Source organism: Lygodium microphyllum, chromosome 17 (genome assembly GCF_053477565.2).
Source record: "Lygodium microphyllum isolate KBCC chromosome 17, Lygodium_microphyllum_v1.1.10, whole genome shotgun sequence".
In the NCBI taxonomy this organism is placed as follows: domain Eukaryota; kingdom Viridiplantae; phylum Streptophyta; class Polypodiopsida; order Schizaeales; family Lygodiaceae; genus Lygodium; species Lygodium microphyllum.
This window is the reverse complement of record NC_141151.1, coordinates 76,383,927-76,528,105: the sequence shown is the minus strand read 5'-3', so window position 1 is coordinate 76,528,105 and position 144,179 is coordinate 76,383,927. Positions and strand designations below refer to the sequence as shown.

General features: G+C 40.6%; 1 protein-coding gene across 5 annotated transcripts; it reads right to left on the bottom strand.

The window, feature by feature from the left end:
* Positions 1-48,195: 48,195 nt before the first annotated feature.
* On the bottom strand, positions 48,196-131,794 carry SKL2 (shikimate kinase like 2). Of its 5 annotated transcripts, none has more exons than XM_087697659.1 (9): positions 131,371-131,790; positions 130,701-130,894; positions 94,923-95,018; positions 93,902-94,096; positions 92,020-92,081; positions 91,490-91,556; positions 91,242-91,360; positions 52,498-52,674; positions 48,196-48,645 (listed from the first exon to the last, which is right to left on the bottom strand). In XM_087697659.1, exons 1-9 carry the CDS (start codon positions 131,626-131,628, stop codon positions 48,530-48,532), a joined length of 1,284 nt encoding a protein of 427 aa, XP_087553785.1. In that variant the 5' UTR covers positions 131,629-131,790; the 3' UTR covers positions 48,196-48,529. The 5 variants fall into 5 exon arrangements, with proteins under 5 accessions (XP_087553785.1, XP_087553789.1, XP_087553788.1 ...); XM_087697661.1 differs by lacking the exon at positions 48,196-48,645 and adding an exon at positions 48,658-49,579 and having other exon boundaries at positions 131,371-131,794; XM_087697660.1 differs by lacking the exon at positions 48,196-48,645 and adding an exon at positions 48,658-49,568 and having other exon boundaries at positions 131,371-131,794.
* Positions 131,795-144,179: the final 12,385 nt, after the last annotated feature.

The following is a 144,179-nucleotide window of genomic DNA, read 5'->3' as shown; positions in this document are numbered from 1 at the left end:
GATCACATGTGTCTGTGATGGAGGAATTGAGGTACCACACTATCACTTGCTTTTTTGATGGAAGATTTGGGTATATAACTTGCTTTTTTAAGCTACTAGGGTAACAGGGCCAATCGAGTGAGATTTGATGATCCCTCATAATATCTATTTTAAGTAGGTGAGTTATATAAATTTTTTAAATAATTGAATGTATACATCATCTATACTATTAGTTAAGGAGAGGTGGGGGACGGGTGCCACGTGGCAACCCCCCACCTCCCCCACAAAAAGAAAAGGAGAACACGGGAGCGGGTGCCACGCGTCCAGCACCCACCCCCGCCCGCAAAAATCGCGCCCGCCCCGCAAGTCTAGGTGCAGAGCGCCTAGAATTACACTAAAATGAAAAAATTTGGGGTATTTCTATATTTTTATTGAGTAAACTTAGCTATAAATTGCAGGTTAGTAAAATGTGATAATGAGAGGCCAACAGAGTGACCTTGAATTGAAGGGTGCATCATTCACGTTTTACAAAATCCAAAAGACAAAAGTATTTACATGGAATTTGTGTCAGCTTCAAGTGGCTAAGAATGATACATCTTTTGTGCAAAATTGTCAAAATTAGGCTGGTTGCAGTTTGCTTTTGGGAGGCATAACTTTATTGGCCCCTTTACACTACACAAATACATACAAGTACTAGTGTACGCATATATGTATCAAAGCATATATGTATTTGATACAACCATGCATGCCTACATTCAATGCATATTATCCCTTTATCTAGCTAGCTCTTCAAGTGATCAAATTTGCAAGAAGCATTGACATCAGGGATTTTTTGGGTTTGACTTGGCAATAGAGGTGAATGTTGAGAGATTTGATTGCCCGAACAATTGCAACATTTTTGTATATCTATACTAAATAGCAGAGAATAAGTTGAACAAGTTTTTCAAAACAAAATGGATGATAGTTGAGTGAGAGTATAAGTATATTACTGACATACTCTTTCCTTAGAAGCTATATGTACTTATTGATGTGGAAATTGCTTAGGTTTTTCACCTTTATTGCTTTATAGAACCTTTTTGGTCCATTTGTTGTATGAAGGAAGCAAGATTGCACAATTGCTTTCTAAATGGCATGTCATGGTGACAATGACTACAATGTACAATTGTGGATGCATCCTTGCAATTATGCCCATTTAAGCATTAATGGCAATCAAGCAAGCTGGGGAGTAAGGGTTTGAAGATGCCACTAGCACAAATAATGTTAAATCACCATCACCAAGAAGGGAATATGCAAGATCTGGAGAGGGGTGCAAGTGTAAAGGGGCTGTGAAGTGTTGGAAGGGGGCGCAGGGGCAGGGGGTAGGTGTTTTGCAACTTTCCCCTCTCATTGTGAGTCTTGTCACACATGGGGCGTAAAAGACCAATCCTAGGATTTATTGTGAATGAACAATACATGCACCAAGTGCAATGAGGAGAACCTACTATGATGGTAACAAATGACACTTTCAAGTTTCAAACCCTCTTGAAAATGAAAATGCCATCTTCGGCTTTCAAGTTTCAACCTCTCTTGAAATATAAACACACCATCTTCAAACTTCTAGTTGTATTTGCTCTAGGGTAAAACGTGACAAGTGAACGTTTGCTCTAGGGCGGATATGACAAGTGAAATATATTAAGCTTAGTGTTGTTAAGTTGTAACTTTGGAAGTTTGTGTAGACATTAAAGAATTTGTTGAAGTGTCACCTTACGATGCCTCAAAAGTGAACCTTGTTGTTGTATTATACATTATTGATGCATAAGCTGACCATTCACTAGCAATCTTGACGTGCAACTATTTCCAACATGATTTTTTCAATGTGCTTTCAAATTCAGGAGGTACGATCGAGATCTCTCTTTGCTCTTCCTATTTCTACATGGGGCTACCACTAACCCATTCTCTTGGTGAATGTAGCATGGTGATAGCAAGGTTTAATTGTTCCTACTTCAAATGATAGGTAGCGAGGTTAACCCATTTCTACTTTAGCTACAATCTCTTGCCCAAGTAGTCTTGGGTATTGAGAGGTACTTGAGCAATCAACGTTATGGTTAACCCATTCCAATTTCCCACTACTACTTGTAATTACGAAGGTGTAATGTAAGAGGGGGGGGGGGGGGGGGGGGGGGGGGTTCAATAATCAATTCATGGTGATATTCTATCCTAATGTGAGACATGTGATCTTTGGGGAAATTGCCAAGCATCTCACACACACACACACACTCCTTGTGTCGGTGACTGTGATGGGCCTCGCGTGACGTGGTTTGCGCTGGCCTACGTGGTTGACATCGAGCGGCAGGCCCAGCAGGCCCCAGGAGCTGATCCAACGGCTAGCTGATGTGGCCCTCCCTGGCTGTTCACGTCGCCCGCCCCGGCGCCAGATGACTTCGCTACACGTGCCAAAGTGGGGTCCAGTCAGCGGTGTGACAAGCCTCTCACGGCCCTTCTTTCCCAATACAGGAAAAAGCTCAAAAGACAAAAAAGTTAGATCGACTAGTTAGTCTCTCCGGACCTCCCAGCGACTGCCGCGTGGACTTTGGGCACGCCACCTGTGGTCCCCCTTCACACGAGCCTTAAATCATTCTTCTTTCTACACAAAGAGGTATGGTATCTTGGCTCGGAAGCCACCACCTAACACCATCTATTTCCAAACAACCAGCTTGCCTAGGGTGGACGTGCCACAGTCCACTAGTATTAGGACTCCCCCCCCACAAGATGATCACTTGTAATGCACCAGATGAAGAGTGATCTTGCATACGTGATCTTTCAAGTTTTTGAGTTACAGATTCACATCTTGCTAGATGCATCACTTGCTTTGGACATGTACCACATGGTGTGTTCATGCAAGTCTAGGCTCTTGCCCATTTGAACATTCTGTTGATCCTCTTCCTTAATAAGGTCACATCGAAAGAAGGTCCTATAGCCAAGCTTTGCACTTCATTCGACTTGTGAGCTGTACTATTTGTGCATAGAATTAATGCCATTGTGGCTCTTGTTATCTTGGCTAAAATTTAGAGGGCCCTTGAAAGTATTCAAGTGTGTAGGTCTCATCTCAGAAGAAAGGTGTATCTAATATTTGATTAGACAATCCACACCTAGATTCTCTCGATGCTTTGCACCGATGTTCTCTGGATGCTTTGCACCTGGGTTCAAAGGACTAGTGTCAATAACAATTAGGGGACTTTGCATTCTTATGCACATTTCATGTGGCAAGAAGATTTTGGGTAGTCGAGCCACAAAGAAGCTAGCCATGTACATATGTGTGGTTTACATGCATCTATCCATTTGTCTAGTCTCCTAAGCTCGTCATTTTTCTCTCTCCTCACTTTTTTCCTCTCTCTTGTCTCTTTGTTCTTTTTTGCTCTCTTATCCCTTCTCTCTTCTTCTCCTTTTTCTTTTCTTCTTCTTCTTCTTCTTCTTCTTCTTCTTCTCTCTCTCTCTCTCTCTCCCCCCCCCCCCCACACACACACATATTTTTTTCCATCTGTTGGAGTTGCAAGGAGGATGGAGATTGCACATAGATGGAGAGAGAGAGAAGGAAAGAGAAGATGCTATGTTTGTGATGCCTCCAATAACTCTCTTATGAGCAAGGCCTTATTGTCTTATCACTCAAAGAACAAAAAATGTGTGTGTGTGTGTGTGTGTGTGTGTGTGTGTGTAGTTAGGATTAGTGCTATGAAATTATACTTATTATAGAATTTATGGAAATTATATGATTTTGATTACTGTGGATTTTGTCTATTTTCACATAATTTGTGACTTATTGTGTGAATATGTGTGTGCGATACTAGCGGCATTATGCCTCATAGATAGATGGAAGAATACTAATGTGTTTTGGATTTTGTAAGCAAATTATTAGATGGAGTTATGCAAATTTATTATCTTGGAGTGTGCACTTTAATGTGTGAAAAAATATTGTTGGAAACATTATATTCTGCATGTGCCTATAAGCATAAGGACTTTGTATGCACACATGTGTAATAGATTTTGAATGTATTGGAAGAGATAAAATATTATTTTTTAGTTATAAAGCTATTTAGAATAGAGTGTGTTTGATTTATTTGCTCAAAAGCATGTTGTGCAAGAAAAAGCGAAGCAATAACTTAAAAATGATGCTTCCAATGTATTTTGAGCACAAAATCTTACTTAAATATTATAAATACATGCATGGGGCAAGTGCTCACCCATGCATGGGGGTAGATTATACCCAATCTTATGTCTTGTAAGTTTTGTGGAATTTTCTTCTCTCATGCAATTTCTTTTCTATATATTTTCCTATCAATTATTGGGTATTGTATAATGAAGGCTAGAAACATTAGTATCATAGCATAGTGATTGGTGGATGTGTCAATATCAAGGAGGAAGCCATCGTCCACGCTTTGACATCTACATCATCTTTACCATTACACATTGCTTCTTTATCTGTTGGATAAAGGCTCTGTTTAAAGGTTTGGAAGACAAAATTGTCCTGTCACTGTTAAGTTTGTTGTACCCTTCAATTTCTTAGAGAAGGAGACTCTTCAAAGGTTCTTTTATATTTGATTAAATCTCAAAACCACATGGGTTGTGGAAAAACCACTCTTCTTAGTGGTTTTGTAGGCAGAGAAGGTTTTTGCTCAAAGAGAGGGATTTTCACATCAGCTTTCACTGATTGAAACTACAAAAGGAGACAATTTCCAAACTACCATCACTTGTCCAAATCAGCCATATTCCGACGATATCAAGCTGCTACCCCATGATGTGTTATATCAACAGACTATCAAGGGAGGGGGTGCCATTTCTTTCTACCACAAAAAACTTACTAAGATTTTCCTAATAAATCTTATATTAAGCTTTATAAATCAAGTTTACTTTTAAGGGTAGTTGATTTGTTTTCGGGGGAGGGGGGGAGACAGACACTTACCAACTCCCTTTCCCACAAAGTTCTCAAAGTCTTTTTACATTGCCTTATTTCCCCCATAAGTTTTTGTTGATAAATATGTATTCATATCACAAAATCTCAAATCACGCTTGTTGGGGTAAAAGGCCCTTGGGCCTGCCTGTGTATAGTGACCACCCATATTCTTTATTCATATATATATGAAAGTGTAATAAGGCTGTCATAACATTGTTGATAGCACCTACATTGTGTGTGTAAACGCCCCGAACAACGTAGTATGCTTAACAATTATGATATTCGCTTGTTTTCAAGATTTAATATAAAAGAGAATGAACACTTAAAGTTGAAAATGAAAATTACTCACAAAATTACAGCCATGAAAATGTAAAAGTAATGGAGACAAGATTGAGGGTTGAAGATGGGCAACCCCCCCCCCCCCCCCCCCCCCCCGAAGGAATGTATTTCTGCTCAACCCAAGTCCCTTAGGGAAGAGCTCAGTTACAATCAACCTGAGAGTGAGAAGAAGTAATTCTCACTCTCACAAGATCATGCAAAGATGTACAAACACACATGCATTATCTATTATGCAATGACAAGAACTGATTTCATTACAGTATGAGAGAAGAAAAAGGGAAAATCATCCTTTCTCCATCGTTGATCAGCAGTACATGGATAGAGCTTGCTTCTTGTTACTAAAATGGAAGATAGAGCTCGAGAAGGAGGTGCTGTAATGAATTTATAGGCTTGCTGTCTTGTAAAACAACAGTGATAGAAGAGGGAATATGGAGGAATTTGATAATGGAGAAGTGGGGGATGATGATGGGGATGGATGGGGCCAGTTTCTGGCTATCTGTGGGTGCTGTTCATGAGTTTACAACAAAGAAAAATGATGTTGAATGAAGAAAAACGAGCTCTTATTTATAGGAGAGGGGAGAGCTAGTACAAAAGGGGAAAGTGGAGTAGCACAAGACAAGTGTCCAGCCACATGTCATGAGATGTGACAAGTGGTGGGACACTTGGAAACTTGTGTGACAAGTGTCTTGACACTTGTCTCTTCTCTATGGCCTTCCTTTTTGGGTTGAATACTGTCAAGAATAGAAACAACCAAATTTAGTAAGCACAGTCAGAGTACAGAACTTACTATTTTTAGAATGACATCCCTATTTTTTAGGACTAGCATTTTTAGGCTAATTCGAGGCTCCTAAAATTTAGGGACCTCCTAAAATTTAGGGACCCCCCCAATATGGGTATCATATGAAAGCTTTTTCCATGTACATCGCAAAAATGGTATCCGAATCTTCATGTGACTTTCCTATGCAAAGAAATGTGCATTTCAAGCTTTCAGCCCACACATGCACATTATACAAGCATTTCATGATCATGCCATCTTGTTGATTGTAACTGTCTGTTCTGGTGGATCTAGCCCACACTTCAAGGCATCAATCCTTTCTGTGTGCGAGTCTAACCCTGATATGCGTGAGTTCTAGTCACAGGCGCCCAATCGGGTCATATAGGTGGAAGTGTGAACTATCTTTTCTCTAACCCACCGTGTGGGTCCACCATAACCTGTGACCACTCATCAGTGGCCAGCTCCAATGCACTTTTCTTTATATCTTATTAGTGCAAAGGAAATAAATTTAATAAATCATTATATAGACAAATTAATGAAAAAGGATACAAATTCTGTTTCTATAGAGTTGTGACAGCCCTCTGGCTTTTATTCAGCTGTCCTCAGCTGAAAAGCTTCTTGATATTGCTGTAGAATATTTGGGTAATCCTTCATGAATTTTTCATCTACCCACTGTGCATCTGTTGTGGGTAGATTCTTGAATTTTAGTAAGAATTTTCGTGTCACAAGGCCACTTCTCGTGGTTCGATCCTTGAGAAACAAAATCTTTTCAGGTTCCAAGAGTTGCTCTGTTTCTTCAACTTCTGGGGGATCTTCAGTAATGGGTTCCTTTGGTTCTGGTCCTATGTAAGGTTTTAGCAAACTTACATGAAAAGCATTGTGTATTTTCCAATGAGTAGGAACCTCAAGTCGATAAGAAACTTCATTTATTTTCTCAATCACTTTGAAGGGTCCAAAGTATCTACTGGAGAGCTTTGGAAAAGATGAATTTTGACCAGAACCTTGTTTGAGCCTGCTTTTATCAAACTTTAGCAAGACATATTGACCTTTTTCAAAAGCCAAATGTCTTCTTCGTTTATCTGCTTGCTTCTTTTGTCGCTCTTGCGCAACTTTGATAGTGGCTCGAACTTGATCCATTGTTGTTTTTAAATCTGAAGCAAACTCATCAGCAGCAAAAATCTTATCTTTAGTGCGAATAATTGGAGGAGGAATCACTTTACCCTGTACTATTTCATTTGGAGCTTTCCCTGTGGATGAGTGCACTGTATTGTAGTAAGCAAACTCCAATAATGGAAGATATTTCTCCCATTGTGACTTATGTTCACTAACATAAGCTTTCAACATATCCAAAAGAGTGAGATTCATCACCTCTGTTTGGCCGTCAGTTTGAGGATGAAAAGCTGAGGAGAACTTTAAAGTGGTTCCCAAATTCTCAAATAAAGCACGCCAAAAGTTACTTGTGAATTTGGAGTCTCTATCTGAAATGATCTCAGAAGGCATACCATGTAATCTGAAGATATGTTGAATGAAAAGTCTTGCAGCTTGTGCGGATTTCAATGTTTTATGACATGGAATAAAATGTGATTGTTTGCTGAATCTATCAATTATGACCCAAATCATATCATGACCTTGAGGTGTTCTTGGAATACCTGAGATGAAATCCATTGTGATAGATTCCCATGGATCTTTGGGCACTGGAAGAGGTTGCAACAATCCTGGAATCTTCTGCCTATCATATTTGGATTTTTGGCATACCAGACAAGCCTCAATGAAGTTATGTGTATCTTTTCGTAATGTTGGCCAATAAAAGTAGCGCTCAATTGCACTTAGAGTGGCTGCCCTCCCTCTATGCCCTGCATAAGGGGGTTCATGACTTTCTTTAAGCACCTTTTGTCGAACAGGAAGAGTGACACAAAGGCGATTGTTCATGAGAAGGTAATCGTCTTTGATGGAATAATCTGGATGAGAACCTCCTTGCTGTAAATTTGACCAAATTGCTGCAAAATCAGTATCTTCATCATAAGTATTCTTCATCGTTTGAAAATCTTCATGATGAGCCACTGTAATAGTTGCAATGCGAGGCACTCTAGAAAGTGCATCAGCAACTACATTTTGTTTCCCTGGAGTGTACATAATTTGAAAATGAAACATAGACAAGAAATTTTCCCATCTTGCATGTTTCTCCTGCAAATGCTTTTGAGTCTTGAAATACTTCAAGCTTTGATGATCGGTTTTAATAAGGAATTCATTGCCTAAAAGATAATGTTTCCATATCTTTAAAGCATGAACCACTGCTAAGAGCTCCTTTTCATAAATGTCATACCTTTTCTCCACATCATTTAGACGGCGGCTTTCAAAGGCTACGGCATGGCCTTCTTGATTTAGCACTGCACCAATACAATCACCGCAAGCATCTGCTTCCACCACAAATGGTTTTACCAGATCTGGAATGATAAGAATAGGTCCAGAAGTAAGAGCTGCTTTCAGCCTTGTGAAGGCTGCCTTCTCTTTTTCCTTCCATTGGAAAGAGATCTTCTTCTTTGTAAGGTCATGAAGTGGAGAAGCCATATGTGCAAAATGCTTGATGAAGCGGCGGTAATAAGAACATAAGCCAAGAAACGATCGCACCTCATGTACATCACGAAGATGAGGCCATTCTTGGATTATCCTGATCTTTTCAGGATCCATCTGAATCCCTTCAGAAGAGATGACATGCCCAAGGTAATTTATTTTATGCATGAAAAATTCACTCTTTTTACCATTTACCAAGAGTTGATTTTGTTGTAGTAATTGTAGAACAATTTCCAAGTGTTGATGATGCTCCTCTTCATTCTTGCTAAAGACAAGAATATCATCAAAGAAAGTACCGACATATTGTCGATGCTCTCTAAAGATGCGCTCCATCATTCGATTAAAGGTGGCTGGTGCATTGGTTAATCCGAAAGGAACCACCAAGAATTCATAAAGACCGTATGAAGTGCGGAAAGCAGTTTTGTGTACATCTTGTGGTATTACCCTAATTTGATGATAACCACTCTTTAGATCAATGCGGCTGAAAACCTTTGAGCCTCCTAGACGATCCAAAATGTCGTCAATTCTGGGAATAGGAAACCGATTCTTCACAGTGATTTTGTTGAGGGCTCGATAATCAATGCACATCCTGAATGTGCCATCTTTCTTTTGAACAAGAAGAACCGGTGAACAAAATGGTGAGCTACTTGGCCTAATTAGCCCACGGTGGAGTAGGTCTTCGACTTGCTTTCTGATTTCTTCTTGTTGAGGACGGCTCACACGGTATGGTGCTATATTAGGAGGAGAACTGCCCGGGATAATATCAATATGATGGTCTTCTGGCCTTTCTGGGGGAAGCTGATAAGAAAGATCTTCCAAAAAACAATCTTTATACTTTTCCAAGAGCTGAAGTTGCTCTTGGTTTTCAGCATTCATATTATCTTTTACATCAGTGACATAAAGCAGACAACATTGAACACAATCCTTAATTGCTCTAGAGACTTGCATATGGCTTACCATAGGTATGGTGTCTCCAGAAACTCCAGCTTGGATCTCGTACTTCTTGCCTTTGTTGGTGAGTTCTACCTTCTTTTTCTGAGAGAAGATGGTTGAATCTACTCTATGATTCCAGGGCATGCCAAGAATCACATCGCAACCATCAAGGTCTCCGATACAGAAGGTATCTTCGTCACTGTAGCCTTGAATTTGAAACTTGAGCTTGCCAATGTAGGGTATCACAGTCTTCACTGTGTCACCTTCATCAGCATTTAAAGCTTGGCGAACTTCTGCCGGAGTGTCCATCTCTTCATTCTTTAATCCAAGCTCTTTAGCTAATTGCAAGGAAATGATATTTTCATTCACCCCAATATCTATCAAGAATAGTGCTTGCTTACCTTGCAACTGTCCCCAAGCTTTTAATAATTTGCGCGTCTCTGGAGTGTGAGTTGTGTTTGCAACTACATCACTGATAGCATTGATTTTCACTGGCGACTTAGGCTTGTTGTCAGAAACCTTGCTTTGTCCCTTGTTTGGACATTGCTTTGCTATGTGGCCTGTTTGTCCACATTTAAAGCACTTCCCTTCTTTCATGAAGCGTTGCTTTTCTTCTTCGGAAAGTTGCTTTGCTTGTGGGTATAGATTGGAGCGAAATTGAGGAGCATTAGGAGGTGCATAGGGCTTCATCTTCTTTTGATTTGATGGCTGCTTTTGCCACTGTTTTTGTCCTTCATTTGGGGTTGAATACTCCTCATCATCAGCTACTCTCTTCTTATCATTCTTTTGGAATGATTTGTTGCCATTGTGCTCCATTTCCCATGTCTCAGCATGGTCAATGAGTTCCCAGAGACTAGAACAATGATAATGATTAAGAGCAGTACGAAGTTTAAAATGAAAACCTCCTTGAAACTTCCTAAGCTTTTCCGAACTACTGATCTTCTTGAAATGTTGGACCTTCAAAAGTAGCTCCCAAAATCTCTTGGTATAGTCACCAAGTGACTCATTTTTCCTTTGCCAAAGCCGATCCCATTCCATTTTTACATCTCTTTTGAAATGAACGGGAAGAAATTGGCTTTGTATCAGGCGAACAAAGGACCGCCATGATTTTGGGGCAGCATGATCATATTCCAACCCCGTCCACCAAGTATGGGCTAAGTCGGTTAAATGTAAAGCTGCAAACTTAATCTTTTCTTTTTCTTTATACTTGTCACGACCATACAAAATTTGAAATTGACGAATAAACTTCAGAAGAAGATCAGGATTTCGGGAACCATCATACATACTGAACTTGATCTTCTTTTCAAGTTGAGATAGTGACTTAGTCTTCTTCTTCTTCTTATGCCTTCGTCCATGCTCGGATCTTGAGGTTGAAGATGATGAAGTGCTTGATGGGGATGAAGATGGAGACGAGGGTGAAGAATGTCGACGCCTTTGACGATGATGAGGTCTTCCACGAGAAGCGTGTGACTCTTCATTACTAGAAGAGGATCCATCAGAATAGGCGCCAGATGACTTTGAAGAAGAGGATGAGCTTCGACGCGATCTCTTTCTTTGTCTTGAAGTAGAATGGGACTGCCTCTTAGAAGTAGTTGGACTTCTTGATCGGCTCCTTTCATTGGTATGGCTTTGTCTTCTTGAAGTAGATGGGCTTCTTTCCTTGAATTCTTTGGGATTCTCAACTTTTTCTAGTTTGAGAAGTTGCTCACGAATTTGCTGATTCTCCTCTCTAAGACTTTGAATGGCTTGAAGGATAGCACTCGATTGATCCATTGAGACTAAAGAAAAAAAATATGCTCAAGCACTCAATGCAAGGGCTGAAAACAAACAAACTTATAGTTGTAAGCACTACCAGTGTTGGGGGTGAGGACCGAGCCAAAGCTCTGATACCACTGTAAACGCCCCGAACAACGTAGTATGCTTAACAATTATGATATTCGCTTGTTTTCAAGATTTAATATAAAAGAGAATGAACACTTAAAGTTGAAAATGAAAATTACTCACAAAATTACAGCCATGAAAATGTAAAAGTAATGGAGACAAGATTGAGGGTTGAAGATGGGCAACCCCCCCCCCCCCCCCCCCGAAGGAATGTATTTCTGCTCAACCCAAGTCCCTTAGGGAAGAGCTCAGTTACAATCAACCTGAGAGTGAGAAGAAGTAATTCTCACTCTCACAAGATCATGCAAAGATGTACAAACACACATGCATTATCTATTATGCAATGACAAGAACTGATTTCATTACAGTATGAGAGAAGAAAAAGGGAAAATCATCCTTTCTCCATCGTTGATCAGCAGTACATGGATAGAGCTTGCTTCTTGTTACTAAAATGGAAGATAGAGCTCGAGAAGGAGGTGCTGTAATGAATTTATAGGCTTGCTGTCTTGTAAAACAACAGTGATAGAAGAGGGAATATGGAGGAATTTGATAATGGAGAAGTGGGGGATGATGATGGGGATGGATGGGGCCAGTTTCTGGCTATCTGTGGGTGCTGTTCATGAGTTTACAACAAAGAAAAATGATGTTGAATGAAGAAAAACGAGCTCTTATTTATAGGAGAGGGGAGAGCTAGTACAAAAGGGGAAAGTGGAGTAGCACAAGACAAGTGTCCAGCCACATGTCATGAGATGTGACAAGTGGTGGGACACTTGGAAACTTGTGTGACAAGTGTCTTGACACTTGTCTCTTCTCTATGGCCTTCCTTTTTGGGTTGAATACTGTCAAGAATAGAAACAGCCAAATTTAGTAAGCACAGTCAGAGTACAGAACTTACTATTTTTAGAATGACATCCCTATTTTTTAGGACTAGCATTTTTAGGCTAATTCGAGGCTCCTAAAATTTAGGGACCTCCTAAAATTTAGGGACCCCCCCAATATGGGTATCATATGAAAGCTTTTTCCGTGTACATCGCAAAAATGGTATCCGAATCTTCATGTGACTTTCCTATGCAAAGAAATGTGCATTTCAAGCTTTCAGCCCACACATGCACATTATACAAGCATTTCATGATCATGCCATCTTGTTGATTGTAACTGTCTGTTCTGGTGGATCTAGCCCACACTTCAAGGCATCAATCCTTTCTGTGTGCGAGTCTAACCCTGATATGCGTGAGTTCTAGTCACAGGCGCCCAATCGGGTCATATAGGTGGAAGTGTGAACTATCTTTTCTCTAACCCACCGTGTGGGTCCACCATAACCTGTGACCACTCATCAGTGGCCAGCTCCAATGCACTTTTCTTTATATCTTATTAGTGCAAAGGAAATAAATTTAATAAATCATTATATAGACAAATTAATGAAAAAGGATACAAATTCTGTTTCTATAGAGTTGTGACAGTGTGTGCTCTTCTCTCCCGCGTCTCCTATATCCCTTTCAACTGGTATCAGAGCTACTCCTTCACAAGCTCTTTCGGCATCTACACGAGGTATGAGATCTTGTTCTCTCTCATTCTTTAGTCCACACAGGTATAGCATGGTTTACAGGCTAGGGCAGCCATTAATGAGCTTCCCCCTTGAAGCTTGAAGCTTCCCGCCTTGCTTGGCTTGTTGAGGCTTTGTTTGGGCCTTCATTGGCACCTATTGAGTCCCCTTGTGGCTCCCTTGAGCCCCCCCTTCATCAAAAACGTGATCAGTCCCCTTCAGGACAGTTTGTGCCATTTTTTGGTAGGCCCTGGACAGCACGTGATCATTCTCCAACTTCCCCACCCACTTGGCTACTCATTGGCACTTGATCTTGGTCCATTGGACCCCCTGGTACTTGGCATTGATTTGTGGGCTGATTTGCTTCAGTTCAGGACTATTCACAAACAGTTTATAGGGCCACATTGGCATTGACATTGGTCACCCGGTTGGTCCCGAATGCTCCCTGAATGATGTGGGAATGTATGCCTATCATGTGAGATGGTTCTGGAGCTGATCTTGCTTAGCCATTGACTGTTTTACACAGTCCACAGGCAGCCCAAAACAGGGCAGCCCCCTGTCATTACATTTTATGCTCATGCTACATGGTCATTTGATGCCTGATTATGCCCGGTTGGTGCCTACATGTCAAGGAATGTATGCCTATGAGTTGGCACTTGATTTGAGCTTGGTTTGAGCATTATTTTGCTCAGTTTTGGACTGTTATTTACTATTGGAAATTTCAAGGTTGAAACTATTTATGCTATAGTTGGGTTATGCCTGTTGGTCACGAGGCGCTCCTTGCTACTCGATATGATGTCATGATGTATTTGGGCTATGCCATATGTCTTATTTATGCTCTGGAATGCTTTTGAGCTGAGATTAGAGCTCGATTTGGGTTTGACTATCACTTCTTTGCAACTGACATTTCATCTATGACATGGTTTATGCCTAGGCTACCCATTACGGGTTATGATGTCTTGGTGAATGCTTTATGCTTTGGCTGTGGATGGCAGTTGTTTGAGCTCGTTTCGACATTCATTTGAGTATTCCCTTGAGCAGTTGGACATTCACTTGGCTTTTTCCGTTACGACCTTGGATGCTATATGGGACTTGATGCTTTGATTATGGATATTGGCTATTACTTGGATGCACTTGCAGGTATTGACCAGTGAACTGCTCCCTTGTTTTGGCAGTTGCCTATTGAGCTATGATTGCTCGTTTGCATTTGATATGCGGGATACTTATTGATCAGTGGACTTGGATAGTGCTTGGGATTTACAGTTATGGCCGTCCTGCTTCTCTGTTGTATGGCATCTATGCTATTTGGGCTGCTATTGCCCATGTATGTCAGGGAGCAATTGATCTTTATGGCCACCTATGTATACACATGGTCTGTTGCTATGTATTTTACAGAGCCTCTTACCTGGATGCTTTTACACAAATATTTGGGCTTTTATTGGAGCTTGATTCTTGCAGGTTTATTTGCCACCTACTGTTCTTGGCTGGACATGTATGTCAGTACATGGTATGAGACACTGCAAAGTTATGTATACTCCTATGTTTCGGGGATGCTTATGTATTTATGGCTTCAAGGCATACTTATGCTTTTATGGCTGCGAGCTACAATGGTTGGATATGTCATGATTTTGTCTGTTAGGCTTGTCCGCGTGGGAGCTTTTGCATCCATGGTTGATGCCTTTGTGATCTCCCCTTCTAGTTTGGATGAGTCCCCTTTGTAGTATGCTATGACGACTTTCAATTCTTCTAGTCATGCAGACAGTTCTCTTGACGAGCCTCTTCTCTCTGATGAGAGTTCCCCTGATTCTTTGAGCTCCTTGGATGTATTGGACATCCCTACTCATGCTATTACAGAGCAATTGTCCTCTTCTATAGGTTTTACAGGTTTTGTTTGCTTTCATTGTGGAAAGACATGGCATGTGAAGTGTAAATGCTTCAAGTGGATTAGAGAGCATAAAAGATTGTGGCGCACTAGACATGAGAGTAGAGTCAGTGATACAGTAGGTGAGACCACTGTTGATAGTGGTATGGTGCATGTAGTTACCCATGATGATGCAGCTGAGCCTAGACTCTTGGCATCGTGTTACCCTGTAGATTACTTGCTCAGTGATACGGCCTATACCTTTGATTGACTTTTAAACAATATGGCATCTTGTCATGTTACTCCGCATAGAGCTTGGTTCTCTTCTTACAAGAAGGTTAATGGATGTATTTCTTTGGGCCTTGAGCAGGATTGTCATGTTATTGGTACAGGGGATATACACTTGGCTTTGCCAAATCGGTCTTCTCTTATGCTCCGTGATGTCTTGCATATACCTACGCTCAGTATGAGCCTGATCTCTATCAGCCAGTTGCATGGTGCACGATATTATGTCTCTCTTGGGGATACTTCATTGAAAATCTGTCGTGGTTGCTTGGTCTTGGCTAGAGATGCTAGATATGGCAGTGATTATGTAGTGCATGTCTCTCATGTGGGAGATTCTATGGTTGCAGTTACGCAGATACCACATGCATTGTTATGGCATTGTCGCCTAGGCCATGTACGACACACTGAGATGGATGCTTTATGTGATATGGGCTTATAGCCTGCTCTTCCCCATGCTACTTGCCCTCATTGTACTCATGGTCCGTGCAAAGCCTCTTTGGCTTATGGCGATCGTGTGAGGCATGCTCCTCTAGATCTAGTCCATGTTGTAGTATATGGACCTATGCCTTCCCAGTCACTTGGTGGAGTGTCGTATTTTGTGACCTTCATGGATCATGCTACCCACCATGTTTGGGCTTACCCTTTGGTATGGATTGAGGATGTTGTTACTATGCTTGACAGGTTTATGGATTCTGCTGGTAGCAGGCCTAGATGCTTGCAGATGGATTATGAGAGTCATGCTATCTCTCCCAGCTTATGGATCTCTTGTCAGCAATATGGCATTGATTTCTTATGCCCACTGTATTATGGGATTGCTCATGGCATGTGCCTGACTTTACAGGCAAAGGTTGCTTCTATGCTTACCACAGCTAGGTTATCTTATGGCTTTTGGGCTGAGGCCCTTATGATGGCAGTCTACTTGGTTAATCAGACGTCGTGTTTCCCTTTGGATGTTATTACTCCGCATGAGGCATGGAATGGCATGAGACCCTCCTATGATCACTTGAGGATGTTTCGCTGCCAGACATCTGTCAGTATGCCACATGAGCCTATGTCACGCAGATGCATACTCCTTGGTTATGGAGATGGTGACTTTACGGCTTATAGGTTTTGGGATTTAGATGCCCAGCAGGTTCTACGTAGCCGTCATGCTGTCTTTTATGAGATGCAGACACCTCTCAGGCCTCTTGATGCACGTTCAGTGCGCTTTATGGTTGATTCTACAATCGTATGTCAGTCTTCTGCTTTGTTGAGGCCACATACTGTCTTGAGATCCCGTTTGACTTGTGTTCAGGATGCTGGCCCTCTTTCGATGATTGATGTTGGAGAGTTTGTATGCTCTCCACTATCTTTTATGCGCTGCACTGATGCTATGCACCACTCTGATGCTTTACAATCATGCACTTATGAGTTGTGTTGCTTGCTTCATGGGAAGCAGTCATGGATTGCTCTATTGTCTAGAGCTATGGGATCGCTTATCTCCTGGATGTCATGGACTCTCAGGGATGCTTGACTCTTCTTGTGAGGAGGTTCCCGCCACTTATTGTACAGCTTGCTTTCCGATTGGGCGTTGGGTGAGATGTCATGATTCCTCACCCTGTCTCTTTTCTTTTGTTTTGTTTTTTCACTCCCTGGCCCATTGGCCTTTTAGTGGGAGGTTGATGGGGTAAAAGGCCCTTGGGCCTGGCCGTGTACAGTGACCAAACATACTCTTTATTCATATATATATGAAAGTGCAATAAGGTTGTCATAACATTATTGACAGCACCTACATTGTGTGTGCTCTTCTCTCCCGTGTCTCATGCATCCCTTTCAATTCTTTGAAGCCCATTAGTTTTCAAAATTTTTGTAGAAAAATGGCATATAGAGGGAGTATACATGTAGATATACTCTGCAGCAAAATGGAGTTGCTGAGTAGAAAAACAAGCATATTACAGAGGTGGCTCATGCATTAATGTAAAAAAGAAACATGCCTCATTACTATTGGGCTGAAGCAATAGTTACTAATATATACATTATGAATAGGACACCCACTAGTGTTGTACATGGTATGACTCTTGAACAGAAGTTTACATGTAGAAAGCCAAATTTGTCCAATATGAAAGTATTTGGATATATTGCTTGTGCATATTCCTGAATGAGTTACACAATAAATTGGATTCCAAAGCAGAAAATGTATGTTTGTCTGATATTCTCTTGAGTAGAAGGGATATAGATGTTATAACCTTTTTACACAAAGCTAAGAGTTAACAAAAATTTTATTTTTAATGAAATAAGTAGTTGGTACAGTAATGTGTAGAATGCAATTAGGGTTGATGAGCATGAGAGTGTAGCTATGTAGAAAACAAGTCAGTAGTCACAGACATTGAGTGGAACCATAAGAGTCTCCTAGTCATGGTTTTGTTGATAAACCTTGGAGTGGCAAATTGAGATCACACGTTACTCCACCAAGTACATCACAGACATCAAGAAAAGGTAAAGAGAAAGTTGGGGACTCACCTATTGTTATATATGTATCATCAAGTTTCTGTCATATTAATGCTCATTCAAATGACTCTAAGCAGAGCTTTGATGAGGAGTTTGGGATTCCATCTATTAAAACACATGGTGTGCAAAAGGCACAAGAGGATGCCAAAGCAATTTTGGTAGTGATCTAGCTCCACGAAGGTCAAGTAGAGTGAGAAAGCCAATGTAGTGATTGTAATACGATAGCTATGTAGCTAATGCATACATGGCTAAGGTTGTGCAGCATGTGGAACCTATATGTTTGAGGATACTATGGGTAATGAGTATTGGGATCATGCTATGGATGAAGAAATGGCTACACTTATGGATAATGACAAATGGGAGCTAATGCCCTTACCTAAAGGCAAGAAAGCTATTAGTTGCAAATGGGTTGACAATGTTAATAAGCACAAGTCAGACGGATCTATTGAGTGTTATAAGGCATGGATGGTTGTAAAAGGATATGTGGAGACTCATGGTATTGATAGTGAGGAGATCTTTGCTCTAATGGCTAAAATGGCCACTATAAGGGATGTCATAGCAGTGGTTGCATGGATCAAGTATCAAATGGATATTAAGAATGCCTTCTTGCAAGGGGAGTTGCAAGAGGAAGTTTATGTGGAGTGGCCACTTGGTTATGTGAACGAGAATCATCTAAATTATGTATGTAGGCTTTGTAAGGCCTTGTATGGGCTGAAGCAAGCACCTAGGGCATGGCACAATAGGATTGTAGAATACCTTGTCAGAATTGGATTTCATAGAGCATATGTTGATCACTCACTCTATATGTGTGAATGATACATGTATTATGGTCATTACTATATATGTTGATGATTTGATCATTATGGATGATATTGAGATAGAGATTGACAATGTGAAGGGTCTTCTCAAGGTTGAATTTGAGATGAAGGATTTATGAGAGTCACGTTACGTTGTCGGCATAGAGATAATCAGGACTCTAGAGAGTATATGATTGTCACAAAGATAGTATGCATTGGACATGCTGAAAAAGTATGGAATGGTTGATTGCAAGCTATTTCTATACCTTTGATGTTAATATTAAGCTTAGTGTACATGAGGGTGACTTAATTCAGGATATCACTATGTATTAGAAGATTGTGGATAGCCTTATCTATTTGACAAATACTAGGCTAGACCTAAACTACATAGTTAATTTAGAGAGCCAATTTATGTAGCTTCCAGAGAAGCCACATTTGGATGAAATGTGATGCATATTGCGCTATGTCAGTTCCACATTGGACTATGCCTTTTTCTACAGTGTAGATGTACCATTGGAGTTGCATGGTTATAGAGATGTAGATTGGGCTAGTAGTATTTCAGATAGGAGATCTACCATTGGTTTTATATTTTTTCTTTGAGAGTGTTGCTATTACTTAGAGCATCAAAAAACATCCAATAGTTGCCTTGTCTAGTACAAAGGTAGAGTACAAAGGTGCTACAATTATAGCGTGTGAGGTAGCTTGGTTATGCAAGCTACTTGGTAATTTGGGGTTGCATGTGGATAAGAAGGTTATCATATATTTGGCTAGAAAACCAGTGTATCATGCATGGACCAAACACATAGAGGTCCATTACCATTTCATTCAGGAGCGAGTTCTAGCAAGTGATATTGACTTAGTTTATGTTAGCATGGAGGATCAAGTTGTTGACATATTCACATATATATTGTGGATATTTGCGTTCCCTTCTTGACCAATAGTAGGTGGTTGAACTTCCAAGGGTAACAATGGTGCAACAGGTATTTGGGCACTTGTATGACTTGTAATTAGATCTATTTCTAGCTATTGTAGTTTGATGCAATTGTTGTAATTCTATTCTAACCCTTGCCATGTGCGTAGTTCATCTCTATAACATCAAGTTTTTTCTATGCATACTAAATCTCCCATTTTGATTATTTATGTTTTGATTGTAATGTCGAGTTGTTGTTGGCATCTGCACTTGAAAAGGTAGCAAGTCATGAATAGGAGAGCAAGATTAAGTAAGATTGGCTTGGCATAGTAGCACATTTGACATTTGAACATCTATATTGACTCCATTTGTATCATCTTGTTCGTGCATATCTCTTGCATGGCGATGAGTACATAATCTAGTCGTAACTCTTGTGATTTGCCTACATTTATCTCTAGTAATTTTGAGTGTTTGCTTACATTCACATAATACAAGATCTCTAGGCATAGAATATGTTGGGAGCACCATTGTTGAGGATAACCTAAGATGAGAAGAAGCATAAATGAGTATTGTGATAATATTTTTTGCAAATGTGAAGTTATTTAAAATGGTGTATATATATATATATAATTATACTTTTGAAAACATAAAATTTCAATATTTTAATTTCACAAAAGCAACAATGTAATCTCACATAGTCAACAATTGTTATTGAAAAAGCATATAACATCATTGTCATCATGAGAGATACATAAGTCCAAATCATTTGAAATTTCTCTAATCCAACAATAAAACGAACCTTTCTATAGGAGGATTTGTGAAAAAAGTCTTCAACAAACCAAATGTGTTGATAGAACTATGCATTCGATGATGAGCCTATGTAGTGATTCATCTGGTTTAACATCATAGAGAACCTATTCAGGCAAACTTTCAAAGATGTGACTTGAACATCAAGGACAATCCTATCATGTGCAAGTAGACTATCATTCTTTTGAGCTAGTAACTCAAACACTCTATCCTCTACACGATTGTTGCTCTTAGCGAGGCCTTGCAGCTTATCTTCATGATTTTCAAAAGCCCATATTTCCAATTATTTGTGAATAAACTCACAAAATTTCTCCTATGGAGCCCTTTATTTCATCTATCTCTTCCATTAAATTTAGCTTATTAGCTAGGCCTCCTTCATATCTTTCTACCAATATTTTTTCGATCCTTTGAAGACGATCATTGAAGTTGTGAGACTGAGGGAGATTGAAGCTCCTTGATGTTCGTACAATATTTTCAATTGTTTCTCAATTGCATCCAAGCAATGCATGAGCTAAAGTGATACGACACAATTATTGTGTCCTTTAACATGTTTAAGGGCATGCCAAATTGACCTCCTCCTTGCCATATCTTTGATTTTACTCACATTGATTTGTGCATTTGGAGTGCACAGAACAATATCTTATACACAAACATTGTTCCTTGCAATCTGAGGCCTTCACAGAGAGAGAGAGAGAGAGAGAGAGAGAGAGAGAGAGAGAGAGAGAGAGAGAGAGAGAGAGAGAGAGAGAGAGAGAGAGAGAGAGAGAGAGAGAGAGAGAGAGAGAGAGAGAGAGAGAGAGAGAGAGAGAGAGAGAATTTTCTTAAAGTATTGAATACATTTTATGACCTAGGCACACAAGCTTCTCCCAATATGGGAGTCTTTGGCAAAGGTATGTGCCAAGCTACAATTAACTTAAGAGAACAAACATATAAATCATAAAGTCAATCACAACATTCATTAGGCAAAAACTTAAACATATCTTTCAACAATAAACCTTACATATATACATGCATATATACATGATAATAACAAAGACTCACGTATGTAAATTTTTAAGCACACATAGACACCCTCAACTCTATCTTTATGAGACTAATGTACAAAAATACATAAAACTAATATTCGTGATATATATATACATATATATATGTATATATATACATATATATATGTATATATATATATATACATATATATATATATATATATACATATATATATATATATACATATATATATATATATATATGTATATTCATTCTATGTTGAAGCCTTAAAGTACACACATAGGTTAAAGCATTAATATACACACATTCACTAATCATGAGAGAGAATAACATATTTAAATTGCAATACACATAAACATATATAAAATGTATATATAGACACCTTTCATATATATCATCAGAACATATAAGCATGCATTATATGCACACATACATAAAAACAAGAGTATACATTAACATAAATGTATGTGTACACACCTTCAATATCCATCTTAAAAAATATTTAAGCATACATTAATATACATACAAACATAAACCAAGAGTACACATTAATGTACACACAACCCTAGACATATAATATATCTACACACACACACATGCATCAGCAAAACATTTATGAATGCATTAATATACACACATACATAAAACATATATAATGTATAAATATAGACCTTTAGTGTACAAAATCAAAACATTTAAGCATGAATTAATATACAAACGTACTTAAAACCATGAGAATATATTAACACACGCCTCTCTAAACATATAAAACATATATATACACATATTTAATATGCACCATCAAGACATTTAATCATGCATTAATGTATTAGTATATACACATTCATGAAACCCAAAATCATCATCATCATCACGCACACGCACACGCACATGCACATGCACATGCACACGCACACGCACACACACACACACACACACACATCCCTAAATATATAAAGCCTACGTACACACATCTTTAATATACATCATCAAGACATTTAACTATGTATTAATATATTAATAGAAATATATAATAAATATGCTCCATGCTAAAGCTTCAATATACATACATAGAACAAAGCATTAATATACACACATTTACTAGTTATGAGACTATGATGCATCATTAAATGTATAGGACATAAACATGTAAAAAATATGCATACACACATTTAATATAAATAATCAAAACATGGATACATCAATGTATATACAACCCTAAACCTATGAATCATATATATACACAACATTAATTTGCATCATCACAATATTTACATATACATTAATATACACATATACATAAGAACATACTAAAATGTATAGATACACACCTTTAATGTTCATAATCAAAACATGAAAATATTAATGTATTTAAGCATGTATCATATCACACATATATTGAGCCAAGAGTATGCATTAACACACACACATACATAAAATATATAAAATGCATACATACACATACATTTAAAACATTAGAGCATGCATTAATATATAAATGTATCTAAACTTAAGAGTATACATGAATATACACACAACTCTAAACATAAAAAACATATGTATACACATCCTTAATATGCATATGTATACACACCCTTAACATGCATAAAAAACATATGTATACACACCCTTAATATGCATAGTTAGAACATTTATGCTTGTATTAATATATAAAAATGCATAAAACCAAATGAACATACTAGTTTGTATGCATATGAAATGTATATATACACACGTTTTGTGTGCATCATCAAAATAGTTAAGCATGCATTAACATACATTCATAAAACCAAAACTCATCACAAGGGGAGAGAGAGAGAGAGAGAGAGAGAGAGAGAGAGAGAGAGAGAGAGAGAGAGAGAGAGAGAGAGAGAGAGAGAGAAGCAATAATAAATATATCATACATAAACAATATGCAGAAAAATTATATACACACACCCCTTATATATGTATGTGTGTGCTAAAGCATTAATATGCACATGTTAATGTGCACAAATAGATTAAAGCTTTGATATACATCGATATACTAATCATGAGAGAGAGAGGCATTAATAAATACATAACATATGCATTAACGTACACATGATCCTAAACATATAAATTGTATATATACACACCATTAATGTGCATCATCACAACATTTACATGTACATTAATATACACATATACATAATAATATATAAAATGTACGTATACACACCTTTAATGTTCATAATGAAAGCATGAAAATATTAATGTATTTAAGCATGCATCAATAAACACACATACATTGAACCAAGTGTATCCATTAATACACACATATACATAAATCATATACATACACATACATTTAAAGCATCTAACCACACATTAATATAAAAACCTATCTAAGATTAAGAGTACACATGAATATACACACAACTCTAAGCATAAAAAATGTATGTACACATACCCTTAATATGCACATTCAAAATATTTACACATGCATGTACACTTAGAATAAAGCTTGATATACATTGATGTACTAACCAAGAGAGAGAGAAGCAATAATAAATACTAAATACATCATATTAGAGGTATAAATAAGATTTATACACACAAACACACCTTTAATGCACACTAATCACAAAGAGAGAAGCATTAATAAATACATTACATGTAAAAATATCTATAAAAATTACACACGTGTGTGTGTGTGTGTGTGTGTGTGTGTGTGTGTGTGTGTGTGTGTGTGTGTGTGTGTGTGTGTGTGTGTGTGTGTGTGTGTGTGTGTGTGTGTGTGTGTGTGTGTGTGTGTGTGTGTGTGTGTGTGTGTGTGTGTGTGTGTGTGTGTGTGTGTGTGTGTGTGTGTGTGTGTGTGTGTGTGTGTGTGTGTGTGTGTGTGTTAGTGAAAGCATCAACATACACACATTAATATACACATATAGATTAAAGCTTTGATATACCACTATATACTAATCACGAGAGAGAGAAGCATTAATAAGTATATCATACATAAACATACACATTAATGTACACAATCCTAAACATACAAATGGTGTATATACACACCATTAATATGCATCATCACAACATTTACGTATACATCAATATATACACATACATAAGAACATATAAAATGTACACATACACACCTTTAATGTTCACAATCAAAACATGAAAATATTAATGTGCTTATACTTAAGCATATATCAATATACATATATGCATTGAACCAAGAGTATGCATTAACACATATATATACATAAAATGTATAAAAATACATATACACACACATACATTTAAAACATCCAAGCACACATTAATATACATGAATATACATACAACCCTAAACATAAAATGTATATATACATATCCCTAATATGCATCATCAAAACATTTATGCATACATTAATATACATATAAAATGTATACATGCACACCTTTAATGATCATTACATACATACATACATACATACATACATACATACATACATACATATGCATAAACATACATAAAACCAAGTGAATATGCTAATTTATACACATATCTAAAACATAAAACATATATATACACACATTTAATACGCATCATCGAAACATCTAAGTATGCATTAATACACATACATTCATAAAACCCAAAATCATCACACACACACACACACACACACACACACACACACACACACACACACACACACACACACACACACACACACACACACACACACACACACACACACACACACACACACACACACACACACACACACACACACACACACACACACACACACACACACACACACACACACACACACACACACACACACACACACACACACACACACACACACACACACACACACACACACACACACACACACATGATCAACGCATTAATATACACGCATTCACCAATCATGAGACATGCAAACACACATAGGCATACAATCAAAATATGAAAATATTAATGTATTGAAGCATGCATTAATTTACACACATATATTACATAAAATGTGTGTGCGTGTGTGTGTGTGTATGTATATGTATATATTGTAATGTGCACACTATCAGTCAGATTACCCAAACTCCCCCCTTCTGTCGGGCTTTGTATTCCTTATATAGAATTTATCATGTTTACATCAAGAAGAGATCTTCTCAAGAAATGGCTGCCAACTACCTAATAGCCATCCAACTTTTACATAGGCTCTTGCCATCCAGTAAGGTGACAAGCCATCTGGCTAGGTGATACTACAATATATAACATATAAATAAATAAATACACACCTTCCCCCCCCTTTTTTTTTTTAAGTTACTGAGATGGGCCTATTAAAGGTTGGCTTGGAAGGAACTTCGAAGGAGAGGTTGGACTCATTGTAAGTGATGTAACCATTTGCCAGCATCTTGCCAGGGAGGTTGCATCTTGTTGAGATCAATGTCGGGGGGTAGATGAGGGTCCCATCCATAGAGAGCTCAAAATGGGCTTACCTTGGTGGATGTTTGAATGGTAGTGTTGTAGGCGTGCATTGCATAGGGTAACGCCTGATCCCAAGTTTTGTGTAGTGGGTCAACATAGGCAGCAATGACTTGCTTAATTATTTGATTAAGTCGCTCCGTTAGGCCGTTTGTCTGAGGATGATACAGGGATGAGAACACTTGGGTGACTCCAAGACATGCGCTTAGCACCTGCATGATTTCGCCTTTGAACTGTGTACCTTGATCAGAAAGTAGGTGTTGGGGGCACCCATGAGAAAAAATGACTTTTTCTAAAAGGACCTTGGCCAATGTGGTTGTTGTGGCATTAGGGATGGCTTGCGCTTCACACCACCGTGTGAGATATTCCATCATGACAATGATGTACCTATTCCCATCCAAGGAGGCGGGAAATGGACCAAGCAAATCCCAGCCTAGCATCTGGAAAGGCTCCTAAACTTGCATGGGTTCTAAAAATCCTAGATTGGCTAGGGGATTTTTGGTTATCTAACATGTTGTGCAATTCTGAACAAAATGAGAGATGGTTTGCCACATGTGTGGCCAATAAAAACAAGTGTGCATGCGCTGCAGAATGCGATGAAAACCTAGGTGACATGCCAATGGGTGTGTGTGATAGTACTCCAGGTAGGGAGCCCATAATGCTTGCGGCAAATAGATCCTTGAAGGTTGATTATTGGCTTGGTAATAAAGGACCTGATCTATGATCAAGAATCTTTGTTGATTCAGGTGCAGATTTTGGGTAGGTCAAAGGTGTACTCTTGTAAGGATAGCGTCCATAGGAGGAGCCGTCCCAACGAATGGTGTTTGTGTAGAAGGCTGACTAAGGGTTGATGATCTGTCTCCATTGTGACTTGGGTTCCATGCAGATATGGATGGAACTTTGTAAATGCCCATACAATTGCTAAAAGTTTTTTCTCTGAAGTTGCATAATTTTTCTCTGCAATTGTTAAAGCTCTGCTTATAAAAGAAATTGGATGCCATTTGTTATTGGAATCTTGATGCAATAATGTAGCTCCTAAACCTTGGTTTGATGCGTCATTTTGCAATAGGAAAGGTTTATTGAATGCCATTTGTTATTGGAATCTTGATGCAATAATGTAGCTCCTAAACCTTGGTTTGCTGCATCATTTTGCAATAGGAAAGGTTTATTGAAGTCAGGATGGGATAGCATGGCTAACTTTTGAATCATCCACTTAAGTTCCTGAAAATTGTGTTGGCATTTATCTGACCATGTGTATTTTGTGCCTTTTTTAAGGAGTTGTTGTAAAGGGAAGGCAAGGCTTGCCAAATGAGGGATAAACCTCAATGAAAAATTCACCATCCCAAGGAAACTTTGCATATTTTTGACATTTGAAGGTGGTGGATAGTTCTGAATGGCTAGAATTGTTGCAGGGTCGATTTGAACAACATCTACTGAGATGATCAAGCCCAAAAATTCAAGTTTGGTAGCACCCCAGTGGCATTTTCTCACTTGTAGTTGTAGATTGAATCGGCGGATGCGAGTAAGAACCTCACTAAGCACCTGCATATGTTGTACCCAAGTGGATGTGTGGACCAAGATGTCATCCAAATACACCAATACCACTCCTTCTTGTATCCAATCCTAAAAAATATAATTAGCCGTTCTCTGAAATGATCTCCCCACATCTAATAAGACAAATGGTATTCGATTGAATTGGTAAAGACCTGTGGGTGTTCTGAAAGCCTTCTTGTGAGCATCCCTAGGGTTGAGTGGTAACTGCCAATACCCAGACGCCAGGTCAAGTGAAGTGAAGTAGTGGGATTTTCCCAATTGGCCCATCAGATCATTAACTCTAGGCAGAGGGTAGAAATCATGTAATGTAATTTTGTTAAGTGTTTTGAAGTCGACACAGAAGTGGTAGGAGGCATCGTCCTTTCGGAAAAGGTGGGGTTTCAGATCTCCAAGAGTTGTCAGAGGAGGGGCTGATGATGCCTTTGGCCAACATGTCTTATACTGCATCGTTGATGATGGCATTCTCCTTTGGGGACCTTCTGGGTGTGGCCATCTTAATGGGGCATTGCATTTTGTGCAACAAGGGTCCTACCCTTGCCATCCTTGCACACTTTTAGGAATTTATTGTTGCACCTTTGTAACTCATGCACATTACAACTTTTGAGAAGACATCAAATCGATCCTTCTTTTGTGTGTGCTTGCGAAATGACAAGGTGATCCCTACTCCCCCTAGGAGCAAAACCCTAGCCCCAAACCAACCCTATAGCATTAACCTTTGAGTCCACCCTAGCCACTAACTCAACCCTTGACTCTACATCTATCAAGGATCTCAATGACCAAGTGATGGATCTAGTCAATCAAGAAACATCGGAACACAAGCCTAACATAATGAACAAGGCAGTACTTTTAGTTTCTCTTACAAGAGATATTTGAGAATCCTTGGAAAGATACTGAAGGGTTGTGCACTGTGACCATACATGTCTCTCACATGAAGAGATGTAAACAAAGCTCTTGGCTCTCAAGCACCAAGGAACAAGTATCTATAGTAAAATCTTTGAATATGCAATTGGCATGCAAGAAGAGTTCCCATTGATTCCCTAACTAGCCTTATCCAATGCAAGCTCTTTTATCACATAGATTTGCTCGTTGCAAGAGCTCATATGGTCCAAATCTTTCTGATTAGGATGGAAAATATGCTCATCCACCATCAGGATTAAGCTAAAGTGCCCTTGGTGGCCAAACAACTTGACAAGTATCATGCTAGAGATGATATATATAGCTTCATAGAGCAATTCAAAGAAAGTGATTAGCATTAAGGTGACTTAATTTATAAAAAATCTACACGAGGCACTCCTTTTGTTCCAAACATGCAACCAATAGTTTTTGTTTATATGTCATTATCTAACTAGGTGTAGGTAAATGTTCAATTCAATTGTATAGTCTCAACGAATGACCGTTTGTTTCAAACACTACATGTCTAAAGTGTGAAAACAAATAGGTTCTTCAATGTTCTAATATTCTAGTGTGCTTATTAAAAAAATCCATAATGCAAGGTGGACTTTACATACCTCAATATGTGTCTAACTACATCCAAATGAGGCATCCTAGGTACCTAGATAAACACACTCACAAGTCCAACAACATAGCTTAGGTCTAGCCTTGTGATTTCATCTAGATCAAACTCCCTACTATCTTCTTGAACATAGTAGGGTCTTCTACCTCATCGCAACATCAACACTTAACTTTACATTGCACCCCAATGGCAATATTTTCCTATGAAAACCATAAAGTTTATGATAGTTTTATCCTTATCCCCAAGTCTAGAATACCAATTTTCCATAGGAGTCTAACAACTAGTTCCATCATTGTTCCCTAGAAACACACCAAACTAATACTTGCTTCATCAAGAGATTCACAAAATTAGACTCTGGGGAATAACCTCATTTTCCAACTAATAAAAATCGAGCATTAGAAGGAAGAAAGCATGTGAGATTATGTGTCCAACTTGCAAGGTTTATATAAGAGAATTCTATTGTAGCAAAAAAACTTGTCATGAAAGCCATCATGAAATCTTTCATTAAGGGAATCCACAACGAAAAGATCCTTAAAGCATTGGTTAGAAACTGTCCTTGACTACATCAATCTAAATGGAGACTTAGATAAAGTAATTAGAATAAAGGATCTAGACAAGGAGAGAAGTCAAGACAAGAAAGGAGAAGGCCTATAGTATGAATCCAATAGAGGCAAGCTGAAGATAGGAAACATTCAAACTCAAAGCCTAATGGAAAATGTTGTGAAACAACAATAAGAGCTATTAAAAATAATTGAATCATTCAAGTAGAACTGATTGTAGTAACAATGTGTGCAATGCATACATTACAACAATGATAAATTACCATCCAAATGCTCTCAATAGAGCAAAATCTACACAATTTGTGGGTTGTTTAAGCATGACATATCCAGCTATAGAGCCCTAGATGGCTTTAAATGTACTTTGTGGGCAGACTCACATGTCCAAAACCATAAAAGAAGGTTATTCTCCCCCTAAATCAAAGATCAACAACAACTCTTAGAGCTAACATCAACCCACTTGACATCCCATGGCCTCTAGGCTTGGTCCCTCTAGTGATAAACCCTTTCACTACATTGAAGAGCGTACCAAAGAAGAGGATCACACAAATCTATATGCATCTTAGGACAAGAAATGAAATGCAATGCTCATGGTTTATTGTACCAATACTAGTCATGATGCTAGGAAGAGGTAAAGGGTGAGGCATGATGTAGACTAGAGAGACCTGCTTGTTGTGGTCCTATAGCCAAATGGGCACATTTCCACATGGTGTCCTAAGAAACAAGATCAATCAAAGGAAAATGAAACTAATCAAAGGTTTCTTGAAAGTGGAATCAAAAAGATAAAGATGGGATTCCTATTTAGTGCCATCACAAGAGCACAAGCTAAGCAAGGTGGACTTAGGATCCCTAGAGCATCTCTCATAGCCGGCTCTATCATCGGAAAGAGGAATGCAAAGAAGAAAGCTAAGAATGCTATTCTCAAGATGAAGAGTGAAGGAGTAACCTCTTTTCCCATAGTTGCTTCTAGCACCAAACCTGATACCTCTACTCTGCACATCGACATGGGTGCCTTAGCTAGAGTAGGTGAGTAACTAGAACCAAAACATCAAATGAGGCTAATAAGCAAAGTCAAGAACTAGATGGAAGAGGCACATACTGAAATTCAAGTTGAAGAAGCCAATGAAAAATTGAAGACACATGGTGGAGCTAGCACAAGTCCCTCATCTTCATCAATTGTTCTTCACACTTTTGGAAGACTTGCCATAGAACCTGAGGCTCACCCACCACGATTGAACATCTAGGAGAATCTACGAAAGTTTTACTACCAGGAAGTAGACTCAATACTTTTAGCTACATTGGCCTCTACAAGGGGGGAGGTAGAGCAATTGCATACAAGTTGCCAACTTAATATAACCCTTTCTTTCAATATCTAAGAGATTATATATTGAAAAATCCATAGGCATCACCAATTGTTATGCATTGTATCACTGTCAACCTATTCTTGGCCTCAATTATTCATACCAAAGAATGCATAATATCATCTTTTATTAACATTTCAACATACAATTCTTGTGTTAGAAATACTCTAGTCTTTTAAGCTTAGTCAATATAAGCAATTTAATAGAATAAAAAATATTATATCTAAGAAAAAGGGTATGCAATAAATGTCTTTGATACATCATATAAGGGTAAAAAGGGGGGCCATATGACTCTTGCACGAGTCATATATAGGGGATTTTCGAAGATTCTTCATTCGCGGGTGACATGTCTCCTTTACAAAGAGTGAACTCCCCAAGCATCTCAATACCATTATGCATGCTATTCAAAGGAAATCCCACCATTTGGAAAACATTCAAGACTTGGATTGATGGAAGTGGAAAGACGTAGACTATCAAGGAGAACTCACAAAATCCTTTGCATAGCTCCCCACCTACCTTATCAGTTGGAGCTCTAGGAGTGGCTACATTATGGGAAGCTTCTAAACAATGCACATGGAAGCCCTTGGTGACTATGAGAAGAGGCATTACAAATATAAGAGCCAGTGTTAGTATCATGAACCGAGATGTGCTTAGTACTTGTTGATTGAGGTGATGTTAGTATCATGCACCAAGGCATGCTTAAGTTGTGGGAAAACTTGTAGATTCTATCACACCAATGGCTTTAAGGTACATTCCCCTAGAAGTGCTAATGGAGTGGTTAGTGAATATTACTAGTGTTGGTTTCTTTGTCACATTTGTGGTCATGAAGGGAATTGACTATGACGTATTTCTTGATCATCCATGGATGTGCAATGGAAGACTCATTAAAGGAAGATTGGGGCAATGGTCTAGTATTTTTGGGAAACCATAGTGAGGTTGTGTGCATTGAAATGAAATAGATAAAAGACTAGTATAGTTGACCTGCCAAGAGACACCACTTGTCCCCCAACATAAAAGCTATTGAACAAATATGTCCCATGCCTCAAGGATGAGCATGATTGGATGCATATCCTTGCCACCCTAGAGCTATCATTCATAGAAGAAGGAAAGTATAAAGAAGCTAATGAATACTTGAGTAAAGAAAGCATGAAGGAAGCTCCAATCAATATGCTTGTATCCTAGAAGAACTTCCTTCTATGCCATTATTGATTATGAACCCTTGCCCTTCAAGAAAATTTAAGTCAAAATATTTCTCGCACCCATGATAGACTATAACTTTCTAAACACTTTTCACTATGGAGACCATCTTTCAAGAACTTAGATGATGCCAACCCAAAATGGCAATGGATAGTATTACATCAACTTATGTTTGAATATCATAATGATATATTTGTCTCCATTATGCCACCTGAAGAGTTTGATATAGAGAGGGGAGAGATATATTTACATACAAAAGAAGTAGAATTTCACATAAACAAAGTGTGCATAATGCATAAACCAAATGATGATAAATCCAATGGTTTTATTTGCTATTTTTTCCTCTAGATTTACATTAATGCGAGCAAGATTTAGGATTGATGTATCAAGTTAAGGCCATGGTAGCATAAGAATCAACTCAATGTTGTGTATCTTTATTATCATAGAACAAAGCAAACATTGGTAAAAAACAATGCATATAGGAGAAAGTATTAAATAATAATTAAATATACTCACATGACTTTCTAAATATATTATTGAGTACTTTCCATATCCCTTGGACAATATATCAATCATACAGTCAAGAGTAGCATTAGTGCATATAGCAATTACATTCATATGATTAACTTGGTGAGGATTATCTTGCTATAGGATAGATCAAGGGTTCAAGTGTGTGATTAGTGGACTTCATTGTATGTGTATGAAGTCCATGGATGTGGACCCATCCCACCATGTTACAAGAGCTATGGTGTTTATGTTGTAACAAGTGATTTCCTAGGCAGTTACAGGAGATCCATGCTTAGAGTTTTAGGCAACTAGAGTTGGACTAATAAATATAATACTTTAGTTGTGAAGGGTGCTCATGGTAGGTTGTAGGGCAATGTGTGTAGTCTTTGCTTGAGCCCTATAAAGCTATTTTCAATCTTATTTAAGCTCTTAAGTAGGTGGTGCACTTGCTAGGAGCCTATATTCCTAGTTAGAAAGGGGCAGTGTCACATTCACATGCCACCTCAAGACCATGGGCATGCTCCTATTGTTTCATGAGTTCAACCTATGAAGCATGGGCACACTCTTATTGTAAAATGATTTCAACCTATGAAGCATGGGCAACCCATTCACACTTGCACATGAATACACGTGATCTAACCTAGGATGTAAGTAGTGAGTGTGCTTACCTTCACTTAGCATATTGTAGTCACAAATGCTTGGCATGCATTGCTCCACGATCCACACACGTTACATCTCACTCACTACCTTCCATCCATCGTTGCTTAAGATGATGAATGGTTGTAGGCAAGTAGATAAGAAGAAGGAAGAAAAGAGCTTCACACATGCATCCCTCACACTCTCAACCTCACACTCTCTTGTGCCCGCATGCACTCAACACAATGAATGAGAATAAGAAGATAAGGCAAGAAGTGTGTAAGCTTTCACTCAACCACCAAGACCCAAGGACCGTTAATTGCTTCAAGCGTTCCAAGCCAAGCACTAATGGCTACCTCTCACATAGCGTGCCATCCATATCTACGAGTGTAGTGAGCTTACCTCCATGCCGATCGAGTTACCTCCTCTCCCACGCACTCCGGTAGCTCCATGATCCAAGTGCAAGCTTCAAGCAAGCTTCATCCTCAAGCTCCATGCTCCAAGCTCCATTGCTACGAGCAAGAGAAAAGAAGAGAAGAGAAGAGAAGAATAGAGGAGAAGATGGAGAGCTTCTCTTCCCCGGTCCCTCACCCTCACACACTCACTCCCTTACACTCTCACACTCCCTCTCTCAAGCACAAGCTCAAGCAAGCAAGCAAGCAAGCAAGAAGAAGAAGAAGAAGAAGAAGAAGAAGTAGAGGAGAGCCGCTTTTGGCCACACACAAGAATGAGCTTCTCAATCACTTTTCAACTTTATATACAAACTAAATCCCTTTTGGGCGATCATCCCCTTATCCCCTTTTTTACATGGCCATTTTTCCCATTGTCCTCCTATCTTCCTAGCTTCCTTCATACCGCCCATCTACCTTTACAAATTGCACGGGTGAGAGCCCCACGCTCTTTAAATTAAATCATGATGCACTTGCGATTTTTTACAAAAGTATTGACTTGCACTTTTTCTTGTGCATCTTTTTCCTTTATTCAGGACTTTTTTGCACTTCTTGTGTTTCCATATTTCTCTTGGCGCGCCTTCATCTTCCGTTTCACTTTTGCCTTGGCCTTTGTCTTCTGCTTTAGATTTTTCGAATTTTTCACCTTGTTCATCTGAGGGTTAACAAGAAGGGAGAAAGCTTCTCTCCTTGTCCCTCAATATCTCACACTTCCTCACGCTCTTCCTCTCCTTCACACTCTCACAAGAACCACAAAATAAGATAATAGCAAAGTTTCCACACACATGAATAGCTTTTTCACTAGTTCTCCTCCTTTTTATACACCCATTTTAGGGTTTCTACCTTATTTGGGCACCTAGCCCACTTTAGTGGTTCGTAACCACCCAAAATTTCATGCACTTTAGTGTTCACATGGACCCACTTGCTTTTCTAAAAAATGATGTATATAATTTGCATGGAAGTGAGCCAACTCTCATTTCCAGTTATCAACATTTTTTATCAAAAAAAGTAATCACATCATACACACAATGCCAAAAAATTTGTTGCGTAATTTTAACAAATGCTTCCACTCATTACATGCTTGTGAGGGTTAATAGACAAGGGATAGCAGGTTGAATTTATATCATGACAATTGTGTCAAACAAATAAAAAAATCCTAAGCATAGCCTATCGATCCTATATGGATTGGTGAGTGCTAGTCTTGGCTATATGGCCATGTTACTATGTTATTTCTACACCAATGACATCATGATCAAATTTAAGTCATTGTGGATTGGATTCCCTCTTAAATTTCATGCAAAGCTGATCATTAAAGAGCCTAATAAGAAGAATGCTCTTTTATAAGGGCCAAAGAGTCATAGAGAAGATTGAATCAGATACAAAGGATGATCATAAGCCATCTATGCATGATGTAGGGGTGCCTAACTTCGTCCTACATTGTAGGATAATTTTAAGGATGCTAGGACCTAGATTCCTTGGATGTGTAAGGGAAACCCTTCTATGAAGGAGATGCATTAACCTTTATACTTAAATATCCTACAAGTGATAGAGAGCCAACCCCTTCCCTAATGATACATTACATGAACTATTTATCAATGGGATGGACCTTGATTCATGTATATATGTTATACTAGGTAAACCTGAAGCCCTTGATGAGGCCAATGTTATCCAATATAAGTACCATGTTCAAACATATTGGGAATAAACTTTTGGAGTGTCCCCAAATCAATTCAAGCTCATAAAATAGGGATTTTCAACATCTTTTGTTTTAGAGGGGATTCCATGAGTAAGCATAAAAGCTATGAGAAAAGTCTAGGTTATGAAATGTTTAAGCAAAGAGATATTATCCCCATGCAATCACATAGAGATTTTAAGGCTTTGAATAAGGAAGTTAAACCCCTTCCCTAACAATGCTTTACATGAACTATTTATCAATGCAATGGACCTTGATTCACATATATATGTTATACTAAATAAGCATAAAATCCTTGATGAGGCTAATGCCATCCAATATAAGTATCATGTTCAAGAGTATTGGGAAACAATTTTGGAGTGTCCCCAAATCAATTTAAGCTCATATTGGATTTTCAACGTCTATTATTAAAAGGGAATTCCGTGTGAGTAAGCATAAAAGTTTTGAGAAAAGTCTAGGTTATGAAATGTTTAAGCAAAGAGATATGATCCCATGAAATCATATAGAGATTTCCAAGGCATGGGGCATTGTGGTCAATCCTCAAATCTATGTGTACAAGTGGGTAGGTGTCTTGAAGACCTATTTTCTATTAGGTAGAAAGGATGGAGCCGTAAGTCCATGACCTAATTGTGCAACAAATCCTATAAAGACTCATGAGTAGCCTCTTGAGACTTCTTCTCATGGTTGGCTAGATGCATTTACGTATTGGGTCAATACCTTGGATCCAACAAGGAAGGTTAGGGGATCTATATGTCAAAAGGGCTATTATCCCACCAAAAGAGAATGCATATTGTACCCCACCCTAAGGCAAAACCCTTTAAGAGACCTTCTAGGTTTGTATTAAACATTCTCACAATCAATGTATTCAAAGTACTCTCTAAAAGACCTTCTTGGTCTATATTAAATGTTCTCTCAATCAATTTATTAAAAGTACTCTCTAAGAGAACTTGTAGGTCTATATTAAAAGTCCTCTCAATCAATATATGGGAAAGTTTTCAATGAGTGGTTACAGAAAGCTAAAATAAGAGTTTAGATGCATCAAGTGTTGGTACAAAGAAGGCAAGCCCAAAATGGGTCTAAAGCTCGAAGACCTTGACTCCTACATGTGTGTACTAAAAGATGGGCTAGAAGAAATGCCAAAATGATTCAAAGCCAAGTGGGGTAACTTCTAGGCCATTCTAAAGATCAAGTGGAGCCTTATAAAGTGGAAAGATACAAAAATGATCAAAATGCCATTGTGAATGGCAAGGCCTAGTAAGTGGTGTGGTGGCATGTGAAAGTAGCAAGGAAGGGCATCCAAGGTGAAGTAAATGTGGTAAAGTTAGCTAGAATAGACGAAGGTTAGTAAAACCAAATGGGAGTGGAGCCTAGATTGGAGCAAGGTTTAAGAAAGGGGGGGAGGGGGGTTTTAGGCTAGCCAAAACCTTGAGTCTATCTAATAGGCGTGCTCCAAATTTGAAGTAGTAGCTTCTCCTCTTGAAGTATGTCCTCAAGAAGTCCAAAAAAGTACATGCCCGAATCCATATGTGTTCAAGACCATGAAAATGTGGGTGGTAGTTACAGACAACACCCAAGTTAGGATATAGGTCCCATAGTACTCACCCAATCAACATAACATGGTTAATAGTTTTTGTTTATCAAGTCTAGATAGAGATAATCACTAGCAATCACAAAAGCTATGAATTGCCAAAGATGAGATCTGGTGAATCCATTCTTTGTAAAATCCTTAACTAGCCTATGTAAGCTATCATACATAGTGTCTGCATGGTTGTTAGAGTAAAGAATAGGTTCAATAAGGGAGATACTAACCTTATGAGACCAACCATTGGGATGATTTCTTGCACAATGTATATTTGATGCAAAGAAAGGGGAAATTTTTCATTTTATGAAATGACCTTATGAGAGTAAGACCATTTTCACAAGGGAGTTCCATGTTTAAGAAGGTAGTAGAGAGTGAGATAAAGTGGCATACATAGGACAAGAAATGAGTTTTTTAAGTCATCAACTATAAGGAGACTCCTTTATAGATAATGAAGATAGAATCAAGGTTATTACCAAGAAAAATGGTAGGATTAGGAATGTTGATCAATAGAGGATCATCATATAATCAAAAGGTGTGGGAAAAGTACTTGAGGATGTCATATCTATTGCACAAGTTAAGGGTTTTACAAAAGTTGTATTCAAATAGGGAAAGACAAAGGTTACACCAAAGTGGTGAACAACAAAAGCCCATCATAGGAATGCCTCTTTTTTTTTGCCTTCAAGGGTAATGAAGGAAGAAGAAGGCAATCATGAAGAGAGAGATATATATATGGTTGGAAGATCTTTTATTTGTCCAAGCATTATCATTTTTTAATAGGGAAATAATACTTTTCTTCATATGAGGGAAGGCCCACTTGATTATAGTGTTTATAACATTGATAACCCTGAACTCCCCACATCACGAGGGATGTTTTCATAACATTTCTTTATATGAACTAAAAAGGCACTAAAAATAGTGTTAGGTAAATTGATGAAAACATGTGGACTACTGAAGTCCGTAATCCAAAAGGAGTGGATGTTCATTCCAGCAAAGTAGGGTTGTTTGTGCATTAAATTCAGCACAAAGTTCCATAAGTACTTCTTGGCAAGAAGAAAGAACCTTAGCAAGAATAGTGGTGTATCATGAATAGATATAGATGCATTATCTAGCCATCTAAAATCATCCTTATCACAGGGGATTCACTAATAATAAGGATACGTCACCTGTGTGCAAGAAATATATGAAAATACCCCTTATCTACCCCCTATTTATGGGACCTTACCTTATAAAATGTACCTTTCTTCCCTTAAATAACCCCCCTCCCTTACACTCACGTGGTACCATATGGTAAACCCTAGTGGACCCCTCGGGATCCTTATACCCATTAAAAGGGTAATTTGTCAAATGATATATCTATTTCTAAATTAAGGAAGTGGAGAGAATCATGTAGCAATCCACCAATGGAAGTTATATCCAAGTCACATTGGTGAAAGTTAGCCCCATCGAATCTCTCTTTAGCAAGAGAGGCAACTAGCTTTTTAAAAAAGGAACAAGTGTTCAAGGATTTATCAATTCTAGAAATATAAAGATCATTTGTCAACTTAGAGAAAACATCATGCTTGATTTCTTCGTATTTGATAATACCAACATCTTGTAATATTGTATTAAGTTTATGGTTAATGTAGGAAGAAAATATTCCAAGATAGGGATTTCCATCAAGTTGAAGAATGTGCAAGAAATCATCCAAGCCAGATAACAATGAGTCTTGAGCTTCAATGACATTAAAGCTTCTATAGTATATATGATTTAACCCTTAGATAAGAAGCCTAAGATTATCGTCTTCAACAATATTAACATCAAAGGTACCCACACGACATGTATTTTTAAACTAGAATCTATTATCATAACGGTGACAATTACCAAAAGGGATTCATTGCCCACAAAAAGTATCCAATAGCTTGTAGAGGGACTCCATTAAATATAGTAGGAACTTCCATCCAAGGATAATCTCAAGGCTATTTGTTGAAGTAATAACCATTTCCTAGAAATAAGAGAATACAAGAGCTCCCTTAATAGCATCATGAATCTCTAAGGGTCTTTGCTTGAAAAGTAGTGTCAATGTTATGCATGACGAACCAAACAGCATGGTCGACGAACCATAAAATGTTAGTTTTACAATATGCCTTATGGCCAACAAAGCCACAACAACATTGAATAAAAGGTCTTAAATAATTGAAAACACCCATTAAAATTTGGAATCATGTCTACCTTCATTGGTTTTGATAGATTTAGTAGATACACAAATTCCATATGGTGAGTAGCATCTTCGAGCTTCAAAAGTGTCATGGTTAGAGGCCCATTCAAAATTATAGTCCTCGAGAGGGAAGAAGTGTCTTCACGCACCAAGCTCGAATAATACTTTTCAACATTAGTAATATATGCTTCACCTAGTAGTAAGAACCACATATTGGTGGAAATGGGTGTCGTGAGTGTGAACATCCCATAAGCCCACGGTTGCTATCTACAGGAATGTAGATAGATTTCCAGCTGAGGAGGGATCACGGGGGGTTCACTCATAGTAAAGAAGACATGTCACATGCGTGCAAGGACTTCTAAAAAAAACCCTATTTATAAAGCTTGTAAGACTAATATATCCCCCTATTTAAGCTTATAAGATATATACATGTATTACTTTTTATGTATCCCCTTTCTTAAATGTAAGTCTTCATAAAACATATACTAACTTTCTTTTTAAAAGTTGGAATTATCCTAAGCAATTAAAAGTATCAAAATGGTCATATCACGAAGTGCTTTATGTAGTGGCACTTGGATACCATCGAAGTATATGTCGCAATGTTTTTGAGTGCCTGTGCCTCCTTACCACATGAGGAGAGAGAGTAGGGGAATCGAACCCCTTTATACTTAAAGTGACTACACCAAGCTCTCTTTGGAAGAAGGGGAGTTGAATATCTCTACCAAAACCATGGGAGAGTGCCAAATCCCCCCCTCCCACACTATGATTAATTCAATAACCCTACTATGTGAGGGTTTAGGGTTTTAACCTTACTTGTCAAGGTCTATTGTATGCCATGGAGAAACCAATCTATGGAGAGAGGTGATCAAATGCATCCCCCCCTTCTTTTTTCCCTCTAACCCCTCCTTAAATTTAAGTTTAATATAGGAAAGAAGCATGGACTCTTCTGGGCCAACCAGAGCTCACACCGACTAATGCAACTATTAGTCCATATGGGGGACACCCCCAAGCACTCATAGAAAAGTGCACAATCCTTGTAACTATTGAAATTGAAAGCTTGCCTGTCCTATTCCATGTTTCTCCAAATAGTGCTAGTTGTGGAAAGGAAACCCTCCTTGAACGACCCTTCAAAAGGGCAACCAAGTGTGAGGCTGATTAGGTAGCACAGAGGATACACTTGACACTACTGGGTGTGAGGATAGTCACAACCTTTAGCAAGGGTGACCTCATCGAACCTTGAGGGAAAGGCAAGGAAGGTGCTGACATAACAGGTAAGCCTAGTAATGAGAGCAAGGACATGTTGAAAGAGTTCATACAAGCACAGGTTGAACAACGAGAACTAGTGAGTGAGGCTATGCTTGAAACAAGAAGGTCAGTAGAAAATGCCAAGGACGGGCTTTGGACTTACAAATATCGTAGAAGACCCCAAAAGAAGCCCAAGTCTTATGGACAAAGGCATCGATGGAGAGCTAGCACAACGCCAAGATGGATATCCAAAGCGTTGCTACATGCTCAAGGGTATTACGCAGGTAACCGATGGATTTGGATACCAAAACCCCCTGCTAAACCTCCTCTATCAGCTGAAGGCTAGAGCGTATCAAGAGAAAAGAAGCATAGAAGGAAAACTAAACGAAAAACCAAGTCTCGAGTCAAAAACATTGGAGTGACGAAGCCCCTCACGATCGAAATCAAGAAACCAAACGGGACTATTCGAAGAGTAGATCCTCAGCCTAGCGTGCTTGACCAGCAGATATTAGATATAATCGTTCAGGGTAAGAAAACGCCGCTGGTGCTGGAGGAGCCTTTGATTTCCCAAGAGGATAACAGGCATCATAGGCACAACATTGCTCATGGCAAGGTTAAATTCTCAACAAAGCAAATGGCAAAATCATCTAACAGCCACGAGCAAATCTTCCAACCAGTGTCAAAGCCACTTAGGAGTCCCAAGTCTCCTACATCCTCTTTCCCTACACGGACACAGGAAGCACAATAGCACTCGTCAAGTGCAACTGCTCAATCCCAATCCCTATCTCCAGCTAAGCTTTCAAAGGCCCAAGAGGTGGAGCATGGCACCTCCCATGGCTCTCGACCCAAGGATATGCCTGTGCAATCCACCGTGGCTAGCTCAACTGATGTTTCGATCTACACAAGTGAATGCTCAAAGGGCAATGAAAGACACGACCACTTCCAATCGGCCTAAGGACTTGACACTGCAATCCACCAATAGTAGCTAGTCCACTGAACTAGCTGCTACTACTTCCAATCAAGGATCACAGCAGTCACAACCGTTGGCCGTGATGATGCCCCTTGTGAAATGTGTCCTTATCCATTCACCGGTGGAAGAGATGTCACATCCAACATCCTTGATACCTCCAACACTGTTGAAGCATCTAAAGCCTAGGCTTAAGGAGAAACCTCTCAAAGATGTGTCCAAGGAGATGGCGCATCCGACCAAACAACCTAGCAAGGCTATTCAGCAAGTCACGGCTAAGTCCCATGAGAGCACACCAAAGAAAGAGAGTGCTAAGACCCAACCAAGAACAACAACGATTGACCTAGTTCAGGGTCTTGAGTCCTTAAAGAAGACACCACAATTGCCCAAGAAAAAGAGGACAAAACAACGGAAACAACGACAGTTGCAAGTGGTGGTAGATGCCAATAAGATCGAGACTAAGAGCACTGAAGAGCTGAGGAATAAAACATCAAACCCATCCACCAATGAACCCATTGCCATCTCTCCTAACAACTGTGAAACCTCAGACGCATCCATGTGTTCTGATAAGTCAGAGCAACCATTACCATCAACGGTTGCTTGCAATACTCAGTCCACCGATAAAACAGAACTTGCATTGACCAATTAAGAGTGGATACAACACTGTCACAACAAGGCGAAAAATCTCTACCAGCCGCATCCAAGGAGAACCATGACGCAATAACAACAAAGCCTCAGGAGACACATGGAAACCCCGAGGACATAAGCAATCCTAGAGTTGACCAATCTTGCTCATCTAGGCCTGATCCCCCAGCTATGCTAAAGCCTAGGGAAACTCCTAGAACCTTGCATGAGATAGCAATCGAGCAAGCCCTCATTAAACATAGAAATGTCACAGAATGCTTAACTGAGTTGGATGCTAAGCTCAAAGTATTCGCATGTGTCTATGTCCTTGCAGACATGGGCGCATTCCCTAGGGAGCAGCTTGAAGAATACTTGCCATTTTCCCTATCCTGGGAAGAGCAAGAACATCTTGACGAGCACTATGACAAGCTTCTGCATGAATGCATGCGACTCACCTCTGATGAGGAAGCCGACAAACTACGCTTAATTGTAACATTAAATGATGTGCTCTACCAACCAAATCTCTTAGAGATAGAGCAACTAAAGTGACAATCAGAAGGGCAAAGTCAATTTGAAAAACGTTGATTTGAAAACTACGTTGCAATGACTGAACTAGGAGTCCAAATTATGATAGTCTCAGAGGAGCGATTGGCTAAATGGTGTTCTCAAAGAGAACCAACCTATGTGGCGCCAACTTCCTTTCGATTACTAACTGCCATTTGGGGTACGAACTTAGCTAGAAATAGCCGAGAGAACTCTCTGGCTGATAAGGTTCTCACTGCGAAGGAGTTACATGTTGCCAGTAGACTCGGACAAGGTATCATGCTACTCGATGTTGCAAAATATCTATCGTTATTGAGTAAGTTGCAACAAGTACTGGATGCATATACCACACTCCAGTACAATCCTGAGTTTTACAATTGGTTTTTATCCTCATGAAGTGACATGGATTCGTAAATATATACATAAATAAACAATGAGTTTTGTGACCCTATATAGATAATATCAACACACACAAGCAATGATAGTCAAGCGCAGGGAGAAGAGTTGGGTTTGACAGGCTAAGCTCCTCAGGTCCTCCTCTCACCACACATCTAGAAGTCGTGTGACCATTCCCGCCTCCAGGTGGAGGGCATGCAACCCTCATTACCACCATAGGAAGCCCTGACCAACATCTTTGATGTGGCAAAGATGGGGTGCCGTCCCCTTCTATACACCTTTCCCCTTTCCGGTCTATCCTTCCGGGGACGAGCCCTGCTCCACTCCATGACAACCAGTCCACACAACTTAGCATAAGCCAAGATCTACTATAGCTGGAATATGCTCCGCAGCAGTTAAAGTAGGACGAATATCTTCACGGTGGCCATCCCTCTACAATAAACACTGTATGCCTCACCTCACCGCACTCCTCATATGCGCTTGATAATCCACTATTTAATCTCTTTCATGCAAATAATTCTATACTGCCTCAAAGCCTAACCTTGCTTCACATTTTACGGATTTCCCCACAATAGCCATCATGGAGCACACAATGTAGCTGGCATGCAAGGAAGCTCTCCTCCGTAGAAGGGAGCATAAGCGCCCCCACCAGAACGCTACGTATCTACCCTAAAGAGGTACGTGCCGAAAAGAGGCCCCAAGAGGCATTACCCAGGACGCACGCCGAAAACTCCCCAAGCCAAGAGGACAAAGGCTCAAGGGAGCACTCGGGGTGTGGCAACATCGACTGTGCAGGCCCCCACCAAACGCTCGAGCACCAAGTGCTCGAAAAAGGAGAAGACAGCTAGAGACAAGAGGGAACTCGATAAATTATTTAAAAGCATTCTTGAAACAGTTGCAGCCAGGGACTACACCATTCGGGTCCCAATCGATATCTTCCCTGCCCAACCTAACAGGAGCCCACCACTCGCACAGCCCCAGTCGTCTGATCACCCAAATTCACCACGCCTCATATAAATAGAATAGGCCCTATATGTATAAGGTGCTTGCCGAATGCCTTTTTTTCATGACTTTTTATCCTTAAGTGGTTAAAGGGAGAGGCTCCCCAATTGTATAAACTTCCTTACCTACTACTAATATATGCCACGTCTTTAACAAGCGTCGAGGATATGCATCGCAATCAACATCATAGGATTTTGATAAAGTAATATCTTTTTGTGTTGCATTTGTTCATTATAATTGACGTATGTGACTTGCATATTCTCTCACGAAGTATCAAGTGGATGTAGGACGACACATGTCTTTGTACGAAAGTGTTCAATGCCCAAGTCACCACAAGACCACCAACCTCACAAAGAGCCATGACGGAAGCCTCACCGCTGAAAGTGAAAATCACCCTTATCGATTGTCCACATCGTATAGCCCAAAGTATAATCAGTAGCCACTCTCTCTCTTTCTGGATACTTGGCACTCATGGCAGCTGTTACCTCAATTGTACCAACGTTACACGGTACAAAGAGGTTTTGCAAAATCTCCAGTGTATCTCCCCATCTCAACAACTGTTTCTCTAGCAACGAGGCTAGGGCGCAATCATTGTTGTAATATCCATTTCCAGAGCCTTCGAATCTCGACATTTTTCAATCCATTGAAAGGCTCATAGCCTCAATGTATTGCAATGGTTGTACTCATATTATTCTCTTTTATATATACAAAAAAATGAAAGAAAAAAAAAGAAAGAAAAGAAAAGAAAAGGAAAGAAAATGAAAGAAAAAAAAAGCACTCACAATCATAGCACAACACCTAGGGGTCCGCAAATTCGGTAAGCCCAGTGACCTTGGTCGGCTGGCTCCATCCCTAGCTCCCTAGCCCTCTACACATTTCCCACAATTGTTCAGGGCACATCAAGGGCAAGACATACCTAGGGAGCTTGTCTCGTCGTGCTAACACAACGCAAGGGATGTTTCATACACATTCATGTGTACTTCTCCTCAACATGAACAACTTTGCTTCATCCACATGTTGTTACAAGGAAACAGTCCACGGTCTTCTAACTACGTAATATCTAAGTATGCACGAGCACTCACATAATAACTGCACCAAAATATATTCACAGTTTGGGTCCTCAAGTGCATGACAATACTCTCAGTCTACTCAGAGTTCGACCTATCTCCCAAACTAATTGAACTACGTCTTGTGCACGATAAAGAAGACTAGCACTACCTCGAGGGAGAGACCACCTATGAGAGATTTTCAATTGCAAGTATTGAAGACTCCCACTAAAGTGTCATTCGCCCCTCATCAACACAACTCTGAATTATTATCCTTTATCATCATGCAAGCCCACCAAGAATTGTCGGCCACAGAATCCCCAACACATCAACACCTGTACCAACCTATGAGTGCAACTCCCAACCCTATTACCAACAATGTGCCCCCAACGACCTTCATCCGCACCACCACCAAAACTCCTCTACGGCAAACCACAAATGTCACTTCCACACCTACGTCTTCGGTGCATGCCAAAGCCTACTACCTACGACGGTGAGTGCCATGGGACTAGCACTTGTCTAGGAAGGGGCAATGTTAACCCTCAAACAAACAAGGTGGAAAAGTTGAAAAATCTAAAGTAGAAAACAAAGCCAAGGTAAAAGTGAAACAGAAGACGAAGGCGCACCAAGAAGAATCTGGAAACACAAGAAGTGCAGAAAAGCCCTAAATCAAGGAAAAAGGCGCAAGGCGCACCATGATTTATTTTCAGAGTACCGGGCTCTCACCTATGCAATTTGTAAATATAGACGGGCGGCGGAAAGGAAGCTAGGAAGATAGGAGGACAAGGGAGAAAAGAGCCTAGGCCACGGCCGGCCATATAAAAAAGGAGATAAGAGGATGACTGCCCAAAAGGAATTTAGGATTTTGTATATAAAGTTAAAAAGTGAATGAGAAGCTCATTCTTATGTGTGGCCAAAAGTGGCTCTCTTATTCTTATTCTTATTCTTATTCTTCTTCTTCTTGCTTGCTTGATTAAGCTTGTGCTTAAGAGAGGGAGTGTGAGAGTGTAAGGGAGTATGTGTGTGAGGGTGAGAGACCGTGGAGGAGAAGCTCTCCATCTTCTCCTCTCTTCTTCTTTTCTCTTCTCTTCTCTTGTCTTGCTCGCGCGGCAATGGAGCTTGGAACGTGGAGCTTGAGGATGGAGCTTGCTTGAAGCTTGCATTTGGAGCTTGCTTGAGCTACCAGAGTGTGCGGAAGAGGAGGTAACTCGATCGATATGGAGATAAGCTCACTACACCCGTAGATATGGATGGCATGTCGACTATATGAGAGGTAGCCATTAGTGCTCGACTTAGAACGCTTGAAGCAATAAGCGATCCATGGGTCTTGGCGATTGAGCAAAAGCTCACACATATAAGTATAAACAACCTCACGTAGTTTTACTCCATCTCCACCCTTATACAATAATATCTTATTAGAATCCATAATGTTGAATTGGTTTCCACTGAATGGATGACTATTGCAAATAATGCGGACAGACTAGAAACAGGCTGAGAGCAAAAATTTAAGAGTGTATAATACCGAAGGGTGGTGCAATTATATATATAGCATTAAGACTTCTCTTAAAAGTGTATAGAATAGAGGCAATCACCATACAAGTGATTTATACAATGTATATGGATGACAATTAAGGTACATCTTTGAAAAAAAATAGAACAAATGTAGCAACCTATTAATCCTTAAAAACGAAGCCAAAGATATCATGAGAAAGTGAAGTTCTTAATTATAACAATCATCAAGTGATGATGTAGGATCATGGAATGGCAACGACTTAGGAGGCAACCAAATTGTTTCAAAAAACCATAGCTACTAACTTAGAGTAGCACCTTAGAAAGATACAATATCGTGGACCATAGGTGTCGAGAAGGGGCAGTGAAGGAGAGTTCAAGTAAAATATTTTTGGTTATGTATCTTTAAAATTGCTTTTGGAGCCTACGGAAGTGAACCATAAAAGACAAAAGAGTTAAAATAGAGGTATACGTGTACACATGTACATGTGTACGTGTATGCGCATGCGCGCGCTTGTATGTGTGTGTGTGATGAAAGCAAGCACATGTTTCTCTATGAGAAAGTAAGTCAATATGCATACTTGAATTTAGAAGAGAAGCACATGTATAGTGTCTATGTTTATATCTATATCTATGTCTGTTGTGCACGTGCATGTGTGTGTGGGGGCTGTGGGGGGGGGGGGAGGGAGAGAGAGAGAGATGGGTGCTTGCACAAAGCATTAAGACTTCACATTTCTAACGGGTATTCGCACAAAGCATAAAGACTTCACATTTTACCAACCGTTGTAATGTGTTGCAAGCTTTATGGTGCATGGCATACATCAGAAATGTAAGGGGCGACCATCTTTCAATAAAAAGCTCGTGTTGTTCCTCTAGGAATCTAGACAAGCAATCTCCTATGAGAATGGCATTAAAAAGAACAAAGGCCAACTTCAACATTCATAGTAGCATTCACTAGCAAGGCATTAAACCAAGGAGTGCCATTCATCTTGGCAATTCAGGAAGACACATTTAGTCTTTATAAAAAATTTGAAGAGAACCATGTCATTTCCCCACCATACATTACATTGGCACTCCCATAAAGAGGGGGACACTTTTATTTTGCAATGCAATTTTGTTTGCACTAGTGACTTCTAATCCATCTATGCATGCATGAAGTACAAGGACCAAAAGATTAGGGCATGGAAGGGGAGAATCAAGAAGTTGTGGAAGGGGACTACATCCCCAAGGTTAAATCTCTTCCTATGGAGAGTGCTGAAATATCCTGTGAGGCAGAAGTTTATATCTATTCTGGGTTTGTTTGGAGGTGAAAGTAGTCTAGTCAGACTTAAGGAAGTTGTTGAGTAAAGCTAGCCCAGCCCATCTATTTGGTCCCAAACAATTTTATTAGGTATGAAGGCAAGTTTAATGAGGAAGAGTTACAGCGTCTTACACAATGTTTTCTGTCTCCTTCCAATTGCCAGCAACTAGGATGCCATGAAGTCGTCAATGCAAACAGGCACATCGAGTTGGCTCATAAAACACTAAGAAATAACAGCATGCTCCTTCTCTCTCTAGTTGCTTATACTTTTGGTGTTGAGCCTTTAGGGATGTAGGCAGCACATGGCTCTCCCCTTCTGCAATATGAGCAAGGAAATGGGAAGAATTGAAACAAGACCAATGTTACAGGGGAATATAGAGCACCTCCAAATCCCCATCCTCCTAGCTCTCATACAACTACACCTAACAAAACTAGACCTCAAACATGCTCTACCATGGGGTAGAAGGGCATTCCTTGAAGACTTAAAATATAGCTATGATAATGTCATAACTATCAATTCAAAACTTGCTTCATCAGTTTTGTCTGTTGCACCATTCTTCGAACAACTTGCAATGAACATACAACATATATGTGTCCAAGGTTATTGCACAACAACTTTCAAGCACAAGTTGAATTTGAAATTGCGTAGGTACCAGTTAATAGCATTGACACAAATTATGTAAGCAACAGCCAACCTTACAGAACTGAGCTAAGTAACATAAAAACAAACACCACATGTAATGGGGTTTCATAACTGCCTGGATTAGACCCAATACCCTTGCTGCAAAAAAATCAGCTCTATTTAATTTAAATGTTAGTAACTGTCAACCATTGGTGATGACTTACAATTGACCTGAACCCTAATGAATTTATAAGCCAGCTATGAGCAAATGCCTTTTACCATACCCCTCTTTAGTAGAAATGTTGAATTTTGTACACATTTACACCAGCAGATGGCACCATCAGTTACGACTTGTCGATCTGTACCCCTCTCTCAGAAGGTTATTTCTGGTCTAGTAAGGGGTTATGAGAGTCATGAGTAAGCAACCCACCTTCCATTGAGTTGTTTTGTTTCATGAAGATTGAATACTTCAAAAATGGAGAGGAGAACTAAGGTCACAATGCCATGACTTTGCCTGTTTTGCCTTCCCCACCAGCTGGATCCCAGCCGGGTGGCATGATGTTTGGCCAATCACCACGGCAACCGAGCCTGACATAGAGGCTTTTCTTGCCTACAAAGTAACAGGAAAAAGAAACAAAATTACCCATCATAACAGTCTTAATTGAAGTCGCAGTTTTGGCAAAACCCATTTCCTGAAGTACGTTGATGCTAATAGTCCTTTTAATACGATATTTTTATTACTAATTAGAAACTAGTTTTCTACCATCCAATAGAATTTCCCTGCATCATACAAGGACCCATTGCTGTATCCAGCCCAAAAAACTAAAACTGTACGTTTTTACAATTCAGTATGAAATATTAGCAATTATTTACAGACCTAAAATTTCCACTTCAACTTCCTGTGATCAAGTTGAATTTGGAATAATTTCTTGAGATATACATAGATTTGGGCATGAAAAAATATACTGCATTACTTGAGAAGAATCAACCTGTCCTATGAAATTTACATTCCTAAGACTTTGTCACACATGTTTCCAAGACTCAGAATCAAAGATATGGAAACCACTTGAGTTTTCCAGAAACAGTAAATTTCTGTCATGAATGTACTCTCACAATCAAAAATATGGAAACCACTTGAGTTTCCAGGAAATAGTTAATTTCTGTCAAGAATATAGTCAATTCAGAGAATATGAATGACCTGCAAATAGCGGTAAACACAGGAAAGCACAGGAAGTCCCTAATCATAACCAGCAACTCATAACCAGCAGCAAAGAGCCATATATTAGCTGCAGGGCCCAGGCACACTCGCCACCTGACCACAGCAGTTGTGAGAAGAACATGAAGGCTCAACTAACTCCCACTCTGCTACAAACTACAGCATCATGATTCATCAGCTCCAGATCTGTACACAATTAGGTTACACATGCCTCATGTAGCAACAGATCTCCTCTATGCTCCCCTGCATAAGCTCCTGGCATTCCTGGTAGAAAAAGAGCTCAAACGATGTCTCTCCCTTGGCACCCCTCTTCCTACCTGAAAAGCATCTGTTAAGAGTTATTGTTACATAAAACTGGACGAAACCCTAGCTTGGATAAGTTTGCTTTTTGTTGGTCATGCTAATGTCATCTTTCTTTTCTGTTGTTTTACTTTAGTGTTTACTTAATCCCGGCATTCTAGTCAGATCATAGTGGTTGGATGGAAAACTCCCTGCACCCAAGGCATGTTTCTCTTCTGCTGGTTATGATTAGGATTTGCTGTGCTTTCATGTGTTTGCACAGATGTACTGTAACATGTTGCACACTGTGAAAACTCAAAACTTCAGAAGAACTATAAGAGGCCTACACATGACAGGTTGTTGGAGGGTTTGTAACTCAAGAGGGGATGAAAGAAACTGAAATTTTGTACCATTATCCAGTGATAAATCCAAATCTGTTACCTGAGAACCAGAGATCCCCAGCTGCAGTATAGCCTCTCAAAGGAGATCAACCCTTGCCTCTACAAGACTTCATCCCACCAAGGGTTGAATTATTATAAATGCAATGCATGCCAAAGCCCTGTTGTGAACTCATGAACTAAGTTCTGGACTTGCTTATTTTAGCCATTGGGACTCAATTATGCATCAATACTGCCTATCATCCTCAAACTGATGGCCAAACTGAAAGAGTGAATCAAGCCATTGAGGATATCTATTGTAGGGCAGAAGCTAGAACGTGAATTGAATCCCTATCTTTGGTGGAATTTGCCTACAATGCTGCCTATGGACAGATGACCAAGACAACCCCATTCCAAGCTCTATACAGTCAAGAGTGCCGAATACCACTAATTTTTTAGACCCAAAGCCATTTGTTATAAATTAAAGCCACCCAATACCAACAAAAATTTTCAAATTCCCAAAGGATGGTGAGAACCATTCGATGAAGAAGAGGTGGTTTTCCTAGGGTGAAACACGAGAAAAGTTTGCTATCCTTGGGAAAGTATAAGCTTGGTCCAAGATACTATAGACCCTATAAAATCATTAAAGCAATGGAAAAGCAAGCCTACACACTCAAATATCCACAACATCTCAAGCAATCCACACATAATGATTATTCTGATGCAGGATGATATGGATTGGGCTCCTTCACGTAGTAGACACCAAGCAAAGCATAGCATCACAGACCCCTGCATATGTACTTGAAACACCTATGGGATAGTTGGCAGCCGAGGAGGATCTCAGACTTTCTATGACTAAGGGCCAATGGGGTTCTAGGAGTGGCAGCCTGTTGGCTCAAATGCAGCAGAACAAGGTTTGCCATGCTACCCACAAAGGCACGTCAACATCCCAAAGCTCTTTCTTTGATCTTGCGAGGCTGCACAGCTGATTTACAAAGAAGCCTGCATCCTTCGAGTAGAGCCCAACATCGACTCTGCCTGCATGCCACCTACTCTAGAAGGCAGAGATGCATGACACAATCTTCATCCTTGAGGCTAGTCCATGTGCAGTTGCAGGCCTGAAGGCTCTACCTAGCTGACAGGTAGTAGAGCCTACTACGTTGTGATCAAATGTGTGGGAAATTATGGGCATTGGTTAGCCTCACAGGTTGACACATTTGGAAGGCCTGCTGCCAGTTGATCTTCAATGATGAGAGCCTTTCAGTATATACTACTACGGTAGATCTCTGGTTATCCATCATTCAGTTCTTCAAAGGAATTTAGGAGAAGCTTCAAGGGGACTTTCGGCGTCAACTGGAGCTTCAGCAGTAGTCTTCACACTTGGGAGCCTGTTTTTCACCCTGTGGAACAGCAAATCCCGCTGGTGTTACACTACACCATGGTGTCTTTCTCCCATCCCTCAAACCTCCCTAAAAGGCCTTGTATGTATGTGATTTGATTTGCATTTATCTCCAGCTAGACTGTTGAGTACCTGTACTTCGTTGCATTTTCTTATGACTATTATGATTAGCCACACCTTTTTGCACCAAAAAGTACAAAACTAGCTTATAATAAGTTAAAGATCCAGGGTTAGTGGATCAAGCTGAATGAGTGCAAAGCAGCCCAGGGAAAATTCATGTCTGATATTCTCTTGAGTTTCTAAGCATGGTTAGAACACCACCCATACAACAAGTGGCAAAAGCACAACTGAAGGTCACACCTATTTCAGTGATCAGAGTAATGAGTGGACAGCAGGCCAGTTTGCACACACCACAGGCAATTGTGCAGGCAGAATGAACAGGCAAGAGGCTAGTGGCAAACAGCTGTGTAGTATTTGATAAGTTGGCTCTAATTTAGAGGCTGTTGACAAGTTCCACTACTTTTAGAGGTTGTTTCCCCCCACATCAACCTTGCTCACCTTTTGGGAAGTTACGTGAGACATTTTTGAGAGCGGTGAAAGGTACGAAGTTAGGGCAATGATAGACTGGAGACAATCCACATAACCATGAAGGTAATTCATGGGATTTTTTATGTATTGAGTCAATTTGGAGCAAGAAATACAATGTACATGCTCTCCATCTGCGGTCAGCAACATCTGGATTGTGCAGGGAAGTGGCTATGGAAGTTCCAGGCTCTAAGTCTTCTGTCCACAAAGAAACACAATCATGAGTCGAAGACCAAGGCTGGATACTGTGCATTTTAGTCAAAGATCAAGACTATGCATGCTCTCCATCTGCAATCAGCAACATCTGGAGTGATGCAGGGAAGTGGCTACGGAAGTTCCAGGCTCTAAATCTTCTGTCCAAAAAGAAGCACAATTATGAGTCAAAGGCCAAGGCTGGCTGTCAAAGACGAAAGAATCGCACTCCTCCAACTGGTGGTATTATGTAGAGCCTGCTTTACTTCTGATTTTTCATGCCTCCATTTTGGGCAGTCCTTGGCATACCGCAGTCAAACTATTTCTGAGGATAGTGGGCCAGAGGACAGCCCTTCTAGCAAACCGACAGAGATTGTCCAATCTTAACCAAATTACAGTGAATTGCCTGGATACCTGGAAGATCTTTTTCTGACTCAAGTAAGTATTTTAAGGCCCTCAAGCACCCCTCAGCTGCTGGCTGAGCAGAATCATCCTCCCAACCCGAAAGGGAAACAACTGTTTCTGCATTAGCATAAGCCATTGTACCCTGCTGTTTAGCGTTCACTGCCTCTTGTTCAGCAGAAGCCTCATCTGCAACCACAAAAGGTAAAGGGGACTTATTATCAGGGAATTCACAAGTTAACATAAACCAAAGAGGGCAAAAAATCAGAAAACGTTCCAAAAAGGATATAGATCTAGGAAAGGAAGACAAATCCAGACCAATAAGAGTGTAACTGACAAAATATATAGGGAATCCAAGAAGAGTGTAACAAGGAAATGTATTGTTGCTTTCAAAGGCATTTGTGTTAATTTATGTACATTCAATGAATGTCGAAGTGTGAAGTCTCTTTATGCACCTACACTAAGATAAGGCTTTTTGACATTTTATACAAAAAAGTTTGAGCATGGTACTTTCCTGAGAAAGATGGTTTCTCAAATCAACTGCCTCCTCTCCTCCATTTAAAAAGCATCTTATAGTGATTAGAACCATCATACAGTTTGCATGAAGCATACAGTTGGCATTAATCTGACAAGTCATCATCTACAGGTAAATATGGAAGGAACAACAATTAACTAGCTTTGCCAGAAAACCAAGTCTAACATCCCGCTTCTGAGCCATCAGCATTGCCAAATGTTTAACAGAAATTTGGAGTGGAGATTGTATTGTTGAAACCATTTCAAAGCGAAACCTTTACTGACACAACCCGGCAAGTTACTTCCATATGCCATTTCCTACACCCTTCAATAGGTCTAGTGTGCTGTTTTAGGCAGTTCAAACCATTTTTGTGACACAAGTGGTTATTTCATCAAACTGAAAATGAGTTCTGAGTCCTGACACATCCACTTTGCCCACATGTGTGGCATTTATGCATTTGTGTCTCTATGTTTGATGCCTTCACACAACAGTTACACACTATAGTCACAAGACTCAATCTTGAGACAGCTTTTCCCCTTTAGGCATCTGTGATACAATTTCTTTGGTCAGTGCGCTTCAAAAGATCGTGAATTAGTTCTATGGCTATAATATTGAAAAGTCACACACAAAAAAGTGACTCAACCAACAATGAATCTAATGACTACTTGCATGGGATTCTACCCAGGAAGTGAGTGTCGTAGTGCTTTATGGAAACTGATTGTAACTGATTATATCAGCTCAAAGAGAGAGATGATGGAATATGGTACATGCACAGATGCTTATGGGACTCTGGAGTCCCATGAATAAGGTGGTTGCATGACTTTGATATCTGCAAACAGATGTTTAATATTTTACTGAAATGGGGCCTACCAATACTCTCAATGTCATAAGGGCGTGTAGTTTCTACTGCTTTGCTTAGCATTCGGCTAAGGCATTAATTAAATGTGCACATGTTAGGTGCCAGTCAAGTCACCATGACTGAAACATCCCCCAATGATCCAACTTACACACAAGACACAACACAAGCCACATCTACAAATAAAAAGGACTAGACATCAAACTCACCACCCAGCCATAGAAACAAATGGGCTCACCCCTAAGCCTAGGAGCTAGCAACACTCCGGGTCACAACCATATCTGGAGGGTTGGCATCCCATACCACCAACCCACACCATCCCAGTGTACAGATGCATCAACCAACAGGCCAAGAGTCCAAGAGTGGTGATCACACAAGGAATGTGCACAATAGGATCTTGAGTCCTATAAAGACTCGGCTGCCCCAACCCTGAAGTGCCCTTAGTGCATTGCTTGTGTAATAGGTCAAGTCTTTGTCTATATCATCATGAGCTCAATCTTCATCTTCCATCCACCATAGCTCCTACCATGCTCTAGATCCCGCGTCTTTTGACATGGTATCAAAGCTCAACTGAGCATGGCACTGCCTCTCCGGTCTCTTATCACCTCTGATCATCTCTGCCCACAGCTTAGGACTTCATTCTCATCTTCATCTTGACCTTGTCTACCATAGCCAAAGAGAACCTACTGTACTTGGAGCTTCTTGATCTCCTTCTACAAGCCACATCTTAAGTTGATTTCTTCTGGGAAGTTGTTCTACAAATTAGGGCGCTTCAGTCCATCACGATAGATCCCAGCATTAGGCGCATCAGAAGGCAGCATTGTGGAAATTCGAACTTGCTGACGAATCTACACCTATCTTCATTCGTACGTCCTGCGCAGTCCGTACGTGCCGTGATCTTGTCCAAGATCATAGGGCTTTGGAAGCATGTCACAAGCTTTCTTTCCTTAAAACAAGTTTTGAAAATGATCAACTATCCAGCTCACACAGAGCAAAAAACCAGGGCTGCCCAAAAACCCTAACTGTAGACTCCATAGCCAGTGGAACTCAAGCTTAAATTTCTTCATTTTCTCTCTCCTGCCACTCAAATCATATCCATACCACTTTGATCTGAGCAAACACTTGCCCATCAAGTCATCAAGAAGGGGAAATTCGTGAAGACCTTAGTGGATTTGAAGACCTCAAGCATCATCAATCTCACCCTTCCCACTCTTTCCACTCCATTGGAGATTTTGCCTCTCTCTCTCTGAATTGAGTATCCAACAAATATTCAACTAATTTACCAGCAAGATTTGTCCATCACATCAGCAAGGAGGGGACTCAAGTTGAAGGGTTACATCAAATCATCAAGCAAGAAGGATCAACATCAATACCAAGCTCATCAAGATAGTATCTCTTGATACTAAGTTAGTGCTTCTTGGCACTTGTGCTCTTTAGCACATTCAAGATCAACTCTTTGCTTGTCATTTGGAACTGATATCCTATCATGGGAATGTCAAATAAGAAAAAATTTATATGGCTACTTCCAACGAAAAGTAATATTACTCTTGTTGCTCATTTCAAACACAGAAGATGTGCTTGTCTTACTTGTAGGGAATGATGGAGTTGTGAGCATTCAAGTGCTATCACTATTTGAAGAAATACCTCCTACCTTGGAGAAAAAGCAAGAGTTTGAAGTCATTTCCACTACCTCAAAGATGATACCTTTGCTTGAGGGGAACATGGATATGAAGACTAATGCAATTAATGCAAGCAAAGTCAATGAAGAAGAAGACCGGGAGAACCTAGAAGAAGAGGACCAAAAGATCAAAGCGGTGGACACTGAAGCTGCAAGCAAAGTGAAGAACAAGTACAAGATCAAAAAGAGCAAGCTAGACTACACTGACAAGAAGACCTACAATAAATTAAAGATCTATGCGAAAAGAAATATTGAAAACTGCAAGGGCCTGACGGTCCTTGACCCAATTTTTTACTAGACTTTTTTCAGCCTTGTAATGTCTAAAGCCCAAATGCCTTTATCATAAGCTTGTAAACTTCTCATGTAGCCTTGTACTACAGCCTCTATACACTTTGTGAGGCCCCTCTTACAGCCTCTAGATGTCCACCATGTTTGTGGTACCCACACTTAGTCTTTTCTACGATAGCCTCTGGTGTTTTGCCATGTCTATGGTGTGCCCACACTTTGCAGGTGTTGCTTTCACTAAAGTCTTTACAAACTTTGTACTTCTGGTTGTGATTGAGGAGGAGTGTTGAGTTATTTACAATCACACTTACTGTAGCCTCTTTGTATGAGACAGTTTAGGCTAAGGATATGCAAGCTACTTTATCCCATAGGCACAAAGAGGGAAACTGCTACCCATCCAGCAACTATAAAGCATTGTACTTGACTATCACTTTGTCATATATAATGAATGCAATATCATGATGCTTTTCCATTTCAGTTAGTGTCTTAGTCATTGTCAGTCTTATACACAAGATTGCGTTTATGAGTTCAAGTCTCAATCTTGGAACCTAATTCACTTGTGTAATAGGTCAAGTCTTTGTCTATGTCATCATGAGCTTAATCTTCATCTTCCATCCACCATAGCTCCTGCCATGCTCTAGATCCCACGTCTTTTGACAATCCTCAAGCTACGAAACCTCCTCACTTAAAACAATCATTTCACCTTGTCCCAATCATCTTTCAAACGACTAACATGGAACACAAGGTGGACTCGGTTCTCCGAAGGTAAATCCAACTCGTTAAGTTACATCACTTATCTTCTTAGTAATCTGGAAAGGACCACAATATCTCAAAGATAACTTATAACATCTACCACTAGTCATAGAATGTCCTTTGTGACTTTAAGGTAAACCCACATGCCCTCCTCGAGCTCTTAATGATACAAAGTTGGTTAGTATAAAACATGGCACAATCCTAGCTCATTTTAATGCTTTCCCTAGCAATCATCAACAACTCCTACATATCGTGCAAAAAGTCAACTATGGTCTACATTTTCGTTCCCTTAAGCTCAACGGCACAATTAGTGGTTTAGGATCAAAATCGTACATAAGCATAAACGGGCTATAGCCAACAACCAAATGCTTAGCACTGTATAAGCAAACTCAATTTGAGAAAGATAATACTCCCAATTAAATTGCCTACGAGAAACTATGCACGCAGTACATCCTAAATGGTTTGATTTCTCCTTTTGGTCTATCCATCGATTTCAAGATGCTCCAAGGACAACATGGACTATCGAGTTTTCAATTTTTGGAAAACTAGTTGCTAGAAATGCCAAGTGAACCTAGAATCCTTGTTCATTGACTATTTCGTTGAGCAGAACATAAAGTTTATAAAGATTTTCAACACAAAGACCAGCCAACCGATGGCTTTTCATGGTCATCTTTGTCAATCGGTCGACTATAACTCAAATTGTGTCATGACCTGGATTCATATGGGGCAACCCTACTACAAAATCCATAGAAATGCTAGTTTATTTCCTATTGGGAATCTATAAAGGATGCAACATCCCCGCTTATATGCGCCGTTTAGCTTTATTAAGCTAACACTGCGGACACTTGCACACATAAGACTCAACCATAGTCTTAATGTGCAGCCAATAAAAGTAGTGACCTAACCAAGGCCAAAGTCTAGTGTACACCATGGTGTCCACCACTCAGAGCATCATGGAACTCATATAAAATTTTAGTGCAAATATCCTAACCATCAAGCATACACACTTTAAGCCTTATTTAAAAAGTACATTAGGAATGGGATAAATTTTCCACCATATTTCTCTCAATAGCCAACTTTCAAGCGTTCAGACTGCCAAAGCTTTATAGGCCACTAGATCCCTCTTAAACTAGTTGTCAAATCTTTCCAAAGTGAAGACCATTTTGGCAAAAAAAGATAAAAATCAGTTGAGATTTCGAAGAAGGATAAGATATTAACTTCAAGTATTTGACTAAGAGCATCGACAACCATATTAGTTGTGCTCTTTCTATGATGAATCTCAAAGTCAAATTTGTTGAGAAATAGAACATAGGTTAAAGTGGAAAAGAGAGTGTATAAAGTGTCCTAAATTCAAAGTATTAAAGTGGAAAAGAGAGTATATAAAGTGTCCTAAAGTCAAAGTATCTATCCGCTTTGGGAGATACTCACTTGTATGCATTGAGAGAAGAGAAGAATGGAGATGAAGATTTGAACCTCCATATTTTATACCATTGCCCTTCCGTTGCACATCTAAATTGAATTTTTCCAGTTCATATCAAAGTGTGAGTGTAGGAGTCAAGAATCAGGCTGAGAAGCGCGACGAATTAAGGTCTACATTGCATTTAGAGCTTGATATTTGCCATTAAATCAGATACAAATCCTCGTCTAATCAAGTCAAAACATGTACACAAATTTAAAGAACCATTGTAGCTCGGATTTGGGGCATTAGTGCTCGCTTTGAATACTTTGGAAAGCCATCGAAGGCTGCAAACAATGGATTACAAGAATTTTTTTGTGGCTTTTGGTCTCGAATCGGTTCATGTATTGGATGCCAGAAGTTTAGGGGTTGTTTAAGCTTGGAGCTAGCTTAAGCTAACAGCCTGCTTGTGCTTAGAAGCACAAGGGCAACTTGTGAAGTAGCACAAGGGTCGCTTGTCCATGGAAGTAGGGGGCTTAAGTTCACAAAAACAAAAAAGAAGAGGGGATTGACCCATGGATTAATGAGAAAGCTTGGAGCTCTAGCCCACATTTCGAGACGAGAGGACGTTGTAGATGGATATGTTCCCGTGAATCCACGTATGAGACCCAATATCATCATCGCCCTTTTAGAACAACCCCAGACAGGCAAATTGTCACTTCTTAAAAGGCTTTGTTAAGCCTTAGTCAAAGATTAAATAAACCCCCTCCCACTGATCTTCTTTCACACTATGAAGGCCTTGAACCGGTTCAAACTTATCACATTCACACTGAAAGAAGACTTGATCTGGTAATTTGCAGAACTGCTTTCACATTGGGACCTATTAAACTAGTTATTTTGTGAACTGGTTCCACAGTTTTGTGTTCATGCTGCAATGGGAAAGAACTAGTTATTTCAAGGACTAAAGGGATGGTTTCTATGCAACTTTCGAGTGGCAATTTAAAGGGCAAAATTATCATTAAAATTTCTTTAAAATTAGCGTGGTTTAAGCTTGTCCTAGACTTCATTCTTGGCACAAAAATTTTCCCAATATTTTTTTTTTTTTTGCTCATATTTTGATGCTTTTTGGGTCATATGGACACCGCTTAAGTTCCCCTTTTCAATTTTTGCTGGACAATTGATGTACAACATGAGGACATGAAGTATGGATATATTTGACCGTAGTTGGAGACATGTATGATAGCTATATCATTAGAACTCATTTTACGCATATTTTCTTGGGTATGTTTAGTGCTTTTTGGTTTTGGACTTGAGCACTTAATGCTCGGACTTGTTCATACACTTGAATAGTGGTTTAGCACACTACATATTACTAGTTTTTCTAAAATCGCAGCAATCATAATGACAAAAATGGCACAGATTACTCAAATTGTTGGTCACTTGTCATGAGGACATGTATTTTTGCAAGCCTCACTTACCATGTGGATTAATTTTTAATCACATGTTTAAGTAAATGTTACACACGTGAGGTGCAACTGAAGTATACATTAATGAACCGAGGATGAGAGGAAATCAACAAATGTCAAAGGCAAAAAATGCAATTGGTTATGCTACACAGATACTAGGTGGTATGTAGTGCTAGTTATTGGCCTAACTCATTTATTTGGCCATAAGCGTCAATTGGTGATACTAGAGATGTGGCGTTTAATGATACCTAATGCCGATTTGATGGTCAAAAATGCCACACGAACACTCCCGAAATGGCCTAGCCAATTTAATTACTCGCTGGTTAGACTATTTCTTTGGGCACCAAAATAATTGTTATATTAATTCCAATGGTTTTAGACAGAGGGTTATTATAATAACGTGAATAATACTCAAAATTCATTTGGAAAGGCTGCCACTTCTTAAGTTTTTCAAAGGGAGGCTAGGAAAGACGTGGGAAAGGCTAGGAGAGCAAAAACAAAGGCTTAGGAAGAGAGAGAATCATTCATTCTTACTCAAAACACATTGTGAGGAGCTAGACAACCAGTATGAGCTAAGTTTCAGCCATTACTAGCACGCGTTTGCAGATTTGGAGCAACCGATAGCTGCACACGATCCTAGACAACTGGGCAATAACCCCAGGCTGAAGGCATCAACAAACTTTGGGTCTCCAAGTGCAAGTGATAGTATTTATTGCTGTTGGAACAAGGCAACAGCTACATTTGACTGATTTTCAGTCATTTCTCGCGACCAAACTCTGATTTTTCTCTCTCCTCAATATTCTCTCTCAATCCCCAACCATTTCATAACTTTGCTTCAAAGATCTCAGCATTTGGACCCTTGAAAGTTGAGGAACTTCAATTTTCTTTGGTATAAACCCTAATTTACAACAAAAATTAGGGTTTAGCAAATTGCCTCGGGAAGCATGCCAAACATTGAAGACTCAAAGACACGAATCATTCAAGGCTAAAGGCAATTTTCAGCTGAAATCAAGTCGAGGACCAACTGCCATTAAATTTGGGGCATTTTAACTTTTCTCAAAGTGGGTGAAGGCCAATTGATTGCCCAAACCTAGGGGCATATCAAATTGAAGACTTGCTGGTCACTTTGGATAGCAAGGGGAGTTTGGATTGCAACGGAGGGTTGGGAGAATCCCATTCTAAATCAACTTCTAGTTCAATAAAGCAAAAGAAATACTGAAGGCACCAATTTTGGGGCCAACCAAGTATCCATTCTCCAAAGATTAGTAGGTAAATTTGTATTTTTCAGTTTTGCAATAAATACTTATTATTGTAATTAAGTTGTAATCAGGTAATTACCACCCATACAACTGAAGGAAGATTGGTTTCATGGTTCCATTGCTAGGATACCATCAAATCCTTTGAATTGGTGGGCCCGTGGCTCTTGATTGCAACTTGGGATCATTACAATCTTGCTGAAATGGTTCTCAGCAATGAATTACAGCAAGCATGTCTTCATACAGTGATACAGGATCAAGTGGAGAGGATGCATCACTCTTTGGTCATTAATGTGGTAAAGGGGGAAATGCAATGATTGATGTTGGACATGGTTCTTAGCATGGACAGCAAGCTGAAAACATGGGAAATGACCCCAATGTTGGCACTTCCATGTATCAAGAGGCTGAAGAATTCGATGATAGCTTCAAGAATCGAATGCGAACAGCAGCAAAATGCTTTGCTAAATTGGAAAAGGATCCCCAGTTTACTCAATTCTTGAACACTCCAATAAATACACCCTTTTTGTAGCAACCTATTTATGATAATTTGACACCCATAGACCCGCCAAAGGACTATGATGAAATGGAAAAAGTGTAAAGTTTGAGCCTTTCAGTGGTACACAAGATAGGTTGAAAGCACTTACTTTTATTCAACAATTTGATGTATCCTATTCTAGAGACAACTTCATAGAGGTATCTAAGATATGCAAGGCAACCACATTCTTGAAGGCAAAAATGCATTGCAGTAGTGGTCTAAACTTCTCATTCAAGGAAAGGCACCTACCACTTGGGTCAAGTTCAAGCAAATGTTTGCTTTAAATTGGTTGACAAGTACCTTTGAAATAGACATTATGACAAAATGAAATCAGTTGGATTCCAAGCATTGCAAGAACTTGGATCCTAGTCCAAAAAGAAGTTCTGAGATGCTTTGCTGCCCATTACTTCTTATAGGTCAATACCTCTCCATGAGCAGGTGGAGAACCATGTTTGTGGTTTGCCAAAGGGTATACAAGATTTTTGGGTAAAGTCCACTATTTCTAGCATGTCTCAGCTCACAGAAATTGCTACTACAACTAATGCATTGCTGTGTGAAAACGATACAGGGTTCCAAGGCATTGATGCCAAGTTACATGTCAAAGAGGCTAAAGCTAGGAAAAAGAACAAATCTGAAATAAAGGCTGAAAATCAACGGAGTCCTAAAAATAAGGTTGGAGAGAGGAAAAGATGGCAAAGAAACAAGTGGAAAAAATGACGCACAATGTAAGGAATTGATGGTTGCAAATTAATGCTTTATTTGTGAGCAAAAAGGGCACATTGCAAGGAGCTGTCCTAATAGGTAGCAAGCTGGAAAAGACAATAACAAGGAAAAGAAAGGTAAAACCACTATTGGTTTAGTGTCCAATATAGTGGCAGATCAGCTCAATGATGATAGTACTGAACTTTGTAGGATATGGGGTGAAATTGGAGATCGGCATGCATTGATTTTTCTTGATCCAGGGAAACCATCACATTTCATCTCTCTTGATATGGCAACCCGTTTAGGTATCAAAGAGAGAATGAGATGGGGCCCATGGGTGAGATTAGTATGGCATGCAAGGGACACACAGAGCCGGTCACTTCTATCATTGGAAAGCTTCGTTTGCACATTCAGAGTTTTTTTTTTTTTTTTTTGGCAAGTAAAATGTGGCTGATTATTTTACTCTAAAAAACTGATTACAGCAGAGTGCTCATGCTCAAGAGACTACCTGGAGCTGATGCAAAGTCACCAATACATCATGTATACAAGCCTCCCAAGGCGGTCTAGGGGGGATGGGGGCAAGATGCCATTTGGTGGGGGGGGGGGGGGGGGGGGGGGTATATCGCCGAATGGGGCTGCCTGCCTGCATCACAAAGAACAGACCACCCAGGTGCGCATGAAGTGACCGCGAAGCTCCTGACTCACCCTGGACTCGCCCTACACCTGATCCCATCGGCCGCGGAGGGAGTGGATGATGGAGGTCCAGAGCTCTACTAAAGTCGCATGTGTTGAAGGTCTCACTCTGCCGAAAGCCTCCTGGCACCGCGCCTTCCATATATGCCATCCAGTAAGACTCCCTATGATCTCCCATACCTCTGAGCGGTCTGCTGTGGGCTCCAGTACCTGGCAGATGGGTAGAGCCTCCAGACCGACCACTGCGCACGACCCTGCTTTGATCATGAATATCGTGTCCTGCATCCCGGCCTCATACACCCAAGGCTGGGTGCTATATGTCAAAGGATACGGCATGCTCCTCTCCACACGAGTTGCGCCTCCTCACATGACCAAAGCAGTGCTTTGGTTTTTTCAAAGGCTGCTGGGTGCAGCGCTTACAGCCTCCCTCCTTCTGCATCTGGGCAAGCCAGCTTCCCACCGCCAAACCTCCATGTGCCACTAGCCATAAGAAGTACGACACCCTCCTCGGCCTCCAGCTATCCCATAGGCGGCGCCAGAAGGTCCATCGGAAGGGCTCCGTGATTCTGTGCTCCGCCCAGTGCTTGCTGCGTGATGGCGCCCAGTCCATATCCTCCTGCATCAGTACATGTCTGCCGATCCTGGCAGTGTACTCTAGGAACCCGGGTGGCTTTTTAGCGATCGCAGAGGCCGGCCATAGCCACTCTCCCGGATCCCACTCCAGCTCATCAAGTGGTCTGCCCTCCCAGATCCAAAGGTGCCACTCCATGAGCTCCTTCTAGAAAACATAGGGGTCCAATCGCAACGTCTTCCGCCGAGCTGAGCCGGACCATAAAGATCCCTTGGCCCAATAGGACCACCTCCATGATCTGCATTGTGTCGATGCGCAGTGTGGAGTGAAGCCCGTCCCGAAGCTGGGCCCTAACTGGGGAATGTCCTACTACCTGACCATAAATCGTTGTTTCCATCAGAGAGGACTACGTGCAAGGTGTTTGACTAGGGGGCACTCGCTGAGTGCGCCGGCATCTGATCATAGGTTTCCATTGCGCATCCCTTCTGGGAGAACCTACCTATCACGCTGTTGTGCTACTGGATGGGGAGTTGCTGCAGGGGGAGGGAGCAACTGGAGGGGGGGGGGGGTTTGATGGCGAAGGGGGAGATTTCTGTTTTTTATGGCGGTGGTGTGACAGTCTAAAAAAGGGCCAGGCCTCCAAGCAAGACAGCACGCGAGGGGCAGGGGGTTGGAGGGGAGGAAAAGATAGGCAGGGGGGGATGCGAACGCAGGCGGCGTGAGGGCACAAGAGGTGGCGCAGGGAGCTAGCGATGGGGGCCCTCGCGAAGGCGAGGGGAATGGGACACAGGCGATGACGAGGGGAGTGGTGATGGTCCTGTCGATGGTGAGAGGGGGTGACGCTGGCGATGGCGCTATTCCGGCGGGGCACGACGATCAAACGGGGCGGGTGGGTTAGCTCGCGCGACGTAACGGGCAGGAGAGCCTTTAGGCTTTTTCGCACATTTAGGGTTATATGGACAACGAAGAGTTCTTTATTGCTCCTTTGGAAGAATGTGATGTCTTACTTGGTATGCCTTGGTGCCATTGTATGCATGCAATGATTGATGCTCATGTAATAAGATTGTGACCCTCTTTCATAGAGACAAGGTTCATACTTTGAATATAAAGTTGAAAAGGCAATCAATCCTTGTTGTATCTACTTCTGCCATTTTCAAAGTAATAAAGAATCATATTTCAGCTTACTTAATTTTCACTAAGGATAAGAGATATAATGATTATATTAGAAATGTGACTCGTTTGGATAAAGATCACATATCATTTTTGCAAATATATGCTAATTGCTTTTCTCAGTCACTTCAAGGGAACACTTGCCACCTAAAAGGCCTAAGAAAAATAGCATAAATTTGATCCACAGTAGTAGCCCTCTCAATAAGCCACCTTACAGAGTCAATGCAGCCAAGCAAGAGAAGGTAATGAGTCACGTTGATGAGCTGTTAGAGAAAGGGCTGATTCAACCTAGTTCAACTCCATTTTATTCTCCAATGCTTCTAGTACAGAAGAAGGATGGATCATGTGCATTGACTATCGTGCTTTGAACAAATCACGATAAAGAATAGATTTTTTATCCCTAGGATCAATGATATCTTGGACAAATTGTAGGCAGCAGTCATTTTCAGCCGCATAGATTTGAAAAGTGGTTACCATCAGATTCAAAATAGGCCTGAGGATGTATCGAAGACAGCCTTCCAAACATCTTCTAGTTTGTATGAGTTTCTTGTCATGCCATTTGGGCTTACGAATGCTCTTGCCACATTCAATAGAATGATGGATCGCATCTTTCAACAACATAGGGAATTTGTATACACTTTCCTTGATGACATGATTGTCTTTTAAAAGAATGAGACCGAGCATCAAAAGCATTTGGCAATAATATTCAATGAGATGTCCAAGCATTAGTTGTTGATCAATGACAAGAAAAGTAAATTTTTGCATAAGATTCACTTTTTGGGCCACATTGTATTGGCTAATGGCATTCGTATGGATCCTGCCAAGGTTGAGGCAATTTGTTCATGGCTACGTCTTCAAGATATTCATGAGATCCGCAATTTTATGGGCCTTTGTTCGTACTATAGGAAGTATGTACAAAACTTTGCTAAAATTGCTTCTCCATTGCATGCTTTGCAAAAGAAGAATGCGCCATTCAGATAGATAGCAATGGAAATTTCAGCATTTAATGGATTAAAGGATAAAACAACTTCAAATCCTGTGCTTGTATTGCCTAATTTGAAGAAGTCATTTGTTGTGCAGTGTGATGCATATGGGAACAACATTGGGGCTGTTTTAATGCAACATGGTCATGTAACTGCTTATGAGAGTCGTGTTTTCCATGGTGCAGAGGGGGATTTGTAGATCTATAAGAAAGAGCTCTTGGTTGTAATTCATACACTTTTCACATGGAAACACTACCTTTTAGGGGCTGATTTCACGATGCAAGGCAGTTGAGTACTTCTTTTATTGGCTAGCTTTGAGGCATGATATTGAGCAATTTGTCAAGACATGCACAGTATGTCAAAAAGTCAAGTACCCCTTACCTATTCCTAATAGGCCTTAACAGAGCATTGCTATGGATTTTATCTTTGAGCTTCCACATACATCTATAGGGAATGATGGCAATGGACTATAATATGCAAGTTCAAAAAGAAAGGCTACTTCATTCCAATGAGAAAAAAGATAAAGGCTAATCATATGGCATGTCTTTTTATGTAGCATGAGTTTAAGTACCATGTTATGCCAGAGTTCATCACTAGTGATCATGACCCACGGATGACAAGTTTATTTTGGAAAGAATTGTTTGACAATATAGCCATAACGTTGAAATTCTCTTCATTCTTTCATCCACAAACTTACGGTCAGCAGTCCAAGGAGGCTAACTCCACAGTTTTAGATCTTTTGAAGTGCTATATATCAAACCACAAAGCGCAATGGAAACAATATTTGCCATTGGTTAAGTTTGCATATAAAAACACGATGCATAGCTCCACTGGTAAGGCTCCTTTTGAGGTGGTATAAGATGGTAAGAAAGTATTACCTAATGTGCACACAAAAGATAAGACCTTTGAGGCTGATTGCTATGTGCAAAGCATGGATGCACCTTCTCAGAAGATTAAGTACACGCTTCAAAGATCACAGGATAAGCAAAAGAGAGCATTTGATCATTATAGGCATGCTTTACAATTTGCAAAGGGTGATTATGTGTTGTTGCATGTTGAAAAGGCACGGCTGAAAAAAATGAAGGGCAAAGAGAGATTATATTCAAAGTTGAGTATGCCATACTATGCTGAAATTACCTCCACACTAGCAAATACGCAATGCCTTTCATGTGAGCTTGCTTAGGCCTTTTCATGGTGATGTGCCAGAGGATGTATCTGCTAAAATTTAGTATCAGGGTGAAGAGCTCAATGAGATACTGATACCAGAGCAGATTTTGGTACGCAGAATGGAAGATTAGGGGTAAGGTTTCCAGATAGTACTTGGTGAAGTTTCTGAACTATTCACCAATAGATGCCAAATGGATGGAGGAGGATAACTTGGCAGACCATCCTCAATTGTTGCAACTTTACCTTGATGCTTTCCAGTTAGAGTTGACTTTAGATCACACTCAATTAAGTTCATAGCAAAGTAGGGATCCAAAGTATTACCTAATGCTCAAGGGAGCCAACACCTCCGCTCCTCAGTGATGGACAACTCTAGATGTAGTGGATCTCATATGTATCTAGCATACATCCAGGGTACTATATAGCTAACAGTATGTTTGCCAAGAAATCACTATTCAGTGTCCCATGCACTATATTTGGTATGCATATAGTATAGTTTATTATCTGACGCTATGAAACTCTATTTTGGCATCAATTAATGATTATCAAGGGCTGATTATCGAATGCTGGTTTTCAATGTATGGCCATTAATTTTTAGTCGTACTCAGCTGATTTTATGGACAATAGCATATGTTATGATGCCATTGATCTTTTAGCCATGGTTTATGCTATACTGTGGTCTAGTTTCGTCAAATTAATTGAGCTCATGATTAATGGATCCATCACGTGACAATCTCATAATGTCTTTGAGATTTTTTGAGAGTCTTATGTCATGTCATGTTGACTGGTAATTTTCAGCATTTGTTGGGCATATAGAATGGTTGAACAACACTAGCAACATTGTATTGACAATGATGTCTTATGGAAATCCCAGTGCAATACTTTGCTTTTGATGCATTTGGTAGTGCAATCACGGACAATTGCAACAATTTTAAGGGGGAGGGCTATCATGAGGAGGTTTTCTACAAGCCTCACTTAACATGTGAATTAATTTTTAATCACATGTTTAAGTAAATGTTGCACATGTGAGGTGCAACTAAGGTTAGTGCAAATTAATGAGCTCACGATTGGAGGAAATCAGCGGATGTCAAAAGTAAAAATTGCAATTAGTTATGTCACACAGATACTAGGTGGCATCTGGTACCAAGGCCTAAGTCATTTACTTGGCCATAAGTATCAATTGGTGGCAGGGGGAGATGGGTGTCCATATGTGCTGGCCGAATAGTGAAACCATCATCAAAGAGACACAAGAAATGACTCCTCTAAAACTCCATCCTCAATCCTAGAGGGAGTGGTGGATGGATCCATGTCCTTGCTGTCTCAATCCTCAAGATATCAGCTTTGATCACCCAGTTCAGCTCTGATCGGCTGAGAGAAGTATAGGGCAGTCAATGCTATAATCCAAAGGTGGAAGAGGGTCAATATTCAAACCATGTAGGCTCATCCAAATAGCCATCTGTGAAAACCAACAGTTCATCTCGCCTCCTGTTGCTAGTTGTCTAGATGAGGTTAGTCCCAATCTAGAGTATCTATGGCGTGTAAGTTCCCATCGTCTGTGCCAAAAGGTCACTGCCTTGAAGAGTGCCTCCGTAACTATAGGTGTTGCCCCTAGCTCTGCTCTGACAATGGGATCTAGGATGGAGGGCTTACTCCTAATCATGCGTGCTTTCATCATGATCAATGGCCTTTCCATGCTATCCCAACCATCATAATAATCCCTCTCTACTCCAATCTGATCAATGAGTGGGCTAATACGCCTATGGTACAAGCTGCAACCCTATACCTCTGCTCCATATAGTAATGTAGGTGTGACTAGGGTGTCAAACAACCAGAGTTTGGTGTGGGGCTCCTGGAACTGTATGTGAGCACATTGACTCTCGAGTGCCCCTAGTGTTGCGTATCCACGTGCCAGAAGTGCCTCTGATGCCCCTCTCAACGAAAAACGTAGGCCAGAGAAGGTGACTCCCAAATAGACATATTTCCTCACATGCTCCAATATGTCTTCCCCCAAATGTGAACCGGTACATAGATCTAGTCACCCATGCTGCTGAAGTATTGAAAACCATGGTTTTGGTCTTTCCAAGATTCACTGTGAGGTCTCTATCTCTACAGAAGATATGCAAAGTGTCTAGATGGCACTGCAATCTCTCCGCTGAATCTGAAATGAGAACAATATCATCTTCATACAGTAATATTGGTATTAGCACCCCTGCCAGGCTAGCTCTAGCTCCTCCTCCTCGGTCTATGTAATCAGACACTTCATCTATGTATAGACCAAACAATGTGGGTGAAAGTGGACATCCTTGTTTCACTCCTATGGTACTCAATCCTCTCTGATAGCCCCCCCAGGTGCTTGTACATGACCTGTCACTGCCTCGTATAATGCATAGACACCCCATCGTATACCCTCTCATACTCCAATGTCCTGCAATCTCTGTATGATGCGTGTACGAGGCACTGTATCAAAAGCTTTGCGGAAGTCTACAAAGCAACAATAGATCCTCTTTTTGTCTCAAGCTCGACCCTCCTCAATAATGGCTCTAAGTGTGAGAATATGGTCTAGCGTGGTATATCCTCGTCTAAAACATGCCTGTCCTTGTGCTCTCTTGCCTTGCATTTCAGCCCACTCACTGAGTTCATGCTCCAATATAGATCCATATATCTTGGCCAAAGTATGACCGATCATGATAGTCCTGTAGTTGCTAGGAATTAGGGGATCACCACTTTTAAATAGCGGGATTATAGTATTGTCTGACCAACTCATAGGGAAACCTTCACATACTGTTCTATTGAACATATGTGCTAATATGGGTGCTAACATGTCACAAGCATGTGAGAAATGTTCTGCTACTAGTCCATCCTCATCTTGTGCCCTCCCATTTTGTAATCTATAAATTGCATCCCTAACCATTTTCCATGTGAAGAAAGACCACTGTGTTGGCCTACAAGCTTGTGGGGGCTGCATAGGTGGATGTCCTCGCAGGTCATACAACTGTCTCCCATAGTAAAGCCAAGCATCTGGTGATGTAATCTGTATGGGGGGCTTTCTTTCATGAAACATCTTCCATGCGCTCTTGCTATCCCGCCCCAAAAATAGCTGATATATATCTGCTTTTGCTTTCGCTAAGTGGTCTCGTTTCTTCTTCCGCACAAGGCGTTTGAAGAACGCCTTTGCTTGACGATGTGTCTCAGTGCCTAGCTCCACTTTTTTCTGTAAGCAAGCTTGGGTGACTCTACACTCATCATCATACCAACTATTTTGGGGAGCAGTAGATCGTGTGGGTCTACATCGGGGCAAGGTGTGTGGGAATGCGTACATGGCTGATCCATGTATGGCCTCTGCTAAATCCCTTGTACATTCTTCCAATGATCTACTCAAGTCCAATGTATGTAAACTAGTCTGCAGAGAGCCACTGTAGATATGTGAGGTGTCTTCTGTAAAGTAGTATTTGGGATGTCTAGGGAGGCATGATGTTTCATGTTTCATATGAACACGAGATCATGAATGTCAAAATAGCATGATCTGCTGCTATGCCAATTGGTCTCTTAGATATCTTGAAGTTTTGGATGTTTGGTATCAATGTTGGTGAGCCCATCAAGTAGTCCATAGTACTCACCCCTCCTTTGTGATTCCAGCATGTCAAATTGTCAGATCCTGGCCAATTAAAGATGGCTAGTCTATGTGCACTTCCCAAAGTCAATAGGTGTCTCCCATAGGTACTCACTTCTTTATCCTGGGCTCTCCTTCATAGGCCTATTTCATCTATGTCGATCTCTTTGACCATGGCATTATCATGCATATAAAAGTCACTCTATCTATCTCCAGTGTGTGCATTGAAATCTCCTACTAATAATATGTCCCCAATGCTAGCATATCTCATGATATCCTCATAGAGTACATCAAAGGGAGGTCCATCTCATTGCTTCCATGGACGGTTGTGTTAGTTTTTGATCAGATTCGTCTCCCAGATATTCATTTTCCAGGGTTTGATGCTTGCATTTGTCTACATTATCCATCTCTCACACACTGTGTGCAAAGCCGCTTAGCTTGTACTTTGTACTATCAAAATCAGAGAAAATTCTATGATTCCTACAAATTAGGGACACCCCTCACTAAATTTTTGCAAGCCCCGTAATCTTTTACGAGCCCAAATGTCTTCACACTGTTTATAGTCACTTGTAGAGTAGCTCCTTCGAGTCAGCACTCACGCCAATCCCGCCAGACTATTGTCACTGCCGTTGCTCCCACCAGACTGCCGCCTCTTGTAGGACGGACATAATAGTCACGTCAGCTCTTGTCACTCGCGCCAGTCACGTCAACATCCCCGTCAGTATTTCGTCAGCGATCACGATAGCTCAGGCGATCCCGTCACAGTATCCCCGTCAGCGATCGCAGTATCACGCTAGAGTCATGCCAAGCCCGTCCCATCACGCACCCTAGTGTCACGCCAGAGTGACACCCATCACGTCACGCCGGAGTCACGTCCGTCACGCACGCCCAGGTCACGTAAAAGAGAGAGAGAGAGAGAGAGAGAGAGAGAGAGAGAATTTACGAAAAAAAAAAGAGAGAGTTTACGGAAAAAAAAAGAGAGAGAGAGAGAGAGAATCATTAATTAGTAGCTCGTTTGACCATTTTTCTGGGAACAAAAATAATTACTATATTAATTTTTAGTAATTTTAGACTGAAAATCAATATCATATTGTGGATTATGCTGAAAATTCATTTGGGAAGCCTACCACTTGTTAAATTTTCCAAAGGAAGGCTTCGAAAAAAATGGAAAAGGTTAGGGGAGTAAAAACGAAGGTTAGAGAGAGAGAGAGAGAAAGAGAGAGAGAGAGAGAGAGAGAGAGAGAGAGAGACAGAGAATCATTTTTTACGGAAAAAAAAGACAGAGAATCATTCATTCTTGCTAGAAACACATTGTGAGGAGCTAAAGCAGCCATCACGAGCTGAGTTTCAGCCATTATCAATAGGCATTTGCAAAATCAGAGCAGCCGACAACTGCACAAGATCCTAGGCAACTGGACGATAACCCCAAGCTGAATACATCAACAGACTTTGAGTCTCCAAGTGCAAATGACAACATTTATTGCCGTTGGGACAGGGCAACAGCTGCATTTGACTTATTCTCAGTCATTTCACACAACAAAACTCTGAATTATCTCTCTCTTGAACATTCTCTCTCATTTTTCAACCATTTCATAGCCTTACTTCAAAGATCTCAACATTTGGACCCTTGGCAGTTAAGGAATTTCAATTTTCTCTACTATAAACCCTAATTTACAGCAAAAATTAGGGTTCAACAACTGCCTCAAGAAGCATGCCAAACATTGAAGAATCAAAGACTTGAATTATTCAAGGTGATTTTCAGCTGAAATTAGATGGACCAGTCAGCCATCAAATTTGGGGCATTTCCACCTCAAAGTGGATGAAGGCCAATTGATTGCCTAAATCAAGGGGCAAATCAAATTACAGACTTGCTAGTCACTTTGGACAGTAGCAAGGGGAGTTTCGATTGCAAAGGGAGATTTGGAGAATCCCATTGTAAATCAACTTTTACTTCAACAAAGCTAAAGAAAGACCGAAAGAGGCGCCAATTTTGAGCCCAACCGTGCGTCCATTGTTCAAAGAGTAGTAGGTAAATTTGTATTTTTCCATTTTGCAATAAATGCTTGGTGTTGTAATTAAGTTGTAATTAGGTAATTATCACCCATCCACTAAAGGAAGGCTGGTTACAATGACAAGTTGACTAAGGACAATTACAATGTGTGGTGTCATAAGGACATGTGGATTAATTTTTAATCACATGGTTAAGTAAATGTTGCACATGTGAGATGTAACTGAGGTTGGAATAAATTTACGAGCCCGAGACTTGGGGAAATCAATGGATGTTTAACGCAAAAGTTGCTATGAGTTATGTTGCATAGGTACTTGGTGGTACCTGGTGCCAATTGTAGACCTAGGTCATTCATTTGGCCATAATTGTCAATTGGTGACATTAGAGAAGTGGCATTTAATGGTACTTCACACCAATCTGATAGTCAAAGATGGGGTAAAGACACTCGGGAATGGAAGTTGCCTAGCCAATTTAATTATTGGTCAATCAGATTATTTTTCTGGATATCAAAATAGTTATTAGATTAATTTTCAGTATTAAAGATTAAAAATTAATATATAATTATGGATAATGCTGAAAAAACCATTTGGAAAGGCTGCCCCTTGTCAAGAATGCCCATGTAAGATTGAAAAACGTCTTTAAGACTAGAGAGAGACATTTTAGTGCATTCAGCCTGCAAGAGAGAGGAAGGAGGTGTTGTTCAATTAAGTTAAAGAAATACCAAAAGAGGCATCAATTTTAGAGCCAATAGGGTATCCATTGCCCAAGATTGTGAGTTAATTTGCATTTCTCAATTTTGTAATAAATGTTGCTATTGTAATTAAGTTATAATCAGGGAATTACCACCCATCCACAGAAGGAAGGCTGATTTCATGGTTCCATTGCCAGGATACCATCAAATCCTTTGAATTGATGGGCCCGTGGCACTTGATTCAGCTTGAGACTATTGCATTAGTGCTGAAATTGCTCTCAGTAGTGGATCACAGCAAGCATGTCTTCACATGGTGATATGGAAAGGATACATCACTCCTTGGTCAGTCACATGGTGAGGGGGGAAATGCAATGACCAATGTTGGGCAAGGTTCTCAACATGGACAGCAAGCTGAAAATGTGGGAAATGATCCAAATGTTGGCACTTCAATGCATATAGAGATTGATGACTAGCAAGGGGCTGAAGAATTCGATGATAGCTTGAAGGATCGAATGCACACAGCAGCAAATCTTTTTGCTGAATTGGCAAAGGATCCCCAATTTTCTCAATTCGTGAATGCCCCAAGGACAGCAAAGCTTCGAGACGACTGTAGAAAGTGCCTAAGCCTTCTTTGGAAGAGCCCAAAATGCCTGATGAGCACAAACAATCGGTACCCGTGGGACAGCAAGTGCAAATGCATGGCCAACTTGGTAGTGCCAACCCATGGGAACATGGGAACATGGACAGCAAGGTAATTATGCACATGAAAACATGGGACAGCAAAGATACTTTGGTGGTGGTACCATTTTTTATGCTATGGTTGGACAAGCACCACATACGGAAATGTATGGCTCAAATCCCTATGGTATGCAGCAGCCAATGCATGGCTCACAACACCTAATATATCCAGGTAATGCAAGTGGCATGCCTAATCCCGTATATGGCAGCATAGGCATGATGCCTGGGGCACAAATCAGGCCATATGGATATGTATCTACACCCCCAAGGACTGTTGGAGCACAAGGATTTGGTGTTGGTCATGTAGGAGCATCTGATAGTGTTGGTTATCATGTAAATACAGCAAATGCACCCTTTTTGCAGCAGCCTATTTATGATAACTTGACTCCCATAGGTCCACCGAAGGACTATGATGAAGGTGGAAAAAGGGTGAAGTTTGAGCCTTTCAATAGTGCACAAGATAGACTCAAAGCACTTGTTTTTATTCAGCAGTTTGATGCAGCCCACGCTAGAGGCAACTTCACAGAGGCATCTAAGATATGAAAGGCAACCACATTTTTTAAGGAAAATGCATTGCAATGGTGGTCTACACTTCTTATTCAAGGGAAGTCACCTACCACTTGGGTCCACTTGAAGCAAATGTTTGCTGCAATTCGATTGACAAGTACTTTTGAACTAGATATTATGACAACTTGAAATCAGTTGAATTTCAAAGATTGCAAGAATTTGGATCAGTATAATAAGAAGTTTTGGGATGCATTGCTGCTAGTTACTTCTTATCGCACCCCTCCATGAGCAAGTGGAGAAGTATATTTGTGGTTTGCCAAAGGGTATTCTGGATTTTTGCACTAAGTCCATTGTTTCTAGCATGTCTCCACTTATAGAAATTGCTACTACTGTTGAGCTAAAATATGCATTACTTGCTGATTAGCCTCTTAAATAGCCCCAAAACACACTAAAAATGCTCTTTTAGAGTAAAACCCTAAAACAGGGAGCGGTTCGAGAGAGTTCAGTGGACTAAAACGGGGAGCAGTTCGAGAGAGTTTAGTGGAAACCCTAATTTTTGGGGTGCCCTTCCACATCTATAAATAGACAGGCTGCCTCCATTCAGCCATTATCCTTGTTTGCAGGTTACACCAGCCCACACACCCTCTGCTGCTATCTGCGCCCAGTTTCCAGCCTGCAGCCCACCTCCATCTGCTGTCCAGCCATCATCGACTGCAGCCACATTATCTTCAGTCCTTCCATTGATGTAGGCGACAACTCTCAGCTGCTGGCGACTGCTCCAAACTGTCCCAGACTGCTGTTCAGCCTGCTGTCCATCATCTCCAAGGTCAGCCAGCCTGTGTTTTCAGCATTGCAAGCCCTGACACTCTCAGACACTATTTCAGCTTGCTGTTTACAGGAGGCTGTGCACAATTTCCAGCCTCCGATTGGTGGTACCCTGCTGCGTTTACCAGTTTCCGGTCTCGAGACTGCTGCGTTTTGGTGACCAGCCTGCTGCCATTCACTATTCAACACTCCCACTACTAGTCACAGACTTGGAATCCGTCTTCGGTGGATGTCACACTCCGACATTGCTCTGCCCTTGAGCACACTGTACACTCTTACATTCATTTACAGCATTCATTCACTTCAGAGTTGTGTTCTCTCTCTCCCTTCTTCTATTTGTGTTTGAGTTTTTGTGTTTGAGTTTTTGTGTTTGAGTTTTAAGTTTTGCATTTAGGGTTGGATTTTTGCCCTCTGTGTCTGTGTCTATCTCTTTGTGTTTCTGTCGTGGTCATACACTCTGTGTGTCCTCAGTGCAAACCCTAGCAGTTTCCTTCACAACTACAACTGACACATTGCTGCGTGGAAAGGATGCAAGATTCCAAGATAGTGATACCAAGCCACATGTCACTGAGACCAATGCTGAGAAAAAGGGTAAATCTCGAAATAAAGCTGAAAATCGAAGCAGATTTTGGCACACAAAGAGCGGAAGATCAAAGATAAGGTTTCCAAAAGGTACTTGGTGAAGTTTCGCAATTGTTCACCTGTCATGAGGACATGTATTTTTGAAATCTCACTTAACATGTGGATTAATTTTTAACCACATGGTAAAGTAAATGTTGCACATGTGAGATGTAACTAGGATTAGAGCAAATTTACGAGCCCAGGACCCAAGGAAATCACAGGATATCAAAGGCAAAAGTTGTTATAAGTTATGCCGCACACGTACTTGGTGGTATCTGGTGCTAGTTGTTGACATAGGTCATTCGTGGCCATGAGTGTCAATTGGTGACACTAGAGAAGTGGCGTTTAATGGTACCTAACAACAATCTCATGGTCAAAGATGACACACAGACACTTGGGAATGAAAGTTGCCTAGCCAATTTAATTATTGGCCAATCAGATTATTTTTCAGGGCATTGAAATAATTATTAGATTAATTTTCAATATTCAAAGACTGAAAATTAATATTTAAAGATGGATAATGCTGGAAAAACCATTTGGGAAGGCTGCCACTTGTCAAAAATGCCCATGCAAGTTTGAAAAACATCTTTAGAGGCTGGAAAGAGGCACTTGAGTGGATTCAGCCTGCAAGAGAGAGATAGGAGATGCTGTTGGTCTGATTTGCAGCCATTGGAGGACCTTCTAAGGCAGCCAGGGGCAGGAGAAGACCAATCAACAGCAAGTGATAGCATCTACAAGCTGTTGAGACAAGTCAACAGCAGTAAATGACAAATTTTCTTCAGTTCTTCGTAAAGAAAGTCTGCATTTCTCTCCTTGGTATTCTCTGTCATCTCCCAACCTTTCTACAACCTTGCTCTGAGGATTACATCATTGAGATCACCAGAGGTTGAGAAATTTCAGATTTCTCTACTATAAACCCTAATCTGTAGACACCAGAAATTAGGGTTTAGTAGCATCATAATAAATTTGGGGCATTTTCCATCTCCATCAAAGCACGTAAAGGCCAATTGACAGCCCAAATCAAGAGGCAAATCAAATTGAAGACTTGCTAGTCATTTTTGACAGTATCAATTGGAATACCAAAAGGAATTGGGAGACCATCCCATTGTACATCAACTTCTTCTTCAATTAAGTTAAATAAATGCCGAAAGAGGCACTAGTTTTGGAGCCAACAGGGTTTCCAATGTCCAAGATTATATGGTAAAGTGTGCATTTCAGTTTTGTGAATTTGTTAATTGTTGTAAATAGTGCTTAATCACGTTATTCACCACCCTATCCGAGGAGGAAGGTTGGTTTCATCACCAATGGATGCCAAATGGATGGAGGAGGATGACTTGGCAGACCATCCTCAGTTGTTACAGCTTTACCTTGATGCTTTTCAATTAGAGCACGGGCTCAATCAAGTTCAGCAGAGCAAGGGTCTACAATATTAACTAATGCTCATGAGGGAGCTAGCACCTCCGCTCCTTAGTGATGGACAGCTCTAGATACAGTGGATCTTGGACGTATTCAGCGTGCATTCATGGTACTGTAGCTGACAGTATGTCTGCCAGGAGATCATTATTCAACGTTCTAGTCACTATGTTTGGTATGCTCTGAAACTGTGCATTTGCATTGATTAATGATCATCGGAAACTGATTAAAGAATGTTGGTTTTCAATGTATGATCATTAATATTCAATGGTATTCAGTTGGTTTTGTGGATGTTATGAAATCTTTGATGTTTTAGCCATGCTTTATGCTTAGTTTATGCTATGCTATGGTTTGGTTTTGCCAAATGATTTGAGCTCATGAGAAATAGATATGTTTTTAATCTAGCAATGTTTTTTAGATTCTTTGTCAATATTATGCTACACTATGTTGGCTAGTAATTTTCACCATGTGTTGGGCATATGGAATGATTGAACAACAGTTGCAATGTTGTGTTAACTATGATGCCTTGTGGAAATTCCACTCCACTATTTTGCTTTTGATGCATCTGGTAGTGCAGCAACGACAATTGCAAGGATGTTAAGTGAGAGGGCTGTCATGAGGACATGTATTTTTGAAACCTCAATTAACATGTGGATTAATTTTTAATCACATGATTAAATAAATGTTGCACATGTGAGGTATAACTGGGTTAGAGTAAATTTACGAGCCTGAGACCCGAGAAAATCATAGAATGTCAAAGGCAAAAGTTGCTATAAGTTATAACAGGCATCTAGTGGTATCTAGTGCCAATTGTTAGTCTAGGTCATCCATTTGGCATTTAATGGTACCTAACATCAATCTGATGGCCAAAGATGGCGCAAAGACACTCGGGAATGGCCAATTTAATGGACAGTCAAATTATTTTTCTAGGCACCGAAATATTTATTAGATTAATTTTCAGTATTGAAAGACTGTAAATTAATATTTAATTATGGATAATGCTTGAAAAACCATTTGGAAAGGCGACCAGTTGTCAAAAATGCCTATGCAAGACTGAAAAACATCTTTAGAGGCTGGAGAGAAGTATTTTAGTACATGTAGTCTGCAAGAGAGAGAAAAGAGATACTCTTGCTTTGAGCTTAGCCATTGGAGGACCTTCCGAGGCAACCACGGGCAAAAAAAGACCAACTTGCAACAGGCAACAGCATCTACAAGATGTTGAGACAGGGCAACAGTAGTAAATGGTTGATTTGCTTCAGTTCTTCGTTAAGAAAGTTTGAATTTTCTCTCTCCTTAGCATTCTCTCTCATCTCTCAGCCTTGCTCTGGATTATAGCATTGAGATTACCAAAGGCCGAGAAATTTCAGATTTATCTACTGTAAACCCTAATTTGCAGCAGAAATTAGGATTTAGCGACAACCTTGAGAAGCGTGCCAGAAATTGGAAACTCCAAGGCTTGGATTCAATAGGGTTGTCGTTGTTTTCCATCAAATACAGGTGGAGCGACCCGCAAATCCATGAATTTGGGGCATTTTCCATCTCCATCAAAGCGGGAAGACCAATTGATTGATTGAAGACTTGCTGGTCATTTTGGACAACAAGGGGAGTTGGAATACCGAAAGAAATTGGAAAAATCCCATTGTACATCCACTTCGTCTTTAATTAAGTTAAAGAAATACTGAAAGGGGCACCAATTTTGGGGCAACAGGGTGTCCATTGTCCAAGATTGTGAGTTAAATTGCATTTCTCAATTTTGTGATAAATGTTGTTTGCTGTAATTAAGTTGTAATCATGGAATTAACACCCATCTATGGAAGGAAGACTCGTTTCGTGTAGTCCTATCATATGGAAAATACTCGGATAGGGAGAGGTCTATGGAACCTCATAACAAGTGAGGATACATGCTTTGAACTTCCTAAGAGCCCCAGACGGAACAAAAGGTCTACAAAGACTAGACAGATAAAAACATGAAAGTTTAACATTGGATATCTACATGCATTTTAGAGACGTTGATTCCACACATCAAGAAGGCTAGCATATATAAAGATGCTTGGGAGATCATTAAGAAAATGTATGGCACTTGCACAGAGACAAAGAAAATACGACTAAAGCAAAGATTGCATGGTACATGGCATAAGAATTGAAGCATTAGTAATTATGTTGCAAAGATAAAGCAAATTGCGGAGAACCTTACTTCGATAAATATAATTGTGGATGATGATGACTTGGTTTCTGTTACTTTGAATAGATGATGACTTGGTTTCTGTTACTTCGATAAATATAATTGTGGATGATGATGACTTGGTTTCTGTTACTTTGAATAGACTTGGACCTGCATACATGACACAATATGATCATTATATAAGTGGTTATGAAGGCATAGGCTATGGTTCTAGAGATGGTTCATCACCTAGAGGTCATCTTTTTGCTATGAAGTATGTATTTGGTAGCATGATGTATCCCCCTAGAGAGGATGATTGGTTTTGGATTCAAGAGCTACAAACCATATGACAAATCAAGTAAAATGATTTGATAGCAAGCAATAAATACAAACTAAGAAGTATGCAGCTATAGTAAATGATACCTTGCATAAGATTACTCACATAGGCAACGTCCCATTGGTGACTACAAATGGGATAGAGAATTAAGCTTGGCGATGCTTTGTATGTACCTACCATCACTAAGAATTTGACTTCAATTGGACAAATGATTGATCAAGGGTTGCAAGTAACGTTCAATAAGTATGGTTGCTTCATTGGAGAGTTTAGAAATGGAAAATTTGGCAAGTTGATTGCTCGTGGACAAAAGAAAGGCAAGTTGTTTGTATTGAATGCAAGTACTCCTGTCATACAAAGCTCTATGTATATGGAGATTGGACATGGACAAGACAAGGATGTTGAGTTATGGCATAAAAGAATTGGGTATGTAAACTTGTAAAGGCTGAAACAAATGCAATCTAGTCAGGTTGTTTGTGGCCTTTTGAAGTTTGACTATGTCAACTATGATTATATATATGAGGCATGTTAGTTTCTTGTCACTAGAGAGGTCTATATAAGCAAGGATGTAAGGTTCTGTGAATATAAGTCAGAATATAGACCTAAAGCTACAATTGAGATGGATGCTTATGAGAGTAGTGATAAAGATGGTTATGGGAAGAAAATTGTAGCAAACAATAGTCAAAGAAATCAGTATATTGAGAGCATGTCCAATCCTCAAGACCATGAAAAAAGCAATGGGAGTTATAGCCCATGGAGTGGCAAGTTGAGGAGTACAATAATAAGGCAAAAAATAGCACAAGGAAAAAACTGCTCTCGTGTATAGTGGATCTCGGTTGTATTCAGCATGCATCCAAGGTACTGTGCTGACAGTATGTCTGCCATGAGGTCACTATTCAGTATGTCTGCCTACATTATAATCACTCACATCAGTATGAACCTCAAAAGGTTTATTCAAATCAATAATCTATAATATCAGTGCAATGATAACAAGCCATTCAATGTTTGAAAACATTGATCGAGCTCATTAGTCCAAACAACCAATCAACTCACATATTTTTTCTTGCTTTGAATATTCTTAAGCAAACGTGTTAAGGGTTCAGCAATATGACTATAGCTCTTTATGAACTTCCAAAAAAAAAATCAAATAAAACCTAAGAAAGATTTTGCTTGCCTTATGGTCCCCAGAATAGGTTGATCACTCAAATCTTTTCAGGTTCAATTTGAATGCCATCAATCAAGATGGCATGTCTAGGTTATGACAGCTTCGTGTGAAAAAAACTTGCACTTTGATAGTTTTACAAATAATTACTATCATTTTAAGAGATGTAAGACGATACACAAATGTTTTGAATGTTTCTCCGACAACTTACTATAAATAAGTTTCTCCGACGACTTACTATAAATAAGCATATCTTCGAATAAAATGACTATCCACTTTCTGAGATACACACAAAATAAGTCATTCATCACCTACCGAAAAGTTACAAGTGTATTGGTCAATCCGGTTGCAACTACTCACATTAACAAAGCAATCTCCCCATAAAAATTCAAAAGAAATACCTGAAGCTTCAACAATATTTGCTAAAGTCTTGGAAGTTGATTGCGCCTTTTTATTTAGGGACACTCTCAATCACCGCAAAAATGACCCATCTGACGGCAAGCAAAGCAACGGTCCTTCAATCAATCCTTGCTACAAGTGACCTTGCACTTATTATCTTTCTTTTCACGCAACTCTGAAGATGGTTAATGAATAGCAACCGAGGTAGAAGATTTCTTGACTTAAAGGTAGCTCAATGGGAACCTCTCACATGTAGAGCAATGCCTAAGAATCATCCAAGGCTTTTGTTTAATGTAATAAATCCTTAAATTCTTGTTGATATACGCCTTAACTCTTTTTTCCCATATCTAGCTCAAATAATCTACGACAATTTTCAATCTGGCACGGTCATCACTTACGAAACCCTTCCGAAAAAAAAATTGAAAATCTACCCATGTTTCAAGCTTGGGGTGTAGCCCTGTCCACCAAGAATATACCTTCCCCTATAACATGATTTGTATCTTTCCGATACGCTGAGCTTCGTCAAACTGATACATATCAAAGTACACTATCCATTTGACCAACTATGGATCAATATTCGTCTCATCACATTCCTTTTTCACCCCTTTAAAGAAATTAGGTTGAAACTAAAGAGACAATGTTCTTGTGGCGGTGGATACAAATGGAAAATGGGGATTGCATATCTTAGTTGATTGTCATTTTTTATTTGAGCTTAGAGAATCGCCACTAGCAATAAATCTCCATCGGATTGAATACAAGAAGACACTTTAAGATGCTACTCGTATATATGTTCCGGTTCAAGAGAAGTCACACACACATCCTCCAAGCACTTTTTCTATTGGCTTGCTTTGAAACATGATGTAAAGCAACTTATCTATGCATGCATTGTGTATTAGAAGGTCAAGTACCATAGGAAAAAGGTGCTAGGTCTGTTGCAGCCCTTGCCAACAGCTAATAGACTTGGGTAGAGCATTGCTATGGTTTTTTTTAAAGGCTTCTGAAGACTTCTACACGGAATTATGGGATTTGAACTATCATATGCAAGTTCAATAAGCACATCCACTTCGATTCTGAGGAAGAAGATCAAGGCTGATCATATGGTATGATTCTTAATGTAGCATATATTTAAGTATCATGGCATGCCCGAGTCGATTGTGAGTGATCGAGATTCATGGATAACCAATTTGTTTGAGATGCTACATATTAGAGCATAAATCAGAGTAGGAGTAGTACTTGCCTTTGGTTAAGTTTACATATAATAATACAGTGCATAGTTTCCTTGGTAAGGCTCCATTTGAGGTTGTAGAAGGTGGCAAGAAAGTGCCGCCTATTTTGCACACTAAGGATAATATTTTTGATAAACAGTTATGGTGTATAGTGGATCTTGGATGTATTCAGTATGCATCCAAGGTACAATCGACATCCACACCAGGTTCTCTCCAAGGCACCTTGGTGGCAAGCTAGCCACTCACTGCTTGGGCATTCATGGTCCTATTCTGATGGTCTTTGTTGTATGGACTATGTATTGTATTAGACCACCTACGATCTAAGAGAGGGTGTTAGCATATAGTCATCTCATGAGCAAGTCAATGCATGTGTATTTGTAAGCTAGCACAATAGCTTATTTTAGGCATTTTTTGAGCTTATTTTTATGGTTTCTACCATTTTTCTCGTGTTTATTTTTGTGGATTCTAGCATTTTCAGCAGGCCAACTTTATTTTTAGGCCATCACTATGTTGGCGGTGAAACCAACGTTCCTTCCATAGAGGGGTAGTAATTCCCTAATTAAAACTTAGTTACACCATCAACATTTATTAAAAAACTAAGAAATGCAAATTAACTTACAATCTTGGACAATGGACACCCTATTGGCCCCAAAACTGGTGCCCCTTTTGATATTTCTTTAACTTAATTAAAGAACAAGTTGATGTACAATGGGATTCTCCCAATCCCTTTCGGTATTTCAACTCCCCTTGCTGTCCCAAATGACCAACAAGTCTTCAATCTAATTTGCCCCTTGATTCGGGCAATCAATTGGCCTTCACCCGCTTTAATGGAGATGGAAAATTCCCCAAATTCATTGATTTGTTGGTCCCTCCACTTGAATTTGACTAAAAACAACCTCAGCCCTGTTGAATCCAAGCCTTGGAGCTTCCAATTTCTAGCACGCCTCCCGAGATTACTACTAAACCCTAATTTCTGCTGTAGATTAGAATTTACAGCAGAGAAATCTGAAATTTCTCAGCCTCTGGTGATCTCAATGCTGTAATCTTTGAAGCGAGGCTATAGAAAGGCTGAGAGATGAGAGAATGTTGAGAAGAGAAAAAATTCAAATTTCTTCACAAGGAATTGAAGAAAATATGTCGTTTACTGTTATTGCCCTGTCTCAACAGATTGTAGATGATGTTTCCTACTGTTGATTGGTTTTCTCCTACCCCTGGCTGCCTCAAAAGGTCCTCCAATGGCTGTAGTTCAGACCATTAGCATTTCCTCTGATTGCCCTGTCTCAACAGACTGTAGATGATGTTTTCTACTGTTGATTGGTTTTCTCCTACCCCTAGCTGCCTCAAAAGGTCCTCCAATGGCTGCAGTTCAGACTAGTAGCATTTCCTCTGAGAGGAGAGAGAAAATTCAAATTTGTTCACAATGAATTGAAAAAAATTAGTCGTTTACTGTTATTGCCTTGTCTCAACAAACTGTAGATGATGTTTCCTACTGTTGATTAGTTTTCTCCTACCCTTGGCAGTCTCAAAAGGTCCTCCAATGGCTACAATTCAGACCGGTAGCATTTCCTCCCTCTCTCTTGCAAGCTGAATGCACTAAAATGCCTCTCTCCAACCTCTAAAGACGTTTTTCAGTCTTGCTTGGGCATTTTTGATAGGTGGCAACCTTTCCAAGTGGTTTTGTCTAGCATTATCCATATTTAAATATTAATTTTCAGTCTTTCAATACTGAAAATTAATCTAATAATTATTTTAGTGCCCAAAAAAATAATCTAACTCACCAATAATTAAATTGGCTGGGCAACTTCCATTCTCGAGTGTCTCTACACCATCTTTGACTATCAATTTGGTGTAAGGTACCATTAAATGCCACTTCTCTAGTATCACCAACTAACACTTATGACCAAATGGATGACCTAGGCTAACAATTGGCACCAAATACCACCAAGTACTTGTGTAGCATAACTTATAGCAACTTTTGTCTTTGGCATCCCATGATTTTCTTGAGTCTCGGGCTCGTAAATTTACTCTAACCCTAGTTATACCTCACATGTGCAACATTTACTTAACCATGTCATTAAAAATTAATCCACATGTTAATTGAGGTTTCAAAAATACATGTCCTCATGACAGTTCTCTCACTTAAAATCCTTGCAATCGTCGTCGATTACACTGCCACATGCATCAAAAGCAAAATAGTGGAGTGGAATTTTCACAAGGTATCATAGTTAACACAACCTTGCCTACTACTACTCAACAATTCCATATACCCAACACATGCTGAAAATTACCAGCCAATCATAACATAACATAAGACTCACAAAGAATCTCAAAAACATTGCCAAATTATTATGTGACATATCTATTTCTGATGAGCTCAACTCATCGGGCAAAACAAAACCATACCATAACATAACCAAGCATAAATCACCTCAGTCTCTGGTGATCTCAATGCTCTAATCTTTCGAGCAAGATTGTAGAAAGGTTAGGAGATGAGAGAAATGCTGAGCAGAGAGAATTCAAACTTTCTTCGTCGCAAAGAACTAGAGAAAATCACTCATTTACTACTGCTACCCTACCTCAACAGCTTGTAGATATTGTCCCCTTCTGTTGATTGGTTTTCTCCTACCCCTAGCTTCCTCAAAAGGTCTTCCAATGGCTACAGATCAGACAGCAACATTTCCTCCCTCTCCCTTGCAAGCCGAATGCACTAAAATGCCTCTCTCTAGCCTCTAAGGATGTTTTTCAAACTTGCATAGGCATTTTTAACAAGTGGCAACCTTTCCAAATGGTTTTTCCAACATTATCCATAATTCAATATTACTTTTTAATTTTTAAATATTGATAATCTATTAATTATTTCAATACCCAAAAAAATAATCTGACTAGCCAATAACTAAATTAGCTAGGCAACTTCCATTCCCGAGTGTCTTTGCGTCATCTTTGACCATCTGATTGGTATTAGGTACTATTAAACATCACTTCTCTAGTGTCACCAACTAGCACTTATGGCCAAAAGAATGACCTAGACCAACAATTGACACCAAATACCACCAAGTACCTATGCAGCATAACTTATAGCAACTTTTTCCTTTGACATCCCATGACTTCCTCTGGTCCCAGGCTCGTAAATTTACTCTAGCCCTAGTTACACCTCATATCTACAATATTTACTTAACCATGTGATTAAAAAATAATCCACATGTTAAGTGAGGTTTCAAAAATACATGTTCTCATGACAGGCAAACCTGATATTCTAACATTTCTGGCACTATTTTTGTGTGTTTATTCTAGGCTCCCTCCTCCACATTCATTCATTACTTGTAGCCTTTCAAAGCGAGCCTTGTTGAAGAGAGGGAGCCAGTGTTCCTCTGTTCTTATGTTCTCTCTTTTTTCTCGTGTTGTGTAGTCCATTACAGCAGTCTTTTACGCTTCCTTTGCTATACTCACTTCTGACAAAAGTATAATTTATGGATTTTGGGCACTTTATTTAGGCCTTTATGTGGACATCAGAGGGGTAGCCGAGCCTTTTGTCGGCACTTTATTTAGGCCTTTATGTGGGCATCCGGGGGGATAGCCGAGCCTTTTGTCTCATGTGTTGGTGGTTGTGATTTCTCACTAAACTCACTTCACGGGTGGCTTGTCTCTGTGCTTTTTGACTAATTGTGTATTATTAAACTATGAGTTAATTATAGTAACTTGTGATGTTTGGGCTAATTGACCTCAAGTGACCCAAGCATTTCTATCTTTCTCATAGTTGTTAGGTATGAAAGATATGATATGATACCATACAATACTAAATCATACATGTAGATTTTTAAGGTGCAATATGATAAAAGTATATTTAAACAATAAACTTGATTCTTTTCGAAAAGACATGGTAGAATAAATGTTTGAAGCCAATAATGATGCCACTAGACTATAAGATGAGTTCAAGAGGGTAACAAACTAAAACTCTATGGCTTAATGTGGCACACACAACATGCGCTAGAAGTAAATACAAAAAAGTTAAGTGTAGGTCTAAGATCATGGATGGAGAGAGAGGCCTAGAATAAGTTATCATCATCAATGTCAACTACATCGAAGTGCTCATCAATAGATACTCTCGGGTTTATCCTCATTGACGAGATTACCACCATCATCAAATAGAAAGCCAACATGAAAAAATTAAGCAATCAAGGAAAAGATCACAAAACTGTCAGAAAAATGGTCAGAAAATGGCTAATTATGCTTATAAGTCACTACAAGAAAGGGGAAAAACAAAGCGGTCTTTTCTAGTTTGAATACTTACAATATGGTATGGTACCAACCGTATGGTAAAAACATGTGGTATAACGTCTAAGTGCAACCTTGATCTCCATTACCATCTTGCATATTCTTTATGATTGTTCTATTGACTGGCTTGAGATTCTCTCACCATTACCTAACCTTTATTCTCTGGGGGTTCGAATTGTCATCAAAGTTACTATTTGAAAGATTCTCTCTCATACTGATTTTACATCTCCTCTCGACATCTGTAAATATACAGCACCATTTTGCTGCCATTAAATCTAATTACTGTTGTAAGTAGGTTTCTTGACCTCCTTGAGAAGTGTATCCACAAATTGAAGCTTTGTGATCATGAAGATTGCTGTAAATTAGAGATTTTGTAGTAGATCTAAAGAAGATTTTCTGTCTATAATTTGGAAGACCTGCACGCATGTGTTTAAGAACCAATTTGTGCCCCATTGTGCTTTGAATCAAGGGAAAGTTTGGGGCTTTATGCTGCTGGTGGTTTATGAGAGCCCAATGTTCCTAAATTTGTAGAGAGATTGGTCAATTGGTTACTAGTTGATCTCCATGTACAAGGTTCGAGGAATACAAGCTATGTACCTCTTTGCTATTTTTGCCTTGGAAGACTTCTTTTCTGACTTCTCATCATCACACTTAAAGCATGAAGACTTCCCATGCAGCAAATGTAAAAATATTGAGGATGCATGCTAAGGAGGATCACTGATGAGCAAATAACCAATCATAATGAAGCATAAGCATTGACAAAGAAGAACAACTGATATTATCCAAGCATAATGCAAGTACAACTAATGAGAATGATTGATAGAATGAGTATGGGGATGAGTGCCTTTTATAGGCTTACAGTAGGTGATATTGGTAGGTGAGAAAATGTGGAAAGTGACTGTGGTATTCACCAACTGTGGTTTTAATAAACCATGCATATATGACCTAGTCTAAGGCTTTATTTGCAATGTGTTTCTTTGCCTTGTTTGTTCCTTACATAGAGGCTATGGTGGATGTGATTGCATATTTCTCAACACCCCTCATCAATCACAACCAAGAAAAGACATCAAGTATACAGAGGTTGTCGTGAGTAGAACCTTGCTAAGTGTAGACATGGAAAGAACCAACCATACAAAGCTAGAGGCTGTTACAAGGCCTCACTAAGTGTGAAGAGGCTGTAGTGTGCAAAGGTTACATGAGGAGTATAGGAGCTTATGGTGGGAACATTAGGCAAGTCCACATTTTAAACTTTAAAAATTCTAACAAAAAATGAGCTACAAAAGAGGGACTGGTGAGTCCTATCCTTTTCTTCTTCTTCTTCTTCGTTGTTATCTTCATCTTCTTTGATTGTAGCAAGATATGCTCTTTGAGACCATTTCTTAGCATAGCAAAATTTCAATATGCCCAGTTTTCTTACAAAAGTCACAGCCTATGCTCTTCTTCCCTTTCACATAGAGGAGTTGGTGGTCTCCTCTTGGGATGCTTGTTTCTCCCTTGCTCTTGATCTTCTTTTCTTCTTCCAGAAGCGAGGCTTTGATATCCACAAGCTTCGGCTTTGGCATATTGATTAATGTGGTAGACACATAATCAAACTCAGATGCATCTTCAAGTTGATTCCTAGAAGTTGTGTTAATAAGCTTTCCATATAATTCAAATGACTTGCAAGTGAGGTATTACTTTGCATGTCAAGCCTAAAAAATTCAATCAGTAAACCATATTTGAAGGATTTTGAATGAGCTCTAAACAAGGTTTCTAATCGATCCCATGTCACGCACGAGGTTTCACAATCATCAACATGATGAATGTAGCTGTCATCTAGTTCGAGCTTGATAATAGCTTGAGCCTTATCATCATTTTTATCCCATATGACTAAAAGTGCAGCTTCCCTTTGTTTCTTCTCTTGACCACTTGTGATTAACCACAAGCCTTCCTTCGACATGTCCAATGCCCATATGCAACAATCACCATGCCAAGAGGTAGCAGTATCAAGATTAAAGTATTTTATTTAAAAACCTTTATGTGAAGTTTAATTGAAATGTTAAGAGTTCATTTATATTTCACATTTTGGTGACACAAACAAGTCCGCATGCATATAACATGAAGATTTTGCCGAAGGTGAGTGGCCTTGATCAAAATGCCTTGGTTGATGTTTGGAGGGTGGGAAGGATTTAAGATGGGTTATAACTGATGCTTGGAGAAGACTCTATGAGCAAAGAGATCTTATGATGAATCTTGAGAGGCCTAACTTTTGGTCTTAATGCTGATGAAATGCCTACGCATGATGAAAATTTACTTTTATCATAAGTCTATGTAAGTGGCAGTGCTTTTCCATCGCCCTTCTTCACCATCCATGGCAGAAAGCAGCCGCATTTGAGAGAAGGTGCTCTCAAGAATACTTTCATGAGACTGATACCAAGATGTGTTCAACTGATATCCTAGCATCTCCTATAACTACTTATGGGATACCGTTTCCTGGACCAAATGTAGGCAGTGAGGAGAAGGCCAGCTTGGAGAGGACACACGTTCTCATGCTATATTTTTGAATAAAACAGAGTAAGGTGTGATTTTTGCATCACATCTTTCTGAGTTTTGCAGTTCCTTTACTAGTTGAGGCACTGCCAAGATGGTTCTGATAGTTGAGTCATTACTTCACCATTTCTTGAGACATCTGGTCATCAGCAAAGTAAGCTAGCCCTGGCATCTTCAAGAGGTAGTCACTCACTTGCCCTGGCATCACAGTTGACAGAGCTACAACGCTACGCAGAGCACGACGCCCTAGAGTACCTACTAGGCAACATAGGCGTGCCCATATGCACCACATTCGCATCATGATTGCTCGTCACAGAGGCAGATTGGCACAATGACTCAGTCGGTGGTAGCTTGCAGAGTCTTGGTGGATTCCATAGAGTGAGGGGGAGATACCCTACACTCTTGATCTTTTTAAACTTAGTTTTTTTTATTCCCAACCTTTTCAGTTTCCATACATCTCATCCCAATATACCATGTAAACTTACACATAAATTTTGTCTCTTCTTATCTGATGAGAGATGATGATACCAGTTGTATTGGTTATGGTCTCATAGGCCACTCTGGCCTTTTAGAGACTTTAATAGATCTTTCTTTCTTTCTTGCTCTCTCCATGAGGCTTTCTTAGTTGCTTGCTTAAAATAGATAGAGAATAAAATTTCAAGTAATTCTCTCAAATTCAGAGCTGTAACGTTGGTTAAGGAGCCATAAAAAGCAGAAGTGTATGTTATTCAATGCTCTTGCTAATTGTCCAACTTGAATGCATTTGTTGAGGCAGAACTTGCATTTAATACAGTATTTTAAAGCAGTCTAGATAGTAATTGGATCGTTGGATCTCTACCACTCACCCCTCCACAATGATGCCATTCACCCCTCCACAATGATGATGAAGGATAGGGCAAGGCAAAGGAATGACAATGCAAGCAAATATATATAACCTCAATAAACCATGACTAGAACTAGGCTATGGCTAGCTTAGAGAAGCCAGTATAATGGATTTGTTTTTCTTTGGTATACTTTGTGCACTATGCAATGTGAATTTTGCATTTGTTCTGTGAACCAAACTCAAATGTTTCCCTTTTCTACAAAGTATGGCCCATGCACCTCGAGAACAGCAATATAAATACACGTCACATATAAAGGCTAGGGAGAGCCAAAGGAAGAGCAACACGAGCAAATGTGTATAAGCTCAGTAAAGCATGACTAGAACTAGGCTGTGGCTATCTTAGAGAAGTCGGTCTAAGGAATTAGTTTTTCTTTGGTATACATGTGTACTATGCAATGTGAATTCGGCATCCATTGTATGAACCAGACTCAAATGCTTCCCTTTTCGCACAAGTATGGCCCTCCACTCCCTCAGGTACACACGGGTTATATGTTTCATGATTGGAGATCCATTACTCACATTGAGGAGCCATAGAAAGCAAAAGCATCTGTGTTTCAATGCAAGACGGCTTCTTATATTAGGTAACTCCCAAATGACATGCTCAGCCAATAACTAGACCTTATGCTTACATGGCTTCTGAAGTTACAAATTCAGGACCAAGTCTAGATGTTCAATATGCTCCTACATTGACACTTGAGTTAAGTGTACCCAAACCTAGTAAAGCACCTCAATCATAACTTCTAGCATAAGGTCTCACCATCTGCCTTACCCTCATGTCTAGAGGCCAACTCCTGCATCTTTTCTCCTCACATAGCATGCCCTTTACTCCTTCCAGACTACTTCAACCAACTAATTGCATCAATTTTCATTGTTATTGATAGGCCATCTCCCCAAAGTTTATATGGTTTGAATAATTTCTCATCTTAGTGGCCTTCTTGACATCTTCTCATTCCAGACTTGTAGCTGCTCCTTGAGCTAAGAGCTCAAGCTTGAGAGCTGCATGTGACACTATTTTCTGCATGTTATTTACTCAAGCCTCCAACCAAGCAACATACGCTTTTTTTGCCGATAGCTCTGCAGTGAGTTCTTCTTCTTGTATATTGATCATGCTTTGCAACTTGGTGATTTGATCATATAGCTTCTACAGTTTCTTCTGGTTAAGAGAAAGGTCAAGGTCATCTGCTTAATATAGAGCTTTTAATGCAAAGTGCATGGGGAAAACTTAAGGTCCTCCTATCTTAAAAGACTTATCACGAACATCAAAAGCAACTTTACAAATTCGCAAACTAAGAATGCAACATCAACTTCAATGTATGAAGACCAACAAACTTGTTGATTGCAGCAAGAGAGGTTACCAGTAGCTTGGGTTTGGGATAGCCAAATTGTAACACCAGCATGTAGGTTATTCCACTTTGTTTTCCTCGATGCTGCTCCATAATTCCCTCCCAAAGTCCCAACAACTAGCCTCACATGGCTGTCCCCCAGAAAATGCATCATAGCACAACAAAAGTGAAGAGATTATTTCTCACATCTATAGTCTGTCTGGGAAAACCACAGAAGCATACAAAGGTATACAGAACACATTTAAGATTGCAGAGCTTACGCATTCAATGTGCTCAGTATCATGGCCTCCGCATCTGCCACATTATCTGCCCCTTCATCTGCAACCACTACAAGCAAAAAACCAATCACAAAGTTAAGAGAAAATAAACCAAAGGTGAGAACACACCCAAGTAAAACCAGTAGCACAGAACAACCTGCATGCAATAAAAAAGAAACATCTGTTCGTGAGTAACAATGCATTTTGAAATTTCGATTGTTTAGAAAGTTAAATCTGTGAATAAAGAATTGCTAGAAGATAAGCTTCCTCTAATAAAGATAATGTAAAATTAGACATGTTGTGAGAGCTAAATGTACAGGAAAACAGGGCAGTGCAATCTGGACCGATACTTTATACCGTTTTATGCATCAAACTTAGAAACGCTCTAAATTACTTGCAGTGATACTAATCCCTCTCCTCTTGTGTCCCTTTTGATGGACAATCAAAGACTAAATTCTAGATTTTATAATCGTTGGATCCAACCAGGTACCAAATCTATGCTTGACCAAAAAAGAATCAGGAAAAGAAAATACTTCTCTCTACAGACTTCTTTGTTGCCTGTTCAAGTAGCTGGCCTGTCTGCAAAGGCACATATCTGCATGGTATAACAAATATGTATCAGACTCAAGTCTTTAAAACCTCAGCCCTCGTTAAGGGATTTGTATACAAAGACAGTCATTTGTTATTGTCTCGACTAACAATGGACCTTCTAGTCAATTAATGACTATACATTTGCATGCACCTTTAAAATGAGCACAATGCACCCTTAACTATAGCTCAAATAGTATTTTCTCCCCAAGATATGACTCGAATTTCATTTAAAGGACCCTCACTCTTCATATGTATTTCATATGCAGTCCTGAGTGTTGATGTCCCCACTAAAGTTCAACTAGACCAGCTGTGTTGCAAAATTCAAAAACATTTGTTGTGCTGTGCCACCTAGTCACAAAATGTGTACTTCATTTGCAGATAAATTGAGATCTTTAAGACCAAAAACGTGAGCAAGGTCATTTGATTGAATGACAATCTTTTCCCGATTCATAGCACTCTTTTGAAGGCTCCACAATATACGACTTCTTCCTAAAATTATCTGGAGTCTACAACATTAGGTATTTCATTAACTGTGTTTCATTCTAGGATTTCCTGTCAAGCTACTAACTTTAAGGTCCAAATCTCATCCAGCTACTGGTGCTATCCCAGCTGTACAGCATCCCCTAAGCACTTGGAAGATGCGCAAAAAGCTCCATACCTAAAACTGGCCCAAATCTGTGAGATCTGTGATGAATCTTTGTGATATTTAGCAGATATTGCACTCATACCTATTTCTGTTCATAGTAACCCCATTGTCGCAGCTGGTCAAGGGTCAGTTCCCTGCATTGCCTCCACCATTCTTTATGAAGTGCTCTGTATCATGAATAACAGCTGACAAGCTCCACAGAGCTATATAGAGGACCAGCTTATTCTTAAGAGCTGACAAGCTCCACAGAGTTATATAGAGGACCAGCTTATTCTTAAGAGCTGACAAGCTCCACAGAGCTATATAATGGACCAGCTTCACAAGTATTTCCTTTTAATAACTATTGTACTCAATGTTCTTTAATTCTGGTGTGCTCTGCTCTGCTGCAAAAATTATCTGTCAGAGAGTATCAAAATTCCAGCACTATCCATCAACCTAAGCTGCCTCCAAGTATCTACTGAACATGAGATCAGACAGTAAGTCAAAATTACTTATAGTAAACCCCCCAATGCTCAGAAGACCTGTCGTGTACCTGCTAGAGATTGGCTTTGTTGAAAATCATCAAAGATCTATCCAGCAGACATGGTAATTGGCAACAAATAGACTTGATGGATTATAAAAGCCTTGTCCCCTTCACACTTCATTACTAAAAATTACTGTCAACAACATTGAGAGTATCATGTCCCATGAACTTTCTCTTTGCAGCCGATCAGCAAGTTTTGAAGAAAACAGATTTGATGTGGCATTACAAAATGGAAAGAGAAACTTTGCATCTCAAAATGTAGACCCAATGTATCAACATTGCCAGTGCTATTTGCTAGACAGATTTCCTTCAACTCCCTAGTTTTTTAAATTTCAGGTGGTCACACGGTCAAAGAATAATGCACTCATGCTCCTTCCAAAAACACTAATCTCCCATTACTAATCCATGGTTGAAAAGGCTAGGCAGTAACATTAGAGCCATCATTGCAGTTCACAAAACCAAGAAATGAATCAAGCAGAAAGTCACAATCATAAAAAGCAAGTCAAATTTTACTAAAGGAAAATCAGATTGCAAGAAAGAAAAGAAGCTCAAAGAGAGTGTATTAGATATATATTCACTTTCATAAATAGCCAAAGCAGCAAACAGAATTGATATAATCATAGAATGCAGATTAAAGCAGTGTTGAAGAATGTACTCCAAACCCTCTGCAAGAACTCTGGCTACTGCCCAGTTTATTTCTGTTGATTCTCCAACAATATAAACAGAAAGTCCCTTAAGCATGTTTGATACTCCTCCTTTCAAAGCATCCCACTCTTCAAAAATGTCAGGCCAAGCCAAGTCTTTATTGAACTTTTTCAAACTGATAACAATTTCGTCTTCATCAACAAACCTGTTAAAAGTTTTTGAAGCATCAAAAACCATCACCTTTTGAAGAAAGTCCCCCACCAGAAAACACATACACCCACATCGATCGAGCATAAGTTCAAGGTTCTTGCTAAACTGTAGGCCACCTCAAAGATAATGTTTCCAACAATTTTAACACCACATTGCTCATGTACTGAGTCTTTGAGTCTTAAAAGCAAACGCTGTCCAAAATGTAGAGAACTACTACATACTACAATAATAATGTCAACCAAAAATCATTTTTAGCAAGTAACAAGATGAAAAACCTTAGTACAAAGACATGCTTTCATTGAGATTAGCCTAAGATGCTGCCCTCTCATTTTGTGCAAAGCTAGATCCTTCCCTAACAGCTCTATGACAAGGTCAGTAATACAATACTGTCAGCAAGTACAAAGATGACCGCTGCATGTTTGACCAAGAACTGTAGCTTAGGGCAACTTCATGTGGCTGATCACTTGTCTTTAGTCGCTCCACCTTTCCTATTTAGAATTGAAGCTTCCTTTAACAATAAAGGGAGCTCTCACACACTTCTTATTTCTGGAAATAAATTCACCCCCCCCCCCCTCGCCCCCTCTTACTTTTATTGGTGCAACCAATGTTTTTATAAATTAAATGTACAAAGATGGCTATGTTCAATGTGAACACAGCCAAAGTCGAAAACATTGAAAAACTTTGTTTTTTAGTGCAGCCAATGTATTTGATTATATCAACATACAAGCATGGCTATGTTCAGTGTGAACACAGCCAAAGTCATGAACATCGAATAAAGAGAGCACTAGACCTGATCACATACATACATAGAGGCTGCATACCTTGTAATATTTACTATGTAGAACTGGACAAGTGAGCAACAGTGTTGAAGACACTTGTCCTCTGTAGTATTATCCATTTTGGGTTGAGAAATGACACTATAAGAAAAAGTTAGCAACCCATATTAGGATGTAGAAGTCGAAAATTTCCAATCAGTTACCCCTTCACTTTTTAGGATAAACCAAGACTTCTCAAGTCTAGGGACCTCATAAAATATATGAAATCCATGAAAACATAGCAAACGAAAGCACTTTCAAAGTGCAAACTATAACAGTATTAACATCCCACTTTGAGACTTCTATAGCTAAAGCTATTGCATCTTTTTTTTCAGCTTTTGTATGCACATTTAGAAAGTGTTCAAATTGTGACTTTGCTTTGCCAAATCTAACCCTCACTCCAAAGGCATCAATCATTTGTGTGTGCAAGCTTAAGTAAAATGCTCAAGATTTGACCACATGTACCCAAGCAAATCATAAAAGTGGAACAAGGACAAAATAATTTAAGTTTGAACAATTTAAAGGCAGCCCAAGACATTTAATGCAATTCATGCTTTTTCTTGCCTCTAATGCATTTGGCAATATGATCATTGCCAATTAGCAAGGACATCTCCCGAGACTTGAAGGAACTTGGAAACAAAAGCACATTTCAAAGTTGCGAAATGGAGTTTCGGCCTTGGATCTACATGGTGAAATGGAAACCCAAAAAATGTAAATATAAACATAAATAAACATATAAAATAAAACATACACATATGTGTGTATGTATGTGTAGTTGTAGTACAAGCTACTACTTCAGCCTTTACATAGTCAGGTGCTTCCATCGCCAAACATTCGCATTACACTCGCTATTTAGTAGCTACTAGATGGTAATAAGAATTAAGAGCTAGTACTACCTTTATAGTTATACCACCTTTATAGTTATTGAAACTAGCCTTCCTTCTTGGAAAGGGTGGTGAAATTCTGATCAAGCACTTAATTACAACAATTAGCTAATTCACAAAAACTGAAATGCACAATTTACCATAACAATCTTGGACATTGGACACCCTATTTGCCCCAAAACTACCACCCCTTATGGTATTTCTTTACCTTACATTGCAATCAGATGGAATACAACTAGGATTTCTTAATCTCCTCCATTGCTCCAAATGCCCCTTACTGTCACAAATGTTTAACAAGCCTTTTGGGCAATTTGCCCCTTGATCTTTACCCAAGACTTGTACAAATTGGACCATTGACTAGCCAAATGCTCCCCCAAATCAAAAGGGATGGGCTAGCATCTAATCTCTGGCAGTTCCTTGAATTCCAGCTGGTGATTTTTAGTCTTCTATGCCTCCAACAATTGCTGATGCGGGTCCCAAGGTGGCTACTAAACCCTAATTTCTGCTATGAATTAGGGTTTACAACAGAAATCCCTTTGTTCTCCACCAAATTCGGATAAGATCTGCTCCAAATGGCTGCAATTTGCTGAGTTTATCAAAGAATAGGTTGGAGAAGGTGAGAGAATGCTCTAGAGAGAGAAATTCCTGAATTTCCACACGAGAAACCCCTGAGAATGGCTGCTGCCTTGCCCTGATCAGCCCCAAATGCTGTTGCTTGTCGCCCAAGAGTGCCAAAACTACTGTCGCCAGCTCTTATAGGCATCATAAATCCTGTCACTTGCTTCTCTTGGGTCTCTTGCAGCAGTTGGTAGCCTCAAATAGTCTCCATAACAGCAAAACCTGATCAGCAGCCTATCTTCTCTCTCTCCCGCAACCTGAATGAACTTCGTCAGTCTCTCCAACCCCCAAACAACCTTTTCCCCCATTGCATGGGCATTTTTGCCAAGTGGCACCTTTCTAATCCCATTTTCCAGCAATTTTCAGCCATTTTATTACTTTTTAGGATTATTTAATTCTGAAAATTAATTTCAGCCCATTTGACCTGCCTAGCATTGGATGTACACATCCACAATTTAATTGGCTAGGCCATTGCAAACCCAAGTGGTCTCAAGCCTTAATTGTGTTAGCAGGATTGTCAGCTCATGTGTGAATCTGTGCATGCCAAATGGGTTGGGCATTTTAGTCCATATTTAAGGCATTATTTTAGTGATTTTTGTGTGGCATTTGTGGCATTTTATGCCATTCAGCCAGCATTAAATGATGGCCAACCACCTGCCATATTTGGCATATTTTGGGCCTATTTATTCAACGGCTCCTCCTCCTCCCATTCACTCATCATCATTCTTCAAGAGCCTTCCTGTTGGAGAGAGGAGCTAGTGCTGGTCCCCAGGCAACTAGTGATTCACTACTGTAAGCATCATTCTCATGTTTGGTATATATTTCCCAAGCACATCTCTAAGTTCTCCTCCTTTGCAATGTTCTTCTGTTCTCTTTCACTTCTGTCTTGTGTTCAACAATTTATTTCAGCACTTGTCTCTGCTTCCATTACTGCACAACTTTTGACATGGTATCAAATTGTAGGATCTAGGTTCTTGCCATGAATTTTCTGTTGATTACAAGTCTTTCTTCCCCCTACTGATCACGCTTGTGTTTTTCTAGTTACCTACGTTTTCAGCCTGTGCCTGGATTCCAGCCTACAATCGTCAATTTACTGCATCAAATGCTCCATCAGTCTGTGTTTTTCATTTTCTACCCCTAATATCAAGAAACCAAATGCGTTTCCAATACTAACTATGGCTGGACAATTGTTTATACAAGCAGTTTTTGTTGTTTCTGGCAATTTTTTATTGGTTTTTCTTCATTTTGCAATAGTTGGCCTTCGTTTCTGATTAGGTTTTTGGTTACATTGCATGTGAACTCTCATTTAGTGAAGTTTTTGCTGTTGGTTTGGTTGTATTCCCTATCTCTATACCTTCTATTCTCTATCTTCCCTTCTTATCCTCGCTCCTCCGTGCACTTCTTACAGATGATAAGTTACATGGACCTAACTATCTTACATGGAGTGTTGTGATGAAAGCTTGGTTTGTGTAAAAATGGATTTGGTACATTGTCAGTGGAGCTATCCCTCGGCCTCAGCATCCTTTTACTCTTCCTAACAATTTTGATAAGGACAACCATGAGGAAGTTGTGTTTACATGGGATTCAAAGAATGCACGTGTATATTCTACATTGCTTCAGTGTATCTTTAAAGAGGTTCTATCGGCGGTTACCTCCTGCAAGACATCCCCAGAAATATGGTCCAAGCTTTAGATGTTGTACAAGACACCTTCCCCCATGCGTGCTGTGACCCTTTATGGTTGAAGCTTCAAAAATATGATCAAAGCTTCAGATGTTGTACGAGGTACCTTCCCCCATGCGTGTTGTGACCCTTTGTGGACAGCTTTGTCAGAGCGCAGCGATGCGGAAGCGTAGGACAAAGACTGAGAGAGAGTGAACAGAGAGAGAGAGAGAGAGAGAGAGAGAGTGAAAAGGAGACAGTGTAAACGCAGAAAATCTGCAGTGTAGTATGCTGTATAAGAGTGCAGAAATACACGGGGGCAGAGGAAATATATGCGTGTGTCTCCGACTTGATGGCCTCGATCTTCATCAGCCCGAGCACAGTCTGTCTCAGCCAACAGAACTCAAGATCAGAATCTGAAACGAATGAATGACTGCTGGAGTGTGCCACAACCTAGCTATAAATAGCCAAAAAGAAAAGGCATAAAAATGACCAGGTCGGCTGCAATAAATGCAGCTGACTGTAATAAAATAATGCCCAAGTAATTGGCCGATTGCACTGTTCAACTGCAAGCTGACGTGACGCCTGCTGACGTGGCACCCTGCGCTGATCTGCTATCCACCATTTGTCCAGGAAATGTGATCTGTTGTCCACCGTCTGTCCAGGAAATGACTGTCTAACACCCCCTTTCAGATCCTGGACGGGTCAAAAGACTGAGGGATTTGGAATGCTACTGAAGAGCGCCTTCATAAACAAATCTGCAAGATTATCCTCCGTCTTGCAATACTCCACATCAATGGTCCCATCCAAAAGCTTCTCCCGAGTGAAGTGATACTGGATCTCAATGTGCTTCATTCGGGTATGAAATAAGGATTCCGTACCAAGGCAATGCAACTCTCATTGTCGCACCGCAGAAGAGTAGGACAAGTCTGGGAGCAGCCAAGCTCCTCCAACAATCTCCGAAGCCACACAACCTCACATGTGGTGGAAGACACAGCCCGATACTCCACCTCAGTAGAAGAAAGGGCTACCGTGGGCTGCTTCTTGCTACTCCAAGAGATAACACCTGTACCCAAGGTAAAACAGTAGCCTGTAGTAGACCGTCAGTGGTCCACATCGCCAGCCCAATCCGAGTCACTCCAACCTGCAAGAACCAGATCAGAAGCATCTGTACCTGTGGGATAAGAAATCCCTAAGTCAGAAGTCCCCCTCAAATACCGAAGAATCCTCAGGGCAGCCTGCCAATGCACCTGTTTGGGTTCAGTCATGAACCTTGCCAAAAGACCCACAGCAAAACAAAGATCAACACGAGTGTTGAGAAGCCAAATCAAGGATCCAATCAACTAACGGTAGCGTAGCACATCCATCATGGGAGAATCTAAGTGTGAAGTGGCCTTCCAATGCGGATCCATAGGAGTAGTAATGGGCCGACAAGTCTCCATCTCAAAAGTCACCAAGAGCTCCAGAATGTACCTCTGCTGAGAGATGAAAATCCCCCTCTGAGACTGATAAATCTCGTGACCCAAGAAGAAATGAAGAAGCCCCAAATCCGTCATCTCGAATCCTGATGTAAAGCTGTCTTGGTCTCTTGGACCTTCTGTGCATGATCCCCTGTCAGAATCAAATCATCAATATATAACACAAACAACACATGACCAACCTCGGAAGTGTGCACATAAAGCTGCGGATCGACCTTGGAGCGCCGATATCCCAACTTCAACTGAAGAAACGAGTCAATCTTCTCATTCCATGCACGCGGAGCCTGCTTGAGGCCATACAAGGCCTTCTTCAACCTGTAAACTTTCCCATCCAAGGATCCACAGCCAGGAGGCTGCTCAACATAGATCTCTTCCTGCAAGTCACCATTCAGAAAGGCCGACTTCACATCTAGCTGATAGGCAGGCCATCTCCTATGACCAACCAAGGCAAAAACAGCTTGAATAGTCACCATACGAGCAATGGGGGCAAAAGTATCATGGAAATCAATGCCTGGGCGCTGAGTAAAATCTTTAGCAATAAGGCGAGCCTTGTGCTTGTCCAAAGAACCATCGCTAAGATACTTGGTCTTAAAGACCCACTTGGCACCAATCACCTTCTTGTGAGAGGAACGAGGCACAAGAGACCAAGTGCCATTCCTCTCAATAGCCTCCAACTCGACTTCCATTTTCTTTCCGCCAATGATCAGACTGTAAAGCCTCCTTCACTGAAGTGGGCTCTCGATCTTGCATAACACGGGTCAGCAAACAATAGTTGGAGCAAACAAGCTCCGAAGAATATGCATGGTTCCTCCGTGACCTCCACGGTCTATCCTGCAGCTCCCACTCCTCAGGGACCCCCTCGATCCTTGAATCTCGCAGTGTGCCACGGGCCCGAGGAGGAGGAGGACCAACCTCTCCCCGTTGCTCTCCATCTGCTGAAGACTCAGGAAAATCCACTGGCAGAAGCTCCTCGGGGATTGCCGGTGGAAGAGAAGACTCTGAATCAGAAGAAGAATCTCCATCAAGAGGCTCTGGCTCCAAAGGAATTGTCTCGAGAGCCCAACTCTCCCTTGAATCTCCAAGGATAGGGTGCTCCTCACCCCCTCTGTGGCCGGAACTTCCACGAACCGCACATCTCGGCTCGTGTAGACATCCCACTTGACAGGATCAAACAAACGATAACCTTGGGACTCGGAGCTATAGCCAACAAAAACCTGTCGTCAGGAAGCCGCCTCGAACTTATCATGCTGCGCCTTCGAAATGTGCACATAAGCGTCACACCCAAAGATCCTGAAATAAGAGACATCAAGCTTAGTCCCGAAGTAAGCCTCAAAAGGTGTCATCCTGTCAACGGCCAAAGTGGGAGATCGATTGAGGATGTAAACTATGGTAGCCACTGCCTCGGCCCACAGAAACTGAGGTGTCTATCTGTGCTCCATCATGGTGCATGCCATCTCGATCACACTTCAGTTCTTGCGCTCCAAAATGCCATTCTCTTGGGGAGTGTTGGTGTTAGCAAACTCCTGGTGAATGCCCCTATCTGCACAAAAACAAGCAAACTCATTAGACATAAATTCACCTCCCTTGTTTGAACGCAAGGTCTTCAGTCGTCGCTGGCCAGAACGGTTCTCCTCAAAGAGAAGCCAATCCTTGAACTGAGAGAAAGCCTCCGACTTCAAAGTCAAGAAATAGGCCTAAGTCATCCTGCTGTAGTCATCTACGATCAACATGAAGTACAAGCTCCCTTTTAGGGACTCAGTCCTCATCGGGCCACAAAGATCCGTAGATACAAGCTCCATGGGTGAAATAGACCGCCTAGAAGCTTTGTTGGGAATCGCATCCTGATGTAGTTTCCCACGAATGCAGGAGACATATGGCTGATGGCTCACCACTATGTCTAGCAATCCTCGGACAAACAACCCTCGCGACGCCTTCCGAAGATACTCGTAGTTCAGTAGCCAAGCCGAGCATGCCATAGCTCGGACTGTGTCTAAGAAGTAAGAAGAAGAGAAGTAAGAGCTAAAGAATACTTCAATTTGTAGACGCCATTCTCCTCATACCCTGCAGAGAGAACCTTCCTCGATCCACGATCAAGGACTCGAACAGTATTACTGTCAAACTCCACCAAGAGGCCAAGAGCACAAATCTTATGGACCGAAAGTAAATGATACCCCAAACCTGGCACATGCAACACCTCAGAAGTGTAGGTACCACCACGTCCATCTGGAATAAGTTGCATCTCACCCCGCGCAACAATAGATACAGAAGAGCTGTCTCCATTGAGAATCTACCCACGCGAAGATCGCAAATGGGTAACACCAACGGAAGGAGTAGTCATGTGCCGTGAGGCATCATTGTCCACAATTCACTCTGGAGCTTGGGGAGCTGTCATCGCAGAATCAAAAGTCTTTGGTGGAGTCCTCAATGACTGCTAAGTGTAGAAAAGCAACTGATGAGGGTGCAGCCACCGCTCCAGAATCCTTCGTGTCCTTCTTCTTGGTATCCTCCTTGTCTTTGTCGAGGCAATCCTTCTTCGAGTGACCGGTCTTTCCACAAATATGGCAAGTCGATTCCTTCTCCTTGTCCTTCTTGGACTTATTGTCTTCCTTCTTCTTCTTTTGGTCCTTCCCCTTCTTCTGAGAGGCTTGACCAACCAATGCCTCCGATTTGGAAGCATTCTGTCCCTTCAATTGTTCCTCCTGGTCCAAGACTATAGAAACCAACTCTTACCACCCAAGAGTCGGCTCCCACCTTAATGCAATAAGAGCAGAATAAAAGGTACCGAATCGTGGCGGCAACTGGGACAGTAAAGTGATCGCCATGTCTTCGAAGAAAATAGGCTTCCCCGCATTTTGAACCTGCATCTGAAGCTGCCGAAGGTTGATGTGTTCCCGAAGCGAAGAAGACTTATTCACGAACAAGGTCCACATCTGCACCTCCAAAGAAACCCTCTTTATCAAGGTCATCCGGTTGTATATCTGATCGAGCTCCAGCCATATCTCTCGAGCCACCGTCAAGTGCTCGATGTGCGCTATCACGGCTCTAGTGCAAGACAAAAACAGAAAAGATCGAATCCTAGCATTCAGTTTGTCCCAATGAGACTAGGCCTTGGTCAACTCCACGCGAGCATTGAAAGAGAGTTTGGACTCATCCCTCACCGAGGGCCTCTTAATCTCCTCCATCACCACTTCCGCCAAATCATAAGACTCCAAAATAGCCAACATCATCACCCGCCAGATGCGGTTATTGTCACCATCAAGCTTTTGATCTAATGGAAGAGCCGGTAGGACAGGCATCTTCCTGTCCATGATCGCTTGGAACTCCAAATCAGTCTCTGTAGACATGTTAACCTGAAATACCTGCACAAACGCAAAAGCAACCCCCTCTAACTGTGAAAATGCAGCATTCTAGGGCTGGTTCCTCCACTGCCCAAACCTTCTTCACACACCAGAGGCGATGAAAAGGTAAAATCTGCAATGGAAGGCCTCAAATGCAGCCTTCCTCCCCTTCGAACAGCAATAACCTGCAGCAAATTCACCGATTAGACTCCTTTCCTACACCCCCACACTCGCTTCAGCCTTGATCCGATGCACAGCCCTCCTGCTCGCCCTCGAATCCTGGAAACGCAGCCTTGTGTCGCGCTGAAATCTCCTCTTCAGATAGGTTCAGCCCTCGGTCAATCCATCTTCACTACTCTGATACCATGTCAAAGTGCAGCGATGCGGAAGCGTAGGACAAAGACTGAGAGAGAGTAAACACAAAGAGGGAGAGAGAGAGAAAATGAGATAGTGTAAATGCAGAAAATCTGCAGTGTAGTATGCTGTATAAGAGTGCAGAAATACACAGGGGCAGAGGAAATATCTGGGTGTGTCTCCGACTTGATGACCTCGATCTCCGTCAGTCCGAGCACAATCTATCTCAGCCAACAAATCTCAAGATCAGAATCTGAAATGAATGAATGATTGCTGGAGTGTGCCACAACCCGGCTATAAATAGCCAAAAAGAAAAGGCATAAAAATGACCAGGTCGGCTGCAATAAATGCAGCTGACTGTAATAAAATAATCCCCAAATAACTGGCCGACTACAAAATCCGACTGCAGGCTGACGTGGCACCCTACGTTGATCTGCTGTCCACCATCTGTCCAGGAAATGACTCTCTAGCAAGCTTCAGTAGATGAAGTTTAAGCCAAAGGATACCATTCAGTCCTTTTTGCTCCAAGCTACACAAGTACACGACCAACTTCGACACATGCAGTCTGCCCTTCTAAAGGCACATCTAGTGAGAACGGTACTCTACAAGCTCCCCCTGAAGTTTGATCGAGTGGCCAATGCTTTGCGGGCATGGCACGGACATCCTCAACACCTGTGAGCTTTACACATAGGTCTTCGATATTGCTTGATCACGAGGCATCTTTGCATTTACAGGGGAGACTTCCGTCTCATTATGGAGGTTCCAATGAGGCCTTTACATCTTCAAAGAGGGGTGATAGGAATAAGTGGAAGGCCTAGTCTTAACACTCTGGTAAGAACGGGCACTTGCAGAAGGACTGCAAGGAGTTAGCAACCTCACGGAACAAGAAGCAGAAGAAGAAGCAGGTTGCGAACTCGTCCGACGAGTCATCCTCTTCCTTAGACTCGAACTCCGCTCCTTTGGCCAAGGGGAAATCCAAGGCACAGCAGGAATCCACTTATTCAAATCGAGGAAAGGGCTTGACTACCCCTTCCTTTGTTGCTTTCTAGTCAAGATGATGCGATTATCCCTCACAACTTTCCAATGCCAAAGAGCGAGTGTGAGAGGGTGGTGAGATGGGGCAACTGAGCCTCATCTATATAGGTATATAGGTGCACAAGTTGCAACAAGGGACGTCCCTAGCACATCAACCGAAGTCTGGCAGGTTCAAATCCTGAAGCTAGGATTGACATCCAGGTTCACGATGGGCTGTTCTTTGATAGAGAGAGGGATTGGCTCCTAGTCTGAGCTCGCATGAGGGGAAATTTTAGCAATCATGGCCAAAGGCAAAGAATCCATGGTTACATATGTTCAAAGGCATTTTTGACAAGATAGTCTTGTATGCTACTACGAGACATTGTTGATGGACATAGAGATCTATTATGACTCTTCTCTATTTTCAAGAGCCGGTACGATCGACATCGACATCAGGTTCTCTCCAAAGCACCTTGGTGGTGGCTTGATCACCCACTGCTTGGGTATCCATGGTTCTACTCTAGTGGTTCTTTGTTGCATGGACTATGATTAGCCTTAATCATTGTATCATTATATTATATAAGATCACCCATGATCTAAGAGAGAATGTTAGTAGGATTGTCGCTTCATGTGTGAGTCTATGCATGCCAGATGAGTTGGGCATTTTAGTCAGTATTAAGGCATTATTTTAGTGATTTTTGTGTGACATTTGTGGCATTTTATGCCAATTGACCAGTGTTAAATGCTAGCCGACCAACTACCATATTTGGCATATTTTGGGCCTATTTATTCAATGGCTCCTCCTCCTCCAATTCACTCATCGTATTCTTCATATGGTCTTTCTTTTGGAGAGAGGAGCTAGTGCCGATGCCCACGTAGCTTGTGACTCACTATTGTACGCATCATTCTCGTGTTTGGTATATGGATTCCATTTCTCAAGCACATCTCTGAGTTCTCCTCTTTTGCAGTGTTCTTCTGTTTTCTTACTCTTCTGTCTTGTGTTCACAGTTCAACAGTTTATTTCAGCACTTGTCTATGCTTCCATCATTGCACCACTTCCAACAAATTGATCCTTGGACAAGCATTAATTAACTAATTAATGCCTAGTCTCTAGTGTCACCACTGACACTGGCCAATTAATTGTCCTAGGGCCAAATTGACACCAACTATCACTTAGAACCCAACTAGCATAACTTGTTACAACGTTTGCATTTGACATCCACTGCTTCCTTCGGTTCGTTGGCATGTTACCATGAAATATCTACTTGCCCATCACATGTGCATAACAACATTGCACATTCGATTATTAAATTAATCTAATGTCTCTAGCATAAGCAAAGCATCCAAAAATTTTGCATCCTTGTGGCAATTATACAAATCTTTATGTGAATCCATGTGTCCTCTCACTATAGATGGATTTAACAAAGAGAAGCAAGCATGCAAATGAATGCAATAAAAGTAGAATTTTGAAGGCTAGAAATGAAAGTTGACTGACTAAAACACATTGTCTATCAGCCAAAAATAGAAATATGGATGGGTAAAGTTTGGAGCCTCTCCCACTAAACATCAAAACTAATTTTTTTTTAAGACCTCAACAAAAAGAAAAAACAATGTGGCCATCCTAAAACAAGTCTTGAAGTTTCCAAAATGTTTTAAGTGTTTCAATTTCAAAGGCCAAAATGCCATTTCAAGCAACTATGGCTGATTTGAACACAGAGTTGCACAAATGCAACACGCACGATTTGCAAATATTCGAATAGCAAGTTAGAGTTTGTTTAAAAGCAAATGAAGACATGCATGCATGAAATGCCATGTACTATACAAGGGGCCATACAAGTTGATATGGCACAAATGCTTAGAAAATGCAAGGAAGAAATGGAGGGGTAGTTCTATACTCAATCTGGGTCGTGGAAAGATAACATAGAGAAGGGCAAACATGAAAGAAATGTGGTCATTGTAGATTTGAGAGAAGAACTCATGGAATGCAAAGAATAGCCAAAAGCAATAAAAAAAAGACACGTCAAAAAATCATGTAATGGCAGAACTTCAAGAGGGGTTAAAAGAGTGCAAAAAAACATATGGAGTGATATGTACGAGAGGAGGAGGAGATTATCTCAAAGGTGCATGATGAAGCAAGAGAGATTCATGTGGGAGTACAGAAAGAAATCAACTAGTGGGCTGAAATGGCAAAACAAACACAAGTAAAAGTTGAGAAAACCATCCAATGGATGAACGTGGTTAGAAAGCAAAAAAATGCACCTATACAAAAGGGAGATAAAACTAGCCTTCCTTGATTGAGAAGGGTGGTGGAACTCTAATCTACAATTAATTGCAACTTGCAATTAACACATTAAATAAATAATAAACTGAAAATTCAATGCATTACCACTTTGGGCTAGATTACCCTCACGAAAAGTGACAAATCAACATTGATTGGCCCCAAAATCTTGGCCCCTTTGCAGCATTTCTTTCACATTTATTCCAAATATTGATCATAACAAGGATAGGCCGAATTAGACAGCTTCCTAGGATCCAACTTGTAGGCATGACATGACAAAGATATACCCATGGCAAAGAACATAAAAGGAATAGACATCAAACTCACCTCCCAGTCATCAAGTGAAATGGTCAAGTGCATCCTCAACCCCAGGAGTAACATACCAAGTCATGACCATATCCTAAGATCTAGCATCAAATACCACCAACCCACACCATTCCAATGCATGGATGTGTCGGTCTACATGCCAAGGGTCAAAGAGTGATAATCACACAATAATGTGCACAACAAGGCCTCAACTGCCCTAACCCTTGAGTGCCTCTAGTGCATTTGCACTAGATTGTGATCAATGCTGCTAACGCCCCTCCAAACATCCAAGGATGTAACACCGAAGCTCTAAAATTGGGAAGACTAGGCCAAGAACACCAAATCCCTCCGAGTTCCTTTAACTAAAATCTTGCCTAAGAAACTAGGCTAAGAACTCCGAATCCCCCCAAGTTCCATCAATTGAAATCCCCTTGAATTCAGCAAGTTGAAACACAATCCTAATCAAAACTGGAATATCTTGTTGTCCTTCGCAAATAGAAACAATAATATTCAGTTTGCCCCTTGATTGCGTATCATGGGAGTCGATTTGAGTCTTTGCAAGTTGCATGCAATTCAACCCTATTGCATATTGAGCTAAAAATGTTTTGCATGCTGATTAGCCACATTAAACAGCCCCAAAACAAGCTCAATTAATTAAATTACAAAACTTTAATTAAAAAGAAATGTGTTCCTAGAGAGTGTCTATGTCCCATAAGCCAAACCCTTATTTGAGAGGACTCGTCCATCTATAAATATAAAGGCTGCCCACCACTCAGTCTCAATCTCATTTTTGCAACTTGCAAGTGCCTTCTCTCTACTGTCCACACCCTCTTCATGGAGGGTATCTCAGTCAAGCTACTACCTACTGCTTCCTATCATTAGGTGCCTGCTGTCCAGCCCCTTGCTGTTGTTGGTGACTGTTTACAGTCTGCTGCCACCACCAGGGCTGCATTTACTACTGATCTGCCTTCTAAAACCTAAGTTTGAACCTGCACAGCTGTTGCCACTCTGCCAAGTGTCAGTCAAATCTACATTTTGCAGTCTACGAGCTGTGTTTTGCTGTTCCAGCTGCCCCTTAGTCTGCCACATCATCAGATTTGCTATGTTTGGCTGATCTGCATCATCACCAACTCCCACACAATCAGCGTTTGCTGTGTTTTGCTGTTCCAGTCTCTTCCTACCCACCTATCACTAATCCAACCACCACGAAGCTGCATTTGCTGCTACCAAACATTCTTGGAGGCTGTCTACTATATTTCCACATCTATCAACATACGACACTCTCTTCTGCTGTCACTCTCTACCCCAGTCCTAGAGACAAAAGAGTTCATGGGTCAGTACTTCACCTAGCATAGTGTGTTTGATACATTGAGCATTGTATTTATTTATTGTTCAAATTTATTCATCTTCTACATTCATTGTCTCTATGTTACCCTAACCCTAATTGTGTTTCTTTATTAGTCTGCATGTTTTTCGTACGATTGTGTTTGTATTTTGTAGCCAAGCATTTCCTTACATGGTATCAAAGCTAGGTATCAAAAACCCTAGATAACAAAGGGAAGATAGCATCAAACACTTCCACACCAACTCAATCTCCAAAGCAGCCTATGCCAACACCAAAGCAAGAGTAGGTTCCATAGCCTACCCTACAAGGTTTCGACACGGATGGATATACTTCTGACTACCTTGGAGAGACTATTAGCCTGCCTATGTTAGTCATGTCAATTTGTCATTACGTGGTTCTGAGCTCCTATCTAAATCTGACAGAGACATAGGAGCTTTGGCAATTTAGGTGCATTTTCTTTATTTGTCAGCTTCCTATGTGCATTCCCAGGCCAGTTACTACATTCCATAGTTTGCTTATACCTGCCAGACATTGTCATTATAATCTAGGATTTTTCTTGGGTGTTTCCTATTTTTTTTGGCATTTCTTTCGCTGTGACCAGCATTTATGGCCTCTCCTAGATCAAGTCCACTAGTTTTCTAGTGCTCCTGCTATTTATAGCTGCACCCCCACTTGGCAAACACACACTCTTCAGACTTTAGTCTTCCCTTTGTAGGTGCACACTCCAACTCTTTGTGCTTGGTGTTGCCATCGTCATCAACTTGATCTGGTGCCCTCACTGACACTTTGGGCTGTGTGCATGGGCTGATCAGCCCATCATCATTATATCAGCATTCTTCTTCGGTCAGTGCAATATTCTTCCCTCATCTTCTACTTCCTCTCTCTCTCTTTTTGCTTCTCTCTATGTTCGTGTTTCTCTCCCATTGTGCACTCTCACATGGTATCATTGCCTAAGTGAGGACACAATCTGGAGATTTCTTGCAAAAGAGCAGGTTTTCATCATGGAGCAGCCCACATTTCCAAAATGCAGATCTTCAGCCTGCATTTACAGCATTTATAGCCCAAATAGGTGGTTCACTACCCGTTTTCACACCCAAGCAACGAGACAATAGTCTCTAGGGACCAAGGCAGCAGCTTTTCTGCATCACACTTTTGCGTTTTTACTAGTGTTCACTCCTTGCTGCAGGCATCAACATATTTTTGCAAGCAACAGCTTTCTCCACCTTGGCAACAGCTTTTTGTTGTGGGTGACAATTTTTGGGTAGGTCCCAACCTCCTAGTGATAGGCGATACTTGTTTTTTCTATCAAACGCAACTTTTTGGTGATTACAGATTTGAAGATGTCTTACTAGTTCACAAGCTTTGATGACTCAAAGGAGGAGCTTCTTTCCAAATACTCTTCTGAGTGAAAACGCGATTATCGGGATTAAAGTCAGCATGAGGAGTCCCCCGTTCACACCCATCCCCCTTCTATTCATCTTTCACAAAAGGATCCATCCTCAGTGAAGATGCCATCCTTGATACCTTTGCTACAGGTGCCTATCTTACCTCCATTACCCAAAGAAGACAAACTCAATGATTCAAACTATTCATTGTGGTTGTATAAGGTGGAGCGCATCTCAACACCTTCAATCTTTGGGCTCTTGTTTCAGATTTAATTCCCCATCCTAAACAGAGGTTGGGACCCATAGTTCTCGCTCCACCAAGGCATTTACTGGAGGTACAGGTGAAAGGAAGACAAAGAAGCCACAGGCCAACGACAAGAAGCGGGAGGATAAGAAGAAAAAGAATAAGGAGAAGAAGCCCAAGTGTCACTTCTTCCACTCAAGCGAAGCCTTGGCTCGTTGACAATGGGGCCTCTTCTCACATGACCTATAGACGGAATTGGCTTCAGGACCCAAGTGCCAAAGGGGGCACATTCACCATTGGTGACAACTCTACCGTTCCCATTCGAGGAATGGGGACTATTCCTCTATTACCAGACACGCAGTCTTCTTCGGCCAAAGTTCTCTATGTACCGGATTAGGTTTTAACCTATTCCCTGTTCGTCATCTTACATGCTTGGTGCCCATTGCCAAAAGTGGATGCAATGATGGAAGCATGTGGAAAACTGCTCTAATAGACTACTACACATAAGAGAAAGAAAAGAGAGAGAAACCCTACAAAAGAAAAAAAATTGCACAAGGAACTCAGAAGCAAAGAGATACTCGAGAAATGGAATCCATATACCAAGATATGAGACAATACAAAACCAATGTGAGTCATTGGTTGTGAAGGCACTAGCACCTACTCCTCTCCCTCCATCAGAATCAGTCGCGTAATGAATTATCATAATAATGAATGTGGAGGAGAAGCCTGAATAAATAGGCAAAAATAATGTCATAAATCATGTCAGATCGGCCAACAATAAATACTAAAGTGACCATTATAAAATGCCAGGAAAAATGCCTAAATAATAAGGATAATATCATGGTGCCCTAGCCCACTGATATGCAGACTTAGTCATGAATTGACATATCTCTTAACACCCTCTCTCAAAGCATGAGTGATTTGGTACAATACAATATACAATGATAAGGTCCCATCATAGTACATACAAAAGGACCACCCACATAGAACCATGGATACCCAAGTAGTAGATGCGCAAGCCACCACCAAGGTGTCTCAGAGAGAACCTGATGTCAATGTCAATCGTACCAACACCTGAAAATAGAGAAGAATCATAGCAGCTCTCAATATCTACCAACAATGTCTCGCGGAAGCATACAAGACCATCTTGCCAAAAATGCCTTTGAGCATATGTGACTAGTTATGAGGGATGACCCCATCACTTGTACTAGCAGCCTAGAAGGGAGGCCCCTACAGCCATCACCGAGGCCACATAGATGGAACCTAAATCGAGACCTAGAGAAGAGGAAGACTTGCCAAGAGAGTCATTACCTGTCGTCAACATCCGGACCTACTCCTGTTGTAAAGCTCCTAATGTCTTATAGTTCTTCTAGAGGTGTCCCTTCTTGCCAAAATAATAGCACTGAGACTTCTTCTTTTGCCGTATGGCACCCCTCTCTGAAACGGAAACATCTGAAGCACTGAGAGATGGCATCCTCACAAAAACCTAAAGCTGAACAACACTTGTAGATGAGTAAAGAATATTGGCATGCTGACCATCAAGAGGGGAGTGATCATGAGGGAGATACAAAGAAGATGAAGAAAGGTAAGGGATCATCACAGAGAAAAGTATGCCAAAAATATAGACTTACAAGGTTTGCACGAGTTTCAAGCAGTAAAGAAAGCACATAGAGAAATACCAATAGTAACCAAAGTGTAATGATGAAAACACGACAACCGGATGCACATGACCCTCTCTAAAGCTAAGCAGTGTACCACAAAGTGAGAAGATAGACCAAAAATAACTAGAACCGGCCTGAAAATACTATCACCCAGCCCTGCACAAGAGCAAACAGTCAAAACGCGGTGCTGATCAGTAAAACGCAGGCAGCAGACACCAAAACGCAAATTTGGAAGGGTCAGTAACAAGTCCCCAGCCTTGAAACAGGCCCAAAAAACTGAAAACGAAAATGCAGTCTACAAAATGTTGAGGAGACAGGCCGAAAATGATCAAAAGATGGTCGCCTAGGCTGTAAATGAGCCACAGCTATCAGAATAGGTCCAATCAACAAACGAAAAGTCTAAACTCAGACCTGAAACTGTGTAAAACAGCAGCAGGAACAATGATCCTGCAATCTGATACCATGTCAAAAGTGGATGTAGTGATGGAAGTGTGTGGAAAATTGTTGTAATAGACTCTTGTACACAAGAAAGAAAGAAAAGAGAGAAATAATGCAAAAGAAAAGAACACTGCACAAGGAATTCAGAAGCAAAGAGATACTCGGAAAATGGAATCCATACAACAAGATATGAGACAATACAAAACCAATGCGAGTCATCGGCTATGAAGGCGCTAGCACCTGCTCCTCTCCCTCCACCAGAACCAATCAGGTAATGAATGATCATAATAACGAATGTGGAGGAGAAGCCTAAATAAATAGGCAAAAATAATGCCATAAATCATCTCAGGTCAGCCAGCATTTAATCTGGTCAACCGGCAATAAATGCTAAAATGACCATCATAAAATGCCAAGAGAAAAGCCTAAATAATCAAGATAATATCCTGGTGTCCTAGCCCACTAACATGAACAGACTCAGTCATGAACTAACATATCTGCTAACACTCGTGTGGTCTTTACACAAGATGTGATGACAGTGGAGGATGCTTCTACCGGTACTGTTCTTTGAACAAGATTGGGCACATTTAATTTTGGGCAAGGTCAAAGGGCTAAATTTAATTTTTAAAATTATTTAATTTTGAAAATTATTTAAATAGTTGGATAATACTAAAAAATAGGTTTAGAAGGCTGCCACTTAGCAAAAATGCCCATGCAAGATTGAAAAACATCTTTGGAGACTAGAGAGAGGCATTCAATGCATTCAATTTGCATGCAAGAGAAGCAGAGGAGATGTTGCTAGTCTAATCTATAGCCATTGCAGGACCTTCTGAGGTAGCCAGGGGCAAGAGAAGACCAATCAGCAGCAGGCAATAGCAATTTTGAGACTTCCTGGAGCTGGCGACAAAAATTACTGGCTCGCGATAGCAAATTTTGGCATCCTTGGCAGTAGGCAATAGCTCCTAGGCAGTAATTGATAGGTTGCAGCCAATCTGAAGGCCTTTCTCGAGAAGAATTCCTGAATTTCTCTCTCTTCTAGCATTCTCTCACCTTCTCCAGCGTGTGCTCAGTCAATCTCAGCCTTTTGGATCAAATTTCAGTCAAATTGGATAGACAGCAAAGAGATCTTTATTGTAAACTCTAAATTTCTACAAAAATTAGGGTTTGATAGCCACCTTGATACCCGTGCCAATTGGTGAAGGCATTATACACTGAATTCAACACTTGACATTTGTGTCATTGTCAAGGAATTTAGATGTCAGCCCATTTGTTGTAATTTGGGGTAACATTTGGCCTGTTGGAGGCAGATTGTTGATTGTTGCTATAGAAAACAGGGCTTTTGGAACAACTAAGGAAATCGTGAATCTCAACTTATACTCATTCCATTGGCAATCAAGTTAAAGAAGTACCAAAAGGGGTGTCAATTTTGAGGCCAACCAAGTGTCCAATGTCCAAGATTATCAAGATTAATTGTGCATTTTAAGTTATGTCCATTTGCTGATTGCTATAATTTAGTGCTTAATCAAGGAATTACCACCCTTTCTAAGAAGGAAGGCTGGTTTCACACAAACTACTTCCAACATTCGTGGCGTATGAGCAGATCATTGTGGCGTCTTTACTTGTAACCTCTTTTCTTAGTTCTGCAAGGATCACTGCATTCAGGTGGAGTATATCCATCCGAACACACCTTCAGAGAATGGTGTGGAGCATGCAAATCGGACCATGCTAGAGATGGCCCAATCGATGTTGGAGCATCGAGATCTTCCTCATACCCTTTGGGGTGAGGCGGTGGCTACTACGGTTCACATCCGCAACCACTCCCCAACTTATGCATTACAAGACATGACTCCTTATGAGACTTTCTTTGGTCGAAAGCCTACCATGTCTCATTTTCGCATCTTTAGTTGTGATGATTTTGTCCATGTGGACAAGAAGAAGAGACAAATGAAGCTTGACTCGAAGTCAAGGAAGCTCATCTTCATGGGCTACAGCACTACCACAAAGGGCTATCGATTCTTATGACCCGACGACACAAAAGATTAAGGTGAGTAGGGATATGATCTTCGATGAGACTACGGCCTCCAAGGATCCGATTGATGGTTCTATTGTAGGTGATTCTTTATCATCGATTGACCCTCTTCTACTTCGTTGCATACTTCCAACCTAGAGTCTTCCCAAGGTGCTCAACCGTCAAAGGGGGAGTCTTCTTCAAATGAGAAGGATCTACCTTCCCTTGGTGAGGGGGGGTCCCTATCCTAGATAGGTGCATAACAGGTACCGAAGAGTCTCCCTCGCAACAAGATGAGCCTATTCGAATTCCCTGTTGGTACCGACAACTCGTGCAGGATTTAGGTGTTTCTCATTTTTCTGCTTCTCCTATCGGTCCACGTAGATTAGCTTGCTTACAGGCCTAGCAAAATGGTTCACTATGTGTGAACTATACACTTATGTCACAACTTCTTCATGATCGTGAGCCTACTACCATTGAGGAGGCTCCTACACAGAATATTTGGTGTCAGGCCATACAAGAGGAGCTTGATTCTATCAAGCGTAATCAAACTTGGGAATTGGTTCCGCGTCCCCCAAGGTGGAAGGTGATAGGTGTGAAGTGAGTCTTTAGACCAAGTACCTTGCAAATGGTTCCTTGGACAAGCACAAAGCTAGGCTTGTTGTCAAGGGTTTTTCTCAAAGGGCAAGGTTGGACTATCTTGAGATTTTTGCACCTATAGCCTAGATGTCTACTATTCGAGTTATTTTGACTCTTGCAACCCACCACCGCTGGTCTGATTATTAGATAGACGTGAAGTATGCCTTCTTAAATGGAGTCCTTGAGGAGGAGATTTATGTTTCATAGCCTCTTGGTTTTCTTGTGCAGGGGAAGGAGGACCATGTCTACTGATTGCGAAAGGCCCTCTATGGCCTAAAGCAAGCTCCCAAATCTTGGTACCAGAGGATTGATCGATTCTTTCTTCGGACTAGCTTTCATCGATCAGCTCATGACCACAACCTATACTTCCAGGTTGAGGGTGGCAGGTGTGTTTTGCTCATCTTGTATATGAATGATCTTATTATTACAGGGAGCATGCTCAAGTGATTGATCGTACTCGAGACTTTGCGACAGGTGTGTTTTGCTCATCTTGTATATGAATGATCTTATTATTATAGGGAGCATGCTCAAGTGATTGATCATACTCGAGACTTTGCGACAGGAGTTTGACATGACGGATCTAGGGATCCTTCACTTCTTCCTTGGATTGGAGATTTATCGGATGGCACAAGGTATTTTTGTTTCGAAGCACATGTACATTTCCAAGCTTCTATCAAAGTTTAGTGTGGCCTATTGCCAACCTCTTTCATGCCCCACGGACCCAAAGTCCAAGCTTTTGGCAGCTAGAGTTCCCCTTACAGGTGCCACCTATTTACAGGTGTCTTGTTGGCTTCCACATCTAGCTTATTCACACTCAGTCGAATATTTCTTTTGTTGTGTCTTTGTTGTCTTCTTTCATGAGATGATTCCCACTCAAGAGCATTGGAGCACGACCTTGGGCGTTCTTTGTTATTTGCAGGGGACTCAATCCTACAGGATCATGTATGGAGAGGGGATTACGCTCTCTAGTCGAAGTGATTTTGAATGGGCAGGTGATGTGGATTCACAGAGGTCCACTACAAGTTATGTCTTCTCCCTTGGATCAAGAATTATCTCGTGGAGAAACAAGCACCCTACTATAGCCCTTTCTTCTATGTAGGCCTAGTATCGTGCCTTATGTTCTACAGCTGTCATTGCCATTTGGGATTTTTCTAGGGTGTTTCCTATTTTTTCTGGCATTTCTTTCTATGTGACCAACATTTATTGCTGGTCGGCCAGCATTTATGGCCTCTTCTAGACCAGGTCGGCTAGTTTTTTTATGCTTTTGCTATTTATAGCTGCACCCCCCCCCCACTTGGCAGACACACACTCTTCAGTCTTCAATCTTCCCTTTGCAGGTGCACACTCCAACTCTCTGTGCTTGGTGCTGCATCGTCATCAGCATGATCTAATGTCCTCACTAACGCTTCGGGCTAGTGCAGGGACTGATCAGTCCATCATCATTGTATCAGCATTCTTCTTCAATCAGTGCAGTATTATTTCCTCATCTTCTGCTTCCTCTCACTCTCTCCTTCTCCTTCTCTCTATGTTTGTATTTCTCTTCCATAACATACTCTCACAAAGACACTACCTTATCCTATTACAGATGACGAGCTACAACTAATTATGGCCCATAAAGCAAAGAAGATTGAAGATATTGACAAAGAATAGCAATTTGACAACAACTAGCCAGTGACGGTATATATGATTCTTTCTTGTCATTGTGCATAAATCTGATGATGTTGGAAGGTTGTCCAGACCTCCATTAGTGGGATGAATGCCCTGTTGGAGAGAGAGATCCAAACTATGTTTCTTTCTTTCAAACTCTTCCATCTACTCCGATGCATGGTACACAAGTTTCGACCTTTGTTCCTTCTTCTTTTACTTCTCTTCCTTTGCAACATTTTGGTAAAGATCATGAAGACAAAGTTCTATATGTTGACCATGAAAAAGATCCTCTTGAAGATCTATTCTTGTATATTAGCACACATAGGGGATTATATAAAAAAAAGTACAATAACTTTCCTTCTACTTTTCCCTCTTTGAATTATGCTTCTCAAAGTCAAAATGTTTGGTGTTTTCTCTTCCTCTTCATTTCAATTTTCATTATTAAAACAACAAAATCAAACGGATACATCCACATCCACCTCATTTACACTCCAATTTCAAAACCCACCCATCCCACCCACTCTTTCCACTGCATCACTATTACTATTCACACCGTTTACATTCCCCTTTCAAACACCACACCCCACACCACACGGTTCTTCAACCATAGGCACACATTTCTACCAACCCATCCTATCCCCGTCCCTCTATCCTTACTATCCTTCTTTTTAGACACCTCACAATTCTTTGTCCTCATCTGTCAAATAGGTTTTTACTTATAAGACTCATTTTAATGGGTCTAACTATATCACTTTGTTAAATCTAATGAGACATGTTCTTGATTCTCAAAACTTATGGGACCTTGTCTAGGGGCTTGAACCCCAACCAAACCGGCACCTAGTTCCACTAGAGATTGTCCACTCATGAAAATCCAAGCCTACAGTTGAGCACTTGAGTGCATTTACTGGCATTTTAAATTAGCTCAAGGATGCAAATTTGGATTTTGATTATAAGTTGAGGGCGATCTTTTTTATCATGACACTGCCTAATTCTTGGGAGACCTTGGTGGTTTCTCTTAGTAGTAACCCCAATCTCTCATATGATGGTGTGAGGGGTTCAATCTTGAATGAAGAAATTAGACATATGTCTAGTGGAGAAGATAGCAACTCAGCTTATAATGCAAGAGGCAGGGCTGAAAAGAAAAATCCAAATGCTGGACAGAGAAATAGAAGCAAGAGCAAAGGAAAGGAAAAGAGTGGCATTGCTTGCTATCACTATGGTCGGAAGGGCCACAAGAAGCCTGATTGCAGGTACTACAAGAAGGAACAAGAGAGAAAGAAGAATGCAAGAGACAAAAAGAAGAAAGAGGATAAGACAGATGCATCTAAGGCAGCCAAAGGCAAGGAAAAGGCCAATGTGGCCTTCAGTGTAGTCATAGAGGAGCTTTCGGATACAAAGGCTAATGTATTATGTGTAGTTGTCTATGATGTCCTTGTGTGTCACATGCAGGATATGCAAATTACCAAGGTTGATGTGATTGATGCACTTTTGTCAGTTGATGATGGTGTCACTCAGACTTGGATTGTAGACTCTGGTACCTCTTTCCATGTAACTCCTTGCTTGGAGTATTTTGCTATGTTCAATGCAGGCAGTTATGGAAAGGTGTATCTTGGAAATAACCATGCTTGCAGTATTGATAGGATTGGCACTGTACACTTGTCTTTAGATAATGGGCAAGAGCTTGTGTTTAAAGATGTCAGATATGTGCTTTGCATCAAAAAGAGTTTACTATCTATTGGTCAGCTTGACTTGCATGGTTACACTACAATGTTTGGTGGTGGTTTGTGAAAATTGAAAAAGGGTTCCATGTTGATTGCAAAAGAAACCAAGAAGGGCACCTTGTATTGTTTGCACTATAAAGCCTTGAATGGCAAGTTCCTTGCAGTTGCTGAAATTGGTTGTCACTTGGAGTTGTAGCATAAGAGATTAGGCCATATCAGTCAGAAAGAGCATAAGAGATTAGGCCATATCAGTCAGAAAGGACTTGATGTCCTTACCTCTTTGAAGAGGGTTGATGGAAAAGGCTCTAAACTTGACTTTTGTAATGAGTGTCAGTTTAGAAAGCAAATCAAAAATTCTTTTTACTCTGGTGTCTCTTGTAAGTCCAATGTCTTAGACTTGGTGCATCCTGATGTATGTAGTATGACCGTGAAATCGTTGGGTGGTGCTGTCTATTTATTGATGATTGTTCCAGGAAGATTTGGGTTTATCTATTGAAAAAGAAAAGTGAAGTGTTTGCTGTTTTTAAAACTTTTCATGCATTTGTGACCACTCAAACAGGTAGAAAGCTGAAATGCTTGAGAACTGATAATGGGGGTGAGTTCACATCTACTGAATCCAAGTCTTTTTGAGACTTGCATGGAATTAAGAGGGAGCTTACAATTCCTTACAACCCTTCTTCAAATGGGGTGGCTGAAACATATAATAGGACTTTATGTGAAAGAGTGCGGTGCATGTTGTCCACTCCTAATCTTCCTCATGAATTTTAGGGAGAGGCACTTAAAACCGCAGTTCACATTTGCAATCGCTCTCCAAACAGGTCCTTAAATAATGGCATCTCTGAGGAGGTTTGGTCTGGCGAATCGGCCTCATATGACCATTTACGGATTTTCGGTTGTGATGCCTTTGTGCATGTTAGAGATGAGCTGAGGAACAAACTTGACCCGAAATCCACCAAAGGCATTTTCATGGGCTATGGTGATGAGGGTGAATTTGGCTACAGAGTGTGGTTACCTCAGTCTAAGAAAATTATTCGCAGCCTGTAATGTTGTGTTTAATGAGGCAAAATTATTGAAAGGTAATTGAGCCTCTAATGAAGATATGAAAAAGGTCAAATTTCAAAATTTGCAGCCACCTATTATTTCAGATGATGAGCCTCATGATGCTATACCACAGGCTGTGATTGATGATCAGCCGGTTATTTTTAAGCCAGATGATGATGGACAACGAATAGAAGCACAAGGAGGTCATGGACAGCAAGATAGACTTGCTGATTATGAAAATGCAGGTGTTGGTAATGAAAATGAAGGTGCTGAACAGCATGCTGAAAATGGCTTACAGCAGCCAATACCCCTCCTTGCATTATGTGATGCTTACAGATGAGGGTGAGCCTCTTACACATAAAGAGGCCAAGTCATGCAAATTCAGCAGTAAGTGGGAGCTAGCTATGCAGGAAGAGATTAAATCTCTGTATGCTAATGATACTTGGGATCTTGTGCCGTTGCCCAAAGGAAGGAAGCCTCTTCCAAACAAATGGGTTTACAAAGTAAAGACGGTTGATAGGAAACCCAAGTACAAGGCAAGACTAGTTGCCAAAGGATATGCACAGAAGGAAGGGATTAACTCCCAAGAGGTCTTCTCACCTGTTGTGAAGATGACCACTCTACCTGTGATTTTTGCTCTCACTGTTGTCTTGGACTTAGAGCTATACCAAATGGATGTGAAAACAGCTTTTCTGCATGGTGACATTGATGAGGAAATCTACATGAAACAGCCCGAGGGTTTTATAGTTCCTAGAAAAGAGCAATTGATGTATATACTAAAACGTAGCTTATATGGGCTGAAGCAAGCACCACGGCAGTGGTACAAAAAGTTTGACACTTTTATGCTCTCTCATGGGTTTACATGTAGCCATGTAGATCATTGCTTGTACATGAAAAATGATACAGATGGCAACCCCATCATACTTGTTTTGTATGTGGATCATATGTTGCTAGCTAGGAAAAGAAAGACTAGCTTGGATGCTCTCAAAAATCAGCTGAAATCAGCTTTCTCCATGAAAGATTTAGGGAATGCAGAGCATATATTGGGCATGAGGATTCGCAAGGATAGAACGCAGAAATTGCTGTTTTTATCTCAAGAAAAGTACATTGAAAATGTACTAGACAGATTTAACATGGCTGAAGCTAAGCCTTTTGGGGTGCCTTTCTATGTACATAAGCTCAATCTTGGGTAAAATCAAAACCCTAGAGAATTTTGTGTTATTAAATCAGAAAGACCATTAAGAACAATCTGCACAAGTGAACTATCTCACAAAATCTCATCTACAGCAATCAACTGTTAAGATCTTTGGCCTTGTCAAAAAACTATCCATGAAGTCACTTTCATCCATATGTTCACTCTCTAACTACTTACACAAGTAAGCAACACGAGCCTCATTTCCTCCTTGATGCAAGCATGCAAGTGTATCTCAAGCATCCTTGGCCATCTTGCATGAGCAAATATGTGGGATCATGGTACATTTAACAAACAATGCAATCAAAGTACGAGCCTCTGCATCTCTACCATCCCAAAAAATCTACTCAAGAGTAGGTAGTAGTGGTGCTCTAGCATTAATAAGAGCAAAATCTATGATATCCTCAGCATCATCTATTTATGTTGTTTCTTCTGCACTTGCAGCTTTCGAAATAGCAACAAGATGTCTTTCAATATCATGTACAACATTCCAAATCCGCCTTGCAACCAATACATGACACATCATATAAGCCCACAGTGGATAGTTGGTTTCATTCAACAAACCTCACAACCAACGTACAAAATACATCATTGTTACCAGCCATAGTCATTGACTGTACTTAATGCAAAAGTTGCATGTATACAAGAAAATATGCACAAGAACCAGCATGTGCTATATAGCACAATAGGAAGGTGTGTGTAAGGGCTCTTAACTGTGTAGAATTAAGCTGAGCATACTTATCAGATCTCGTCCCAACCTGAGGAAATCAAGCAGAGAGTGTTAATGTCTCTACCCAAGAGATGGAAGACTGTTTTGATACCAATTGTTGGATTTAGATTTGCACAAATGCAAGTACACAGCTAAGACAAGAGAAAGCTTGAGAAACACTACTCAAAGTGTATTGAGAGGTGTGGAAGAAGAAGTTCTATAGAACTAAGTATGCCCCAAAGTAAATAGGCATATATACAAGGCCAAGGAAAAAACCTCCTAAAGCGAAAACAAATATGCCCCAACAATCCTAAGCGTGTTTACACATATCAGTACCGAAATATGGTAACAAAAAGGCTAGCCATTTTGACAATAAGTGTTGATCAAAGGCAAGAGGCACACAACCCAAACAAGAGACTCAAATCCCTATCCCTTAGTGCAACCCCCAACAGGGGGGCCAAGATGGTGGCAACCAAAATCAAGGGCACTCGGAGACCAGACCCATACTGCCACCAGTCAACCATCATAGCCAATATTATTCTCAGCTCCAAAGGGCATGTCAGACCGGTCTGCAAGACATGAGGTCCACCTTGTCCTTGTGGATGCATCAGAGAGCAAGCATAGTCCACATTCGCAAGTTACCTCCCGACACAATGACCTACAAAGGCCCACTCTACTCAACCAAGCACATATTCTCCTATTTTGATCATGGATAGCAAAGCCAACCATCGTATTGTGAGAGTGCGCAACGGAAGAGGAAATACGAACACGGAGGAGAGGAGAGAAAGCAAAGAATGAAGGAAGAGAAATCTGCACTGACTGAAATGAATGCTGAATACACTGAAATGGACTGATCAGTCCCTGCACGCAGCCCGAAGCGTCAGTAAGGGAATCAGATCAGGCTGATGACGATGGCAGCACCAAAGACGGAGGAAGATGACGGAGTCGGAGTGTGCACCTGCCAAGGAAGGAGGGAAGTTGATAATACAACTGACTGGCAAGTGGGAAATGGCTATAAATAGCCAAAAAACCCACAAACTGGCCGACCTGAAATTTGAGGCCATAAATATGTCCGACCAGCATTTAATGCTGATCTGACCAGCATTTAATGCTGGTAAAAATGCCAGGAATGCTCAGAAAAATCCCGGAAAGGGTGGACAATGTCCGGCAGGTGAGGCAGGCTAAAGAATGCAGAAATTGCCCCGGGAAATGCACATCTGAGTGCTCTAGAATGAGCTACCTCCTCCGTCAAAACAAGTGATAGACAAGTCAGAGCTCCTAATGTCCTCGTCTGACTCAGACTGAGGCTCACAGGCAGGAGATGACAAGGCATGACAAACATGACTGCTAACACCCCCTCTCAGATCCTGGATGTGGCAGAAGGCCAAGGGAGAAACGGATCCGGGGATGGCAAGAGGAATGCCAATGTCGATGAAGTCCGTCGAAGTAGACTGCCGCTGAAGGAGCTCCTCACGATCCTGGAAAGCCCCCTCTAAAACACTAGGGGCCAGGGAATCCACAGCCGCATCACCGAGATCGTCCCCCTCTGAAAGGGATGGGGGGTACGAGGGAACCACCGGAGGAGAAGGTGGGGGATGGGAAGGAACCTGTGGAATAGAAGGTGCACAAGCGGGAATGGGTGTAGCAATAGACTGCCTCGGAGGACCCTGCATCAAAGAAGGGGAATGGAGCCTGTAAAGCCCGCTCTCCTGCCAACCTGTAGATAAGACAGCTCCTGTAAAAGAATCCTCAATAGCAACGGCATGCTCGGTGAAGATCACTCGTGTGCCAAGCCTCGTAAGGCCATAAACTGAGAGGAGGGGAAGGCCCAAGTCTGGAACATGTAGGGCCTGGGAAAGGAAGCTCGTAGATCGGTCTGTAAACAAAGGCAATGTGCCAACACCACTAATAGGCACCGATAAAAGGTCACCAACAGTGACTGAACCCTCTGATGGACGGAGATCCTGTAACAAATCACCTCGGGGAGTCATATGACTCGTAGCACCACTGTCCACTAACCAAGGCTGCGCAGAAGACACTGCAGCCACGGAAGAAGGATCCTCCTCCAAAGCGTGGATATGAAGGAACACTGACTCATGGGTAACAGCTGGTGTAGAGGTAGAAGAAGGCTCCGATGTAGATCCACCCTTCGCTCCCGGACGAAGGTGAGGGTACTGCTTCCAGCACTTCTCCTCGGGATGTGTCCCTTTCCCACAGTGTGGGCACTTCGGTCTCTCTGAATCTGAGTCAGAGCCTGAAGAACTATCCTTCTTCTTAGCCTTTGACCTCTTCTTCTTCTTCTTCTGTCCTCCCGAACCTGCAACAAAGGCTCTAGTGGAGTCGGATCCACTAGCACTGACCTCTCTGAGTCGCTCGTCATGCTCCAAGACAAGCGGGGATAACTCCTCCCATAGAAGCTTCTCACGGGTCCTCGATGTAAGTAGGCTGGTGTAGAAGACATCAAACCGAGGCGATGGCAGCTGAGTCAAAAGAATCATAGCCATGTCTTCAGAAGATATCGTCCGACCGAGGGATGCAAGCTCATCCCTCATATCCTGTAATCTGTTGATGTGGTCCTTCATGGAAGGACTATCATCAATAGCGAGCATCCGCAACTTCTTTTCGAGAGATATCCGGTGGGCAAACGTCTTCTGTTGATAGAGAGACGCTAGCTTCTGCCACACGTCCGCTGCAGTCTTCAACCTGTGAACATGAACAAGGACAGAATCCTGCAAACTCAGAAAGAGGAAAGATCGGGCTCTAGAATTGAGCCGATTCCATAAGGCTGCGCGATCCATAGATGTCCCATCTGCGGGATCCACCTTAGGCCGGGGAATAGGAACAGAAACAAGCTCCCAAAGATCGAAGGAGTCCAAGATACACTCCACCTTGCAGGACCATAGAGAAAAGTTGGAGCCATCCAACCGGTCCTCTTTGGGCAGCTGAGGAAGTACGGGTACCTGTACAGGGGGTACCAAAGGCTGCATCGTCGGCCCACTAGAAGGGGATCGCCGAGATACATGAATAGAAGGGGGACGGGAAAGAGGAATAGACTCCGGACGACGGTCCTCGCGATAGAAATCACGCCTCCGTTCAGATGAATGTCGAGACAAAAGCTCATCATCTGAGCCATCAAAACCTGTAGACTGATGAGAAGACATCTTCCAATCTGCAAACACCAAAACACAACAAGGGAAGGTTGCCGGTGCCGAAACACAAACACCAGAAGCTCCTGAGCTGGCCGCCTTGCACAGAACGCAAGGATGATGTCAAACGCAAATGCTGACGATGCAATCACCACAGAAAAACAGCCGCCTGCCTGAAAACGCAGCCTGGGAAGAAGTCGCCAGCAGGAAAAGAGCCGCCGGACGAAGGAACAACAGCCAGAACAGCAAGGCGCAGGCTGGAAGGGTGTCGCCCAGCTGGAGGAAGGCCGCCGAGGCTGAAAACGCAGGCAGGAAGAGGGTGGTGATGATGTGGCAGCCACTGGAGAAGGCGCAGCAGCAAACGCAAATTTGTTGACACCAAAACAGGCCGCCCTGATCAAGGAGATGGTGCAGAGGATGACGCCTCAGCTGTTGGAGACGTCTTGACCAGCAAACGCAGAGTTGTGGGTGTTCTCCCGCGTAAAACTCAGCTCCATGTACTCTCAGTTTGGCGATGATACCATGTGAGAGTGCGCAACGGAAGAGGAAATACGAACACGGAGGAGAGGAGAGAAAGCAGAGAATGAAGGAAGAGAAATCTGCACTGACTGAAATGAATGCTGAATACACTGAAATGGACTGATCAGTCCCTGCACGCAGCCCGAAGCGTCAGTAAGGGAATCAGATCAGGCTGATGACGATGGCAGCACCAAAGACGGAGGAAGATGACGGAGTCGGAGTGTGCACCTGCCAAGGAAGGAGGGAAGTTGATAATACAACTGACTGGCAAGTGGGAAATGGCTATAAATAGCCAAAAAACCCACAAACTGGCCGACCTGAAATTTGAGGCCATAAATATGTCCGACCAGCATTTAATGCTGATCTGACCAGCATTTAATGCTGGTAAAAATGCCAGGAATGCTCAGAAAAATCCCGGAAAGGGTGGACAATGTCCGGCAGGTGAGGCAGGCTAAAGAATGCAGAAACTGCCCCGGGAAATGCACATCTGAGTGCTCTAGAATGAGCTACCTCCTCCGTCAAAACAAGTGATAGACAAGTCAGAGCTCCTAATGTCCTCGTCTGACTCAAACTGAGGCTCACAGGCAGGAGATGACAAGGCATGACAAACATGACTGCTAACACGTATGACCTCCATCCAAGACATTTTTGTCTCCCAAACCCCTGTAATTGAGAAGGGCAAGAGAAAACCAATCAACAAGTAACAACATCTACAAGCTGTTAAGACAGGGCAACAGCAGTAAATGACTAATTTTCTTCAATTCTTTACATCTACAAGCTATTGAGATAGAGCTGCATCAGTGAATGACAGATTTTCTTCGGTTCTTGGCGAAGAAAGTCCGAATTTTCTCTCTCCTCTCAGCATTCTCTCTCATCTCCTAGCCTTTCAACAACTTTGCTCCGAAGATTATAACATTGACTCTACTATGGAAATAACTTCTTAGTCACAAGATCCATGGTCTAGTTCGCGTCAAGTTTAATACTAACAAAGTCCAAAATCTTGCTTCTATGGACGATGTATATTACATCCCCCAACTTGGGATGAATCTTTTGTCCGTTTAGCAACTTTGCCAATTAGAGCTACCAATTTTCTTTATTGAGACCATAGTCAAGGTCATAGACTCTCAAACTCGTTTAGTAATTGCTCCCAACAATGCACAACCTAATGGTCTCTACATGATGACTCAGTTTCTTTCTCAACCAACTACTCAAGACTTAAGAGTTCCACCACTTCCAAGTTTTAGCCACCACACAAAAGCCTACAAACACTAAGCACCTTTGACATTATCACTTCAAACACCTTGAATATGACTTGCTCTTTAAGTTATTACGCCATCAAATGGTTTAGAGCTTCCATACCTTAAATTGTTCAAAGATGTCTATTCAACCTATTAGCTCAGTAAATAACACCACACTCCATTTCCTCAATAGATCACATAAAGCTAAGATGCCTATTATGAGGACATATATTTTTGAAACCTCACTTAACATGTGGATTAATTTTTAATCACATGGTTAAGTAAATGTTGCACATGTGAGGTATAACTGGGGTTAGAGTAAATCTACAAGCCTAGGACCCAAGGAAATCATGGGATTGTCAAAGGCAAAAGTTGCTATAAGTTATGGTGCACAGGTACTTGATGGTATCTGATGCCAATTGTTGGCCTAGGTCATTCTTTTGGCCATAAGATTCAGTTGGTGACACTAGAGAAGTGGCATTTAACGGTACCTAACGCCAATAATATGGTCAAAGATGGCGCAGAGACACTCACGAATGGAAGTTATCTAGCCAATTTGATTATTGGCCAATCTTTTTTTTTTGCATCAAAATAATTATTAGATTATTTTTCAGTGTTTAAAGACTGAAAATTAATATTTAATTATAAATAGCGCTGAAGAAATCATTTGGGAAGGCTACCACTTGTCAAAAATGTCCATGCAAGACTGAAAAAACATCTTTAAAGATTGGAGAGAGGCATTTCAGTGTATTCAACTTTGCAAGAGAGAGGGAGGAGATGCTATTGGTCTGATGTACAGCCATTGGAGGATCTTTTGAGGTAGCCAAGGGCAAGAGAAGACCAATCAACAGCAAGTAACCGCATCTACACACTATTGAGACACGGCAGCAGTAGTAAATGACTGGTTTTCTTCAATTCTTTGCATCTACAAGCTGTTGAGACAAGGCAACAGCAATAAATGACTGATTTTCTTCAGTTATTCGCGAAGAAAGTCTGAATTTTCTCTCTCCTTTACATTCTCTCTCATCTCTCCACCTTTCTACAACCTCACTCTAAAGATTATAGCATTGAGATCACCAGAGGCTAATAAATTTCAGATATCTCTACTATAAACCCTGATATCTGCAAAGCAAAAATTAGGGTTTAGCAGTAGCCTCAGGAAGCATGCGAGAAATTGGAAGCTCCAAGACTTGGATTCAACAGGGCTGAAGCTGTTTTCTGTCAAATTCAAGTGGAGGGACCAGCAAATCAATGAATTTGGGGAATTTTCCATCTCCATCAAAGCGGGTGAAGGCCAGTTAACTGCCTGAATCAAGGGAAAATCAGATTGAAGACTTGCTGGCCACTTTGGACAGCAAGGGAAATTGAAATATTGAAAGAGATTGGAAAAAACCCATTGTACATCAACTTCTTCTTCAACTAAGTTAAAGAAATACTGAAAGGGGCGCTTGATTTGGAGCCAACAGGATGTCCAATGTCCAAGATTGTAAGTTAATTTGCATTTCTCAGTTTTATAATAAATATTGTTGTTGTAACTAGGTTGTAATCAGGGAATGGTAACCCATCCACGGAAGGAAAGCTGGTTACAATGCCTCCTAATCCCATCAAAATAAGAGAAAGTGAAAGAGGCCCAAAGGCAAATCTAGGTTAGGAAGCAAGACCGACAAGGTGACAAACCTAGGACAATTGGAAACCAAGAAGCTTTTTCTTACTATGGAAAAGATGCTTTAATCTATTGAGAAAATACACTTGCGTCCAAAGTGCAATTTCCTCAACTAGTTGCTAATCCACATGAGGAACCACTGGTATCTGAGAACACATCAACCCAATAATACAAAACAAAGTAGCTGCTTTCAAGTGATCATACTCAAGATAAACTGGAAAATCCAAGGAAGGACAAACATGACATAGCCCTCATTTTTTCCAAACACATATGGGTGTATATTCTAGAGCATAAATATGACACATTCATCTACTTCTCATCATTGGTGCTTGCAAATGGATAATCAAACAAATCACCATGGAAATTGTATTAAGAGTGATAGTGGTGGTGAGTTTATCTCCCACAAGTTCATCAAGTTTCTACAAAAGCATGGCATTTCTCATTGGCTCACCTATACCAACTCACCCTCTCAAAATGGAGTCATAGAGCATGAGAATGCAACTATGATGAACATGGCACACTCTATGTTGTTCGCAACAAAGCTCCCTGATAACCTTCGGGTTGAGGCTGTTAATATTGTTGTGTACATTGATTGCCAACTGTGGAAGTCCCTCAGAAGACCACCTTTGAGGCATTTTTTGGCACTTGGGCTATGATTTCCCACTTCAAAGTTCTTCAGTATCATGCTTACATATGCACTCCTAATGATAAGATAGAAAAGCTCACTCCCTGAGTTAATCTCCTAATTTTTATTGGATATTCCTCCAAGACAAAAGCCTATCGCTTGTTCAATCCTCAAACAAACAAGGTGATTGTCCAAAGAGATATTGTTTTTTATGGGAGGGATATGTGGAGTCCACTACATTTGCGTCTAAGTCGATTCCTCTATCCATCATAAAGGAGATAGTGCCGTCTAAGCAAGGTTTGCTACCCAATCCTGACCTACCTCTAGAATCTTCAGTACTTAGGGCTTCTCTACAAGATCCATTACCTCGTTGGTACCAATAAACCATGTGGAATTCGAGAATCCTTCCACCTGATTCCACTTTCAAGGACCCTAGAAGATCTACCCGGCTTACACCTAGTGTCTCATTTACATTTGTCTTTACAGCACATTATATAACGAATTCTAAATCGAAGAGTTAGCAAGAGGCTCTAAAGCATCTCCAAAGATGAGAGACCACGGAAAAGAAGCTTGAGAACATTGACTAAAATAAGACTTGGGAGTTGGCGGATCATCCGAGCCACAAGAAAGTCATTGGGATCATGTGGATCTTTAGAACTAAATTGAAAGCTAACAGAATTTTGGTAAATACAAGGCTCACCTTGTAGTGCAAGGTCTTCAACAAAAACATGGCATCAATTATGAGGAGAACTTCGCATCCACTACACAATTGACATCTTTCCACTACACAGTCGGCCACTCTATTAGATGGATCTCAAAAGTACCTTCCTGAACAATTACAGTCGGCCGCTCTATTAGATGGATCTCAAAAGTACCTTCCTGAACAATTCCTTGGAGGAGAAAGTCTATGTGAAGCACACTCCCAAATTTCTTTTTACAGACCGTAAAGTCAAGGTTTACGGAAAGTTGTTTATGGGCTAAGCAAGCACTACATTCTTGGTTCCATAGGATGGAAGAGTTCCTTAGAACTCATGGTTATAATTCTACCCCTTATAACCCGAATCTAAATGTAAGATCTACTTCAGAGGAGGTCAACTATATCCTTCTATAAGTTGATGATCTATTTATCACACACTCAAATTATACTACCATAGTGAATATAAAGGCCCAGCTTTGCTTCATATTCGAGATGTCTGACCTTGGTCAATTGTCCTACTTTTTGGGGATGGAGATATCGAGATCTAGGGATAGTATTTTTATCCCCTAGTAGAACTACACCCTTCAATTAGTTGAGTAGTATTGCACTAATCAGAGACGGCCTATGGCCACGCCTCTTGATCCACTGCCAAGCTTTCTAAGGATTCCCTAGGTTGACCCTTCGATGAGCATACTCTTAGGTCAATTGTAGGAAAATTACTCCAGTTGATTCATACTAGGCCAAACCTTGCATACTCAGCTCCTTTACTCAATCAGTATTTCAATGCTTCAAAGTTGTCGTGTTGGATTGCTTGCATGTTTGTTGAGATATGTATAGTATACTTATTATTCTTATGGTCATGATTTGCTTTTGTAGGGTTACACTGATATTAAAGTATTCATAGGCACTGCCAAAAACTTTCCAATAGCCTCTTCCAAACCTTAGATTTTAGGTGGCCTCCAAAACTTGAAATTTAATTTAATTAAAAATTTCTGCCACATCAGCAAGTGCAGTCCCATATCAACATGTCAGAATATGGTTGTGTTTACAAACAGATGCAATGTCTCAAGATTCTCTTTTCAACCATGCAATAATCATCACAAGCTTCCCATTTGGAAAGACCTCCCCTAGTTTTACTCATGTTGTCCGCATCTAACCTCTCGGCTTTGGCAATCAAACATTCCAAGGTCATGCCCATGTCCAATAGTGCTAGTGCAAAAGTCCATCATGGTCATGACTCAAAGTAAGTTCAGATGCTTGTGACACCCAATAGCTATCAATGTTGCTTTCTATTCCTAGACAGCACATGATTCGCAACATAAACTCCCCTTGATCCAGGAGTTGTTGATCCAATACATGTGAAGCTCCAAAGCTGAAAAGGGGGTCATTGATTGTCCAAACAGCCATTGTGACCTAACAGCCTACTGACCAGCCATGTGGTGTTTTACCTGCCTCATCAATCCACCATATTGTCCGCCACTCCAAGGTCTTGGCCAGCCTTACCAACATTCTGCTAAATATCTGCCCTTTCAGATCCTCCATATCACACCCAGCTACTTGGCATTCTTGCTGTGCATGCCTGTACCTACCCATGCTCAACACTCTAGCCCATGTAACCTGCTCCTCAATTGCTCATTATCACCTTGTCTTCAAAAGTGGTTTTTGTTTCTAGGTACCTACCTTAAGTATCCACCACAACAATATCACTTTGACAAAGTGATCAGTCACTTGTAGTAATTTCTCCATTCTCCACTTGGACAATTAACATTCCTACTAGCATACGTTTTAGCGTTTAATGGAAAATATGTTAAGTGTCTTTCTATTTCTGAAAAAAACCTGGCACTCTGGAAATCATTATGAAAATTACACATTAATCAATAACAATTTTTGCGCATTGGTGAGCATAACCAATCATATACAGCATTGGATGCATTCTTACCAAACAGTTTCTGCAGGCTTGATCCGTCCATAAAGCCTTCCCATAGGAAACAGATTCAGTAGCCCAGTTGACAACACCAATGCAACTGAGAGAGATGTTTCTTGAGCATCAACAAAAACGTTGGAAGCACTGACAGGCCTCTTGTTCTCTGGCAAGTGCACCCGCAGTTCAACATCAGCCTTGTCATCACGGAACTGGAGAACAAGCAACAAAATGTGTTAGGCCCTGTTGCATGGCCAACAGGTTTTTCATGACTAATTTGTGGCCATTCGTGTTCATGTATGTTTCCTGCGGAAGGTTTGTCCCAGAAAAAGTGTGGCCAATCATATCACTCAGAATAAATCATGATAGCACAAAGGCTCAACAGCAGAGCTGGAGCAGAAATCACATGAGTTGTAAAAAGTTTAAGCCCGGGGTTATTACATTAATGACTCGTGATTCTATGCATGTAGGCCTTTGTTGAGATATTGTAGACAGAAAAAGATATAAGACCCTATCCTCCCAATGAAACACTCTTCCAGAGAAGCCTCAACATTGATCAAAATTAAAATCGCAGACCAAGGGCATGATTAAATGAGCTTCGAGTGACCCCATAATTCCCAGAGAAGCCTCAAAATCAATCAGAATTAAAATTACTGTACAGAACATGATCGAATGAGCTTTGAGTCACCTCATAATTCTTCTCGGATTGATCAGAGCCTAAGTCTCTGTTGGACTGATGATCATGTGAATCGAGAGCCCAACATTGAAGAGGATGGTATGCAGGCTTTTGTGAATGAAGAGGGGCCCTGCAAACCCATTGCGAGCTTGTGGAGGATGACAGTACCCGCCTGCCGAATCGAAGCTGGAGAGAAAGGGCCCATTTTGACCAGAGAGAGTTTGTGCAGGAATGCAGAGATGATATTGGGGGGCACAGAGAGTTACTCATTGTGTCACCTTCTCAGCTAACAGCGTCTCCCAAGTAGCTAACTATGGATAAGCCGCCTTCAAAGTTCAGGGTCGTTAGAGACCCAGCGGTATCCCGCCGCCCCTCCTTTGTAATGCGACCAGAATAGATCAAATCAGGGAAATAAATATTTACCGGAGAACCTTTGCCCACTTTGCAAACTATTCTTCTTTGGGGTACAGTTTATATAGATTCTAGAATACACAGGTTTAGATTCCTTTTTTTTTTTAATAATGAGCTATGACTATATATTAAAGCCCCACCATGCGTAAGTATATGGACTTGTGGCTTGGAGGGGCTATGCCAACAGAAGCCTGCAGTCATGCTAGAGTACCTTGCCAGTTGGGACTTGTGTGTACCCCCACCACACACCACACCATTTGAGTAATGCATATAACTTAAAAATAAGACAAATCGATTAGACAAGCATTTTGGGGGCGAGGGGCGGAGAGAGAGAGAGAGATTTGTGTAGTGCCACGTAATAAGGCTTGAGGAATCCTTATAGTCCCTCTAGGACTGGGTGAAAAGTACTGCAAAAAAGGCCGATGAGTGGGCCTTGTGGCCTGACTCTTATGAACTTGTCTAGCGATGCCGCCCAAACCCATTAACCAATGTGCAATTTGTGAACTTGCAAAACTCACGAGGCTTTGCCTCGTTTGCTTTATGCTTTCATGAGCAAAGGGAATTGGCCATGCGATACCTTTGCTCACAAAAGAACAAACCATGTTTTTCATACGTAAAATAAGAGATGTTTCGTACCTAGTGCGTAAAATGTCATGAATGTCATTAAGCTTATTGAGATTATTTATAAAAGCATATAAATAAATCATATATATTTGTGAACTATAACAAGCAACATTTGTCTATCTACACACAATAATACATTTCCTTGTGAGATGTTGAATGTGTGAATACACACACACACACACACACAAAAAGTGTTCCTTGTGAACGCTATGCCGCAAAGTGGCATTGCAAGGGATTCTTCTTCACACATTATATTTCACTTTTCTCATTATCTCCCCTCAGGCCAAAAAATGTTGTGGTAAGCTTGCTTGGCTAAGCATACTATGGACCCTCTCCTAGATAGTTCTATTCATATGCTCAGCCATACCATTCTGGGGAGGGGTGTAGGGGCGATCAATTGACGCTTAATACCCCGCTCATCACAAATTTTCTCAAAGGCACATGAGACGTACTCACCCCCAGAGGGGCCACTGCGGGAAAAGGGTCTGGCCTGGAGTTAAAAAATAAAGGACACGCAGACGCAGAAGTCTGGTCTGCAAGTAGTACCCTTAACATGTCAAGCTTTCAAGGTGTGAAACACAAATACTCTCTTGGTGACCCTAATACAATCAACCACCTTTTTAGCAAGACCTTGATAATGACCTCGATCGCTTGAAAGATCTCTTCATTAAGAGACTTTCAGAGACAAGGTATTTGGACAACCTCATAGTCCCGACTTATGAATGTCAGAAGGACAAAGAGGACATTAGAGACTATGTCACTCATGTACGTAGCTTCTTTAAGAGAATCCCTACCAATGAACGACCAAACGAGAGAGCGGTCTCTACCGTTTTTATAAACAGAATCCGCAACAAGGAATTTTACAAGGCACTGGCAAGAAACTTGAGCTTGCAAAGAGACATGCTCGCTAGGGTTTTCGATGAGGCAATAAGGGTAGATGACGAGCTTAGGGAGAGAAGCACTAGAAGCTTGAATCAAGATGGCGCTAGCCAAAGAACCATAGAGAAAGCCACAACCTATAGTGAGAGATCAGCCCCTGACATACAGGATAAGGGTAAGAGCACGTCACAAGACCAAGAGCTAGCCGAAGTCGGGATGGAGCTAGCATGGTTGTAGGAGTTGGTAAAGAGATCCACTAGACTGCATGTCTGGTGTGTGCATTATGGAGGCAACCACATCCCTGCCATGTGCTAGGATCCAAGATCCAGGCCTTGTGCAAATTGCGGAAGGTTTGGCCATGATGCAATGCATTGTCGATTGCCAAGAAGATCTCCTTACACACAGCAGTACAACTCACCATACTACAGGAATAGGCCGCCTAACTTCTTTGAAAGAGAAGCCCCATTGGCCCTTCCAGCACCTAATGATGCAACTCTCTCTCTCTCTCTCTCTCTCTCTCTCTCTCTCTCTCTCTCTCTCTCTCTCTCTCTCTCTCTCTCTCTCTCTCTCTCTCTCTCTCTCTCACATTCATGTTGCTCATCCTAACTCACCACCCCTACCACCTAAGCCACCCGTGGCTATCACTACCACCACCATAGAGAGAAATAGAGAGAAACCTATTTATGTGCTCCCACCTCCGCCTTTTATTACTTCTATGCTCCTGCCTCCCCACCTTTCCCTTTGCCATCTCAAGAGCCTATTATCGTCGCTTGAGCTGCTCGCCATAGCCCACCACTGGGGGGGGGGAGGGGGGGGGGAGGTGTGAAGGGCCACCACATTGCTAATGCATCCTCTTCCTACCTCTCAAGCTGCCACACTTCTGTTGAGTCGCCTACTATCCCCACTTGTTATCCTTACACCATTACCCCTAACTATTACACATGAGAGAGAGCGACTGAGAGAGAGAGAGGCCTACGCTTTTGCCTACCCCCACTACTATCAACACGAAGAGAGACAAGATAGAGAGAGTCTCACTTCTATGCCCTCCCTTCCACTAGAGAGTGTGTGTGTGTGTGTGCGTGTGCGTGTGTGTGTGTGTGAGCATACCCTTTTCTGAAAAAGAGAGGGAGAGAGCATTTTTAAAATTCAAATTTGATAGGTCAATGTGTATAATGTGAGTTCGAGAGGTCTTTGGAGGTTTGAGGCCTCCCAAACCTACAACCAAAATAATATAGTATAGATATGTGTGTGTGCACACACACGCATGTGCATTATTGCACTGTTTGTGCACCTCCATCTATAAATGTTAATATTACAAAATAATGGCTTTGATGTGAGTAGCACAAGTTATTGTTTTTCCACGCTTATTTTTAGAGAGATTTTCAAACATTGTATTATCATATGAAGGGCCTCTCAATGGTATAGTGAGCAAAGAGGAAATGGAGAAATTGCTTGTTTTTCATAAACTTGGTATTTAAAAAATATTGACATCTATATCACAAATATTATTTTGTGGTCCAATAGAATATTAGTTTTAAAGGGAAAATAGTGAAATGTGTGTAGAAGAGAAAACAAATAAGACATAAGAACATGCAAAAGTAGACAAAGTCAGGGCTTGTTAAACATCTCTTCGCAATGGAGGAGTTTAAACTTGAATGACTACACAAAGCATTGAAGCGCTAGTCCAAATTTAAAAGCAAAGGAAAAGAAACAGCACAAATGTGTGATGCACCAAAAGTTTTTCCTAAAGAAGCTTTCTTTTTTGCACGCACATTCTTTAAGAACCCAATGGTGCCCCTATAGCACTGTGAGTGTATCTCTCATATGAATGGTTGGAACGTCTAACAATGGTCCATTGGTCTTAAAAAACTTTATTGTATCAGAAAAGCTGCAACTAACATTACATAGTGAGAGAAATGGCTCAAAAGAGTCATAAAACCTTTAAACCATCACAAAGATACTCACCAATATATTGAGGATGGTGCACAAGCCCCTTTGCCATATGAGGACATGATCGGACATATGTGCATTTGATACACCCTAACCACGCACAACAAATAAAAGAACCCACAATGTTGAAACAACCATGAAATCCTTGAAGAATGCATTTTTTGCATTGAGAATGCACCCAAGGGAACCAAAACACAAAAACACTAGACATGTGTCCCATATTATACCTTCACAAAAGCACGTGCCAAAGGATCCACATATGGTAATATGGGAAGCTGCTCAACAACAGAAGGAATGATTGTTTGGATAATGGCATCTAACAGAATGGACTTGAATTAGGTTGATGAAGCACGATAATATCCATAGGTAGGTGTAGACATCTAAAACATGACAAAGAACAAAGACTTGGAATATCTTGAATAGCCATCAACATCAAGAAATGTTAGGGTATAAATGAAAAGTCAACTGATACTATAAATATAAAGTATACATTTAGTGCATTAGCCAAGAAACACAAAAGTCCAAGTTCAATGAAGCAATCAAAATGAGACTCTTATAGATGCAGGCATGCGACATCTTTGAAGATAGTGCATATGAAGGCAAAATTAAGCAAAGAAACTTAAAATTATTCAATTGCAAAAAACAAAATTTGTTTACTACAGATAGCAAAAATATGGTCGATCCCAATCTAATTTCAGGACATAAGAATCCAAAAGATTCAAGTAGTACCAAAAAAGCATCACAAATACAAGTATAAAGAATATGAATTTGCACCAAAAGTAGAAAGGAGACGTTGACTCATTTGGGTCAACAAACCATTGACCCTAGCCACATGTATTTTCAAAGTTGAAACTTCCTTTTGCATGATGGACACCTGCTCAAAAAAATAAAGAAAAGGCACATGGCATTCCTTTCCATTCTCCACTTTATTTGTATCATTCTCCAAAATGTCAACCACGTGGAACACTCCCTTGACCATGGCATCAACGTATCCTCTTGTCTCAAATGCAACATCTATAACACCTTTTACTTCAAGCCACAAATAATTGATGATACCATGAAGGCTAACATGTGTAGTTTGTATCTATCTAATAGCACCATAAAGAGGCACCCTTACTCTTATGAATCTCAATTCTGTTGAGGCTACATTCCCAATAGCAAGCCTTTGGTTTGTGACACAAAAAACACCTCCACCCACCATGACCAACACTTCTTGGAAACCACTAATGTGGTCTAAGGGTAACTTTGGTCCACTAATAGTAACATTACTTCATTGTATGAGTGCAAGTTCCAGGCCTTGGGAGCTAAGAAGATCTATCGCTTCAAGAATATGATTGGAATACATAAGCCATGGTGAGCTCTAGGGGGATTGTTAAGATTTTGAGCTCCACATGAGCTGGCATCCACTACATGCCATGATGATGTGATAGGACTTTACTCACTGGCCTATTAGGTGACTAACATAGAGGATATGCTAGTGATTCTATAGCTAGACTACACCAATGTGACCCACTCTTGGTTAAGGCACATTTATTGTGCCACCTCATCTATCCTTAAAAGGATTCACACTAAGTGACCTCATTTACATATGTTCTAGTACCTTCATATTAGTCTTTTATCATATTCTAGACCAATTTTTTTGAGTGGAAGAAGAATAAAGAAGAAAAGAAGATTTCAGCCATGCTTCTCTATGTGCTTAAGTCTCCATTGTGTATGCGTGATCATGGTTGCTTCACCTCTCTCTTCTCTTGTCTATTTACAAAATCTGAGCTTGTCTATCTAGGGGTCGATGAGCAGCTAGAGTGGATTTCAAATTTGGGCTTCAAAGTGATTAAAGTAGGAGATGTTTTTAGATATCTAGAGCCTCAATAAGCTTGGGCTCTACATTTGCCAAGATGCAATGGCTCTTGAACAAGATTGAGCAAAAAATTGGTAAGTTTGCTTCTTTGCATATCATATTCGGAGGAAAACTTGTGGTATTGGATAATATATTCTCCCCATCTACAATGCTAATAGTCTTAGGCACCTCCTTTGCTAAATCCTAGTGGGAGAAAATTGAAAAACTTATGCAAGCCTTTTAATGGAGCTTTGGGGAAAAAGAGAGATAGCATAACATCTCTTAAAAAAGATGATAACCTTTGATAGAACAGAGAGAGGATCGGGTTTGGAGAGTATTCAAGATAAGGCTAAAAGGTATGTCTTTAAATTACTCCTTAGATTAGATATCAAGGAGCATTGGACATTGATCAGTAAGTCTGCACTCAATAAGGCAAGACTTCGATGAGGAAAAATAGAAGGCCTTAAACTAGGAAGACAAGATATTGGCCATTTATACTAATATCCAATTCAAGGGCTATAGTCTTATAAAGAAGATGCTAGAAGTTTGGAAGAAGAGCTTAAGACTCCATTAGTGGAGCAATGGAAAGAGTAGAAAAGGAGATGTGGTTCTATTAGTCACTTTGGACCTTCCCATTTGCATTTGAAGATAAGAAAGTTTTGTTGACTTGCTACCCAAAATTAGCCATTGATCTATTGGGGAAAGGCCTCATTTGTTGGATAATATATTGGACTCTTCAAACAATGAAAATGTGCCTATTGAGAAGATCACTAGGAATTTTTGAATGAATAGATAGGAAGTTGAGAAATTAGGGGAGATAATGAACAGAAAGCAAGAAAGGTGGTTGAACGATGTGAAAATAGAGCCTACTAAAGCATTGTAGTGTTTGATAAAATAGTGAAGAAGGCTAGCCTACAAGCTCAAAAGGAGGAGGGTTTTTCATCAGCCTAATACGGAGATAGTGACCAAGGTTTTTAGTGCATGGAAGGGTTAGTACCCTCAAAATTTTGTATGCACTTGGCACCGGAGGCTTACTTCAACATGGCGTGCCAACCCAAGTAGGAATTTGAACTTGGTTGTATGGAAAGTAGTGACCAAAAAGCTACCTATTAAAGAGAAAGTCACCAAGTACTAAGAAGTGAGCCCCTTTTGGGGACTCTATGCTATGCACTATGGGTCAATGACTCCTTTTTTGGAATTGTAAGGAATCCATATTGATTTGGAATAACATGAATGAATGGATGAGAAGAGCTTAGCTCAATGAAACAATAGGAATGAGGGGAGCTTTGCTAGCAAACGAACAAAGATTTGATGATGATGAGACCTTCAAGGTTTGGAACATAGTTAGAGTAGTGATAATCAAGAATATATAGAAAATTCGAAATTGGGTCCTCTTGAAAATAAAAAGGAGAGAGTCCCTAGACTTGAGATAGTGGACATATATAAGGGAGAAGTCTTAGCTTTGCTTATGGTTTTGAGAATAAGATATTATGTGTTTAAAGTGGCTTGTAAAAATTTGCTCAAGAGTAGATAGAGGCTATGGCATTTTCATGCTCACCCCTTTTAATATGTATATATTTTGTCAATCCAAACCACTTTATAATTGAAAGAAATATGAAACCTCTCTCTGATCCTACATGACAAAAAATCATGCACTCCAAAGTAAAATAGAGCAAAGAAATAAATAAACTATCATGTAATTACCATTTTTCAAACACCAAAAATAGATTCATTTCTCTTTTTCAAAAAACAAAAAGTAAAAAATATATATACGCAATTCTTATGCAACTTGTAATGGCTCTCTCTCATCATCTCTCTCTTCTCCACTCGACTCATTCTCTTCAGTTGCGTAGCTTTAATGGCTTTGTGTGTGTGTGTGTGCGCGCGCACGCGCACGTGCGTGTACACCCACCTACACACGCACTTGGTCAACTTTAATCTCTCTCTCTCTCTCTCTCTCTCTCTCTCTCCACTTGCATGTTGACCCTATTCTATTCTCATGGTGGTCCTCATACCTTGGTAATACTATGCTCATGCTCCTCCTTAGCAGCACCACCAAGGGCATCCACATCATCACGGATATTGAAAGTGAGATTGACAGTACATGCTCTTCATCAAGGGCACTGCTTCTCTCTCACAAGACCAAAATATCCTCATGAGAAGCTTATTAATGGTGAGACCTAGAATTACGACATTATCATGCAATGGCATTGCTGAGATGATTCACTCAACAAAAAAAGCAAGAATGCCAAGTTGAGGACTCATTGAGGAGCAGCCAGGCCTTTGCGGCACTAGAGAAAGGCTGGCACCAATATTGAGAAAGTTGCCACCTCAACCTCACCCCAAGCCTCCTTTAATAATTTGTGGCACTACAACAATTGACGATAATGTTGTGCCTCCTCAACATCCCTCAAATATTGAATTTGTAGTAAATAATGTGTTTAACATATCAGTATCAATGACTCAATCACCTATGACTATATATAGGTAGATGACAACTCCATTACTTACAACTTCCAGATGAGATGGGGTGGACATGGAAGTGGGATGGAGATGGCAACCAAGTATGAGTTCAAGATAGCCTACAAGGGGTGGATTGGGTAACCTAATAAACAAGATGGGAAGAATGTGAATGAGGGATAACAATGGTGATAGTGGCAATGTGTGGATCGGGGATGACAATGGCGATAGTGGCAATGTGTATCTGAACCTAAACCAGTCTAAGGACATGACAATGTTGAATCTTGAACTAGAACACCAACCTTGTCCAACCTTGTCAACCTCAATATGTGAAACGTGAGCTCAATCTTGGCTCCTTATCCAAAAAGATAGACCCATTCTATGTTGCTTCTAGCTCTCTTATCTTGTAGACTAAAACCATCATGGGGAGTATGATATTGGCAAGAAAACTTATAGAGGTAGAAATGGTGATTGTGACAATATTCTTAGATATTTTAATTATTTTACCTCGTGGTTCTTATATACTTAAAAAAACATCTTCAATGTCAGTAATGGGATGGGTTGTATCATCCTTTGTCTCCATATAGCATGAAGTTTCTAGATTGTGCACCTCTCTAAACCAATCATAAGAAGTCGTGGTTATAGATACTTGAGTCTACATACCATACATCATTCTTAGATGAACCATCATTGATTAGTATTCATAATATGCTATATAACAAATAACTATTCACTTTTGCCATCATTGTTTCTAATAGTGGATGAATAATTGCCTTGTTATTTCTTTCCATTTCTAGTTTTAGTCTTCCTTTTGAAGAAATTCTTAGAATTATTGCCTTTCTCACCACAATGCCAACATTCCCTGCCATCACTAGAATTTTATTGTGGTTAAAACTTATAACTTGTTCTCTTTGGCTCCCCCTTCTTCACGACCATCCTCCCTTATTTTATTGTGCATCATAACTTTGACCAAGTCCACCACTTTGGCCTCAACCCATGATCTCTACCTTTGCTAGTAGGGTAAGAGACCTATTCATATTTGCTCTTACTTTGAGAAGAAGAGGAATCTAAGCCAATGTTCCTCTCCTCAAGTATCAGCATATAAATTAAATTTGTAAAGTCTTGGATATCATCCATGGTATACTTATCTCCACATCCAAATAAACATGCACACACAATATTAGCATCATCAACTACTATAGTGATAGATCCAAGAGCTTCCACAATACTCTTGATCTTTACTGCATAGTCAATGATGGACATGTTCCCTCTTTTAACTTTATTTAGCTCTAACTTGAGCTACAACTTTATGGCCTTTGTGTTTATCTCAAATAGCCTTGCCATACTTTTTCTATGCAATAGTGGAGGTTTTAGATTTCTACAAATAGAACATCATATTATCAATGACACTCACAAATAGTCAATACATTACTTCATTCTCTATCTGCTCCTAATCCTTCTTAGTTTTTATATATTCTGTAGTAGCATTTTGTAGAGAAACTTTGGTTCCATTGCATGTCTCCTTCAATGCAATTTCAAATGTCTATGTCCTTCAAAAATTTTATAATCTTGAACTTCCATTTAGGATAATTGTTCTTATTGAGTTATTGATAACCTCATTGAAATTGTCAGACATTTTGGCAAGATAAGCAACCTTGTAAAACGTGCAACTTGCACAACCAAGTCAAAATCAAGTGCACTACAACCAAAACATACAATCTTTTTTATTGACTACACAACAATAACCACAATATGTGATCTATGTGTAGGTTCCCTCTATGTCTACAACCTAGTAAACACATGAAACCTTATAGACTCAGAATCTACAACCTTTGCATTTGTACAATGGCAACACAATAAAACTGTAGCATACCCAAAATTTACTTTTAACCAACTTATAGAGCTAGGACAAATTGACCTCATATGGAAAAAATCATTAGGGTAAGCTCAAAAGGGTCTATTTATAGTACACACATTGCTCTTTATGCTCATCAAGTTTCATTGCATTTGGAGATTATGACCTTACAAGCCTTAGGAGTCTCCTGTGGCCTATAGCTTTTTACCCCTTGCTTTTTTGCTTTCTTTCTACTCTATTGTGTTTACCTTATCCTTCAATTGAACTTTGTGCTAGTCAACCTTGATACAATGTAAAAAAAACAAGAGGAGAGAGATAAGTGAAATAACCAAGAGCATATACACACCATGGGGACTTGAGCACATAGAGAAATAGGTCTAAATTTTTTTCTTCTTTGTTCTTTTTTCACACAAATACTCAGTCTAGAACATCATAAAAGACAAATATATATACATGGAGAAACTGAGTGTAAATTCACTAAGAATAGTTGAGGTGGCATAATGAATGTGCCATAACCAAGAATGGACTATGTGGGTGTAGTACATTGAGTGTAAAATCACTAAGGATAGATGAGGTGGCACAATGAACGTGCCATAACCAAGAGTGGACTATATTGAAGGGAGTGAGCCTTGAGTAGAAGCACACGAGCAAAAGTAAGAGCTCTAATGGAGAGAGAGAGAGAGAGAGAGAGAGAGAGAGAGAGAGAGAGAGAGAATATGTGGGAACTCCAACAGTCATAATGTGTGACCGATCGTCCCTTATTCAAATACCACTAAAAGAACAAAGAATGAAATGACAATGATGGGTGCCCACCACTTGTAATGTATAGGTGTACAAGAACTATTATTGTAACTAATACACAAGTAGCTAGGCACATGCACCTTTACCCTCAACAACCTCTCACTTAAAGGTAAATGTACCTCGAGTGAGGAGTGAAATGAAAAAATAAAAAAGTACAACATGTACAAACAATACAAGAGAATGAGGAATAGATGCCATCTCATCCAATGCCCATCAACCTCCTAAGAAAGGCAAAACGCTCCATTGAGAGACTTTTTGTGAGCGGATCTACAAGATTTTATTCAGTTGAGATCTTGACAAGGTCAACACACCCATACTTAATGACCTCTCGAATGAAGTGCTAACACACCTCATTGTGCTTCTTCTTCACATGAAAGACCGGCATAGAATCTGAATGTAGTGTAAAGATCACATCAGTCACCACGTCACCAAATGGACTAACCATAGAGCCTCCTTGCAAGCCTCAGTGGTTGCAACATACTTGACCTCATTAGTAGTAGAGAGTGCCGTGCATTTTTTAATGTAATAAACAACACCTCCAACAAAAGGGAAGACATAGCTAGAGGTGGGCTTCCTATTGTCTACTTGTTTTGCATAACTAGAGTCAGTATATCCCACAAGTACTATATCCTAGACACCATAACATATGCCCATATCTATTGTGCCCTTCAGGTACCTCAGGATACCCTTCATGGCATCCTAATACCGCTTGCGAGGTGTAGCTATATACCATGTCACGACTTTATTTTCAAATACTATGTTAGGACGAGTGGCTATCGAGGCACATACATCAAACTGCCCACTATAGATACATAATGAATCTGTGTCATCTTGGCCCTCTGCTCATTTGACTACGGACTTGACTACTGACAATTAGCGTAACTAACCTTTACATAAGAAGGCAGAGGACATCCAATAGGCTTACTATCCTGCATATGAAACCGCTCAAGGACTTTCTGGATATACTCCTTCTACGACAGATAAAGGAGCCCCTTAGAGTGATTACATGTGATGTGCATCCCAAGAATATGCGATATATATCCCATATCCTTTATCTCAAAGCTTTTATTGAGCTGAGTTTTCAAGGTATCCAACTCACCATGATCTTTCCTAGCAATAAGTATATCATCCACATTGAGTACCACAATCAAAAGGCTGTCATCATAAGACTTCTGTGTGTATAATCATGGATCCATAGGACTACTCCTATATTCCTATGAACGCATAAAATCATTAAACTTGTGGTACCATTCCCTAGGTGCCTACTTAAGGCCACAAAGGCTCTTTCTCAACTTGCACACTAGGTGTTTCTTGCCTTTTTCCTCAAAGCCAATAGGTTGCTATACCTAAATCTCATCATGCAAGTACCCATGTAGAAAAATATTCTTTACATCCATCTAATAAAGGTCTAGATCTAGCTAAGCAATCAATCCTAGTACCAAGCATAGGCTTACCATCTTGATCATAGGAGGAAAGACTTAATCAAATTCAACACCATGTTCCTACTTAAAACCCTTAGCCACCAATCTAGTGTTATAAGAAGACTTAGGGCATGTAGGGATGCCTTTCAACCTACATGGCAATGCCTTCTTGCCACTAGGCAAATGAACGAAGTCCTATGTAAGGTTTTTCTACAAAGAGTCAAACTCTAATTGCATAGCCCTATGCCAAGAGTGACTATCATCTTTGCGCATGGCCTCATCATAAGAGAGAGGCTCACCTCCATTTGTCACCATAACGTAATCCATGGAGGGTGTGAAGAGCTCAAGCTGACGTCTAACTCTAGTAGAGCATCTCAAAGCAGGCTGATCCTGCACAACAGGTGAATCTTGAGCTACTAGAACATTAATTGCTGCTGCAGGCTTTCTAGATGGTTGTGTGGGAGTAGGAGGCTCCTCATGAAAGATCACTCAGTGTACCTCAACTACCTACTCAATCTACTTTTGCATCTTTTTCTCACGGAAAACTATATCATGGTTGTGGATAACCTTGTGAGCCTACAGA

Coding starts and splice junctions, on each gene's coding strand:
- SKL2 (XM_087697660.1), bottom strand. CDS start 131,628: ATGAGTAACTCTCTGTGCCCCCCAATATCATCTCTGCATTCCTGCACA. Junction 130,895..131,370: donor AATCCGAGAAGAATTATGAG/GTGACTCAAAGC, acceptor CTTGTTCTCCAG/TTCCGTGATGACAAGGCTGA. Junction 92,082..93,901: donor GTTCTTGCAGAGGGTTTGGA/GTACATTCTTCA, acceptor TATACCATGCAG/ATATGTGCCTTTGCAGACAG.